The 144,179-nt window shown below is 36.2% G+C and overlaps 6 protein-coding genes, 2 long non-coding RNA genes and 2 pseudogenes across 9 annotated transcripts; 6 read left to right on the forward strand and 4 right to left on the reverse strand.

Annotated features, from left to right (window-relative positions):
- Positions 1-6,200: 6,200 nt before the first annotated feature.
- Positions 6,201-9,394, reverse strand: LOC148588038 (uncharacterized). Its single transcript, XM_088512404.1, has 3 exons — positions 7,140-9,394; positions 6,955-7,045; positions 6,201-6,833 (listed from the first exon to the last, which is right to left on the reverse strand). Exons 1-3 carry the CDS (start codon positions 7,196-7,198, stop codon positions 6,201-6,203), a joined length of 783 nt encoding a protein of 260 aa, XP_088368530.1. The 5' UTR covers positions 7,199-9,394.
- Positions 9,395-22,332: 12,938 nt separating this feature from the next.
- LOC132180585 (65-kDa microtubule-associated protein 5 pseudogene) lies at positions 22,333-25,146 on the forward strand (annotated as a pseudogene).
- A 12,264-nt stretch (positions 25,147-37,410) lies between these two features.
- Positions 37,411-38,399, forward strand: LOC148588039 (uncharacterized). The gene is made up of 3 exons (XM_088512427.1): positions 37,411-37,515; positions 37,653-37,728; positions 37,927-38,399. The coding sequence occupies exons 1-3, from the start codon at positions 37,492-37,494 to the stop codon at positions 38,214-38,216; spliced, it is 390 nt and encodes a 129-aa protein (XP_088368553.1). The 5' UTR covers positions 37,411-37,491; the 3' UTR covers positions 38,217-38,399.
- A 10,435-nt stretch (positions 38,400-48,834) lies between these two features.
- Positions 48,835-88,790, reverse strand: LOC132169327 (uncharacterized; annotated as a pseudogene).
- A 9,806-nt stretch (positions 88,791-98,596) lies between these two features.
- On the forward strand, positions 98,597-99,889 carry LOC132171191 (heavy metal-associated isoprenylated plant protein 39-like). The gene is made up of 3 exons (XM_059582440.2): positions 98,597-98,671; positions 99,043-99,118; positions 99,618-99,889. The coding sequence occupies exons 1-3, from the start codon at positions 98,654-98,656 to the stop codon at positions 99,887-99,889; spliced, it is 366 nt and encodes a 121-aa protein (XP_059438423.1). The 5' UTR covers positions 98,597-98,653.
- A 14,969-nt stretch (positions 99,890-114,858) lies between these two features.
- LOC132168865 (ankyrin repeat-containing protein ITN1) lies at positions 114,859-115,884 on the reverse strand. Its single transcript, XM_088512412.1, is given in 2 exon segments — positions 114,859-115,559; positions 115,649-115,884. Coding segments are annotated over 2 exon segments (747 nt in total). The 5' UTR covers positions 115,783-115,884; the 3' UTR covers positions 114,859-114,946.
- Positions 115,885-126,278: 10,394 nt separating this feature from the next.
- LOC132171188 (uncharacterized) lies at positions 126,279-127,241 on the forward strand. 2 transcript variants are annotated; one of them, XR_015909809.1, is made up of 2 exons: positions 126,279-126,808; positions 126,901-127,241. It is a non-coding gene; the product is annotated as an uncharacterized LOC132171188 (long non-coding RNA). The 2 variants fall into 2 exon arrangements; XR_015909810.1 differs by having other exon boundaries at positions 126,904-127,241.
- Positions 127,242-127,408: 167 nt separating this feature from the next.
- LOC148588040 (uncharacterized) lies at positions 127,409-128,344 on the forward strand. The gene has a single exon (XM_088513937.1). The coding sequence runs from the start codon at positions 127,409-127,411 to the stop codon at positions 128,342-128,344; it is 936 nt and encodes a 311-aa protein (XP_088370063.1).
- A 6,887-nt stretch (positions 128,345-135,231) lies between these two features.
- LOC132172932 (heavy metal-associated isoprenylated plant protein 39-like) lies at positions 135,232-136,382 on the forward strand. Its single transcript, XM_088512073.1, has 3 exons — positions 135,232-135,443; positions 135,611-135,686; positions 135,933-136,382. Exons 1-3 carry the CDS (start codon positions 135,435-135,437, stop codon positions 136,298-136,300), a joined length of 453 nt encoding a protein of 150 aa, XP_088368199.1. The 5' UTR covers positions 135,232-135,434; the 3' UTR covers positions 136,301-136,382.
- Positions 136,383-142,395: 6,013 nt separating this feature from the next.
- LOC132172915 (uncharacterized) lies at positions 142,396-143,922 on the reverse strand. The gene is made up of 2 exons (XR_009439211.2): positions 143,453-143,922; positions 142,396-142,660 (listed from the first exon to the last, which is right to left on the reverse strand). It is a non-coding gene; the product is annotated as an uncharacterized LOC132172915 (long non-coding RNA).
- Positions 143,923-144,179: the final 257 nt, after the last annotated feature.

The following is a 144,179-nucleotide window of genomic DNA, read 5'->3' on the forward strand; positions in this document are numbered from 1 at the left end:
TGCAGAGGTCCTCAGTTTTAAATTTCAACAGGCTGCTTTAAATGGAAGGCTTAAGGGAGTCCCTACTTCCCTAAGGGGCCCTAAAATTAACCATTTATTCTTTGCAGACGACAGCCTAATTTTCTGTAAGGCTAATTTGCAAGATTGGGCCTTTTTGTCAGAAATTCTGTAAGATTATGAGGCCGTCTCAGGGCAACGGTTGAATAAAGAGAAGACTGTTGTTTTTTTCAGCAGAAATACTAGCAGGGAAGATCGGCTGAAAATCCAGAGTTTGTCTGGGATACCCGCTTCACAGCGTTTTGACACTTATTTGGGGCTCCCAGCTTTGGTGGGAAAATCAAGGACTAGAGAGTTTCATAAGATTAAGGAGAGAGTGAATAAACGTGTCAATGATTGGAAAGCAAAATTCCTCTCACAAGCAGGAAAGGAGATTCTAATTAAAGCTGTGATACAGGCGATACCTGCTTATAGCATGAGCATTTTTTTGCTGCCCAAAACACTTTGTAGTGAGTTAAATGGAATCATGCAGAAGTTTTGGTGGGGACACAAGGATAATGTGAAGAAGATACACTGGATGAGCTGGGAGAAAATGGGGAGATCAAGAGCTAACGGAGGTATGGGTTTTAGAGACCTAATCTGTTTTAATATGGCTCTTTTAGCCAAGCAAGGATGGAGGATTATCCAAAATCCTGATAGCCTGGTGGGGCGCATTTTAAAAGCCAAATATTTTAGTCGAAGCTCATTATTGGAAGCAAAAATTGGTAGCAGGCCGTCCTTTGCGTGGAGAAGTTTATTGGCTGCTACTGTTTTGTTGAGGGAAGGGATGATTTGGCGGATAGGGAACGGGCAGAGTGTCAATATCTGGGGGTCTAAATGGATTCCTAAGCCTATATCTTTTAAAGTTCAGTCTCCATGCTTAACTTTGGCAAGTGATGAGAAAGTTGCCCCCCTAATGGACCCACATTCAAGGGGCTGGAATGTTCCTCTGATACAATCTCTGTTTGAAAAAGAAGAGGCAGAAATTATATGTAATATCCCTCTTAGCAGATTTGACTATCCGGATAAAATGGTATGGAGAGCAACGCCAACGGGAATATTCACTGTCAGAAGCGCTTATTTTTTGGAGCAAGAAATGATTCAAGGTGAGGGGGGTACGAGTTTAGAAGGCAACGGCTGGAATTTTTTCTGGAAATTAATATGGGGCCTTTCAATCCCAAATTCCACGAAAGTTTTCCTATGGAGGGCGTGTAGCAATCTGCTCCCAACCAGAGATAATCTTCGGCGGAGGGGAATGGACCTGGAGGTGGGGTGCTTTCTGTGCAGTCAAGAGACCGAAACAATTCTCCACGTGTTGTGGGAGTGTCCAGCCGCACGGGATGTTTGGGGGGTGTGTGATAGGAAGATCCAGAAAATGGGGAGCTTGGGTACAGATTTTAGAGAAATTCTGGTGAAGATTTCGGAGAGATGCAGTTCTGATGAGATGGGATTAATTGCAACAATAGCCCAATGCATTTGGAAAAGGAGAAATAAAGCTTTGCATGGAGGTATGTTTATACACCCAAACCGGTTGATCCATGAAGCAAAGGAGACCCATGAGCTGTTCCTGGAAGCAAATCAGAAGCAGGACAGGTCAAATGAAATTTTACGTGAAACAGGGGTGGATGTGGAAGTCTGGAGGTGCCCACCACCTGGGTTCTACAAAATTAATTGGGATGTAGGTATGGATGAGAGGAATAATCGGTTGGGTGTTGGGGTGCTTATAAGAGACTCCTTTCACTACAAGAAATTGATTTTTTTTTCTGACGTACTGTTTCTGACGTGTCAGGCAGTCTGACACGTCAGAAAACGTCCCTGACGTGGTGTTCCTGACGTGTCTCGCGCGTGAATATTATAAGTGTCAGAAATGGAAAATTTCTGACGTGTTGATTTATAACACGTCAGAAATTTCTGACGTGTCACAATTTGACGCGTCAGAAATTTTTTTCTGACGTGTCAAATTCAACACGTCAGAAATTGCTGACGTGTTATAAATCAACACGTCAGAAAATTTACTGGCGTGTTACAATTTGACACGTCAGAAAATTTGCTGACGTGTTACAATTTCACACGTCAGAAAATTTCTGACGTGTCAGATTGTGACACGTCAGCAAATTCTTGACGTGTTAATAGATAACACGTCAGAAATTTTCTGACGTGTTACCTATTAACACGTCAGAAATTTTCTGACGTGTCACAATTTGACACGTCAGAAATTTTCTGACGTGTCAAATTGTGACACGTCAGCAAATTTGGTTAAATTTTTTAAATTCTTTTCCACCCCCCCAATATATTTTTCTTTAGTTTTTTTGGAACTATACCCGAATTTCGGATTACAATTAACCTGATATACAATTTATCCATCAATCATTGCAAATAATTCTAGCAATTTTTCCGTCAATCTATACAAATAACATAAGTCATGTATATCCTAATAAGTTAACACATCAGACTATTTTTCCATCAATCTTAACACACACCAAATAACATATATATACCAAGTGTCAATAACCAACCACAATTATCAAAAAACTATCTCTGTTGTTATAAAAAGGGATATCATAAATACAATTACATCAACAAAGCAACTTTTATACAAGTATGAATGTCAAACCAGACGGTCAATGCTGATTATTGACATTCATAGCATCCTCTCCATCACCTGCAAACAATAAAAACAAACAATCACCAAACAATATTGACTATGTAAGGGCAATTCATTTATGTCCAAATATTCACCAAATTCAGTTGTTGAGTCTAACACAGTAAATGATATAACAACAAGAGGTAAAACGATGATGAAGTTAATTAGCCAAAAATGCATATAAAAAAAAAAACTAAAATTACCTTCCACAGAGCAATCAATGTTGACGTTAAATTTATAGACTCATGCGCTTCATTTTTGCCATGGCAATTATGTGAGATATTTATTAACATTTTAATTTGTTGATGATATTAACACATAGGACTTTACATATATTCAAATCATGTTATATTATTTCCAAAAAATTATGATATTCATCTAGTTAATACTTGATCGTTTCATACTCTCACACAATCACATACACTAGATTGTTAATATTCTACAAGGACCATAGTTGTATATTGATCTCATAATACCAATAAAACAGTTCAAAAGCAACGCTCGTACGTACCCACATCCACCACCAAACCAACAATGATATATAAACCAAATTCAACAGGAATTACACAACATTAATTAAGAGAATGACTACAACATATATATCCATACTCTAAATTTATAAGTTGACATATATATAGGTTTTAGAAGTTCACATGATATAGCTAAAGTTCTAAAAACACATTTGACCATTAAAAATAGAAGCAAGCAAGTTAATTCAAAAAAAGGTGGCCACTATTTTCTATCTCCTAAGGCAGCCCAATTGGAATGCTGTATGTGACAAGTCACGCAAGAATTAGTATATGGGTAACAATGCTTTCTGATTTAATACACATGAGGGATTTCTTCTTCAAAAATAATACATCAGGGAGGGATCCTCGGCCCCGCTACTCTAATCTAGGAAACAGTAGGCCCCTCCATAAAACTGAAAAAGTCATAAGATAACACAATTCCATATATATAGGTCATAAGTTATAAGTTATAAGTTATAAGTTATAAGTTATAAGGTCATAAGTTATAACTGAAAAGGTCATAAGTTATAACTGAAAAGGTCATAAGTTATAAGTCAACATATATATAGGTTATAGAAGTTCACATATATATAGGTAAAGGTTTAAAAACACATTTGACCATTAAAAAATGTCAGTACCTGCTTCGCCGTCGATCGACGATGGCACCACCGCAATATGTGGGGAAGCTCCATCTGGTGCAGAGCTGAACCGCATCATTGCCTCGATTTGGCGCAATCGGGCGTCAAACGCTGCCTGACGTGCATTGTTCTCGGCCACCAACGCATCTATCTCTTCCTTGTGCTTCGCCCTCTCCGCCTCAAGAGCTCTGTCAAGCGTTTCTTGTGATATCATGGAGTACTGGCTGGTGTTTTCTGACCTTGCTTGTGAAGGTGTATAGTATGAACGTATGGAGCCCCGCACGGGCAAAATACCCGATCCAAGCTGCCGAACCCTACCGGCGTATTCAGGCTTATTTCCAAGGGCCTGTGCATACGCGTCGTTTGGCGCCCACTTGACCGTTCCCTCTGTGATGCTAGACGACGCTGCAGGGTCGGTGGGTATCAACTCCTTCATCCTTTTCTGTATGTTACATTCATTATTGGGTCAGTGGGTCATACAACTGTTAATTGCAGATAATTTTAAAGTATATAAACAAAGAATTAAATTGTAGCATACACATCTTTCTTCCACTATCTCATTCGGATAGCTTTTGTCCGCCTTCGTGTGCGTGCTGATGTAACTCTCTGCACGAGTAGGATACTTGCCCAGACGTATGGCCTGCCGAAAAAGTAGGACATACAAATATTTTTAAATATATCAAATGATTTGTTGTTTACATGTTAAATTACACACTTACCTCCTCATCTGTCGCTCTGGCATAGCTCTTCGATCCGGTGCAATGGGGCTCTTTATTTAATGCTCGCAAGCGCTTCATTTTGTTCGCATAGTCCTACACAGTTACCATATTGATATGTTAATAATGTAAGGAAATTTGGTTTTAGTACACCATATAATGACACTACACAAAATGAAGAATTTAACTCATGACCTACCTTATTCTGATGAGTACACCATCTCTCCAATAAGATCTCCACGTCTTCGGCATTGTACTCGTCAAGTGTTTTGTCCCCCACTCTTGCCCGTATAGTATCCGGAGTATCTTCCTCCGTAATTGCACAGCGTTTTTTAAGCTCGTACCTCCAAGTCCGCAGCTTTGATCCCATATCCTTGAATGCTTCATTCTTTATGGCTTTCAAATTGAATTCTGGCGGGACGAAAAAGTATGCCTGCACATGTTCAAAATTATTAAATTACAAAAACTAAAATATATGTGTGCAACTTAGAGCGTATATATACATATATACATTATGAGTGTTTTAACATATATGCAACACATACCATCAAGGAGTCCCAAATATCCTCTTTGGTACGCTGCGGTACCTTCGTCCAATCGTCCGGTATTCGGACATAATTGGAGCTCCTTACGATATCTCCAGTCATCCGTTTAAACCTCATGGAGCTAACGCCGACGGGCTGGCATGCAACATTGTACTCCATAATGATCCGCTTGCCCGCGGGGACTCCCAGCAACCTGTGCGAGTCACGGATGGTAAACACCTCAATAACTTCGTTTCCCTCTGAATCGGTACCTAATAGATTAAAAAATTACCGATGTAAGTTATGTCGAATTCAATACTAATTACAACTAAATTAAGACATATATACACAACATTCGAACATATCCACTTACTTATGGTGCGGACCTGCCGAGGGAGTAAGTGGTCGCCGGGAGCAGGGTCGGTTGGCTGCGGGTCAGCCGTGTCCTGTGTCGCACCAATACAGTCCTCCTCGGCCGATGTGTCACTGTCGTCGGGACCTGCTATATATGTTTTTTAGAATATTTAGAATTATATGAAATTGTAGTTGTAGTTAAATAATATAATTGATATCGCACCAATACATTTAGAAATTTCCAAAAAACTTGCAATCTTTCCAAAAAAAAATTCGGTCATACCTGCGCTATGCTGGCTATCATCAAGGTGCTCTACATGTCCCTGCATACGCTGTCCAAGCTGGCTCTCTGGCAGATACCCCATCTGGGCCATGCCTGCCCGACCGTATGGATTATGGAGAGGGATCTCCCCTTCCATATCGCCTGGAAGTACCGGTCGATATCCGTCCTGAATACCCAAAAGCTGAGCAACGTCTTGTTGCTCGCTATCATCAAGGTGGACTGACGGAGACCCAAGCGACATAGGCTGTCGCTTGAGAGACGAGCCCCTGCGTGCTGTTCTCTTCCCCCTATGGCTCATAGTAACCTGCAAAAAATACCACAAATTCAATTAATCACGTATACAATGTATGAAATATTCACTACGTTATGTATGCATGACTCACACGTATGAAATAAGATATACTGACGTTTTTTCCCAATTAAACAACTCTATTAAATGCGTTGATGGGCATATATATAGTGAACAACTACCAATCTAAACATATATATATAGCTTTTATTCAATCACATACGCTTCAATTGGATCTAAATCGGGTCTGACGTATTGGATATGATCCTGCAGATCCTGATCACAATTTCTGGTCAATATGAGCGGCTCACACTCGTGATAATTGGCACCTGAATCCTGATGCCCTTCACTCTGACCAACGTCGTATATATTTCTTGGTTTGGTCCTTACTGCGCAAACCCAATCCGGGTATCTACCATCTTCTACGTAAAACACCTGATCAACTTGTGAAGTTAGCACATATGGCTCATCAGTAATCAATTCTCCGGTGTGAACAAGGTTTTTGAAGTTCACAAGTATCATGCCATACTCATCCACCTTGTACCCCTTGTCCCTCGTGGTGTCCGCCCAATCACACCTGAACATAACGTACGTAGTTCTGTCGTAGTACTCAATCTCAAGTACTTCCGTCAACTTCCCGTAGTACGTTTCGCCATCAACAGTCGGCACACACACCCCGCTGTTCTGAGTCCTCTTTCCGGCATCAGATGCAATTGTACGAAACAACTTGCCGTTAACCACATATCTATTGTATCTGACTGCTGACTCCCGCGGCCCTCTACAATGCATTATCAATTTCTCACCAAGTTCCTTCCTACATCGATCATCCAATCGATCGACCTGTGAATATCCACAATACAATGTTAACACTTGGTTAAAGAGTGTTTCAGTTCATTTGAAAAACATTATGCATGCAAATATAATCCGACAAGTGATTTTGTTAACATCACGTCATTCTTACGTAGTCACGGTACCAGTCGCAGAACAGCTCATAATGTTGGGTTTCCAACTGATCCTCTGTTGTTCGCCCCCTAAGCGTATCCATGTGCATTCTACAATTCGATGATGAAGTTAATTATAATTCGATACGGGAAATGTTACAAGTTCATTGAATATACAATATGGCGTAGAATGACATCGACTTACGTTCGCAATTGAAGGAAGTCGTCCGAATTGAACATAATATACCGGTGTATCTGTGTCATTCTGATTCGGTCGAGCCGGACTCGTGTTCCATGTCCCTTTGAACCATCCGGATTTCTTTGTATCCTATTGTGAAATGTTGGTGTATTATCTAAATATCTCGAACAGAACGTCACCAACTGAGTAGCTATGTAACCCTCCGCAATGCAGCCTTCAGGGCCGCTTTGTTACGCATATACAATCAATCAGTGCAGTTAATACTTGTCTTGTATTATAGTTAAACCATAAAATATGAAATAAAACAAAGTTTACCTCTCTGCCGGATACATCCACCTATACTGTACTGGTCCACCGAGTCGGCATTCACCGATAAGATGCACGACCACATGAACCATGCTTGTGAAAAAGCTGGGGGGAAAAACCTGTTCCAACTTGTACAACGTGATATAGACGTCACACTGTAGTCGGTCAATATCCTCTTGTGTCAATGTTGTTGAACATAGTCCCCTGAAAAATGCAGACATCTCAACAAGTGGTCTAACCACGTTGCTTGGAAGTGATCCACGCAATGCAATAGGTAGAAGCTGCTGCATCAATACGTGACTGTCATGACTCTTTAACCCCGATATCGTACAGTCCTTAAGTCGTATACAACGGGAAATGTTCGAGGCATATCCATCGGGCACCCTTACATTTCGTAACACTTTCAAAAAATGTGTCTTATCATCCTTGGACATCGTGTGGGTAGCTTGCCGCATATATGTCTTACCATTCTCGCCAGTGTAGGGATGAAGTGTACGTCTCAAACCCATTTCTTGCAAATCTAAGCGGGCGGCGAAGTTGTCCTTCGTTTTCCCTGGAATGTCCAGTATTGTACCAAGTATGTTGTCCATCACGTTTTTCTCTATGTGCATAACATCAAGGTTGTGCCGTAATAAATTATCTTTCCAATACGGCAACCTAAAGAAAATACTTTTCTTCTTGAATACTACATTAGAAGTATTCGTCTTCTGCTTCTTTCCTTTTTCTTTTGCAGCCTCCCTTGCCTGACCAGCGTTCTCATCCCCAAACACCATCCCTTCTAATTGGTTCATGATTTCGTTTCCACTTGGGACATCAGGGGCACATTCTAATTCTACGTTACCGTCAAATGTTCTTTTGTTCCTCCTCCATGGATGATCCATGGGCAAGTATCGTCTGTGCCCCATATAACACCATTTATGACCATGTTTTAACCACTTCGACCATGTCGAGTTCATACAGCACGGACATGCCTTCTCACCCCTGGTAGACCATCCAGACAAATCTGCATATGCTGAAAAGTCATTAATTGTCCACATCAACTGCGCTCGTAGGACAAAATTTTTTTTCTTTGAGACGTCGTATGTGGGCACCCCTACATTCCGTAGTTCTTGTAACTCCTCAATTAAGGGTTGAAGGTAGACATCTATATCCATTCCAGGTGAACTTGGGCCTGGAATAATCAATGATAGTATAAAAGATGTCTGTTTCATGCACATCCAAGGAGGCAAGTTATAGGGCATAAGCAGTACAGGCCAAGTGCTGTGAGATGTGCTCATGTTTCCAAATGGATTAAATCCATCCGAGGTTAGTCCGAGCCTTACATTCCTGCTGTCCGCTGAAAACTCCGGATGTAAATTGTCGAATGACTTCCATGCTTCGCCATCAGCCGGATGCCTCAATACGCCGTCCTTTGTGCGGCCTTCTGCATGCCACCTCATAAAGCGTGCAGTATGCTCTGACATAAACAACCTCTGTAGTCGTGGTACAAGTGGAAACCACCGCAACATCTTTACCGGACGTTTCTTGCCCGACGATATAGGTTGACCATCCTCATCTAAATTGATTGCATCCATCCATTTAGATTTTCCACATACGGTACATGAATCCAACTCCTTTGTGCCCTTCCAGAATAACATACAGTCATTACGACACGCCGGTATCTTCTCATACCCAAGTCCCATATCTCGTAAAAACTTTTTCGCCTCATATGTATTACCAGGCAGCTTTTCATCACTCTCAGGCAGCAACTGGTTGATGAACTCTAGGAAGGCCGAGAAGCTTGCGTTACTTAGTCCACCAACGCACTTCAGGTTGTACAAGTGTACAGTCGCACTTAGTTTGGTATGTTTTGTTCCGTTATGAAGTGGTTTCTCCGCCTTTTTCATAAGCATATAATACTTGACTGCGTCACCTTCAGCGGCTTCTTCGTTTACAATGTCTTCACCCCCTTGCACTACGACTTGAGGCTCACAATTGTCTTCCCTGACCACTTCGTGCATGCCGAATAAGTCACGCAACATTGCGTGCATGTCTCCACCCTGATTTGCAGTTGCACCCGCATCTGAAGCCGGGCGATTCGAACCAGACGGTCTATCAGGACCCTGTACATGCTTCTCACTATGATAGTACCATAATGTATATTCCGGCATCATTCCTTTTCCCCCTGTCAAGTGGTCGAATACGAAATCCGGCGGGTGGCGCCGGTAATTTCGACAAATCTTGCAAGGGCAATTGATTTTTCCATCAGGGGTTCTACAGTTACTAACTGCAAACTCCACGAACAGTCTACACCCGTCTCTGTATTCCCTCGTACCCCTAGACTTTGTCATCCAACTCTTGTCCATTTTTCGCTACGTACATAAATTACGAATCAATAATATAAAAGACTTAAAAAATATATACCTCATTTCAAGCACATGCATATATATAAACCTAAATATTTCAACCACGTTAAAAATATAAACCTATATATACATTATCATATAGGTTTAAATTTTTTATGTGCAAATATAATGCATATTCATGCATATATATATATATATATATATATATATATATATATATGGGGACCCTAAAATAATTAAATAACTAGGTTAGTTATTTAATTAATATGAAGTTCCAATATTCATGGATATGAAGTTGTTAGAAAAATTAAGGGGATAGTACCAAAGTGTGTATTTATTTGGAGTCTATATAAGTTTCACAATGTTTGCAGTTTTGCAATTCAAAAGTGCAAACTTCGTGATAATGTATAGGTATTAATATATACCTAGTAGTGTGTGCATTTGTTATATATGATCGAGGACCCTAAAATAATTAAAGAACTGGGTTAGTTATTTAATTAATATTCATATCCAATATTCATGGATATGAATTTGTTAGAAAAAATAAGGGGATAGTACCAATTAAAGTGTGTATTCATTTGGAGTACTGTCTCTATTTAATTAATATTCATGTATAACTTACAAACTAATAAGAGATTTAATGTACGTCTCAATATTAAGACTCATTCAATTTAAGTATTAATTAAACAAAGTATGGAATTAAATCTCTATAATTATCACTACGTACTACACGTACTTAATTAGAAGGTCAAATGATTAAAATTGAAATTAAATAATGTTGTATAAATTATTTACTAATTAATAAGCCAACATTTTTCAGCTAAACAAACAAAAAATAAAAAAAATAAAACAACAATCCGGCGACATTTTAAAAACTATTATATTATGAAACAAAAACCTAGCTATCATCAGAAACATCATCTTGCATGCATGCATGTGCATATACAACGAACGTACAATAAGTAAATAACATTTCAAGCAAAAAAAAAAAAACAAACACCTCCATCAATTAATACCTACTCACAAATGCTCGATCAATCCAATATATATATTAACCAAACATCATACGGATTCATGACCAAATAAAACATAAATTTGATTAAACAAGACAAAATATATATATATATATATATATATATATATATATATATATATATATATATATAATAAAACAGTATATATAAAATAAAACTATATATAAATATATATATATATATATATATATATATACCTGCAGGAGATCGATCGAGCTGGAGTTGATCGACGACGGAGAAGTTTCAGCCGGCCGGCGAAGTGATGGAGATGGCCGGAGCACGTCACGTGAGCTGGAGAGAGATAGAGCGAGAGAGAGAGAGAGAGAGCGCGGGAGAGGGAGCTGAGAGAGAGAGAGCGCGGGAGAGAGAGCTGAGAGAGAGAGAGAGCGCGGGAGAGGGAGCTGTGGGCGCCGGAGGAGAGAAGAAAAAAAAGAATGGGAGGGAAGAAGAAGGCTTGCCGGCGGGAGAACTGAGGTCTGGAGGGAAAAAAAAAAAAAATGGGAGAAATCCCAAATTTAAAAGAAGCCGGCCTGCAAGTCGTGGCCGATGGGACGGCCAGCAGGCGCTGGCCTTCCCAAGGCCACGCCTGACGCGCCAAGCTGGCACGTCAGGAACGCCTGACGTGCCATCTTGGCACGTCAGTATATATGTATATATATATATATATATATATATATATATATATATATATATATATATAATTAAGTTATATAATTGTATTATATTTATAAATATAATTGTATATATGATATATATAATTAAGTACGTTAATATATATACTTAATTATATCCTATAAATATAATATTCTAAGTATATAGTATTTAATTATTGTAAGTATAATATATAATATATTGTAATTAACTTAATTATAGCAAAGGTTCTAATATTAATCTAAGTATTTTTCAAAAATCAAAGAAGAAGAAAAAAGGTTTGTAAATTAATATATAGTATTTAATCACAAAAGATTTTGTGTTTTCATCCCTTGAAGTTCCAATATCTCCAAATTAATTGAAAATGACATTTATACAAAAATAGTATATCGACATGTTTATGTATATATATACCAAATGGTCTTGTGGAATGATTGGTTTTGTAAAGCAAATTTTCCAAATCAAAGTTATAAAAATGACATGTACGTGTACGTCAAACCTAAATTAAGGATATATAATGTACATTATCCTATAATTTAGCTCGTTCAATATTTTGGAATCTCCTTAAAATAATAAAATTAAGTAATTAACATGCATTAGGCATATTGAAGTATATAAATATTAAATAAGTTGTATAAACAAAAACAAAAAACCAAAAGAAAACAAAAATAATTATAATAATAATAATAATAATAATAATAAACATAATAATAAATATTGTAGAAATAAAAATTGCTGACGTGTCGTTTTGACACGTCAGAAATTGCTGACGTGTCGTTTTGACACGTCAGAAATTGCTGACGTGTCGTTTCGGCACGTCAGCAATTGCTGACGTGTCAAAACGACACGTCAGCAATTTCTGACGTGTCGTTTTGACACGTCAGCAATTGCTGACGTGCCGAATGTTGGCACGTCAGAAATTAATAATTTTTATTCCTAATTAAAAAAATTGCGTCAAAATTAAATTTGGCTAAAATTTTGCTGACGCGTCAACAATTAACACGTCAGTAATTACTGACGTGTGAACTTTGACACGTCAGAAAATAATTTTGCTGACGTGTCTAATTCGCACGTCAGTAATTACTGACGTGGCAAAAAAAAGACACTGTTTGCCACGTCAGAAAGTCCCCTTTTTTTTGTAGTGTTTGGAGAGGTCATCGCAGCAAGGAGCTTGACAATCCAGACTAAACAACCACCAGTTATAGGGGAAGCCATGGGAGCAGTTTATGCAGCAGAATTTGGACGTGACACAGGTGTTCAAGATGTAATTTTGGAAGGGGATTCTCTGATTGTGGTTAAAGCGCTTCAAGCTGAGACGGAAGACTTGAGTCCTTACGGACACCTCATAGATGATGCTAGAATGCTTCTACGACATTTTCGAACGGCTCAAGTCAGACATGTGAAGAGAAATTCTAATAAAGCTGCCCATGGTTTAGCTAAAAAAGCAGTTAGAAAGTGTATTGATAATATATGGATGGAGGAGATGCCTCCATGTATTTCTGATATACTTGCTATAGAGCGTGCAGCTCTTGTAATTTAGAGTTTTGAAGCTCTGGATTTTCCCATTAATGATAAATTCTCAACAATTTTTCAAAAAAAAAAAGAAAATTGATAAATCTTTTAAACATAAAAACTTGTAACCAATAATTAATCAATCATCTATTAATCGACTAATTGATTAATTGAAAAAGTCAAAATTAGTTCTTGTGGATATAAAGTTGGTTAATTAATCTTTAACCAACTTTAACGGTTCGTAAGCAAAAGTACTCCTAAACGTATATGCACCCCTAATTAATTTGACCTGTCTCGTACGTGAATGTTGAATACCCTACCATTTATACCAAACAACTGGCACATTTTTTTTTTTTTTTAATTTTTTTTTCCCAATTCAAAATCAGATCATGCAGCTACCACCTCGTACAAGACAGCTCGTAAGGCATTGATAACTGCCAACTACCACCTCGTACAAGACAGCTGGCAAGCACGGACCGGTACTCTTAATTAGCAATTTTAACTAATTAAAATTGCTTTTAGTCAAATTTTAGTTAGTTTCTTTAAAAATTAAAATATTCTTTTGGATAAAGACTATTTGTAGTGAAGTAGCTTTTCTTTAGTTAAAAATTTATTTTTTTATTGTTTAAGAGCATTTTTAGTGAACTTTGCAGCCAAAAATTTTCTAAATTTTTGTTAAAAAATGCAATTTATTAAAAAAGTAACATATTACAATTTATAAATAAGAATTGAGTATATTTTTATTAAATTTTTGCGCTTTATGTTAAAAAAAAGTTGAGTAAAAAAATGTCTTTTAATTTTTTAAAGGATAAATGTCTCTTCAAAACTGAAAACGAACCAACTTGAGAGAAAATTTTTTTAACGGCCTCAATAACATACCACAACTTTTAATAAATAGCAATTTTCAAACTGATCTATAAAATTCACATAAATTTAAAATTTATCATTTTTATTTTGAGGTAATTGTAGGGATATGATACATCAAACTCAAAACTGAAATAATTGTGATTTGAATGCAATAAATAGATTTTTTTTTTTAAAATAATATTTTTTTAAAATTTATCAGATCTATTCACGTCTGAGTAATAAATAGGGATTTTTTTCTTCTTCTATCAGAGCAATAATGAAAGTTGGATGCAAAGAAAGATAGATGCATTAAATTTAGTCTGAGCAATCAATTGAATGCAATAAAACTGATTAGGGGAAAGTGTTCCAAGCCGTACGTCCTCTCGAATGCGACAAAACTGACCGGTGAGAAATTCATTTGGATGCACTGAATTTAGTCTGAGCAATCAATTGAATGCAATTTATTATGAGCAATAAATTAAATGCAGTAAAACTGCCCAATGAATTGAATGCAATTTAGTATGAGCAATAAAATGCAGTAAAACTGCATTATTCGGAGGAGGGATCCTCTTTCTCTATGATTAGAGTTTTATATACAGTCAAATAATTGAGAACAAATGTGACCAATAAAAAGTTTTTACGTGTGGACATAACTAAACCGCCTTAAATATTATGTGTCATTCTGTCATACTTTCACCTCTTTAGATTTTTAGATTATTATGGTATTTACATGAATGGCTGACAAATTTGGCTGCTTCTTTAACCTAATTTTTTTAGGTGTGGATTCAATCTCCATGAACATGAAGACCCAGGAATTGACCGTTATCGGGAATATGGATCTGGTTGGTGTAGTGAACAAGCTGAGTGTGCTCTGCAATGACATATCATCTGTTTCACCAGTAGAAGAGCCTGAGAGTTCATCAAAAAAAGGAGGAAGAGCGAAAGAAAGATCAAGTGCCAAAGAAGATGAGAAGAAGGACAAAGAAACTAAGAAAGAAGAGCCAGAGCCAAAGAAGGATGAGAAGAAGGAGAAAGAAACTAAGAAAGAAAAGCCAAAGAAGGATAAGGAGGAGGAGAAAGAACCGAAGAAAGAGGAGCCGCCAAAGAGAGATGAGAAAAAGAATGATGATGTGTCCAAGCTTGTGAGTGCCTACCAGGCCTATAATCATTACAAGAACGTATAGATTAGTCAATTGGAAGCGCAGGGAAGAATCCCAACGCTTGTGGAATTTGCTGATTGTTGGATGTTTGCAGAATTGTATGGAAGCATAAAAAAAAGGGAAAGAAGATTAGTGTGGGTGATTATATATTTAAATCTTTTCTGTTACTGATCTTCAATATAATAAGATAACAATTGGCGTTAGCCTGTCAACTCTGATACCATATAGAAACATATAATAAGATAAATATAAAGCGGAATAATATAGAATAAAGGAAAGAGAGAAAGACACAAAAATTAAGGGGTTGGACATATAGCCACATCAACATATTAAAGCCTCAATAGGCTACATATTTCCTTGATATATGATTTGAGTACATAGCTCTATTTATAGAACTTTGACATAATTTCAAATACAAAACAAATCCCCTGAATTAAGGGTAATTAATAACAAATCAAATCAACAATAATCCCAAATCAAATTCTCATTAATCAAAAGGATTTATATCCTTAACATGCCCTCGCAAGATGAACGGTCCGTTAGCAATCATTGATCTTGAACATATTGAGTGGTTGGAGTGCGTTGATGGCACCTCATTTGAAACATTGGGTGTTCTTGAACTTGAAATTCGGCGACTATGGCCTGGACTTGAACGTCGGCAACTTTTTGGCCAACATCGGTTACTTTGGCCAGAATTTTGACATTGACAACTTTTGGCCGGAATTTTGATATCGGCAACTCTTGGCTGGAATTTTGACATAGGCTACTGTGGTCGGAATGAGCCAACTATGGGCTTGGAATGGACCAAGGGCCTTTTATTTTTATTTTTATTTTTTTACGCGGTAGGCAAGCAATGGACCTCATATATCGTTTTCTTCTCTGATACATATTAAAATCAGAGAGAAAACGATTAGAGGAGAAAACTGAAGTATAGAAACAAAAAAATTGCAATCCAGGATCTAACAATTGGCGTTAACCTGTCAGCTCGGATACCATATAGAAACATATAATAAGATAAATATAAAGGAAAAAGAGAAAGACACAGAAATTAAGGGGTTCGGTTCCTTGATATATGATTTGAGTACATATCTCTATTTATAGAGCTTTGACATAATTTCAAATACAAAACAAATCCCTTGAATTAAGGGTAATTAATAACAAATCAAATCAACAATAATCACAAATCAAATTCTCATTAATCAAAAGGATTTATATCCTTAACAGAAGGGGACGTGATTCACAGCACGCCGGCGTGCTTCAACAGTGAAACACGCCAGGCTAATTTTTTTTTTTTTTTTATCAAAAAAATTAAAATAATAAAATAATAATAAAATAAAAAATCACGCCCGACGTGCTTCACTGTTTAAGCACGCCGGGCGTGCGATTTTACTTCACCCTAACAAAAGACATGTACGTTAGAATTTAGTATATTTTTATTAAATTTTTGCGCTTTATGTTATAAAAAAGTTGAGTAAAAAAATGTCTTTTAATTTTCTAAAGGATAAACATCTCTTCAAAAATGAAAACGAACCAACTTGAGAGAAAATTTTTTTGACGGCCTCAATAACATACCACAACTTTTAATAAATAGCAATTTTCAAACTGATCTATAAAATTCACATAAATTTAAAATTTATCATTTTGATTTTGAGGTAATTGTAGGGATATGATACATCAAACTCAAAACTGAAATAATTGTGATTTGAATGCAATAAATAGTTTTTATTTTTTATTTTTTTTAAACTGTCCTATTGCATTCACGTCTGAGCAATAAATAGAGACTGTTTCTCAAAAAATAAATAGAGACTGTTTTTCTTCTTCTATTCGTGCAATAAAGAAATTTAGATTCATTAAAGGAAAAAATATAAAAAAGCCCTTCAAACTACCAGTCGTTTTCGATTTAGTCCCATAATATTTCAAAAGTGATAAAGTAACCCCCCAAACTATCAAACTATTGCATTTTGGCCACTTCATTAGTCAAAACCGTCAGTTTGGACAAAAACTGCAAAATGACGTCGTTTTGTTATGGGTAAGTTACTACAATGCCCTTTTATGAAAAAAAAAATTTTTGAGAAAAAATATAAAAAAGCCCCCCAAACTACCAGCCGTTTTCATTTTAGCCCTTTAATGTTCAGAAAGTGATAAAGTAGCTTTCCAACAAAACGACGTCGTTTTGCAGTTTTCGTTCAAAATGACGGTTTTGACTAACGGAGTGGTCAAAATACAATAATTTAGTAGTTTGTGGGCTACTTTATCACTTTTAAAACATTAAAAGGCTAAATAAAAAATGACTGATAATTTAAAGGGTTTTTTTATATTTTTCCCTTCATAAAATGTAGTCTGAGCAATCAATTGAATGCAATAAAACTGATTCGGAGAAAGAGTTCGATCCAAGCCGTACGTCCTCTCGAATGCAACAAAACTGACTGGTGAGAAATTTTTTTTTTTTTTCTGAGCTGTGAGAAATTCATTTGGATGCACTGAATTTAGTCTGAGCAATGAATTGAATGCAATTTAGTATGAGCAATAAATTAAATGCAGTAAAACTGTATTAGTGGTTGAACTAATTTATTAGCTTCTCTTTTCCTCGAAGGGAGGGATCTTCTCCAATTTTTTATTTATTTTTATTTTTCTTTAAAGAAATTATCTCTTGATTAATATAACAATTAAGTGGAACAAAATGTTCTGAACAATACCAAAGATATAATTTGAAATCTTCACAACTTAAACATTATTTATGACACACATAATAGTTTCTCGAGCTATTATAAGACAATATCTATGAAAAGTCACTGTCTCAAACAATTTCAGGTCTACAGTAAATTCAGACGAATCACGTCTCTATTCGCTGCCATGTCCTTGATTCCCTGGCCTTTTTTGTCTCCACTACTAGTGCTTTATCAATCGCAATCACCTTTCCTGCCTTTACCATAGTGACAATTCTTCTTTATGCTTGATAACTTTTCCGTCATCGGTCTATAGTTTGCTCTTAGAAAATGAACCATAATAAAACAAAAGACCGACCGGAAACCAATTTCATTATTCTTAAAGAATTCGTGAAAACAAAACCTAAGAAAACGAATAAAACTTCACCCAATAGATCGCTACTAAAAGCATATCTAGTGCGAATATATTCTTATTTAAAAAAAACGAAAAGACAATATCGAAACCCAACACACCCTCACGCACCACCGCCGGCTAGCCACGTGCCGTTAGAAAGCCCCCAAAGGACCATTGACATATGCGCCCTGATCAATCTGTGGTGAAGGCGGAAAAAAGGAGGGACAAGGGGGGAGGAGAAAAGGGGCGGAGAGGAGGGAGTCGTAACTCCCTCCCCTATACTGCTATGCTCTCTCTGAGATGCTCTATTTCTAGGGTTTGACGGTTCTAAGAGGCAGAAAACTTGCAAACCCCTCTCCATTTTAATTGAAAGGGAAATGAGCCGGTCCATTAGCTTTTTAGAGGTAAAATTGTCATTTTACTTTTTGTCGACAATTTTATTTCACAAATATAAAGGACGGCTCCTCTTCATTTCAATTGGAGAGGATTTGTTTCCTCTCTTTGGAGAGTATTTTAGTTTTGGAAAAATGCAATTTATTAAAAAAGTAACATATTACAAATAAAAATTGAGTATATTTTTATTAAATTTTTGCGCTTTATGTTATAAAAATGTTGAGAAAAAAAATATCTTTTAATTTTTAAAAGAATAAACGTGTCTTCAAAAGTGAAAATTTGAGAGAAAATCTTTTTGTAGGCCTCAATAACATGCCACAACCTTTAATAAATAGCAATTTTCAAACTGATCAATAAAATTCACATAATTTAAAAATTTATCATTTTTATTTTGAGGTAATTGTACGGATATGATCCATCAAAAGTCAAAACTGAAATAATTGTGATTTGAATGCAATAAATAGTTTTTTTTTTTTTTTTTTTTTCAAAAAAACTGCCCTGTTGTGTTCACGAGTGATAAATAAAGATTTTCTTCTAGCCGTCTCTTTTCTCTCTAGCCGCTAGAGAGAAAAGCGAAACCCTGCAGCCACACAGGGGAGGAGGGTTGGCCATTTAGCTGCCTCCCTCCTCCCCTAGTCCTCTTCGCTCCGGTGTTAGTTATTCACCTGATGCCTAGCCCCGGTGCTTCCTCTCTTCCCCTTCCTTGCCACTCATTCCCCCCTCTATTTTTCTCCCTTTTTACCACTTCCTTGCCGCTTTTCTTCCCTCGCCTTCATTTTCTGCAGCGGGCTTCTTGGCCTTATTTTGGCTCTTTGTGGGTTCGGATTTTGTCTGTGGTCGCCGCCGACCTGTGTTGCCGCTTCGCTGCCCGCTATTAAGGTTTTCTTTCATGCGTCCCCACCGCGTTGAGCTCCTACGCCCCTTACGTGGCAGTTTCCGGCTTCCATGGGTCCTGCTTTGCCGGTCTTCTCCGCGCTTGTTCGCCGCCCACCGTCCACTGTTGGGCCTTTCAACGCGTCCCCGCCGCTATGAGCTTCCAACGCTCCTTCGGTTTTCGGTTCTTGGCGTGTGCGTGATCGGTGTGTGCTGTTTCTTTTCGTGTTTTATTTCCCTGTTATGTTGCCTCTTTAAAATGTATTTGTGTTTTGGCGTGTGTTCTTTCCCTGTATTGTTTAATTTCCATTGTTTGTTCGGTTTGTAATAAGGCTCTTTCCTCTCTCACTCGATCTATGTCGCCTTCGGGTTAATTAGTTTTGGTCCAGACCTTTGGGTGTTGGATGTAATCATTATCCTGGCCTTCGAGTCGAGGAGGAAGAGTTTCGGCATGAGAGTCTTTCCGCTCTTAGGGTCGAGGAATAATTGCTATCCATGCATTTGGTTGAGTCTGTCTGTCACAGATCTAGTATTAAATCCGATTTTAGTCATGGGTTAGCGAATTGGTCTCGAATTTTGTACTAAACCTAGTAATCTTGTAGCTTTATGCCATAGTTGCTTCAGAGCTTTGCTCTGTGATGTAAGAGCTTTATGCTCATAGTATTATTGAATGAAATGTTATATTTTTCTCAAAAATAAAGATTTTCTTTTTCTTCTTCTATTCGAGTAATAAAAAAGGGAAAAATACAATTTACTTCTCTGAACTATCTATCAATTTGTACTTTTAATCTCAATGTTTAAAAAATGATATTTTACCCCTTCAAAATATCTAACTTTGATACTTGACCTCATAAAATACATTTTACTGACACTTTACCCCAGAAGTAACTAAGCTTTGGAGGGTAAAGTCTCAATAAAGAAAGGGAAAAATATACTTTACTACCCTAAACAATCCACCCATTTGTACTTTTAACCCCAATGTTTAAAAAGTTACACTTTACCCCCTCAAAGTATTTGACATTGACACTTGACCCCATGAAGTAGTACACTTTACCACCTAAAGTATTTTGAATTGACATTTTACCCCTCCGAAATAACTAAGTTTTGGAGGGTAAAGTGTCAACTCAGAGGGGCAAAGTGTCAATTCAAAATACTTCAGGATAGTAAAATGTATTTCATGGAATCAAGTGTCAATATCAGATATTTTGAGGGGTAAAATGTCACTTGTTAAACATTAAAATTAAAAGTTCAAATTGATGAATAATTTAGGGGCTAAAGAATATTTTCCCCACAAAGACAAGTTGGATGCAAAGACAGATGGATATTAAATTTAATCTGAGCAATCAATTGATTGCAATAAAACTGATTCGGGGAAAGTGTTCCAAGTCGTACGTCCTCTCGAATGCAACAAAACTGACTGGTGAGAAATTCATTTGGATGAACTCAATTTAGTCTGAGCAATCACTTGAATGCAATTTAGTATGAGCAATAAAATGCGTAAATCTGCATTATTTGGGGGATTGAGATCCCCTCCAATTACTCAAAATTGGAGAATCTCATGTTACGAAATCATGGGCTTTCATTTTAAATTCAATGGTCTATAAAATTTCAGTTGCTTTTCTATAACCGGTGCATTAAATTTTGATTTTAAGCTGGCTTTTATTTTACAGAGGTTTAAATGATTTTATATACCATTAGATTTGAAATGAAGGGTTACGATTTCGTAACATGAGATTCTTTAATTTTGAGTAATTGGAGGGGATCTCAATCTATTATTGGGATAGGGGATTGGGAATTGAGATTCCCTACAATTCTTTTTAAATTTGAGATTCTTAAATTTATAAATCTCAGCCATCCATCTCATCTAAGCATCCAAAATAAGTCATATTTCAGAATTTAATGAGAAAGCTACTAAACTTACTTTTCCTTGAGGGTAGCTTTCTCATTAAATTCTGAAATATTAATTATTTTAGACGCTTAGATGAGATGAACGGCTAAAATTTATGAATTTGAGAATCTCAAATTTAAAAAGAATTATGAGGGATCTCAATCCGGGGGGAGGGATCATCTCCATTTTAATTGAAATGGAAAGGAGTCAGTCCATTAGTTTTTAAGAGGTAAAATTGTCATTTTCCATTTTGTGAATAATTTTATTTCTCAAATATAAAGGATGGCTCCTTTTCATTTCAATTGGAGACAATATGTTTCCTCTTTTTGGAGAGTATTTTAGTTTTAGAAAAACTTTACTTAACTCTTCAAAACTTTTGTTACTTTTGCAATTATCCTCTTAAAGTTTAAAAACTCTCAATTTAGTGTATTGAACTTTAAAACATTTCCAATGTCACCCTTGTATTATGATTTTCTGTTAAATCTTAACGAATGATGCCAAAATACCATTATTTAAAAATATAAAAATAAAAAATTTGCTATTTAGCTGACCCATAGCTGAGCCATAGCCACACTGTGGATTCCCTTTTTTTAGAATTTAGAATTATTTAATAATTAAATAATTTAAAAATACAAGGGTATAATTGACATTTCATTTCTTATGATTTAACCACAAACCCTAACGGGTGGAGTAACAATGTAAATTTTTTAAGGGAAATTATATCTAAAATCCTTAGGTAAACGCGCTTTTTTTAAAAACTCCCTCGGTATTTTTTTTTGAAAATTTAGTCACTGGGTCACTCGAAACTACTAAAAAACTCCCTACCGTCAATTTTTGTTAACTTCCGTTAGTCTACTCAAAATTCACCGTTTTATCTGATTAAAATATTATTTTTTTATTAATTTAATTTAAAAAATTCAATCTTAAAAAAAAATAAAAATAAAAATAAAAATTTGAAGGGTGGCCAGGGGTGGCGGTACCACCCCTGGCCACCCCCCCCCCCCCCCCCCCCAACCCCTATGGGGTGGCTTGCGGCCACCCCCAGGTGGTTTGGGGTGGCTTGGGGTGGCTCGCGAACGCTCGTAACGCTCTTCTCTCTTCTGCTCTCTCTCTCTCTCTCTCACTTCTTCTTCTTCTTCTTTCTTCTTCAAGCGCTTGTGAAATGACGAATATGCCCCCCACTCGCACCACTTGCGCCTCTCTTCTTCACGAATTGCAGATAATATGGGATGAAATTGGTGAGAGTGACAGCGAGAGGGATCGGATGCTTCTACAACTTGAGCAAGAGTGCCTTGATTTTTACCGAAAGAAGGTTGAGAAAACAAGAAAGTACAAGGCTGAATTGCATCAGTCATTGGCCGAGGCTGAGGCCGAAATTGCCAATGTCAACTCTGCTCTTGGGGAGCATACCTCCTTTTCACGGGGAAGGGGCACTCTTAAGGAGCAAATATCTGCCATAAAACCTATTTTGGAGGAGTTGAGGTCAAAGAAGCAAGAAAGAATTAAGCAATTTTCAGAAATACAGTCACAGGTTGTTCGGATATGTGCAGAAATTGCAGGCAATGGCCAATCTAACAGTTCTGATCCACAAGTTAATGAATGTGATCTGACAGTGAGAAAGTTGGGGGAGCTTAAGTCACACCTTCAGGAACTTCAGACTGAAAAGATTTTTCGATTACAAAAGGTCAATAGCCATATTAATACTGTCCATGAGCTGTCAGCTGTGATGTCGATTGATTTTTCTAAGACACTAAATGACGTGCATCCAAGCTTAAGTGATCCCTCGGGTAGTCAATTAAAGAGCATCAGTAATGACACTCTTGCTAGATTAACGGGTGTGGTCCACTCACTAAAGCAAGAGAAACAACAAAGGCTACAGAAGCTGCAAGGTCTTGGGAGGACACTCATAGAGCTATGGAATCTCATGGACACACCAGTTGATGAGCAAAAGGGATTTGAACATGTAACTAGCTTAATTTCTTCCTCGCTTAATGAGGTGTCAAGTCAAGGATGCCTTGCTTTAGATGTCATTGAACAGACTGAGGTTGAAGTTGAGCGATTGAATGCTCTGAAAGCTAGCAAAATGAAGGAGTTGGTGTTTAAGAGGCAAAATGAACTAGAAGAAATCTACCGAGGGGTTCATATGGATGTAGATAGTGATGTAGCGCGAGAGATTCTCGGGAGCCTCGTAGATTCTGGTAATGTGGATTTGTCTGATCTTCTTTCAAGCATGGATGATCAGATTGCAAAAGCCAAAGAGCAAGCTCTAAACAGGAAGGATATCTTGGACAAGGTGGAGAAATGGAGATATGCAATTGAGGAGGAGAAGTGGCTTGAAGAATATGAAAGGGATGAAAATCGCTATAGTGCTAGAAGAGGAGCACACAAAAATCTGAAACGTGCTGAAAAAGCACGGAACCTGGTCAGCAAAATATCATCTATTTGCGAGAATTTGACTGCAAAAGTAAAAGCTTGGGAGATGGAGAAAGGAATTCCTTTCTTATATGACAAGGTTCCTGTCTTACAAAGCTTGGAAGAATATAGTGTGCTACGACAGGAAAAGGAAGAGGAAAAGCGAAAATTTCGGGAGCAGAAACGGCTGCAAGAACAATTTGTTGCAGAACAAGAAACCCGCTTCCCCATGGGTGGTGCAGGCCACCCCATAGGGGGGGGGTGGGCGGCCAGGGGTGGTGGTGCCACCCCTGGCCACCCTTCAAATTTTTTTATTTTTTATATTTTAAAGATTGAATTTTTTAAATTAAATTAATAAAAAAATAGTATTTTAATCAGATAAAACGGTGAGTTTTGAGTAGACTAACGGAAGTTAACAAAAATTGACAGTAGGGAGTTTTCTAGTAGTTTCGAGTGACCCAGGGACTAAATTTTCAAAAAAAAATACCCAGGGAGTTTTTTAAAAAAGCGCGTTTATCTAAGGATTTTAAATATAATTTCCCATTTTTTAAATTTAGGATACACTAAATTGGGATTTTTTTTTTTTTTAAAAAAAAAAAAACACACTTTAAGGAGGTGATTGCAAAAGTGATGAAAGTTGAGGGGTGAAATGAAGTTTTATAACAAATTAACGAATACATATATACGGGACCACAGACTGGTTGAGGATTTTGCGATGCAAGGAAACATGAACATTCATGGTTTATGGGGTAGTTCGGGCACCCTAAGGGTTATAAGGTGGTTCAGACACCCTCATATGGGCCATATGGGAGTGACCGAATAGGGTAACTCTCCCAAAACTGGCATTGATCAGCCTTGTAGGGTTACTGGCAATTACCCTAGTTTAACCAACTGGTAGCTAAATATGGAATCGCCCCTTTAAGCATAATCAGAGTTAATCCATAGGAATGTGAAATAAATCTGAGAAATCTATTAATCATCACAGGTATAAGTATAACCCTAAAATTAAAGACATGGAGTAACTAACAATAATATAAGGCAAACCTGACAACAGCATGAAAATCTTAAAGCAAAGTCTGTAATGACAACCATAGCACCTTTGGATTCTAGAAACAAGCTCCCTATAAGAGTAATAGCCGCATAAGTCTAACGACTTAGTAAGTAAACCTCACAATTAGGTATGACATGAGTCCATTATTATTAAGTAGAAATAAACGTGTAGTTTTGGTAAACTTTGAAAGGAGGTATTGTCTCCGTTAATACACCTTGACAATATTATTTGGTTGGTAAAAATGTGGTGTACTCTCGGCGGCAACCGCCTAAACATTTTAATGTAGAATACTAATGCATTATAGGTCATAACTATCATATATGGTCTATCCAAGATGTTGGGTTATATTTTGGCTCATTCGGTTTGCATGTAAAGTTGGTGAAAATGAAGCATCTCAACCTGTCCAAAAATTTGATTCTAGAAGGGCCGGTCCGGACAGCCAGAAGCCAGGTTCAGACCGCACATCCAGCAACAGTTTTTGAAGGAGAGGTCTGGAGCGCCAGAAGCTGGGTCCGGACCCCATATCCAGCAAGTAGTATTTTGAAGGGGAGGTCCGGACCGCCAGAAGCAGGGTCCGGACACCATTTCCAGAAAGCCCATTTTATGAGGCCTGTCCGGACACACGACTTGGATGTCTAGACATCACTAGGTTACCCATATGTAACCCTAGCCATGTCCGGACACCCACTTATCCCTGTCCGGACATGGCTGCGAATTTGTTATTTTATTTTCTATTTAAACAAACTATCTTGCTTATTGAATGTACATATTTTTGGAGAGCAAAATCAGAGAGCTTAGAGAGAGATATTGTTCTAGCTGATTTGAGAAGGGATTCAATACGTGAAGCCAATCGGAGTTCCGGTGAAAGGAAATCTTATAGAAGAATTGTGCTAGATGTTCTGGAAAGGGCTACTGCGGTAGAAGTCGAGTGGGTCGCTTGTCGTGTACAAGGAAGAGTAAATTGCAAAGGTTTTGTAATTCTTCATGTATTCCTTATTCTTCTTATAGTGGATTGATTTCTGGGGTTTGGCTGCCCCGGAGAGGTTTTACATTCAGAGAGTTATCTAAATGGTTTCCTCTTCGTAACCAAATATCCGTGTTCTTGTTTTTCATTACATATCTGAATTTGATTGATTATTAATTGTTAGGTCAGATCTTATTCCGCTCAATATTTGTGAATCACCTAGACATTTGAATAAGTGTCATTTGGAGTCGTTTTAGAATTTTCAATTGGTATCAGAGCAGGTTCACTCTGTGAAGGATTTATTTCCTGAGTGTGATCCGAGACTCCATATCAAATGTCTCATACTGTTGCTCCTAATTCTCTTCCCATCTTTGACGGAACAAATTATACGCTTTGGAAAATTCGTATGAGAGCATATTTTAAATCCATTAATGTTTGGCATATTGTCGAATCTGGATGGACATGTCTAGAAAAAGCAATAGCTAAATGGACAACAGAGGAAAAGAATAATGCTACTGCGAATGATAAAGCTATAAATGCTATTTACATCTCTGTTTCAAATGAGGAATTTTCTAGAATTTCTAGATGTGAAATAGCTAAGGAAGCCTGGGAAACTTTAGAAAAATCGCACATGAAGGAACTAAGGTTGTTAGAACTTCAAAAATTCAAATGTTGATTTCTCAGTTTGAGGAGATTAGAATGCAGGAAGATAAAACTTTTGATGAATTCTATTCAAAGCTTAGTGCCATTAGAAACTCTATCATTAATTTGGGAAAGAAAATGGATGATGCTAAAGTTGTGAAGAAAATCTTAAGGTCTTTACCTGAGAGGTTTATACCTCAAATTGCTGCCATACAACAGAGCAAAGACCTAGTCACAATGAGAGTAGAAGAACTTGTAGGTTCACTTCAGACTTTTGAGCTAATTCTTCCTAAACACAAGAACACCAAGAATATTGCTCTTAAGGCAAAAAATGTTAAGGTTGACTCTTGTGGTTCATCTGATGAGGATTCTGGAAATGAGGAAGAAATTGCTATGTTTGTTAAGAAGTTTAGGAATTCCTTTAGAGCCAAGAAAGGAAATTTTAGAAATAGCAATTCACAATCTTCTAAGAAATCTAGAATTGAGAATGTTGGAAAAGGAAAGTCACCTAGAGGTATCAAGTGTCACGAATGTGGAGGACATGAGCACATTCATGTTGACTGTGCTAACTTGAGAAAGTAAAATGGCAAGGCATTTAATGTGACTCAAAGTGATGAGTCAGACAAGGACGATGCTGAACAGGGAGTTAATTACTTAGCATTTGGAGTTAGTTATGAGAGTGAGCATGAGAATAGTGATTGCAATTCTCAAGACAAACAAGGTGTGACCGATAATGATTCGGAAGAAGAAGATGATCTGCAAAATGCTTATAATAATCTCTTTGTGGAATGCACTAAACTGAAAAAGCTGAATAAGCAGCAATTGAAGAAACTCAAAGAGGTTAATCTTGAAAATGATCAACTTTCTGTCACCTTAACTGATTCTCTTGCTACTCATAATACTTTGATGTCTGATAATCAAATGTTGATTGCCAAAGTGAAATCCTTAGAGAATGAACTGAATGAATCAAAGAATCATTTAACAAAATTCTCTAGTGAAAAGCTAAATCAAATGCTACATAATCAGAAACATTCGTCTGATAGAACTGGATTGGGCTTTGATAAATCTGCTATTTTATCTACTAATGTTGCTTCTTCTTCAAAGATGATTTTTGTGAAACCAGTGAACAAAGAAGATAGCTTGGCTGAAAAGAAGGTAATTTCTCCTCAAATTTCCAAAGGTGGAAAAGGTAAGAGAACTCTAACTGATTCCTATATGTCTAGTCCTAAGTCGAGAAGTGTGAATATGTTAAGGAACCAACCTTCTCAAAGGTTTATTCCTACGTGTCATAACTGTGGTAAGATTGGACATATTCGTCCTAAGTGTTTTCAGCTTAACAGTCATGAGCCTAAAAGAGAATATCTCCATTCTAGAAATAGTTATGAGAAATTATTCAACGTGATGAGAGACGTAGTAACACGGTTAGATGTCTTGGATAAGAGTCACACAGTTGTCCCTGATGTGAAGAAAGTTTGGGTCAAGAAAATTAATACCATTCACCCATTGAGGGGGAGTGGTAATGGACTCACCTAGATTAGGTGGGCACATGACATGCCTGGAATTTTTGCATATTTCATTTCTCTTTGGTATTCTGAGGCATTTTTTTTTTGGTATTTTTGTGATATTTTTTTTTTCTTTTCTTTCTTTCTTGTTTGATGGTCAGTTTCTCATGTATTGTTCCGAAATGCATATCGTACATATGAATGGGGTCAATAATTCTACAATTTACATCTAATGATTCATATGTTTTATGATCTGCCTTATTCTTCTGAGTACTGTTGAGGGAGTAAGAGTCAGTTTTTCTCATGTTTGAAGTTGTGCACTCTTTGCCCCCATTAAGTTTGTATTGTTGATATGTGTTTGGGAATTTGGATGAAACTTTTTTTTTTGGAAAATAGGTAATGTCCTTTCTATTCACTTGACCAACTCGTTAGTTGAACCTAGCTTCTAAAAATTCCGACATTTTCTTCAATAAAAAAAGAAAAAAGAAAAAAGAAAAAAGAGGGAGGCATAAAATTTGCTCAAATGACTTAATGCTTGCTTCTATATGTCCCTATAGAAAGAATCAGTGATCAAATCATTGCAGAAAGAGATGGTTACTAAAGGACATGATGAAAAGCGAATGATTAGTCTCAGGGGGAGTGTATCGGATGAGGGACTATAGGTCCTAACATTATAAGGTTTGACTGTGGCTTGAATCAGACTGGTTGTCTTTCATTTACTAAATGTTTGTCTAGATTTACCTTCCACTGATGAAATCTTATTTAATGGGAGTTTTCACACACTACACCTTTGCATGAGTTTTCTGAGTTATTGCTTCCTTGGCTGAATTCACAGAAAAATAATGCTTCATGCATATGGTACATTTATGGTGTGTGTGTAGTATGTTGATCACTCCGGAATGTTAAGATATTCATAAGGACGAGCATGAGGTGTTGAACATCAATACAAGTTTTTATTTATGGTCAATTTTTTTTTTTTTTCAATTTTTTTTTTGTTTGTGGTTTCTGTTTGAGGGGGAGAAATTTTTTTTTTCATGATCTTGCATTTCACTCATTATGCATTCATAGCACCATAGATAGAACACCATCGATTATTTTGAATTTGATATACTTATTACATCTATAAATGATATTTGTTTGGTATTCTAACAGATTTCGTGAGCTATTCATGATTATATTCTATTCAAATTTGTTCTATTATTAGTCATTGTTTATTCCTGTTCCACATATACTTTGATGAATTTTGTTAGTGTTTCAGGAACCATGGAGACCTTTTGTCATTCTGTGACAAAAAGGGGGAGTTGATTTTGATGTGTCATTTTCATGTACAAATTATTTTTGTCCCTGAATGGCCAAAAGGGGGAGTTTGTTGGGTTATATTTTGGCTCATTCGGTTTGCATGTAAAGTTGGTGAAAATGAAGCATCTCAACTTGTCCAGAAATTTGATTCTAGAAGGGCCGGTCCGGACAACCAGAAGCCAGGTTTGAACCGCACATCCAGCAACAGTTTTTGAAGGAGAGGTTCGGACCGCCAGAAGCTGGGTCTGGACCCCATATCCAGCAAGTAGTATTTTGAAGGGGAGGTCCGAACCGCCAGAAGCTGGGTCCGGAACCCATTTCCAGAGACCTCATATTGAAGGGGAGGTCCGGACCGCCAGAAGCTGGGTCTGGACCCCATTTCCAGAAACAACATTTTGAGGGGGAGGTCCAGACCGCCAGAAGCTGGGTCCGGACACCATTTCCTGAAAGCCCATTTTATGAGGCCTGTCCGGACACACGACTTGGATGCCCGGACATCACTAGGTTACGCATATGTAACCCTAGCCATGTCCGGACACCCACTTATCCCTGTCCGGACATGGCTGCGAATTTGTTATTTTATTTTCTATTTAAACAAACTATCTTGCTTATTGAATGTACGTATTTTTGGAGAGCAAAATCAGAGAGCTTGGAGAGAGATATTGTTCTAGCTTATTTGAGAAGGGATTAAATACGTGAAGCCAATCGGAGTTCCGGTGAAAGGAAATCTTATAGAAGAATTGTGCCAGATGTTCTGGAAAGGGCTACTGCGGTAGAAGTCAAGTGGGTCGCTTGTCGTGTACAAGGAAGAGTAAATTGCAAAGGTTTTGTAATTCTTTTTGTATTCTTTATTCTTCTTATAGTTGATTGATTTCCTGGGTTTGGCTGCCCCGGAGAGGTTTTACATTTAGAGAGTTCTCTAAATGGTTTCATCTTCATAACCAAATATCTGTGTTTTTGTTTTTCATTACATATCTGAATTTGGTTGATTATTAATTGTTAGGTCAGATCTTATTCCGCTCAATATTTGTGAATCACCTAGACATTTGAATAGGTGTCGTTTGGAGTCGTTTTAGAATTTTCACAAGATATTACCCATTTTTAGCAGGGTTGACGCTGTCTCGAGTGGCTTATAATACAATGCCAGTGCCTCGACCATTGTACGCTACCGTCCATAACACTAGCAGCCCGACCGAGTCCGACCACAGGTGGCCCACGCTACTAATGATGTACATCTTGTAGTGACCAACCATTAGGCAATGGTTGTGGATCCAAGACCCATATAACACACACATATTTGACCATAGAATCAAGTCTATATAGTAAGTCGATGACCATTATTCTGCACGTACAGGTGTACAATGTCATACAATACATCTTATCACCAAGTTATTAAAGCATTTACCAAGTTATTACACAAATGTAGACATACTCATATCATAAGCATGGTCAGTGAGCTGACATATCCCACATTTTTAAGGAAAGTATTCGTATGTGTTTACTCACCTTGTGTGCTTGCTCGAGTCTGCCAACATCATAAATCCCTACTATAACGAAATACGACTCATCGTTATAAGTAGTACTAAAGAACTCTACAATGTCCCATCTAATGAAAATGGGTTGCTAAAACCTTGCGCCACATAATAGGGACTAAGGGGGCGTGTGACCCACTCTCTAGGTGAGCGCTCGCTCCCTAGGGCGAGCGTTCAGCCAGGGGCTAAGGTTTGGCCAGAAGCCCCTAAAATGGGTCCTAGGCTTCTATACAAGGCTATAGCCTATAGGTTGGTATTTTCCTTCCTAGGTTCAAAATAAGCACTAGTATCTCAAGAAAACACAAGACAAAGAATCAAAGAGGTGTTTAAAAGCCTTTTGAAAACATTTCTTAGTTTGATAAGAAAATGGGTACAAGAGCTTGTGATAGCATCTTTAAAACTTGTATCACTAAGAAAGTAGTAACAACAATTAAAAAGGCATAAAGGAAGTGTCAAAAAATCACCTTAAAAGATAGCAAGGCTTCAAACTTTCTCCTTCCTTTCTCCAAAACACCAAGGAACCACTCAATGCTCACAAGAACACTCACAAAATAGTTTTATGGAGTAACAGGGGCTAAAATGAGGCCGAAGGGTTGAGTGGGGGTGAGTTTATATAGGGGAAAACGCTGAGGGTGCTGTAGGAGAAGTTCTGAAAAGGTGCGAGTGCTCGTGTACTGTAGCAGCGAGCACTCGTGTACTGTTCACAACAGGTTAAAAATGCTTTTTAGGCATACGATTGGGTATTGCCCAATAGTCTGAAGATTGGTCAACGAGTGCAAGCGTACTGTAGCAACGGGTGCTTGTGTACTGTTCACAAAGGGTTAAAAATGCTCAGGTGTACGATTGGGTATTGTCCAAGGGGTAAGGGGTGGTTGGGCGAGCGCTTGTATGGTCCCTGGGCGAGCGCTCGCACCTGGGACAAGAGCGAGTGCTCGTGAGTTTTTTCTTTTAAAGGCTCAAAGGGCTTGGGCTATTTGAAGAAGGTTTGGGTCACTTGAGTTAAGGTTTTGTTTTAAGGAATTATTAACCAGTTAAGCAAGAAATTTATAACCTTTTAAAACGATTAATGGTCGCAGTGGCGGAGCCACCATTTTGTATCAGGGGGTCAAGATTAAAAAATAAAATAAAACAAACATTATAAAAAATATAATTAAGAAAATAAATAAATAATTCAAAAAAAATTAATTATTATTTAAAACATATAAATGTATCTTGCAATTTATTTTGTCATGCTTAATATTAATTTATTCAATTGGCCTCGAGTCTCTCGACGAATTTTTATATTTTAAAATCACTGTATGATTTTTATATATATATTTATAAACAAATAATTTAAAATAGTAATCTAAATATAGAAGTTTACCCAAATATTTTTATTATTTAAAAATTAAATGATAGTAAAAATTTAATTATATACCTGAAAGTTTTTAAGAATGAAAAATTGTCAAAAAAAAAAATAAATTAAAAGCTAGTTGGACAATAGAATTAAAAGCTAATTTTCAATCTGTTATAAGGATCAAGGTACCGTTTTTTCACACCTGTTTATAAAAAATTTAAAAATAAATAAATAGATTTGAGTTCTTGATCGGCTTCTTTGAGAAATTTGGCTGCATTTGACAAATTGAGGAGATTTTTGACAAATAGAAAAAAATAAGATGACTCTTAAGGTATGTAGTAAATTTTTGAATGGATTGGACGGCACTATAAAGAGTACACCTTACATACAATGGGAAAGAAATTGCCCACAAATTTTTTTTCAAATCCTAACCATTCAATGTCATCCAAGGGTCCATATTGAGCCACATGTCCCACTATTAACAAAATAATAAATTATTATTATTTAAATTTTAGGATAAAGTCCACATACCCTCCTCAAATTATCACCAAATTGACAATGTCCCATCTAAACTTTCAATTGAGACAATGTACCCCCCAAACTACCAAAACATTGTCAATATTCACCCCAAAGCTAGCAAAAGGATCAAAATGCCCATATATATTTATCAATATGACAAAAATATCCCTAAAATTCAAAAAAAAAAAAAAATTAATAGGAAAATTTTAAATTTTTAAAATTTTTTTTTTTAATTTTTAAAAGATTTTTTTTAAACCGAAATTTTTATTTAAAAGAAATCAATTTTTATATTTTTTTAAAATATGTTTTAAAAAACGATTTTTTTTTTTTAAACGAAAATATTTTAATTTTTTTTTTTTAAAGCGGAAATTTTTATTTAAAAATTATAAAAGAAAACATTTTTTAAAAAAACAAAAAAGAAAAAAAACAAACGAAAAATTTTCAATTTTTATATAAAAAAATTGAAAATTTTTAATTTTTTTAATTTTATTTTAGGTTTTTCCAGAAATTTTAGTATTTCTTTTAAAATTTTTTTACTAAGGGTAGTTTCATCAATGAGGGGAACATTGACAATGTTTTGGTAGTTTGGGGGAGGCAATTGGATGGTAGTTTGAGGAGGGTATGTGGATTTTCCCCTAAATTTTAAAAAGAAATTATAAAACAAAATAATAAATAATAAAATAAAATAATAAAAATTTTGGGGTGGCCGACCACCCCATTTTTACCATAAGGGGTGGTCGGCCCACCCCAACTGAGAGCCGATCTGCTGCCACGTCGCCGGAAACACAACCACCACCCATCGCCAGTGACCCGGCCTCTACGGTACGCCCCTCTCTTTCTTTCTTTTCTTCTCTTTCTTGTTCTGGTTGGGCAGGAGAACACTCTCCCTCTTCCTTTGGTTTCCTTCTTGCTCAAACCAAACCTGAGAGAGATATTCAGAGGAGAGAGAGAGAGCTGGAGTTAGAGAGAGAGAGAGAGAGAGTTGGAAAAAGGGAGATCGAGAGAGAGACAGTGAGGAGGAGGGGTGGTTTCCCTCTTGCCCAGACCAGACTCGAGAGAGATATTCAGAGGAGAGAGAGAGCTGGAGTTAGAGAGAGAGAGAGAGCTGGAGCTAGAAGAGAAAAACCAAAGGAAAAGGGAGAGTGTTCTCCTGCCCAACTAGAACAAGAAAGATGAGGAAAGAAAGAAAGAGAGGGGCGTACCGTGGTGGCAGGGTCACCGGCGATGGGCGGTGGTTGTTTCCGGCGACGTGGCAGCAGATCGGCCCTCAATTGGGGGTGGGCTGGCCACCCAAATTTTTTATTATTTTGTTTAATAATTTCTTTTTAAAATTTAAATAATAATTTATTATTTTGTTAATAGTGGGACACGTGGCTCAATATGGACCCTTGGATAACATTAAACGGTTAGGATTTGAAAAAAAATTTGTGGGCAATTTCTTCCCCATTGCCGGGGAATAGGATCGTCTCCTACCCAAAATGGACTGAAGAATATCCAGTTTATGGCTAGGATTTCTTCTTAGAAATCCTAAGCCATAAATAGGACACTTGTCCTTTAACCAAAAATAATAACAAAATATTATTTTAGATTAAAAAAATAAATGAATAAAAATAATAAAAAATTAGAAAATATTTTTAAAAAACTAAGGGTGGCCGGCCAGCCCATAGGGGTTGGCCGGACCACCCCTGTTGGCCGGGGGTGGCTTTGGCTACCCCAAACTGGCCGATCTGGGTGGCCGAAGCCACCCCATGGCCCAACGGGGGTGATCCAGCCACCCCCTAGGGCCAAAAGTTTTTTTTTTTTTTTTTTAGTTTGGCCGTTGGGGGTGGTTGGACTACCCTTAGTTTTTTTAAAAAAATATTTTCTAATTTTTTATTTTATTTTTTATTTTTTTTAATCTAAAATAATATTTTATTATTATTTTTGGTTAGTGGACATGTGTCCTATTTATAGCTTTATGATTTCTGAGAAAAAATTTTAACCATAAACTAGATATTCTCCGGCTCGAACTGAAAATGATCCTATTTCCATTGTCGGGATTCCGATCCTACATAAACTTATATAAGTACATAATAAATGGATTTGACGGCAAGACTCAATTTTCTATGTTTTTTATCTAACAATTCAGTTTCATCAATAAAAAAGTAGAATGTGTCGTTTAAAGTAATTTTTAAAAAAGTCTTCAATCAATAGCATATTAAAAAAACGGTGATGTGTCCCCAAGAGGTAGTTCAATCGGCTGGGACCACGCTTAATGAAGCGAAGGTCACTAGTTCGAATCCCCCTCCCTCTCTTATGCGGACATGTCAAAAAAAAAAAAAAAAAAAAAAAAAACGGTGATGTGTCCTTTGCGACTATTTATCTTCTTCGTGAAGCTTTGAAACAAAAATAAAAGCATGGTCTGTAACTCGGCGACGATGGTGACCAGAGTGGGCAACGAGGGGCATCTGCGGCAGATATATGTAGGTGAAGGAAATTTTTATGGCCGAGCCCCTCTCAATTAGAGTTGGCAAAATAGGTACCTGATACGACCCGCGGTTACCCGTTACACGATTAACTTATACACGAACATGACCTGTTTTGTTAAATGGATTAGCGGATCTGACACGATTATAACACGGAAAATAGCCAAATAATCCGACACGACCTGTTTAACCCGTTTAACATAACCGGGTCATATCGGCTAAACACGACCCGACACGTGCTCTTAAAAAATAACCTGACCCGACCCATTAAAAACCCTGAACCCTAAAATGTGAGCTTGGACTGCTCATTAACATGGTAGTATGCAACAAATGACAAACATTATACAGAAGAATACATTTGTAAGAAGTTGAGCAATAAAATGCAAAACCAAAACCAGAATCAAAATGTTCATTGTCACCTCAATAAATCTAGTTTACATTTTATATAGGTTTTTTTTGTATGTGTAGTGGAGCGCTTCAGGAGAATATACTTGATCTTTGCCACCACTGGATTTCATTTGGGAAATCGGGGCAATACACAAACAAAATATGATAGCCACCCAAAAAATAAAAATAACAGTATAACACATTCGCAATTCGTTCAAAAAATGAGAAATAACAAAGCTTCTTCAATCTCTAATATGTCCAGGCAAGAGAGAATGAAAAATACTTCAGAGCAAGAGAGAGAGTAAGAGACATACCACCGTGACGGTGAGGAGGCGTGGCTGACGGCGACAGCGACGGCGAGGAGACAAAGTGTAGAGAGACTGAGAGAGAGAGAGAGCCGAGAGGGAGAGAGACCGAGAGTCTCAGAGCAAGAGAGAGAGGCGCGGGCAGCGTAGGCGAGGCGTAAGGAGTTCAGGGTTACTCATTACTGGGTTAGTCTTTAGGGTTTTTTTGACCATTTTTTTTTTCTCTCTGAACTCGATAAGGCCAAACCCAATATTTGTTTTTTCGTGTTGTGTTCATGTCGGGTTCGCGGGTCGTGTCAAAATTGCCAGCCCTACTCTCAACCCTTGGCTCCGCCTCTGAATGGTCGGGGTATTACACTCATGGCCCTTGGAGTTAAGGATTTGAATAGATCATATGGAATACACTATGGCATATTTCCTCAATTATCATGTATGTTATATCTATATTGCATCCATATGTTTATGACTAATGACGATATTGCATATTAATGTCTGAGAAGCTAATAACCTTTTTACTCAAACTGAGTTCACAAATTATAACTTGTAATCCTAAGTGTTTATACTCACTAAATCGTGAATTTACACTTTATCTTTTTAATTCTCGTAAAATATTTGTGTTCTATAGTTGATGGATCCTTTGGGGACGGATGCTGGGGGACCTAGATAGGAGACCAGCTTTAGGTCACCTTACCAAACTGATCTTTGAGGAGTTGGACCCACTCCTAAGCGAGAAAATGTGGCGTAATTTTGATAGTCCACTTCACGATACTTTCTTAGGTTTTCTTTGGGAGTATTAACAATTTTATGGCAACCCTTTAATGAATCGTTAGAATTGCTTATTTTATACTTTGAGTATCTTTTAGGACTTGGACTTTAATAATTCATTTTGGAGATTTGTTTGGCTAAGACCGTAATTTGGATGTTTACTATTACCATTTGATTTTTTTAGTTGCTATAGTATAATTGATATGATGATTGTGTTTTTCTTGAAGTATTAGGGCTCTTTGCTCTAATGAGGATTAATGGTCCCTATGGTGTATTCTTTTGTGGAATTTGCTAAAAGAAATATAGGTGTTTTGTCTTATTAAAAAATTTATGGTTATTTTTGTCTTCTCACTAAGAGCATTCCTATTGAGCTCTTTAAATATGACTTTCCTTAAAAAATTTGAAAAAACTCATAAAAAGAGTCATTTAACAAGCTCTCTACTTTATTTCAAATTTAACTTTGATCAACAAGGCTCTCCAAATACCAAGTGCCAAAAAGTGAAAGTTATTTAGTATTTTAATCTTATATATTCATTTTCCTTCTCTCTCTCATCTACCAAGAACAAAAAAAAGAATTAAAAATAAGAAAATAATAATATTTAACTACAGTAGAGGAATATATAATGAGTTTGACACTTGGTTCATTTTAAAAGAGGCTCTTCAAAAAAGTGAGTTTTTCTCTTCAAATTTAACTTTTATTGAAAGAGCTCAATAATGATGCTCTAACCTTGGAGATTTTGACAAAAAAAAATTTTTGTTGCTAATTTTATCCGTAACATTGTCACAATTGATAATATGAGGGACATTGACAATAAAATAATAGTTCGAATGCGTACCAATGTTAGGTCCACTTTAATTAGTCCAGATTCAGCATCTCTGTAAGATAAGCACTTTTTTTTTTTTTTTTTTTTTTGTAACAAAGCACATTTCAATATATAGCATTAAATACAATTCAATATATTCAACAACATTCATTAATCATCTCAACTACCTTCTTATATCCTTTCTTATTTATACAATACAGAAATCATATAGACAAGCTAGAAAATACGTAACACAAGCTTCCTTGGTGTGCAGTGAGTGAAGATCTGAATTAAGCCCCCATCAAGAAATGTCAAAGGCACAATTTTTGCATGTAAATTCTATGTTTAATTTTTTATCAGCTGTTAGATGTTGTTAATGTTGTTAGAGTGAATTTATAATGAAAGATTTTCGTTTCAAGCTCGGACATGTAAATCTTAATAAATTAATTTCTATCATGTTTTACGACAGAAAGTGAAATTGGAGGTGCAGTTTCGTGATGAAAAAGCGGAGAAAAATGCTGTGAAGGAAGTCCGTGGTTTTCAAGGTATAACATATTTAGCTGATTGTGATTTGCTATAACCCCTTGGTAGTCCCTGATATTATTGTATATGATTAGGGGAATTAGTTTATTAGATTTATTTCTTGGATTTTCTTTGATTTACAGAAAGAAATGACAGATCTTTAAGGCATGAAAGGCTGACAAAATTTGGCTGGTTCTACAACTTAATTTTTTTTTTTTTAGGTCTCGATAAATTCTACAAGGACATGAAGTACAAGAACGACGAGAAGGACCAGAAATGGATCGTGATCGCGAACATCGATCCCGATAATGTAGTCAAAAACTTGGGGAAGCTCTGTACCGTGAAATTATTGACATCCAAAAAAAGGACGGCAGTGCCTGAGAAAGGTCAAGAGCCAAAGAAGGATAAGAAGAAGAAGAAAGAAACTAAGGAAGAAGAGCGGGCAAAGGATGATGATGTGTCCAAGCTTGTGAGTGCATCCGAGGCCTACAATCCTTACAAGAAAACATAGATTAGTTTGTTGGAAGCGCAGAGAAGGATCCGAACGCTTGTGGAATTTGTTGATTCTTGAATCTTTGAAGAATTATTTGTGGGTGATCGATCATGTATTTAAATCTTTTCTGTTACTGATCCTCAAGAAGACATGTACGTTAAGTGATGATGGGTTATTTAATCTTATTAATGTTTTATACTTTGTTTGGAATCAGATCCAGGAATTTATCTTAATAGGGGCAGAAATAAAATAATAAAATATAATGAAGCTGCTGTCTGCGGAAGATGGTTCATTGCACAGACAAGAGAACTTTTGTCACAAGCTTTACATAACAGAATCGCAGCGTCATAGCAGCCAACAGTGATGAACAAGCACAAAGGAAAAATTTTGTGGTAACCTCGTATGTAAAAAGTTGTGTAAAACATCCTCTCCTATAGTTTACTATGGTTTTTGGGCTTAAATTTGGCTGGGCTGAGTTTTATAGGAGCTAAAGTGTCAAGGATATGAAATTTTGGTTTATTTTATAGGGGATAGTAGAAAATTTGGACATAAAAATATTTTTAAAAAAATTTACCAGGGGTTTGAAATGTTATATTTTTGGTTTGTGGTTTATATATATATATATATTTGACTGTAATGGGAGAAAAGAGGAAGAGGGAACGGAGATTCGAACTAACTCTTATTTGGTCCAAATTATGAACAGAATTAATGTTCCCACCAAATATGAACAAGACTTAAGAAACAGCTAGGTAACTATGTTAGATGAGGATTTTAATTAGTAAGGATTAGGTTAGTAGAATTAGGATTAGTTTATCATTATTGGAGTCAATAAAGAGTATTACTCCATTTGTTAGTGTTAGAAACTTTAGACTCTAGTTATCATTCTAGTTTTTCAGTTTAATTGTTATTCTCCTCCTTGTACCTCACTATCTCTATTTAAACTATGATCGATTAATAAAGAGTATGCAGAAAATTATCTCAAAATTTTGTGTTTATCAAAAGATTTAAGTTCCTTTTATGAATCTAAAGGTCTAGATTTCCTTTACGAATTTAGACATCTAGGTTTCCTCTACGAACTTACTCGTTTTATCCTATTAGGTGAGTAAGAAATTATTTTGGTGACAAATTTTTTCTAATTCAATCTATTAAATTGACATCTATTTTTGAGACATTCTCTTCTTTCAAATTGGGTTGGAAGAATTTGCTTCAACCCAATATATTAAATTAACACATGTTCAACACGAATTTTTAATAAAGTATGTAAGAATCATATATATTTTGTTGGGAATAAAATTACATTACAAATCCATCAGATTGGCAAATGACAGGCCCACAGAGCTATTAATTCAATAGGAAGAGATACAATCCAATTGGAGCTCTATTGGAGTAATCTGGTCAAGAAGTCTTACTCAAAGTCTAAATGGAAGTAGAAGTCCAAGTCCAATTCCAGCACTCAGGACTCCCAAATCAATTCAAATAAGAAAAACTGGTCCAAGTCTACCTCAAATATTGAGCTTATAAATAGGCCTCTACACGAGGTATAAAACAATTTCTCTCATTTATTGAATTAGGCTGAATTATAGAGCTTTGTTCATCAAATTGCTCTTCTCCAAGGAAGAGACTTAGGTGAAAAACGCTATGCCGACTCCAAAAACTTGTTTATCACAATTTATGCGGAATTAATATTATGTAGCAATAAACAATTCAATCACCCAAAATATATAAAGCAATAAAGAGGCAGACACATATATTTTGGTTACGAAGAGGAAACCTTTTAGAAACCGATCTAAAAGTAAAACTTCTCCGGGGCAGCCAAACCCAGGAAATCACTATCAAAAGATTATTCAGAGATTACAGACACTAGGAACACTTACAACCCTTTGCAAGACCTTGGCTCTGTAAGATCGACAAGCCTACAACTCGTCTCCTTGCTCACAATCTTCTTCAACATGATTCTCCTTTACCGGACCCTTCCGATAGACTTCTCAATCGTAGATTTATCAAAGGAATAACTAAAATTCTAAGAGATTCAATTTAACGCTCACCACATATGATCTCTCTTAGCACAGCCTCCGACGAACTCTCTGGGGGTGAAAATTCGTACTTCTCTCTTCTATAATGATGTATATATACTATCGACAAAACCCCAGACCTAACCCACTTAAAACCACGTTTTTGGGCCTAAAACTTACGGGGTGTCCGGACATGTTAATGGGCGGTCCGGACAGGGCTTTACGGAGCAGAAAATTGAGTTTTCTGGAATTGCGGTCCGGACCCGGGGAATTGCGGTCCGGACCCGGCCTGTCCAGTCTTGATCAACAGCTCCGATCGATGGGCGTTTGTGGTCCGATTGAGCTGAAATTTTGCAGGGACATTTACAACATATGAATCTATATTATGAACGGTGGAGATTGGATTCTGAGCATTCTATATCAGTGTTTGAGCCTGTGAACAGTAGCATCTGCATTTTGAAACTGAATTAAGCCAACACAAGAACTAACAAACTCCCCCTTTGGCAATTCAGTGACAAAACCAAAATGTCGAGCCAATCCCATTATCTCCCCATATTTACTCCCACTTTTTGTCACAAAATGACAAAAGGTCTTCATGTTTCCTGAAACACTTCACAAAATACATCAAGGCATATGTGGAACAAGAAGACATTAATAAAACTCTTGATAAAAAAATGACGTAGAATGCATTATCATAAAAAAAATCAGGAAAACTCCCCCTCAATCTATGACTCAATTAACAACAAGAAACTGGAAATGCAATGCATGTTTCTCCCCCTCAAAAGTTAAATGAACACACATGATAACACATCAATGACTCATGTATTGCACAATGAATATCCAAACATGCTCCAAATATGCAAAATATACATGAGACAAAAAATGGCAAGAAACTCATATTGCTTAACCCAAGCAAAGAAAAATATTCCATTCATCCCATGCTTGTGTGGTGTGTGTGTAAGCCATCCAAAGAGAAAAATATTTAACTTACAAAATGAGGAGAAAGTTTCATCACCATGAGGTTTTGACAAGTATATCAAATCAAAAGTCAAACCTTATCATACTAGGGCCTAGCCACTCTCATCCTATACATTTCTCTTTGTAAAATATTTTGCACAAGTTTGACACAGTGAAATAAATTCCTTTTGGAATATGATCTTTTGATTTTATTTGTTTCACTATTTTGTTTATTTTTCTCTTTGAGAAAGTGTCCTTAAACTTTTGGTGTTTATCACAAAAGAGAAAGCAGAAATTTTTAAGCCCTAGGTTCAACTAGCATATGGTCAATTTGAAAAATATGACTAGTCAAAAACCTCATATGGTTACCTAACAGACCTCACAAATAAAGTGAAACAAAAACTCAATTTAGCTTAAATGTGCACAAGGGATAAAGCATAGGCAAAATGTACCACATAAACTCAGGCTTTAGGTAACCACAAAAACAAGTTCATTGACACAAATTTTCATCTCATGCATATTAAGAACATTCCAAGATGTAAAGAATTAAATCCATAAAAAGCAACATGAGAAATTAATGGACTATCTAGGTGCATAAGACAAAAGAAAGAAAAGGAAACAATCAAAGTAACATATTTTTGTCTTTTTGAAATTTTTCACAAAAGAAAAACAAATGCAAAACAAAGAAAAATGCAATGCAAAACAAAACAACATGCTTGAATTGAGATTACAACAGGCAAGACATGAATGTCCTTTAGCATTAAACTTTCATCACATCTTATAGGTCCCACTACAAAATAATGATTTGGTTTAATAACTACTTCTAGGTCTTCACAAGACATTACACATTCCTGAACATTTGATTAGCAAGTAGACAAAAATCTTGGTGGTCCGCACACAACATCTCATCTATAAGCTTTTCAAAGATCATGATATATGAATTTCTTGAAAAATCCTTTATGAATATGCCTCAAAACATGAGTCTCAAAACAATCATGTATATACTCTTCATACAGAAAGCGTAACAACAAAAACAATGCAATGCATAAACAATAAAGCAAAAAAAAAAAAAAATGCAAAGCAAAGAAAAATAACACGCTCTAGGATATTCAAAAATAAGCAAAACAATCAATCCTAGGCATGTTATTGACTCACCTAACTTTAGGTGAGATCACTACCACTCCCCCTCAATGGGTGAATGGTATAATTCTTCCTAACCCAAACCTTCTTAAATAAAGGTGTAGAGACGTGAACATTTTCAAACTTGTCTACTCTAGACACACCTCCCATCATCATTACCAAACCCTCATAATCTTTCTTAGAAACATAATTTTTATTTTTATGCACATGAGGTTTCAATTTAAAACAGTTAGGTCGAATGTGACCAACTTTTCTACAATGATGACAAGTAGGGATAAACCTTTTAGGAGGTAGATTCCTAGGAGGATGGACGACTCTATATTTGGGGTAAGATACATACGGTTCAATATGAATTTTCTTAACTTTCTTACCTTGTGAGGTCGAGGCAGCTGCTGTTTTTCTTTTAACCACAGAGTCTTCTACTTTTTCTGATTTAACAAATATTATCTCGGAAGTAGAATCATTGTTAGAAGACAAAGCAACATGACAATCAAAACTTAACTCAGATTTATCACAATCAGAATTCTGAGTATGTAACATATTCTCAAGGGAATTGCTAGAGAATTTTTTCAATTGAGTTTCTGACTCTTTTAATTTATTCTCTAACAAATCAACTTTAGAACCTAAAACAGAATTTTCAGATTTTAAAGAATCAATTAAAGCATGTGATTCAGACAATTTAGTAACAATAGATTCATTCACATGTTTAAGATCTTGAAACTCCCCCAAACAATTTGTGTATTGATGTCTCAAAAGAGTAAATTTTTCCAACAAATTGTTGAAGGAGTTTATAAGATCATATTCCCCTTGAGAAGTATTCATAGCAAACAGGAGTCAACAGATCTCACTCAAGAATTTAATCCAAAAGGAGTGAACCCGCTCTGATACCAATAGAAAAACGCTATGCCGACTCCAAAAACTTGTTTATCACAATTTATGTGGAATTAATATTATGTAGCAATAAACAATTCAATCACCCAAAATATATAAAGCAATAAAGAGACAGACACAGATATTTTGGTTACGAAGAGGAAACCTTTTAGAAACCGATCTAAAAGTAAAACCTCTCCGGGGCAGCCAAACCCAGGAAATCACTATCAAAAGATTATCCAGAGATTACAGACACTAGGAACACTTACAACCCTTTGCAAGACCTTGGCTCTGTAAGATCGACAAGCCTACAACTCGTCTCCTTGCTCACAATCTTCTTCAACGTGATTCTCCTTTACCGGACCCTTCCGATAGACTTCTCAATTGTAGATTTATCAAAGGAATAACTAAAATTCTAAGAGATTCAATTTAACGCTCACCACATATGATCTCTCTTAGCACAGCCTCCGACGAACTCTCTGGGGGTGAAAATTCGTACTTCTCTCTTATATAATGATGTATATATACCCCCGACAAAACCCTAGACCTAACCCACTTAAAATCACGTTTTTGGGCCTAAAACTTACGGGGTGTCCGGACATGTTAATGGGCGGTCCGGACAGGGCTTTACGGAGCAGAAAATTGAGTTTCTGGAATTGCGGTCCGGACCCGGGGAATTGCGGTCCGGACCCGGCCTGTCCAGTCTTGATCAACAGCTCCGATCGATGGGCGTTTGTGGTCCGATTGAGCTGAAATTTTGCAGGGACGTTCACAACATATGAATCTACATTATGAACGGTGGAGATTGGATTCTGAGCATTCTATATCAGTGTTTGAGCCTCTGAACAGTAGCATCTGCATTTTGGAACTGAATTAAGCCAACACAAGAACTAACATTAGGCATCGGAGTTTTCCCGACATAGACGCCCCCTTCGGCGTAGACGATGCCCCCTTCGGTATAGATGCCCCATTCGGCATAGACGCCCCCGTTGACACTCTTACTATTTCCGGCCATTAGGAAGCATCACAAGCGTATTCCAAATCTAGCACACCTCGAAGAGCGTGTAGTTTATACCGTACCGAAAACTGTTCTAACATATTTTGTAAAATAAACTGGTGATAATTTGTTCGAGTCAATTTGGAGAAAACTTTAATTTGTCCATTTAAATTTGAACACCAAGACTTGGAGTACGCTAACTAGCGAGCTGAGCTAGTGGCCATAACATTCAAATGGTATATTAATTTCCTTTGTTCAAAGTCTTTAGAGGGAACCTAGATATTAAAGTTGATGTATAAAAGCACTAGCAGCAGCTTCCCTATAGCTCATTCCCTTCTCTAAGTTTTGGAAAAATTTAAAAACCACAAAAGCACACTCACATCAGCTTCACTATGTTTAACCAACACCCTTGTGTAGCTACCGTGTTTCCCAATGCATTGAGAAATAATGTAGTTACCCAATGCTTTATTATTTTTTATTATATTGTAAAAAATCGTTCTCTCTCCTCTCTCCTTAACGTGTCCCAATGTCTACTTTTATTTTTACTCCATATGAAAGAGAAATAAATAATAAAATAAGAGTAAAGAAAAAGTATTTAATTGATATAGGAAAAGATAAGAGAATCTATTGTGATGTGTTTCTTTATATGGAAGTAAAAAAATAGTTTTGTTCCTTACATTTAAGGAAAATGGTTGTGAAACTACTGCTAGTATTCTTCAAATGTGAGAAGTGATGGGGACTTTTTGAGATTTGTGTCCTTCCCCTTGCTTTTTTTTTTTTTACTTCGATTACTGTATTTTGTGGCCCTTAAAGAAGACTTGGTATTTTTTGGTCCATTTCTTATTACTTGTTTGTAATTTCTGCATAGTATTTTCGTTTTTGGTCTTCTGTTATGGAGCCTACCTTCTATTTTTTATTCCATGTAACCCTTTCCTATTTTACTTATAAATATAAACATTGTTTCCCTCCCCTTGGAATCACTAACATTTTTTAGAATTTAGGAACATTTTTAAGGCGATGGTTTTCGCTCTAGTAACACTTTTTGGTAGCAAAATGTTCCAAGTAACAAAGTTTTTAGAATTCAGCAATTTTTCTGTTCAAATTGCTAGTAATTCGGATTGCAATTGTGAGAGAGTTTATATAAAATTCATTTGTCCATATAAACCTATAAGACAAATAGGTTCCATATAGGCTAATTGCTGGAGATTCCAATTGGTGTTATATATTGTGCATCACATCCATATGGATGACTAGCAATTCGAATAGCAAGAACATATATGAGACTCACTCTTTCATATAAATTTTGGGATGTCCAGTTATTTACCGGACAAATAGGTCCTATAAAGACTATCCCATAGTTGCTGTAACAAAATTGCTCGGGATTTCAATCCGTGTTGTGCATCACATCCATGGACTACGTACACTCCCAACTCTCCAAGAGGTATGGACCAAATTAAAGTGGCCAACCCATCGACAGATGGAAAAAGTCCAAGTTGAACATAACCGAAACTGGAGTAATTGAGCAAGTGGAGCAGCCAGGAGCATAGACGGCAACATGTCAGGGGTTGACTGAACTTTGTTGCCGGCCAAGTTCTGACGACCAGAATCGTGCACGCATATTTTGGCTAGTCCAAAAAAACTACCTGCATCTTGATCCAGCTAGTTGCTACAGACTACAGTGCTCAACAAAACGAAATAAATTATTTCTTAATTCATCGATTCTCTCCTCCCATTTGAGTGAAAGTGAAGAAAGAATAAAGAAAGAATATTTAAATAGAATAATAAAAATGAATAGTTAAATAGAAAGTGAATTAATGTAGGTGGATTTTTATTTTTATTTTATTTTATTTTTTTTTTAAAAAAAAAAAGAAAAAGAAAAAAGAAAAAAAGAGAGATGATTTTTAGCTACAATTTAGTTAAACTTTGTTGAGGGGATGTGAATGGTATTGTAATGTTAAATTTTATCTATATGATAATTGAGGTTTGATGGTGCAAACAGCTAGAAAAACTTGATTTCAAGATCCTGGAACTCCACCAGCTAAAAGGTAGTGGATGTCTATTGAGAAATGCTTCACTTTTCAAAATTTTTTTTTTTTTTTTTTTTTTTTCGAAAGTTGATTTCTAAATGATGTGTCACTATCTATGAGTTGATAACACATTTTCGAAAATAATAAATCTCATGTGAATGTGACACATTAATTATTTGAGAACTAGCTTTTGAAAAAAGAAGAAAAAAAAAAAATTGTAAAGTCTAGCACTTTTCGAAATATTTAAGGATCCTGACCAAGTTGCTGAATGGACCGTTAGTGAGTTTGATATGCATCCTCATACCTAAGCAATGAGAAATGTTAGGCCTCATTCTCATAACTATCTCCATACATTTTATTTTATTTTTTAAAAATTTACCATTGAATATATATGCAGGACCCACATGTAGACCTACAAACCTAATGGTGAATTTAAATCTATTTGAAGAAAAAAAAAGATGGTTAGGAGAATGCGGCATAACATTTCTCATAAGCAATCACTCCTTAGCGGAGATTATAGGAATAGAGAAACTTCTACCCAAAGGGTAGAATTTTTAGAGAGAGGATTCTTTCTTTATATATTATTGTCATTTTTTTTTTTTTTTTGACTAATGATGAGAAAAATTCTAAGCTTGGATTTTATTTTTGTCAGAGCCGATCGAAGAGCTTAAGATATAGAGCTCGACTGATCCAGTGAATATAATTTTTCTTGGTTTTAGCAATGAGCTAAATTAAACTGGGTTTTCGTTCCATTAATCAATGTGAAGTGAAAACGTAAGTAGTGATACATCATTTAAATTTAGAATTCTCCCTATGAGCATGTAAGTATATGAATATTCTCATAATCTATACCTATTTTACTTCACAATTAACTCTACTTTCTTCTAAACCTCCCAAGAGTAGTACTCCTAACGAGCTCGCCAAAAGAAAGACGTGTTCCCTCAAAATATATTGGGGTTTTTAGGTTTTGAGTGATTTTCTCTTCACCATTTTATATTTCATCTTTGAGAGTGATTTTTATTTTTCTAAATTGCCTCTGCTTGTGAATGTACCTTGCATTGTGTGATTGTTTTGTTTAATTTACCGCAATTATTATATTTTGCACAACAGTAGTATTAGTGACGATTGATAGCTTTTTACAATCACAAACCCTTTTTATGTCATTGCTAAAAATTTCATCACTAAAGCCTATTTTTCTTGTAGTAGTATATGATTGAATTCATGTTAATGTTATTTCTGGCTAGTCATATGATTGAATTCATGTTAATGTTATTTCTGGCTAGTCATATGATTGAATTCATGTATGGTCACACAACTTAAATTGTTATAAATTAGAGTCAAAATAACGTCACGGGCTACCTATTGGTTCCCCACTTATAAGCGTTTCTATCGTTTTAATTCGGCATTTGTATTTAGCTTTTGCATCCTTCAATTCCACACCTATTACTAGGGGTGGGCAGATTAACTGGTTTCCGATTACCGACCGATTACCGAATTTAACCGAACCGATAATAACCGTAACCGATAGTTATCGGTCGGTAATCGGTTAAAAATTTTATACTGATAAGCTTATCGGTCAGTAATCGGTCGGTTAATAATTTTTTATCGAAAAACTGATATGACCGATAAGTTTTTTAATTTTTAATTTTTTATAATTTTATATTTATTATTGAAACCAAAACGACGTCATTTTGGTTGAAACCAAAACAACGTCGTTTTTAGTCTCTCTTATTTGACTATTTGTGCTTACAAAAAAAAAAAGGTCTCTTAAAGCATTACATGCATTTGACAGTTTATTCATTTGATTTTTATTTTATATTGTTGTGGATCAATATAAAAAAAGCTTCAATAAGCTATTTTAGTAAAAAATATACTCCAAAATAACTAATTTTTAATAAGCTATTTTAGGCTTTAGCCCAACAAAACGTATTTGGGCCTCCAAAACAATTAATTTTTGGCCCAATTAGCAACCAGTTAAAAGCCCAATAAAAAGTCCAAAAAAGCCCAAACTGATTTAATCGACCGGTTAACCGATTACCGATAATTTTCGGTTAACATTTCTTATTGGTCGGTAATCGGTTAGGATTTGGTTAACCGATAGCTTATCGGTTAACCGACCAATAAGCCCATTAATCGGACTGATATAACCGATACCCAGCCCTACCTATTACCATGCTATTGTACCAAAAATGGTAACTTTTTTTTTCAAGCTATATAATCGAATTTATATGGATACAAATTTCCTTCACAAACCGAAATTAAAGCACATGCTATATATATGTTCTTCTCATATAGTAAGGACCAATGTCACTTTTAGAGGCCGGTTTGTAGGAAATTTGTAAGAAATTAATGTTTAATTTATATATGGTCATTTTCTGTTTTTTATTTTTGTCTAGAAATACCTAAAAATTGACAATCTTAAATATCATACAGAGAAAGGAGAAAAAAGAAAAAAGAAAAAAAAAAAAAAAAGGGTATCACTTATGGTTGAAATGGAGGTACATCACATGACAAATGAAAGCCCTTATTAAATGGTACATTGATTACAATCAAGCCAAATATTGCTCATTCTTTCCCTGGGGCCTTCCTTAAAATCCTTGAAATTGTTGGAGTAGACATCCTCCACATAATTTCTAGAAAAACCTACGTTTACGGGACGGGAAAAGAAATCTAGGCCATAATGTTGAGCTTATTATTTCGGAAAAAAGTTCATAATGTAGCCAAAGAAAAGAGAAAATTGCGACACTTGCTAAAGCAATTCTAACCGTCGAAACCCTTGTTGTTTTGCTTTGATAAACCAAAAAGCAAGTTGCACCAAAGGCTACAACCATGCCTATTATGGAGATGAAGAGTGTGAATAGTCCAAACAACAACCTGTTAGGTAATGAACTGAGAAAATCATTTTCTGTGTACCGAGATGTGAGAATTGACAAGAAAACTAATATTGAAGTTGAAGATTCTATTGAATCCGATATGAAAAATACCAAAAACCCAGTTATGTTTTAGAAGGATAGGAGTTCCATTTCGATCATTGCTACCTGGTATAGTAAAGGTTGCAGCGAAAACTATAGTAGCAATCAATGTTGCCACAAGCATACAATGCATTGCCGTGTCCCTCATCCACTTTTCACCATCTTTATGTAAGCTTTTATGTGTTTCTGTAAATACATCATTGGGTGTTTTTCCTTTTGAATTCTTTTCCTTCAAGAGTACAATGGGCATAATCTTTTCAACCTCCTATAATAACATAGCTGTAAGTTGAATAGTAAAACTGCTTCCAATATATATATATATATATGAAACTAGAATAAAAAGGAAGTTGCAATAATGTTAACATACCTTAAACCATAATAATTCTCGTTGCATATAAAGAGTTGCTCCTGATGCAAGAGCCAATGTTCCAGCTAAGTGTAGCGTTGTTCCCCTATTTGTCGGGAGTGGCTGTGATCAAATTCTGAAAAATGCCTATCTCGTGCATTAGGTTGAATATACTCTCTTGCCGATATACAACAGAAATATGGAATATATTTCGATTGTTTTTATCCCTCTTCCATATGAGGTCAGGTTCAGAGCGTATAAATATAATTAGAAATTAAACATTCCCCAACTCTGCAGCAAGAAATGAGTTAAATCTTTTTGATCCATTTTTGTATTTTCTCTCTATGGCTTCCGAAAACCTAGAGGAGAAGCAAATTTTCTTCCACCACAAACTCATCTAGTCTGTGAGTGGGACGGTTAATCTATGAATCACTCTTGTCCGTATTGGGATTGGAGGCACTATCTAGAGGCATGGCTGAGGAGTTGGAGGCTTTATGGGGAAAATTTTCTTTGACGGAAGAGGAACAAGATGGGCTTGAGGTGGCAGAGGAGGATGTGGAAGAGATCACGGCCAAAGGTTCTCATTGTCTGGTAGGAAAGCTTATCTCTGACAAGTTCATTGGAAAGAGAATCATCAGGGCTAAGTTGATAAGAGGTTGGAGGCCGACCGGATCACTGGAATTTAAGGTGCTTGGAGAGAATACGTTTTTGATGGACTTTGAGCATGAATGGGATAAGATTAGAGTTATGGAGGGTCGTCCATGGATCTTTGAAGGTCAACTTTTTTCGGTGGCAGAATATGATGGTGTCATGCCACCAAGTGAGATGAATTTTGACACGGCGGCGTTTTGGGTTCGTATGTATAAGCTACCACTGTCGTGTATGGGAAGAGAGATGGGGTTTAAGCTGGGAGCAATTATCTAAGTTGTGGAAGATGTCGACACAGATGATGATGGCATTGGATGGGGCGAATTTCTTCGTGTGAAAGTCCAAGTGAACGTCCTAAAGCCTTTGCCGAGAGGGAGAATACTTAAACTGAAAAATAAAACTCTGTGGATCCCTTTCCAATATGAAAAGGTACCCAAGTTTGTTTCCATTGTGGGGTTATCCGCCATGGAGTTGGGGGATGTGTGAATGAGGAACTACGTTGGAAACATGGAAAACCAAAGGAACCGGAGTATGGGCCGTGGTTGCGAGCTGGCTCGCCCAAAAGGCGTTCGGAGAATAGAAGGGGCAACTATGGCGAGGATGAGTTTTTCCATGAAGAGGACAGCTTTCATGGCTCTGCATCGAAGTCATGGCCAGCTATTTTCCGGCCGGCGAGAGTTTCAACCTCGGACAGTAACGGACGCCAGAAAAGGAAGGAAACACGGAGCGAAGAAGGCGGGATTTCATTAAATTCCGCTAATTTTCCTAGAGCTGTAGCTGGTGTCTTCCCTGGTGGGCAGCATGATAATTTAATGCAGGATATTCCAGAGAAGGAAACGCACGGTGATCAAGGGACTTTACGGAATGTGTCTGTTACTTCTCAATGTGGAAAGAACGTGGGGTACAAGGGAGAGATATGCGGAGAAAAGATGCGATTGAATGAGCAGAATAGACAAGCTGAGGAGGGAATGCTGGACACAGACGGAAATTCTGGACATAAAACCCATCAGGCCACGTCAGAAGGATTTTATGTGGATGCAGTCTCTTCACCAACAAAGGAGAATTTTGGGCCTTCTTCTCACGTGGGCGGTGACCACCTATCACCAAGGGTGGAAAATGGGCTGGCAGGCCCAAGGAGTGTGCCAATTCGCTCATGGAAAAAACGAGCACGAGAGAAACAGGGAGATGTTACTGCAAGGGCTGTTCGGTCACTAGCCTTGGGGAAAAGGCATGCAGATGATGATGGGAATCCAGAAAAAAAGGAAAAAGAAAGGAAAAAAGGAAAGAAGGTTATGGAGGGGGAACACAATGCTGAATTTTTGATGGCGGCGGCTGGTGCTCAGCCCCGCCAAGAGCTATGAGTATACTTAGTTGGAACTGCCGGGGGCTTGGGAACCTCCGGACAGTTCGTGACCTTTGCCGCTTGGTAATGGAAAAGAAACCCAGTTTGGTTTTCCTTATGGAAACCAAACTTACAGCTTCTCGGGTGGAACGTTTAAAATTTCAGTTGGGATTTAGAAGCGTTTTTGTGGTTGACTGTGTGGGAAAGAGCGGTGGTCTAGCTCTCTTTTGGAAGGATGATGGAGTGGTGGAAATCCAAAACTACAGCCGCCGTCACATCAATGCTACAATAAGGAGTGAATATGGGGCACAACCATGGACCTTAACTGGGTTTTATGGCAATCCCGACGTTTCAAAAAGAAAAGAATCTTGGAATCTCCTCAAGCATCTCTGCTCATTATCATGTAATGAGTGGATGTGTGTGGGGGATTTCAATGAAATTCTCGCAGACTCGGAGAAGGTAGGTGCTAATAAAAGGCCTAGGTGGCAGATAAGGGCTTTCCAACAAGCAATGGAGGCGTGCCAACTCTATGATTTGGGATTTGTGGGCCCAAAGTTCACATGGAGCAGCAAGAGGGAGGAGGGGCACTTCATTATGGAGAGATTGGACAGAGCTATAGCCAATCCAAAGTGGATGCAATCATTTCAGAACTATGGAGTGGAGGTATTGGCAAATCGATCTTCAGACCATGCCCCAATTTTTGTACAATTCCATGTAGCAATGCGTAGCCAAAGGAGAGTAGAGAAGAGGTTTTTTTATGAAGCTGGATGGGGAAAACAGCCAAGCCATAAAAATTTAATAAAGTCGGTATGGAGCGTCAACAGCTCAGGGCCCACTCCATGGCAATCATTCTCAATAAAAGTGGAGAAGTGCAAGAGGGTAATTAAACGGTGGCAGATTAAAGAGAAAGGGTAGGCTGACCAGCAAATACAGAAGAAAACGGAGCAGTTAAAGAATTTACAAATGGTAGATACTCAACCGGAGGGAGAGAAAATTCATATGTTGCAGCAAGAGGTGAATGAATTAATTGAAAAGGAAGAGCTGCAGTGGAGACAACGGGCAAAAGAACACTGGTTGAAAAATGGAGATAAAAACACAAAGTTTTTTCATGCTAGTGTAAAACAAAGGTGTCAAAAGAATAAAATTCTCCGTATTGAAAATGAAGAGGGGATTTTATGCTCCACACCTGCGGATATTGCCGAAGCCTTTACGGATTATTTTTGGAATTTATTTTCTACATCTAATCCAAGGGGTCGAAGGGAGTGTCTTGATGGGTTGGAAAGGAGGGTTACTCCATGCATGAATGAGCAGCTGGAGCGGGAGGTCACATGGGAGGAAATTTACGGCGCTATCACTCAAATGGGGGGTCAAAAAGCTCCGGGACCGGATGGTTTGCCTGCCTGTTTTTACCATGACAATTGGCCCATTGTTGGTGAGGAGGTATGTGCTCTCGTTAAAAATTTTTTCGAGTTGGGTACGTTGAATGATGATGTAAATCTTACCCATATTGCGTTGATTCCAAAAAAGAATAATCCTTCTAAGGTTTCAGAATTTAGACCTATTAGTCTTTGTAATGTGTTATATAAAATTATTTCAAAGACATTGGCTAACAGGTTGAAGGTGATTCTTAATGATATTATTTCTCCCCATCAAAGTGTGTTTATCTCGAGAAGACTCATCTCGGATAACGTGCTGGCGGCGTATGAAACTATGCATTCTATGCATTCCAGAATGTGGGGGAAAGTAGGATATATGGCTCTTAAATTAGACATGAGCAAGGCATACGACCGGTTAGAATGGTGTTTTTTGGAGGAGGTCATGAGAAAAATGGGTTTTGGTGAGAAGTGGATTGGCCTTATTATGAAGTGCATTTCTTCAGTGGGGTACTCCATTATCATTAATGGGAATCCAGAAGGTAACATCCAGCCAACTAGGGGTATCCGGCAAGGGGATCCCATCTCCCCATATCTATTTATTTTGTGCGCTGAGGCCCTGAGTACTCAACTCTTGCATGCTGAACAAGATGGAAGTCTCCGAGGAGTTCCTACATCACCAAAAGGGTCGCGATTGAATCATCTATTTTTTGCGGACGACAGCCTAATTTTTTGTAAAGCCACAGCACAGGATTGGCAACGACTGTCATTAATTTTGGAAGGGTATGAAGAGGCTTTGGGCCAACGGCTGAATAGGGATAAAACGTCCATCTTTTTCAGTCGTAATACATGAAGGGAGGTTAAAGATCTTATCATTCGATTGGCAGGGATGCCAGTCACCCAAAGGTATGATACATATTTGGGGCTTCCAGCTTTAGTGGGAAAGTCTCGAATTAGAGAATTTCAAAGCATCTCAGAGAGAGTCAGGCGACGGGTTACGGATTGGAAGGTGAAGCTCCTCTCACAAGCTGGAAAAGAGATCTTATTAAAAGCCGTAGTTCAAGCTATTCTCACGTATAGCATGAGCATCTTTTTGCTCCCAAAAGCCTTATGTAAAGAGATCAATGGCATTATGCAGAAATTTTGGTGGGGGCATAAGGAGAATGAAAAGAAAATACATTGGATGAGTTGGGAAAAAATGGGTCGTGCAAAGTCACAAGGGGGGTTGGGCTTCCGAGACCTCCAGGCTTTTAACAAAGCACTTCTTGCTAAACAATTATGGAGATTAATAACTCAGCCAGACAGTTTGGCCTCCAAAATTCTAAAGGCCAAGTATTTTCCAAAGGGTACCCTTAAGGAGGCAAAAATGGGAAGTAGACCGTCTTTGGCTTGGAGAAGCATACTTGCGGCTAAGGATTTATTTTTTGCAGGTTTAATTTGGCGTATTGGGAATGGAGAATCAGTGTCAATTTGGGGAGACAAATGGATTCCAACTCCATCTTCTTATTCTATACAATCTCCTTGCCGAATCCTCTCAAGAGAAGCAAAGGTCTGTGAATTGATTGAACCGTCAGCTTCAAGGTGGAATATTCCTCTGATCAAGGAGATATTTTGGGAAGAAGAAGTTGAATTAATTTGTGGACTGCCACTGAGCAGATATAACAAGCATGACAGATTAATTTGGAAATTCACAAGCTCAGGAGAATTTTCGGTGAGAAGTGCATACTATTTGGAGCTTGATAGAAAGGCAGAAAATTGTGGTGGAGGCTCAAATCAATCGAGGCTCAAAAATATTTGGAAGACTATATGGGATTTGAGGGTGCCTAATGCTACGAAGGTTTTCATATGGAGGGCATGTATAATATTCTCCCCACAAAAGTAAACCTTAAAGCTAGAAGGGTGTTGAAGGATGCAACATGTATCTTTTGCACTAGAGAAAGTGAAACAGTTTCCCATGCACTCTGGTTCTGCCCAGCAGCGCAGGACGTATGGAGCACAAGCCGTAGGTCATTGCAGAAATGTGCTTGTATGGAGGAAGATTTTTTTGGAAATCTTCGAGTTTTTGTCTTGCAGGTGCACCACGGAAGAGATGGGAATATTTGCCTGTACTGCTCGGGATATATGGAAGAGAAGAAATGAAGTCATACATGGTGGGCTTTTCAAGCATCCAAAGGCGTTGGCACAAGAGGCAGAGACACAATGGCAGCTATGGGAAAAATCTGTTGAGCAGCAGGAGGACCAAGCCGAGACAGCACCCAACGAGCCTGCTCCTTTCCTGCGGTGGACAGCGCCAGCTTATGACACATACAAGCCAACTGGGATGTGTTGGCGAAACCAGTTTCCAGGCGTTTTGGAGTGGGCATCATCGTTCGGGATTACATGGGCCAAGTGTGTGCAGCCTCATATTTTGCCTTCGAAGGACGTCTGGACCCTACAGTGGCGGAGGCGATGGGGGCTCTTTGCGCCGTGGAATTTTGTCGAGATTTGGGCCTCCAAAATATTATGTTGGCAGGGGATTCCAAAACAGTGGTCCAAGCAATTAGAGGAGGGGCAAATTGGTGTAACTTTGGCCAAATTATTGAAGATATCCATGCTATTTTGCGGGGTTTTAGGAGCTGGAGAACGGAACATGTACGCCGTGCCGCAAACGAAGCAGCTCATGGATTGGCAAGGGCAGCTGAAATTACGGGGGTTGATAGAATTTGGATGGAAGAAGTCCCAGAGGTTGTCCATGATATAGTTGTTTTAGAGCAATCTGCTCTTATTGTTTAGAGCTGTTTTAGCTCTTGGTATTTAGAGCTTTATGCTCTAGATGTTGTATTTCCCCAGATATTTTTGAATGAGATGAGTCGTTTATTCAAAAAAAAAAAAAAACTCTGCAGCAAGAAAAATTGTAGAGTTATATTTGCTAGAGTTCTCCAATGGCAACTTTCGAACCTTGTTCCAAATGTCTTCAACTAATTTATGGGCTAACGTTCGCATCAACGCTTTGTTGTACACGCATTTACAGCCTATGATTAAGAAAATAATATATTCAAAAAAATTGTAGAAATTTATTTATTCTATATACATTATTTTAACAAGATACGTAATAAGAAATGAGACTTAAATTTTCATTGAAAAAATGAAGATAGTGTAATGCATTAAATGCTGTAATTTATGTCCTCATTGTAGACTTCTTTGGGTACGTTTTATCTTGTAGTCTTGGCACAATACATACACTTTATTCTCTTATCTTCTGAAGCATATCAAATGCCACAAGTTCTAGTCTTATTGTTTAGTGTTACACATACTCTCACTACAAAAAACCAATTTTTTGTTGACTTAGATTTTCTGACGTGTCAGGTGGTCTGACACGTCAGAAAATCCTCATGACGGGGCAGTTTTGACGTGTTTCAGGCTTTACAATTGTGGGTGTCAGAAATGAAAAATTTCTGACGTGTTAGATTTAACATGTCAAAATTTTCTGACGTGTTAGAACTAATACGTCAGAAGTTTCTGACGTGTTAAACAATGACACGTCAGAAAATTTCTGACGTGTCATAAAACGACACGTCAGAAAATTTGGTTATTTTTAATTTTTTTTCCCCCTATATATTTTTCGATTTTTTTAAGGACTGTGCCCGAACTTTGGATTACAATTAACCTGATATACAATTTATCCATCGATCCATGTAAGTAATATACAATTTTTCCATCAATCTCACAAGTCATATCCCACAATTTTTCCATCAAATAACATAAGTCATATCCATTAACATCAATCACAAACTATCCACTAAAACTAGCTTCAAGACACAAAAAATGACATATATACCAAGTGCGAATGGCCAACCACAAATAACATAATATACACTAATTTAACTATCTCTGTTATCGTCAAGAAAACTATCACAAATTCAATTACATCAACAAAGTAACTTATATACAACAAGTGTGAATAGCCAACCAGACGTTCAATGTTGATGATTGACATCGATAGCATCCTCTCCATGATGTCTATTACCTGCAAATGATAAAACAAACAATCACCAAACAATATTCACCGATAAAACAATCACCAAACAAATAAAATTCACTAGCTGCAAATGATAATACAAACATGGAGAGAAATGCCAGAATATTCACCCAACTCAGTTGTTGATTCTTCCACAATAAATGATATAACAAAAATAGGTAAAACGTTGAAGTTAGCAGAAAATTCATATAAAAAAGAAAAAAAAATTAAGTCAATATATATATATATGGTCACAGAGCAATCAATGCTTTTGTTAAATTTATACACATGAGATGAGAAGATGAGCTTCGTTTTTGCCATGGCAATTATGTGAGACATGGGAACTTTTTCTTTTTTCCATTGCAATTATAGAGCTTCCATATAGATTATTAATATTGGGGGTTCAATGGAAGAGATGATAAAGAAAAAGGAAAAGCTCCAGCACGCCTGCGAAAGTGAAAGCTTCATCCCTCTCTATAATTGAGTGCTAGGTAGCTGCAATCCTATAAGGGTGATTTCATATAATTAACTACTAACTCCCGGTTATCTAAAACACCATTCCTTTTTCTATTTTATCTAAAAATATATTTCAATAACACCATATATACTACTCTCTAAATACTTCTCTACTCTAACAATATATGTACTCCTTCTCAATAAGATTGATTTAACATGTAAAGTTAGAATCAGAAGCACAACCAAGATAAAATAAGTATGGAAGAGGAACCACTAACCCCATTTTTGTTTTCCTAACCAGATATTTAGCTTAGATTTATTAATTATATAGACTATGCATCTATTTATTACGAAATATTGCAAGGCGAACTCCGTTTAAATGTTTAACTAATTAAGTCTCGAATTGGTTATGTACAACTACATGTATTGTTAAGTTAAACTAATATAGATTACAAAAGTTGTTTTCTTTTCATATGATAATTAGAAGGTTAATTAGACTCTTTAGATCCAAGAAACACACACTTGAATTGTATCTATTCATGGCAAGAGGGGCCAAAAAAATTTTATAACTAATGTGAGATCGATTTGTACCGTGATACAATTTATTTTTCTTAAGAGATTGTCTCTAACTTAATTTATGATTTTATAACTTATTATGCTATAACAATATACCTTTACAACCCCATTCATTTTATTTCAAAAAATTTGCCAATGGCCTTCCATCTTATAAGATTAATAAAATAGATACATACATACTCTTAGTTTTTGATTGACCGATTCAATGTTCAAAGCATATAGATGTAACATATGGTGGGGTAGTTTTTTACTTAAGGTTAAGTGTCAAATTCCTACATACATGTCAAGTACAACCGTGCCCAAGGCTCGTTGAGCATTACTCCACTCAAGATTGGATTGTCAAACATACAAAGCTACTCAACCTACTCAACCTAGGTACTTTTACCCCCATGCATTTATATCCATTTATAAAATTGAGTTACAAAATTAAGTTTTTGAACAACTATTCTTGATGATATTGATTTGCATGTATTGCTTTGTGCCATGCAGTTATATCCATTTATACGCCCATGAATAACTCTAAATAATTATCTTAACCAACACTACTTCATACCAGACCAAATTAACTCCAACAATTTGAAATATAAATATAATGCATGTCGCATTTTGATAATCTTTCAGTAATATTTTAATTTGTTGAGGAGATTAACACATAGGAGTTCATATATATTCAAATCATGTTATATTAACTATGTAAAATTATGATATTCATCTAGTGTAGACTTGATCGTTTCATACTCTCACACAATCACATACGCTAGATTTTTAATATTCTACAAGGACCATAGTGGTCCATCTCATAATACCAATAAACACTTCAAATGCAAAGCTCTAACCCACATCCACCACCAAACCAATTAACCATGATATATAAACTACATTCAACAGGATTTACAAAATCATTAATTAATGAGAATGACTACAACATATCCAAACTCTAAATTTAGAAGTTCACATATATATAGGGACAGTTCTAAAACCACATTGACCATTAAAAAATGTCATTACCTGATCTACTATCGACCGACGATCGCACCATCGCAAAGGCTGGGGAAGCTCTGTTTGGTGCGAAGCTCGGCCGCATCATTTCCTCGAGCTGGCGCAAATGGGTGTCAAACATTACCTGACGTTTAGCCTCATGTTGAGCCAACCGTGCATTGTTTGCAGCCATCTGCTCTGCCACTTGCTGAGCTACCCGCGCATTGTTCTCAGCCAACAAGGCATTTATCTCTTCCTTGTGCTTTGCTCTCTCCGTCTCAAGTGCTCTGTCAAGTGTTTCTTGTGATATCATGGAGTGTCTGGCGTTTTCTGACCGTGCCTGTGACGGTGTATAGTATGAGTGTATGTACCCCCGCACAAGTAGAATATTCAGTCCAGCCATCCAAACCCTACCAGCATTCAGGCTTATTTCCAAGCGCTTGTGCGAACATGTCGTTCGGCGCCCACCTGACCGTTCCCTCTGTGACGCTAGACGATGCTGCAGGGTCGGTGGGTATAAGCTCCACCATCCTTTCCTGTATGTTACATTAATTATTGGGTCAGTGGGTCATACAACTGTTCATCGCAAAAACAACTTATGAAAGGTGAGTAGCATACACATCTCTCCTTCACTATATCATTCGGATATGTACCGTCCTTCTTCGTGTGTGTGCGGATGTAATTCTGTGCACGAGTAGGATGAGTGCCCAGACGTATGGCCTGCCGAATAAATAGGACATACAGATATGTTTAAATATATCAAATGATAACATGTTTACATTTATAAATATATGGTAAATTAGACACTGACCTCCTCCTGTGTCACCCTGGCATAGCTCTTCGATCCAGTGCAATGTGGTGTATTATTCAATGCTCGCAAGCTCTTCATTTTCACCGCATAAGCCTACACAGTTAACATTTTTAATATCTTAATACTAACACAATTATAATTAATGACATTACACAAAATGAAGAGTTTAACTCATGACCTACCTTATTCTCCCGGCTACACCATCTCTCCAATAGGATCTCCAAGTCGACGGCATTGTATGCGGCGAGTGTTTCTCACCCCACTCTTGCCCGTACAGTGGCAGGAGTATCTTCCTCCATAATGGCACAAACGTTTTTAAGCTCGTGCCTCCAAGTCCGCAGCTTGGAGCCCATATCTCGGAATGCTTCATTCTTTACGGCTTTCAAGTTGCACTCGGGCGGGACGAAAAAGTATGCCTGCACAAGTTTAAATTGATAAATTAAAAAAACCTAAAATATATGTGTATATGTATATAAATATAAACACACATATATATGTGCAACTTAGAGCGTATATATACATATATACATTAGGAGTGTTTGACATAATATGCAACACATACCATCAAGGCATCTCAAATATCCTCATTGGTACACTGTGGTACCTTCGTCCAATCGTCTGGTATTCAGACATAATTTCCGCTCTTTATTACGTCTCGGGTCATTCATCTAAACCTCATGGCGCTAAAGTCAACGGGCTGCCATGATGCATTATACTCCAGTATGATCCGTTTGCCAACGGGGACTCCTAGCAACCTGTGCGAGTCAAGAATGGTAAACACCTCAATAATGGTGTTTCCATCTGAATCGATGCCTAACAGATTAAAAATTACCAATGTAAGTTATTTCGAATTCAATACTAACTACAAGTAAATTAAGACCTATATGCATGACATTCGAGCATATACACTTACTTATGGTCCGGACCTGCCGAAGGCCTAACCGGTCGTCAGGAGCAGGGTCGGTGGGCTGCTAGTCATCCATGGCCCGTGTCCCACTAGTCATGTCTTCTTGGGCCTCTGTCTCACTGTCATCGAGACCTGCTTTGTATTTTTTTAGAATGTTTAGAATTCTACGAAGTTGTAGTTGTAGTTAAATATCATTGATTTTAATGACAAATAGAGTTAGAAACTTTCAAAGCTTTCAATCTTTTAAAAAAACTTTTGGCCGTACCTGCGCTATGCTGGCTGTATAGCCGCTCGACTTGGCCCTGAGAACTCTGTCCTAACTGGTTGTATGGCAAATACCCCATCTGGGCCATGCCTACCCGACTGTATGGATTATGGAGAGGGATCTCCCCTTCCATATCATCTGGAAGTACTGATCGATATCCGTCCTACATCCCCAGAAGCTGAGCAACGTCTTGTTGCTCGCTGTCATCAAGGTGGTCTGACGGAGACCCATGCGACATAGACTGTCACACTAAAGACGAGCCCTTGCGTGATCTTGTCTTCCCCCTAGTACTCATGGTAACCTGCGAAAAACACCACAAACCCAATTAATTACGTATACAATGTATGAAATATTTACCACCTTATTTATGCATGACTCACATATTAAAAATAAGATATATACTAGATTTTACCCAATGCACAGCTTAGTTAAGTGTGTTGATGTAATGTGCATGTAGTAAACAACTACCAATCAACACATAAATATAAAACATTATATATATATATATATATATTCAACTTTTATCAATCGCATACGCTTGGGTTGGATCTAAGTCGGGTCTGTCGTATTCGATATGATCCTGCAGATCATGATCAAAATTTCTGGTCAATAGGAACGGCTCACACTCGTGGTAATTGGCACATGAATCCTGATGCCCTTCACCCTGGCCAACGTCGTATATATTCCTAGGTTTGGTTCTTACTGCTAAGCCCAATCTGGGTACCTATCATCTTGTACGTAAAATATCTAGTCAACTTGTGAAGTTAGCACATACGGCTCATCAGTAACCAGCTCTCCCGTATGGACAAGGTTTTTGAAGTTGACAAGTATTATGCCATACTCATCCACCTTGTACCCCTGTTCCTCGTGTTGTCCGCCCAATCACACTTGAACATAACGTACTTAGTCCTGTCGTAGTACTCAATCTCAAATACTTTCGTTAACTTCCCATAGTACGTTTCGCCATCAAGAGTCGGCACACACACCCCGCTGTTCTGAGTCCTCTTTTCGGCATCAGATGCAATAGTGCGAAACAGCTTGCCGTTAACCACATATCTATTGTATTTGACTGCTGACTCCCTCGGCCCTCTACAATGCATTACCAATTTGTCACCAAGTTCCTTCCTGGATCGATCGTCCAATCGATCGACCTGTGAATATATTACATACAATGAAAACGTACGGTTAGTTGCTTTAGTTTAATTGAAAAACAGCACGCAAATATTCTCTGACAATTGCTTTTGTTAAACATTACATCATTCTTACGTAGTCACGGTACCACTCGCAGAATAGCTGATAATGTTGGGTTTCTAACTAATCCTCTGTTGTTCACCCCTATTGCATGATCGACTAAGCATATCTATGTGCATCCTACAATTCAAAATTATGTTACTTATAATTCAATACGGGAAATGTTACAGGTTCATTGAACATACAATATGCCAGTGAAGGACCTCGACTTACGTTCGCAATTGAAGGAACTCGTCCTAGTTGAACATAATATATCGGTGAATCTGTGTAATTGTGATTCGGTCGAATCGGACTCGTGTTCCATGTCCCTTTGAACCATCCAGATTTCTTTGTATCCTATTGTGAAAGGTTGGTGTGTTCTCTAAATATCTCGAACAGAACGTCACCCACTCAGTTGCTATGTAGCCCTTCGCAATGCAGCCCTCAAGAGCCGTTTTGTTGCACACATTAGATTTGAACACTCCAAGGCTCATAAATATGAACCAATACAATCAATTAGTTCAATTAGTACTTGCCTTGTATTGGAGTGAAACCAAAAAATCAGGAATATTCGTAAACAAATTTTACCCTTCTGCCGGATACATCCACCTATACTGTACTGGTCCACCAAGTCGGCATTCACAGATAAGATGCATGACTACATGAACCATGCTAGTAAAAAAGCTGGGGAAAAAATCTGTTCCATCTTGCACAACGTGATACAGACGTCACCCTATAGTCGGCCAATATCCTCTTCTGCCAATGTTGTTGAACATATGCCCCTGAAGAATGCAGACATCTCAACAAGAGGTCTAACCATGTTGCTTGGAAGTGATCCACGAAATGCAATAGGTAGAAGCTGCTGCATCAGTATGTGACTGTCATAACTCTTTAACCCCGATATCGTACGATTTTTAAGTCGTATACAACGGGAAATGTTCGAGGCGTATCCGTCGGGCACCCTTACATTTTGTAGCACTTTCAAAAAATGTGTTTTATCATCCTTGGACATCGTGTCGGTAGCTTGCTGCATATAGGTCTTACCATCCTCGCCCGTGTAGGGATGAAGTGTACGTCTGAAACTTATTTCTTGCAAATCAAAGCGGGTGGCGAGGTTGTCCTTCATTTTCTCTAGAATGTCCAGTATTGTACCAAGTATGTTGTCCTTCATGTTTTTCTCTATGTGCATAACATCAAGATTGTGCCGCAATAAATTATCTTTCCAATACGGCAACCTAAAGAAAATATTTTTCTTCTTCCACATTACATTAGAAGTATTCATCTTCTGCTTCTTTCATTTTTCTTTGCCAGCCTGTCTTGCCTGACCAGCGTTCTCATCCCCAAACACCATCCCTTCTAATTGGTTCATGATTTCATCTCCACTTGGCACATCAGGGGGCACATTCTAGTTCTACGTTGCCGTCAAATGTTTTTTGGTTCCGCCTCCACAGATGATCCATGGGCAAGTATCGCCTATGCCACATAAAACACCATTTATGGCCATGTTTTAACCATTTCAACCTTATCGAGTGCATACAGCAAGGACATGCCTTCTCACCTCTGGTAGACCATCCAAACAAATTTGCGTATGCTGGGAAGTTATTAATTGTCCATATCAACTGCGCTCGCATAACAAAATTATTTTTCTTTGAGACGTCATATGTGCGTACCCCTACATTCCATAGTTCTTGTAACTCCTTAATTAAGGGTTGGGGGTAGACATCTATATCCATTCCAGGTGAACTTAGGCCCAGGATAATCAATGATAGTATGAAAGACGTCTGTTTCATGCACATCCAAGGAGGCAAGTTGTAGGGCACAAGCATTACAGGCCAAGTGCTATGAGATATGCTCATGTTCCCAAATGGATTAAATCAATCCGAGGTTAGTCCGAGCCTTACGTTCCTACTGTCCGCTGAAAACTCCGGATGTAAATTGTCGAATGACTTCCATGCTTCACCGTCGGTCGGATGCTTCAATACGCCGTCCTTAGTGTGGCCTTCTGCATGCCACCTCATAAAGCGTGCAGTATGCTCTGACATAAGCAACCTCTGTAGTCATGGTATGAGTGGAAACCACCGTAACACCTTCATCGGACGTTTCTTGCCCGACGATATGGGTTGACCACCCTCATCTAAATTGATTGCATCCATCCATTTAGATTTTTCACATACGGTACATGAAACCAACTCCTTATTGCCCTTCCAGAATAATATACAGTCATTACGGCAAGCCGAAATCTTCTCATACTCGAGTCCCATGTCTCGTAAAAACTTTTTCGCCTCATATGTATTAACTGGCAGAGTTTCATTACTCTCAGGCAGCAACTGATTGATTAACTCTAGCAAAGCCAAGAATATCGCGTTACTAAGTCCACCAACGCACTTCAAGTTGTACAGGTGTACAGTCGCATTTAGTTTGCTATGTTTTGTCCCAGTATTAAGTGGTTTCTCCACCTTTTTAATAAGGTCGTAATACTTTAGTGCGTCACCTTCAGCGGCTTCTTCATTCACAATTTCTTCACCCCCTTGCACCACGACCTGAGGCTCACAATTGTCTTACTTGACTACTTCGTGCATGCCGAATAAATCACGCAACATTGCGAGCATGTCTCCACCCTGATTTGCACTTGTACCCGCATCTGAGGCCAGGCGATTGGAATTAGACCCTGTATCAGGACCCTGTACATGCTTTTTCACCGTGATAGTACCATAGCGTGTATTCTGGTATCATTCCTTTTCTCTCTGTCAAGTGGTCGAATACAAAACCTGGAGGGTGGCGAAACCTGGAGGGTGGCGCTGGTTATTTCGACAAATCTTACAAGGGCAATAGATGAATCTATCAGGGGTTCTATAGTTACTAACTGCAAACTCCACAAACAATCTACACCCGTCTCTGTATTCCCTCGTACCCCTAGACTTTGTCATCCAACTCTTGTCCATTTTTCTCTACGTACATAAATTAGGAATAAATATATAAGACTTAAAAAAAAATATATACCTAATTTCAATCACATGCGTATATATAAACCTAAATATTTCACCACATAAAAAATATAAACCTATATATTCTCATATAGGATTAAATTGTTTATGTCCAAATATAATACATATTCATGCGTGTATATATATGCATTTGCTATATATGGGGACCCTAAAACAAGACAAAACTAGGTTAGTTATTTAGTTAACAAATATATCCAGTATTCATGGATATGAATTTGTTATATAAGGGGATAGTACCAAAGTGTGTATTTATAACACTTATCTAATATAATTAATCTAGAAAAACCAAAAAAAAAAAAAAATACTCGATCCAAATTTAAGCATTTTCTTTGGTGGAGACCCTAAACAAAATAATTCTAGCTAGGTTATTTTATAAGGTTGTTTTATAACATCTACTGAGCTAGGTTCATTATGGGAACCCTCAAATACAATAAATCTAGGTTAAATGTCACTCTTTGGCATTAGTAGGTGATGACATGCATGGGTCATGCATACAACTAATATGTTTGGTTTATTTATTTATTATATGATACATATAAAGGTTAAATCTATTGTAAATGGTTTCTTAATATTTTTTGTTGGGATGTTTCTTGGGTTATTGACACATTAGATTAATTTCTTTCATATTAATCACAATTTTAAGAAAATTCCAATTCGTTTTTAGGTAATATTAATTTTAATGTGTTATATTTCAACTTGAAAAATCTATGTTCCTCAAACCAAAAGTTTAATCCTTTTTGGATGGTTTTTTTTTGTTTGAAAAAATATTTTATGTGGGATAGAATTAAGTAAAAATCGTATTGAATATATTTTGCATGTGTTTTAGGTTATGTGTTTAATTATGATTAGATTTGTTTTAAAAACTCAAAACAAAAGTGTGAAAGAAAAAAATAGTCTAAAAAACAAAGTCATGACTTTTTACTTATTCATTTGGAGTCTCTCTAAGTTTGCAAGGTTTGCACTTTTGCCAACTCTTTTTCCCGTTAAATCAATGGAATTCGGATTGAATCATCGCGTTGTGTGAATTTATAACTTACAAATTAATAAGGGATCAATGTACGTTTATGATGTTTGAATATTAATCATTCCTTTCAATATTAAGACTCCTTAACTTTTAATATTAATTAAAGTCTTAAATTAAATCTCTATAATTATCACCACGTACTTAGAAGGTCAAATGATTGAAAGGAATGATTAAAATTGACATAATGTTCTATAAATTCCTTACTAATAAGCGAACCTTTTTAGCTAAACAAAAAAAAAAAAAAAAAGAAGCCACATTTAAAAAACTATTATATTTTGAAACAAAAACCTAGCTAGCATGAGAAACATCATTTTGCATGCATGTGCATATCCAACGTACAATAAGTAATTAATAGATATACAAAAAAATAAAACAAACACCTGAATTAAATGCTCACAAATACTCAATCTAGTGCATTAACGAAACATCATGCAGATTCATGACAAAATAAAACAACAAAATATATATAAAACATATATTCTGCAATAAAACAATATATATAAAATAAAACAATATATATATACCTGTAGGAGAGATGGAGGAGATTGACGGAGAAGTTTCGGCCGGAGAATCGCCGGAGACGGCAACGGCGAAGTGGAGCTGGCTGCCGGAGATGGCGAGTGAGCTTGAGAGCTAGAGAGAGTGCTAGCTGAGAGATAGAGCTGAGAGAGAGAGAGCGGGAGACGAGGATGAGTGAGGAAGAGGTCGATCTGCAGGCTGATCGGAGTTGAGGGAGGAGAAGAAAAGATAGAAAAAAAAGGGGGAGCTGATGAGGGAGGTTTGCTGGCCAGGCGGGAAAGAAGAAAGAGTAAGGGAGAGAATGGGAAAAAAAAAAAAAAAAAAAAAAAAAAAGGCATGGCTGATGGGACGGCCAGCAAGCACTGGCCTTCCCAAGGCACATTCCTGACGTACCACATAGACACGTCAGGAATATATATAAAAAAAAAAATAAAAAAAAAGATAAATGAAATTCTGATGTGCCAATTATGGTATGTCAGAAATTTTTGACGTGCCAAAGATGGCACGTCAGAATTTCTATTAAGTAATTTTTTTCTTGTTTTGTTTTTTTTTTTTGCCAAATTCAAACTAAATAATAAGGTGATGGTAAAAATTATTAACAAGAGTAAATAAGATGAATGAAGATATTAATTCACTCAATAAGTAACATGTGATTAACCCACACTGATCTAATACTAAATAAAAATTTATTAACGTGCATGGTTCAAACCTAAAGGATATATAACATTTTCCTCGTTCAATTGGAATCTGTTTTGCTAGGTTAGGATTTGGCACATTCGGTTTGCATGTAAGTTGTTGAAAATGAGCATCTCAACATGGTTCAGAAAGCAGATTCTAGAGGCATGTCCGGACCGCCAGAAGCCGGGTCCGGACACAAAAACCAGCAAGTGTGCTTTGAAGAGCAGGTCCGGACCGCCAGAAGCTGGGTCCGGACCTGATTTCCAGAAACTGGATTTTGAAGGAGAGGTCCGGACCGCCAGAAGCTGGGTCCGGACCTCATTTCCTAAAAGCCTTAGTTTTATGAGATGTTCGGACACAAGAGTTGAAGGTCCGGACATCACTAGGTTACGCATATGTAACCCTAGCCATGTTTGGACCCCAGATTAGTCCTGTCCGGACATGGCTGCTGATGGATTAATTATTCTCTATTTAAACACTTTATTTTGCTTTAGAAAAGGACGTATTTTTGGAGAGCAAAACCAGAGAGCTTAGAGAGAGATATTGTTCTATCTTATTTGAGAAGGGATTAAATACGTGAAGCCAATCGGAGTTCCGGTGAAAGGAAATCTTATAGAAGAATTGTGCCAGATGTTCTGGAAAGGGCTACTGCAGTAGAAGTCAAGTGGGTCGCTTGTCGTGTACAAGGAAGAGTAAATTGCAAAGGTTTTGTAATTCTTCTTGTATTCCTTATACTTCTTATAGTGGATTGATTTCCTGGGTTTGGCTGCCCCGAAGAGGTTTTACATTTAGAGAGTCCTCTAAATGGTTTCCTCTTCGTAACCAAATATCTGCGTTCTTGATTGCTTATTTTCATATCTGTATTTGGTTGATTTTTAACTGCTAGGTTAGATCTATCTCTACATAATCTTTGTGAAACACCTAGACATTTGGATAGGTGTCGTTTGCAGTCGGTTTAAAATTTTCATGTTTAAAATAATTAAATTAACATTATTCATATTGAAGTTTTGATATATATATATAGGAAAATATCAAACTGTCATCGTGCCCGTATTATATATAACTGTTTGTTGTACACTAAAACGGCTTTGTAAAATGGTCCGATTGATTGACAAGAAAAGAAGAAGAAGAAGACAAGGAAGAAAGAATTCATGAAGAAGAAAACCTAGTAGATGCAACGACAATTTCATTTCATCTTTCTTTCTTTTATCTGGAAATAAATAGTGTTTTTTCGTGCAAAAAAAAAAAAAATAGACATACAGCAGAAAACATATTTTAATTTTTTTAATTTCTATACTAAGCGAATGGAGAATAATAAATCAGAGAAATCCGGATCAGAAGGACAAGAGCAGCAATAGAGTTATTTAATAAAGATTTGGAAAGATTTTGAGTCTCATTTTCATTTAAAATCCTTCCTAATAAAAAACAAAAGTTAGATGAAATATATATAATATAAAATAAACATGATATAAATAAATAAAAAAACAAAAAAAATATTTAAAAGAAATTCTGATGTGCCACATTTGGCACGTCAGAATTTCTTTTATATATATATATATATATATTATCATGTTTATTTTATATTATATATATGTCAAAACTTCAATATGACTAATGTTACTTTAATTATTTTAATGAGATTCCAAATTAAAGCACGTTAATTTAATGAGGAAAATGTTATATATCCTTTAGGTTTGAACTATGCATGTTAAAATGTTATATATCTTTTTGGTTTTGCTATATATATATGCTATCCCAATGAAAGCATACGCGCTTTATTGTTATGCATGGCTAACAGTCAGAAATTGTCTTATATTTTTGAATGTTGAAATAGGGTTATACACTACAAGAAACTGACTCATCAGGGGCGACTCATTAGGGGCGACTATAAAGTCGCCCCTAATACTCAACTATTAGGGGCGACTTTTGAAAGTCGCCCCTAATAGTTATGTATTAGCGTCCACATCCAAGTGGACGCTAATAGTCGACCCAAAAGATGAATAATAGCGTCCACTCTAGGGTGGACGCTAATAACTCGACCCTAATATACTCGCGGGAAATATTCAAAAGGCGGGAAAAAGATCATTAGCGTCGACTTGAAAAGTCGACGCTAATGCCTAATCATTAGGGTCGACAAAGTCGACCCTAAAGAGTGTATGGATGAATTAAAAAATTTTAAAAAAAAATCATTTTATTTACCAATAGCGTCCACTAAGAGTGGACGCTGAAGAGTGATCATTAGGGTCGACTCTAGAGTCGACCCTAATGCCTACGTATTAGGGTCGACAAAGTCGACCCTAAAGAGTGTGTGCAGGAATTAAAAAAAATTAAAAAAAAATACATTTAACCACCAATAGCGTCCACTAAGAGTGGACGCTAAAGAGTTATCATTAGGGTCGACTCTCAAGTCGACCCTAATGCTTAAGTATTAGGGTCGACTTTGTCGACCCTAAAGAGTGTGGGGAGGAATTAAAAAAAATTAAAAAAATCTAATATTCATAACCAATAGCGTCCACTTTTAGTGGACGCTAAAGAGTTATCATTAGGGTCGACTCTCAAGTCGACCCTAATGCTTAAGTATTAGGGTCGACAAAGTCGACCCTAAAGAGTGTGGGAAGGAATTAAAAAAAATTAAAAAAACCTAATATTCATAACCAATAGCGTCCACTAAGAGTGGACGCTAAAGAGTTATCATTAGGGTCGACTCTCAAGTCGACCCTAATGCTTAAGTATTAGGGTCGACAAAGTCGACCCTAAAGAGTGTCGGGAGGAATTAAAAAAAATTAAAAAAACCTAATATTCATAACCAATAGCGTCCACTAAGAGTGGACGCTAAAGAGTTATCATTAGGGTCGACTCTCAAGTCGACCCTAATGCTTAAGTATTAGGGTCGACAAAGTCGACCCTAAAGAGTGTCGGGAGGAATTAAAAAAAATTAAAAAAAAAATCCATTTAACCACCAATAGCATCCACTCAGAGTGGACGCTGAATATTAATCATTAGGGTCGACTCTAGAGTCGACCCTAATGCTTAAGTATTAGGGTCGACAATGTCGACCCTAAAGAGTGTGGGGAGGAATTAAAAAAAATTAAAAAAACCTAATATTCATAACCAATAGCGTCCACTAAAAGTGGACGCTAAAGAGGTATCATTAGGGTCGACTCTCAAGTCGACCCTAAAGAGTGTGTGCAGGAATTAAAAAAAAAAAATACATTTAACCACCAATAGCGTCCACTAAGAGTGGACGCTGAAGAGTGATCATTAGGGTCGACTCTAGAGTCGACCCTAAAGAGTATGCAGGAAAATTGAAAAAAAAAAAAAAAAAAAAAAAAATTTGATGCCCAATAGCATCCACTAAAATTTTGTATATATCACTACATTGTTTAAAATTTTCAAATAAAGTGACACAATATGCACCGTTAAATATAACGAAATAAAATTTTAACCGTAAAAGTAAAGGTCTCCCTTTCACTTAATATTCCATATGTACAGTTGTTTCAATATATATATATATATATATATATATATATATATATATATATATGTTTTTTTTTTAAAAAAAAAAAAAAAAGGAAAAATTCTTCTATTTCAATTCCATCCTCCTAAAGAAAGATTTTAATTTGTATATATTTGCCATTTGGTTAGGAGTTTCATTTGGAGGATAAAGTTTTCATTCGGACTAATTTGAAGACTTCAGTTTTAAGTGGATTCCCCAAATGATTCCTAACCAAATGGGATTTAATTCCCCGAATGAAAACTTAATTCTTAAATCCCATTTCATAATTCATATTAAATTTGACATATCTAATAGTGTATATATATGATATGACAAATAAAAAGAAACAAAACTAAAGACAAATAAAAAGATTAACTTAAAACATACTAAACAAAATAAAAAGGGTAAACTATGGGGTGCCTCCCATGAGCGCCAAGTTTAATGTCTTTAGCCAGACGGTGGTCCCTGCTCACTGCTGTCTAGAAGATGATGCTCCTACAGATGGCGGTGGCAACCGGGTGAGAATGGACTGCATCAATTCTTCTAAGTTGCCTAGGCGTTTGTCCATCAATTTGAAAGTTTTGGATGCCTCCTTTCTTTGGCCAGCCAACTCTCTTCGAAGGCCCGCTATTTCTTCAATAAGTGAGCGGTTTTGTTCCTCCTCCTCAGATGCCTCTGGCTCAACTTCAGGTTCATCTTCGGCCATCGGCTCGGCCTCACTCTCTTCAGCACCAGGTGCTGGTCCCCGGGGCATGTGGGACAAGCTCTTGTTCCATTGGCGAATGCCAAATATGGGAGTAGTAGTGACTAGCTCATCAGCTGCGGTACCCTTGATGCCTTTCTTCCGGAGGATGTACGAGATTAAGTATGGGAAAGGCAACCCCCATGAATGTGTGGACTCCGCTCCTCCAACGTGCACCCCATTCCAAAATTTCTGAATTTGGTTCCAAATTATGTCGGGAATGGAGTACCAAGCATCTTTATGGAAGGCGTAGAGTGTTTGAAGAAATTGATCTCGCGTCTGAGATTTGTGCCCCAAGGGAAAAGCATTACGGTGTAATATGGAGTCCACAAACCAAAGCCGTTGAGGTAGCTTCGATCGGCTGCCGGCATTATGATGGGAATCGGCATATTGCCCATCGCACATGTCCTCAATGATTTCCGCCACGTAGAATCTGGCCGGTTGCTCAGCAAGTTGTGCGGCTTCTGGAGGGTGCTCATGATTGCATTGAAGGGCAACAGCAATGTCGGCCCGTGTTACGTCAATAGCTTTGCCTTTCACTTTGGAAGAGAGGGCCGCCACGTTGTTGCAGTCATGCGACAGGTTGGCATAGAACTCGATCACCAATTTTCTGTAGGCTGTGGTGGTGACCGGCTTGAAAAGCTTGTTGAGCCCCCGTCACTTGAACTCGGCAACCGCCCATTGAGTCGCCTCAAGATTTTGAAAGTCTTCGCGAATGGCGAAGGTGGTCTCAAATAGCAGCTCCCGCTCCTCAAAAGTGGGCGGGGGACAAATGGCTCGGGTATCGGACCCTCGGGAGGACGAAGCTCGAGCTCTTGGCATGATGAGGTTGATTGGGGACTTTTGACAAACACTTGGTGTGCACTAGAGATAGCCAAAATTGAAGAACAACGCAAGTCCGCTCAAAACCCCCTGCAAAAACGGCAAAATCCAACCAAAACAAAGCAATGTGGGTGGATGAACACCCACAATTGCAGAAATATGAGAAAAAAAAAATGTTGGGGAAGTAATCGGGGTTGGGGTGTTGATGGGAATGGGGAATGGGGTGTAAATTAGAGGTGGTGAAAAATACCTGGTATGGTTGCCGGAGAAGAGAACCGTGAGGTGGCTGTGTGGTAGAGGTGATGAAAAACGGTGGAGGAGTGGAGGAGTGGTGAGAAACGGTGGATGAGTGCCGGAGGTGGGTGCTGCTTGGGAGAAGAAAAATATGTGGGTGTGGGGGGAAAGTGACCTAAAATAGGTCACGTGATATGTGCTGGCCGAGTGCGATCGATCGCAAAAATGGTGCGATCGATCGCACTCGGCCAGCATATGGCATGGGCGTGTTAATTGTCTCTGTTACTGCGATCGATCGCACTTTGGGTGCGATCGATCGCAGTCACAGAATGTACAAACGTGTACTTTCTGTGACTGCGATTGATCGCACCCAATGTGCGATCGATCGCAGTAACAGAATGTTAAAAGAGAGGCAGAATTTAATTTTTTTTTTTATTTTAATTTTTTTTTAATTTTTATTGAATAATGTACAACAATTTTGATAGTGATACAATGAAATGATAGGATCAAGTGACAATCAAAATTGAAACAATTGAAATTAAAGGTTCATTCAAATCATTCGGTTGATCATAGTACATTTGTTCAATCGATCATGAACAAATGATCAAATGATCGATGAAACTTGAAACAATTAAATTGAAGGTTTGATCGAATATCCGATCAATCATAATGAATTAGTTCGATTGATCGTGATAAGATCAAATGATTGAAACAATTGAAATTGAAGGTTTGATCGAATATCCGATCAATCATAATGAATTAGTTCGATTGATCGTGATAAGATCAAATGATTGAAACAATTGAAATTGAAGGTTTGATCAAATATCCGATTGGTCCTACCTAGTGCATTCGATCGATCGATCGTGATAAGATCAAATGATCGAACAAAATTCAAACAAATTAAATGTTCGATCGAACATTGAATTGAAGTCTAAGCATTTTATATTATATTAGTGCATTACTTAAATTGATCGGGATACAATCAATACAACTTGACATGATTGAAGGTTCAATCAAACATTTGATAAAATCAATTCTGATCGATACTATTACATATTAGTCTGATCGATCGTAATGGGATCAAATGTTTGATCAAACATCCGATTGATCATAATGAATTAGTTCGATTGATCGTGATATGATTAAATGATCAATCAAACATCCGATCGATCTTAATAGATTAGTTCGATTGATCGCGATAGGATCAATCATTCGATCAAACATCTGATCGATCGTAATGAATTAGTTCGATTGATCATAATAGAATCCAATGTCCGATCGATCGTACTGAATTAGTTCGATTGATCGTTATAGGATTAAATGTTCGATCAAACATCCGAGCGATCGTAATGAATTAATTCCATTGAGTGTGGTATGATCAATTGACAAATCAAACTAGAAACACTTGAAGGTTCAATCCAACATTCAATTTAAGGTTCAATCCAACATTCAATTGAACTATTAGCTTTTTATATTATCTTAGTGCCTTAGTTATATTGATCTTATATTATCTTTGGATTTTGTATTATTTTATAACTAATTATAAGAGAAATATCAATTTAATGATCTTTATCATAAAAATTTTATGAACGGAAATTTTTAGTTAATATTATAATAGTAAAAACATATTATAAGAGAAAAATTACAAATAAATAAATAAATAAAAATTAAAAAATTGGTAGTATAATTTTTTTTTTTTGGAAAATTATAAAAAGATATTAAAGTAGCCTCCCAAACAACCAAATTGTATAAAAATGCCACTTATTTTTAATATTCATATAATACCCCTATTATTTTAACAAATAAATAATAAAATAATTGAAAAAAAAATGAAATTTTTTTCAAAAAATAAATTACAACTTGCTTCATGTTTTTTTATATTTTTCTCATTTATTTTGGAGCCTTTTTTTTTATATATTTTTCTCAATTTTTTTTTTTTTTTTAAGAACAATGCCCCAAATAGCCACTAATTGAGCTACACCAAATAAGTTGCCGCCATCTGCTAAAAACTGGCGGGGGCTCAAATTTTCGGATGAAATACATGAGATACCCTAAACGTACATGATCGAGCTGCAGCACTCTCACTCTCACTCTCACTCGATCAGTTCATATTTTCGGAGGAAATACAGGATTCAGCACTCTCACTCTCTCTCTCTCGATCGCTCTCACTCACTCAGTTCTCCGACGCAAGGTTCTCTCTCCGGCAGCTCTCTTTCCAGCACACCTCTCTCTGCCAGCTCTCACTCCGGCGCACTTAACGCTCTCCTGCAGCTTTCTCTCCGGTATGAGTTTCTCCTCTCTTCTTCTTTTTCTATTGTGCAGCAGCAATGTTCATGGGTTGCAGTTTTGCATCTAAAATGGTTGATTTTTGTGGTTTCTATACTGTTTCCTGTGATTTTTAGTATTGGGATATTTTCAAACATAGTAGAAGGCTAATATTTGATCATTTGAAGCTTGTGTTGGGTGTAAATTTATTCAATTTTGCCCTTCATTTTGTTGCCTATATACTCTTAACAATTTAGGGTCGGACAAAATTTAACCTATATACTCTTATACCCATCCATAGTGATTATATACATAGAAAAGGCAGGATATACGAGGCATGCAAACCAAATCAGTAAATAAGAGGATTAAAGAACACTTGGGGGTACCTTCATTCTTTTGAAGCTCTCATTTTTGGCCCTCTGTTCCTTAAAAGTTGCACGAAGTGTTGCTATCTCCTGTTTAGTGAACGCAAGATTAAATAAAGGTTACAATAAATTATTAAAGGGGGCCCGAATAATCAATAAGAAGCACCAATGACACACCTTTTTCAAGTGTATCCTTTCCTTCAACAGAGAACTCTCCTGCTCCTTGAGCTCAGCAAATGTCTATAAAATTTCAATGATCTTCGTATCAGAACATCTCAAATTCATTACATTTGTGTCAGGATGTAATGGTTTATATAACTTAGATAACATACCTTTTTTCTTCTTGACATCTTGGTAGCTGTCGATTCATTTGCAGCAGTACCCTGAAAATATTCGCCCCCACACGCATCAGTAACCTCAAAAAGACAAAACCATACAATATATCCGCAACAAAGAAGAGAAAAAACAAAAACAAAAAGCACAACGACCACACTTTCGCCCTCTACAAAGACACCAAGTATATCTTTCCATTCGATAGCAATAATTTATTGCCTGAATCCACTATAACATAAAATACAATTCTCTTTCATTTCAAATGAAATGCAGATTGAACTATTTCTTTGTTGTCTTTTTAAATGATTGATTAATATAAAAAATCACACGACAATGATTCATCACGCTAAAGCAAAAAAGCAAAAAAAGAAATATGAAAACAAGTATTTGGCTCCAAGGTGAGGTTTTGGCATGACTTCTAGTGTGGGGGGGAGCAACCCTTGGAGATTTCCTATCCGGATTTGTTTAGTATTGCACATTGTAAGGATGCGTGGGTGGTGGATTATATAAAATTCCGAAAAAGAAATGTACATTGGAACATATACTTTTCCGTAACATATGGAACTCAAATACTCTTTCTTTGAGCTGGTGTATTCTAAAGGAGAGGATGGAATTTGTTGGATCACCACCAAAAGGTGAAAGTTTGAACTGAAGTCATTCTATCATTTGTTATCCATTCTTGTGAGTTCTCATTTCTCTCCGGAAGAGTATTTGAGTATGTTGAGGGTCCTTTAAAAGTGACATTGTTTGTGTGGAGAATGTCACTTCTTTTTGGGGTAGAAAATATAGAGGGTCTTGTAATAAGAGCTATATTACCCTTTGCAGCACTTTTAGGGTAGAAAATATAGAGGGTCTTAATCTCAACAAGTGTTGGCTTCAAATTGTTGGATAGTGGTAGAAGGAAAAATGTACGTATAGAAGTAAATGTTTGATTTGTGGTTTTTACATGTTTTTATGTGTATATATTCATATGCACGGGTGGGTGGGTGCACACACGGTCATGTATAGCCATGTCATTAATTGTTTACCTGTATAAATGTGGGGTTTGTAGAGATATGTGTTGATTGGAGTAAAGCATAAATTAACTTGTTTGTGGGATAGCTGATAGTGCGATCGATCGCATTCACTACAAGTAAAACCTCTCTGGTGGTGCGATCGATCGCACTACGTGCGGAAGCCCCTGATATTGCGATCGATCGCACCACCAGAGAGGTTTTACTCTCTGGTGGTGCGATCGATCGCACTATAAGGGGCTTCAGCACGTAGTGCGATCGATCGCACCACCAGAGAGTAAAACCTCTCTGGTTGTGCGATCGATCGCACTACGTGCTGAAGCCCCTTATAGTGCGATCGATCGCACAACCAGAGAGGTTTTACTCTCTGGTGGTGCGATCGATCGCACACGTGATCGTCTGAAAATTTGTATTCCCACTGCATCTCTCCCTTCTTCTCTTGTGGTTGCATTAAACCTCTCTTCTTCTCTTGTAACCTATTAAACCTTGCTTCTTCTCTTATTATTACTTGTTTATTAGTATTAAGTCTTATTCTTATATTAGGATTATGTTATTAATTTTCTAGTTCACATCAACTTATGTTATCAAAGTTGGTATAGTACATGATTGTATTGTCTTTTCCATTTAAGTTCAATAAGAAAGTAGCACAGTAAACTTGAATCAAGACAACATTCTATAATAAATATCAAAGCTAACAACAATGGTAAAAAATGTAAAACTGTCATTGAGCTAAACAAGTAAATAAATTACAAATAGAAATTTGTTCTAAACTACTAACCCACTTCTAGAATATTTTGTTAGGTAACATGGCATTGAGCTAGCATCAATATAAGAGAACAGACCTCCCATTTAATTCTATTAATTCTTAAGAATCTGATCTTCTAATTCCCTTGTGTGCGTACATGTACGCAACGAATAACCTCTAATAGGGACATCAATATGGATAGGAGTTGGATGCGGGAAAGTACTCGATGTTCAGAGCGATTTCAAAAAGGTGTGGAAGAATTCATGGGAATGACAGTTAAATCAGTTGATTCACGTGATATGACAAAGTGTCCATGCCGTGATTGTGCAAATCGATATTATTCTCATATTAGCGAGGTGAAGGGTCACTTGTATATGAATGGATTTACTCCGGCATACACTCGATGGATATTTCACGGGGAAGAAGATCATTTTAGGGTAAACACTTCTACAAACATGCACACACATACAACTGAAATGATGGAGGAGGTTGATGCAGTTGAAGAATTGTTAGACGATGTATGTATGGGGACATTTGTTGATGCTAACATCGGAGAATCCTCTACTTCACAGGGCCCCCCAACTGATGATCACGAACAAACAAGCTCCTTCTACCGATTTTGGGAAGATGGTTTACGAGAACTTTATCCAGGCTGCAAGAAATTTACACAGATTGCTTTTGTACTGAAGATGCTTCATATAAAGGCGTTCTGCAACATGAGTAACAAGGCGTTTGATATGATGATTGACTTGATAAAGATGGCCCTCCCAGATGGAGAGACATTACCACGCTCGTATAGAGAAGCAATACAGTTTAGGCGACACGTGGGATTCGGTTACGATAAGATACACACATGCAAGAATGGTTGTGTGCTTTTTTGGAAAGAACATGCAGACAAAGTGGTATGCCCAAAGTGCAACAATTCAAGATGGATTGATGACAAAGGTTACAACGGGTCTTACGGTATTTCCCAATAAAATCAAGGTTACAACGGTTGTTTATGACAAAAGAAATGGCCAAGGAAATGCGGTGGCACAAAGAAGGTCGAGAAGATGATGGCAATACTCTCAGACACCCTGCCGATTCTATTGTATGGAAAGAGTTTGATAAAAGTCATGAGTGGTTTGCAAGTGATTCCCGCAATGTGCGGCTTGGTTTAGCAAGTGATGGTTTCAACCCATATGGTAATATGAGTACAACATATAGCATATGGGCAGTAATGTTAACGGTGTACAATCTCCCTCCGTGGATGTGTATGAAGAGTCCAAATTTGATGTTGTCCCGTATTATCCCTGGGCCTTCAGATCCCGGAAAGAATCTTGATGTATATTTGCGCCCATTGGTTGATGACTTGAAAGATTTATGGAATGAAGGCATACGCGTGTACGATGCATCAAAGAAAGAAACATTTCAATTGCATGCGACATTACTATGGACTATAAATGATTTTCCCGCATATGGAAAATTATCTGGGTGGTCTACAAATGGAAATCTTGCATGTCCAGTATGTAATAAGGATACATCGTTCAGGTATTTGAAGTATGGGCATAAGGTGTGCTTTATGTGTCATCGTCGGTGGCTTCCTCAAGAGCATCCATGGCGCAAAAAAGGAGATTTGTTCGATGGTACAGAGGAGCATAGATTGGAACCTGAAGAATTGTCTGCAAGTCAATTGTTGAAACAGCTAAGGGATGCTGAGGGTTTACAATTTCGAAAAACAAGTGGGAGAAAGAGAAAGTACACAGATGTTGTGTTGAATTGGAATAAGAGAAGTATTTTCTTTGAGTTGCCTTACTGGTCAAGTTTGAAAGTACGTCACAATTTAGATGTAATGCATATTGAGAAGAACATATGTGAAAGTATCTTAGGTACGTTGATGAATATTGATGGGAAGACCAAGGACACAGTCAAGGCACGAAGAGATTTACAGTTGATGGGTATACGTAAAGAATTGCATGTGCAGCCAAATGGTGAAACTTATAGGATGCCACTTGCGAAGTATACATTGACAAGAGATGAGAAGAAGAGTTTATGTGAGTGGTTGTTAGGTGTTAAATTTCCTGACGGGTATGCATCTAACATTGGTCGATGTGTGAACAAGCTTCCTGTTAAAATTTCGGGTATGAAAAGCCACGATTGTCATGTCTTCTTACAACGCTTGCTTCCTGTTGCAATTCAAAATTTCTCTACGTCGGAAATACGAACAACATTGACCGAGTTGAGTACCTTTTTTACGCAGTTATGTGCACGGACGTTGAAAGTTGATAACCTGAAACAAATAAAAGTCGATATTGTAATAATTTTTTGCAAAATGGAAAAAATATTTCCGCCAGCTTTTTTTGATGTTATGATCCATCTAGCACTTCATTTACCTCGGGAGGCCGAGCTTGCCGGTCCTGTACAAAACCGTTGGATGTATCCATTCGAAAGAGAACTTGGAAGATATAAGAAGTGGACGCGTAACAAAGCGCGTCCAGAGGGGTCTATTGCCGAGTGTTACCTAGCTGAGGAGAGCTTGACCTTCTGTTCCAGGTATCTTCGGGGGATTGAGACAAGATGGAACCGTGAACGGAGAAATGTTGACGTTGAGGAAGTAGAAATGAGCCAGCGCTTGGATGTGTTCTCCCAACGAGTTCGGCCGTTAGGAGCAGCTAAATTAGTAACACTGAATGCTAATGATTTTGGTAGGGCACGATGGTATGTGCTTACCAACTGTAACGAAACGGCCTCATATTTGGAGTAAGTTTAGTAATGGTCTTTGTGTTTTACCTGTTACGACATGTTATAATTTTAGCGTTGATGATCATTTACGAATACGTTTATTTTTCATGCAGTGAACATTATAATATGATCAAAAGAGAAGGCGGCCGTGACATTGATAAAAAGCATGAGGCTAACTTTGAACGTTGGTTCCATAAACGTTTATACAATAGTGGGTGTACTGCAGACAATGGCTCAAAACAATTATATGATCTTGCATGCGGGCCTAATCGTCATGTTAGATCGTACAGAGGTTGCATCGTGAATGGGGTTAGGTACCACACGAAAGAATGTGCAGAAACTCGTACTACCCAGAACAGTGGTGTTTCTGTTTCAGGTGAGGACGAAACCTCAATAACTGAGTATTATGGTGAGTTAAAAAATATTCTAGAGTTACGTTACCCTGGGCAAAATCTCGTGTACTTGTTTGAGTGCGATTGGTGGGACACTGGGAGTGCAACAGGAGTACAAATGGACCAAGGCTTCACGATTGTTAATACTTCTCGTACATGGTGTGAATCCGACCCGTTCATCTTAGCATGTCAAGCTTCGCAAGTGTTTTACTTGGATGATCCCAAATTGGGTGGTAATTGGAAAGTGGTGCAGAAGTGGATCAATAGGGACATCTATGATATTCTAACAGTACAAAAGGGAGATAATACAGAAGATGACGAAAGACTCAGTGATGACGTATACCAGGAAGGTGAATGTGTTGGGGGTAATATGGTCTTTGTTGATGAAGCAAATGTTGAAGCCTCCACTCAATTACGTAGAGATGATGCGACAATAGCAATTGATGAATTATATATTCAACTTGATGCAAGCATGTTTGCCAACGATAACTTGCCGAACGAGGACTATGATACAAACTTTGATGAGGAAGAGGAGTTATGTAGCGACAACGATATAGACTCTGAACACGAAGAGGACTCTGAACACGAACAATTATCTTCAAGTAACAGTGATACAGATTCTGAATATGAATCTGATGATGATATGTGTTGAACATAAGCTCACATTTGGTGTAAGTACAAAGTGTATTAGCATATTTAATGAAGTTGATGCTCTCTCTCTCTCTCTCTCTATATATATATATACATGTATTGTGGTGTTTGTTTTTTTTTTTACTAGCATAATTATTGTATGTTTGTCAAAAATGTTTGTTTTTTTTTTTACTAGCATAATTATTGTATGTTTGTCAAAAATATTGAACATACTATATGGTTATAATTTGACTAATATAATTTTTTCGTTTTTGAGTTGTTTGCAGATTGATCATAACAATGACAACAACAGGACGTAAACGTGTTCCAGCAGCACGAGGCCGAGGCCAAGGTCAAGGTCGGGGCCTTATTGACGAGCATGAGAGTCCGACTACCAATTCTAGGTTTGGTGATACAGATATGCAAATGGCGCCCTCGCCCCCCCTCCTCCTCGAGTCAGTGGATAGGCATCCTTCGCACGAGTCTAATGATCCTATTCACTCAGTGGCAGGATTGGATTCACAAGGAGGCGCCCCTACTGCATCTTGTAAGTTCATGAATTATATTGTTTATGAAATGTTATTTTTGTATTATTTTGGTTTGTTATAGACATTTGACAATATAACTTACTACGTTACCATGTTTTGCATATCAGCTACCACATCTGTCAGAAGTGTAAGGGGTAAGGCCAAGTGTAAGAAGTTGAGTGAGCACGTACTTAAGCATGGTCCCTTAGTGCTAAACATCCCAAATAGATACCGGGCACCTATAGGCGATAATGCATCATGGTTTGCAAGCAAGATTGGGGAGATTATTCGTAACATGTGCGAACTCCATCACGGTGAATGGAAAAAGGTCCCAGTTGAGGAAAAGAGCAAGTTATTATTTCATGTTCAGGTATGAATTTCAATGTAATGTTTATGAATATGTTTTGTATGAAAAAATAATGTGACACATTTTTTACCATTGTTTTCTTATCTATTATGTATCAGTCAAATTTCGCACTGAATATGGAACGATACGAGCACGTCAAAGCTGTTGAAAATAAATTGGGTCGTGCATATGCTAGGATTCGTTCGAACTTGTATAGAGACCACTACAAAAAATATTTTGAAGGCATTGATAAAGACGATGATGAGGGGATTGCCAAGGCTATTGGGAGGGAAAACGTGCCAGCAGGATATGGTCCTGAACAGTGGAACCTAATATGCGACTCATTTGATGACGATAAATGGAAGGTAAATATATATTATTATACTGATTAGAAAATTCAGATTGATATAATTTGCATGCACTTGAGGACATTTTATGAATAATTGTGTTTTTTTTTTCTCCAAATTTTATAGAAAAAGTCTGCACGAAATATAAAAAACAGAAGCAAATTGGAAACAAATCACACAGCTGGCACTTGTTCATTTGTTAACGTCATTTACAAAAAGGTAAGTGTCTCTTTTTTATAATTTAATTAAAGTAACATTATTTAGTGTAAACTTTGATTATATGTATTATGTGTAGGAATAAGAAACAAAAGTGAAGCCCAATCCTGTTGAACTATATGAGGCTACCCATACAAGAAAAAAAGGATAAAGAGTTTGTGAACGACAAATGCAAAACTCTATATGTAAGTAAATATTTACGCTCCGATCATTAAGTTGATTAGTGAAGTACATGAATAGTAAACTTGCATGAAGTATATATTAAACTAAAGCCAACTATGACTTGTGCAGCTTCAGATGCAAGAATTAACAACCAGTCAGGCCTTAGAGGAAGGCAGTGTGGAGGGGACAAGTGTCGAGGACTGAATGCAAGAAATAGTCACACAAGTGCTAGGGGGCCGACGATCTGGTCACGTTAGAGGAATGGGATGCGGTCTTATTCCTACCCCTTTAAGTACTTCATCTCAAGCGTTCACCCACTTCGACAACCATGACGAGTGTAGGAAAAGACAAGAAGATACTCAAAGCGAGCTTCAACAGACTAGAATCGAACTTCATCAGTATAGGGAGAATTTGCAAGCCAACGTTGAGGAAACCAACAAATTGAAAGCCACTGTTGAGTTCTTAATGTCACGTATTGGAGGGTTAGTGAAACTATATCTATGCATTAATTTTACAAAAACACACATACTAAGTAATCGTTAAAAAACTTATTAATCATTATATGAAATTCTATTCTTCTTAGGTCTGGAGGGAGCTTGCTTGGAGGTGCATCAAGTGAAGCCAACAATTGAGGGAGCTTTGGAATAACCATTTATTTATGATGTACTTTTTGATACCATGTATTTCAGATATTTTTTTTTTATACTATGTATTTGGATAGTTGTTGGTACTTTCTATTTGCTATTGTGTATTTGAGTATTTGTTGATCGTAATCTGTTTGGTAATGTATATTTGTTGGTACTTTTTATTTGGTTTATATTATGTTAAGATATTCGCAAAATTTTTGGTTCACGAACTTTTGAGTTAGTAAATCTCCCTTGACATGTTTATCAAGGTTAAAGAGCTTTGAGTAAACAATGCAAGGGAGTAATAATATCTTTCTAAATTTTATTTTTAAGTGTATGCAGGATGATAAGAGTACAAGAAAGTTAAACCACCCAAGCAGGTTCTTATTTTAATATGTTTCATGAACAAACACATTTTTAGTATTTCTTTCTCTATCATGTTGGGTTTCATTCTTATTGTCTTGATATCATATATTGGTTCATTGTGGTAGATTACTCAAATTGCTTATGAGGATGAATTGGCAAGGAAGAGGATGCAGATAAGTATTTTATTTTGGGTTTTGGAATTTTCCTGACCATAGATTGTAAAACATATATTTAATAGTTTTCTCCCTTGGCAGGTTTGGTTCATGGGGCAGTTCTGACATATTTTTGATGATTTTGATGAGTTTAGTCATTTTGAGTTACGTTGCTTGTGAGCATTTAGATTAGTTTGAAGATTGTTGTTTGATGTGGTGAAGTAGTGTTAATGCATAGTACTCTTCTCTAAAAGGTGTTAAACTTTGCCAATATTTGTGGTTTTCGGCTTCTGTTTCCAATGATAAGTGTCGTTTTGTAGTTTTAAGCCATTATTCATGATATGTTTGCCCTTTATATTATATCATTTTCATAATTATAGGATAAAGAGGTATAAGATGTGTTAGTTGTGGTGAATGAATGGGAGAGAGTGGTTGATGGGTTTGTTTTGTTTTGGTGATTGATAGCGTCGAGAAGGAACGAAGCGGCGGGGTGGCTGAGGAAGATGGTGGGAGTAGTGGGGGCGAAGGATTTGCCGGCGGAGCCGTTGGAGCAGGAGTTCAGGCTAGGATTGAGAGGTGGGATCATTCTCTGCAATGTGCTCAACAAGGTTTACTCTGGAGCTGTGCCCAAGGTTAGCCTTTTCCTCATCCTTATCTTCATTTAAATTCTGTGTCTTTTTTGTTTTTTCAATTTGGGATGTTTAAGCAGTAGTTTGATTTCTTTTTAGGTGGTGGAAAGTCCATGTGATTCTACTTTGGTTCTTGATGGGGCCGCATTGTCCGCATTTGGCTGCTGTATTTTATGCACAGAAAAGGAAATATTCTGATAAGTTAGGACCTCAATGGAGCAAGGAGGAGCTTGAGCATTTTTATCAAGCCTATTGGAAATATTGAAAAGACTGGAAGAAGGTATGCCTTTATTTGACGTTGTGTTTTATTTACTCTTTTGGGATTTACTTAATTAGCCATAATTGGTTGTCTTTCATTATATAAGCAGCTTCTAATTTTTGTGGTGTAACTTGATATCTAATTTGGTTATGCATACATATGCAAACATTTTTCATGCTTTCTCCCTATAATACTGTTTACAATAAAATTTTCTGTTCTAATGAGACAATTTATAACGTGCTCCAGTTTTGTTTTTGGTCTCTTTTCTATTATTGACTTATGTGCATATCCAGGTGGCTGCTGTAGTACATAACGGATCCGTTGAGATGGTGGAGGCTCTCTACATTACAAACTGGGTTGGTAGCGTCCATTACTGTTAGATTGATTTATAACTAGAATCCGTAAAAAACAAAGCTTTCTGCAATTTAGGAGTATTATGGCAATTATACCAACAGTTCTGTATGTGACTCTACCTTTTCCTTTCCTTGCATAAGCAGTGAATATTCTTCTTTTCATGCAAGCTAATTTTTAAAATTAAGCACTATTTTCACCTTTCTTGTATAATCTATTGCGCTTTATTTTAATGTAATTGATTTGCATCAACTAATGATCAGGGTATGACCTGGTTTAATATTTCTTTTGTTTTTTTCTTAATACTTGTCACTGCTTTGTCTTGAACGCGTTCTTATAGATTTGAATAAGGGTCATAGTGCTCATTTACTTCTATTAATTGCAAGCTGGAGGATTGAATCTACTAAACCTCTTGACAGAAAATAGTTTCTTTTGCATCCCAGTTATTAGATAGTTTGGAGCGGGTTTGTCATTCAGTTAATAATTTCTTCTAGTTTCAGTAGTTAGTTATGGTGAGATTCTTGATAACTAAAGTTAATAAATTTGTATGAAATTTGATCTTAAATTCAGAAATGAAACTGGTTTGCATATGTACTTAATTTGGTTCCCTGGGTCTGGGTCTGCGCTCGATCGCACACGATTGTGCGATCGATCGCAACATCACAAACACCTTCTGGTACTGCGATCGATCGCACACGATTGTGCGATCGATCGCAAAAATCTCGAACACCTTCTGGTACTGCGATCGATCGTACACATTGTGCGATCGATCGCAGATTATTTTTTTTAAAAATTTTTACGACAATTAGGGTCCACTTAGTGGACGCTAATGGTTAACTATTAGTGTCCACTTTAAGTCGACGCTAATGGTTAACCATTAGCGTCGACTATGGGTTCCGTTTACATCACCTTTAGGGTCAAAAAATTGTGACTTTTAGGGTCCATAAAGTAGACGCTAAAAATTATCAATAGGGTCGACCCTAAGCCGACGCTAATAGATAATTTTTTATTTTTATTTTTTTAGGACCATTAGGGTCCACTTTGTGGACGCTAATGGTTAACTAATCAGCGTCCACTTTTATTTCGACGCTGATAGTTAATTTTTTTTTAATTTTTTTTAGGACCATTAGGGTCCGCTTTGTGGACGCTAATGGTTAACCATTAGCGTCCACTTTAAGTCGACGCTAATGGTTAACCATTAGCGTCGACTATGACTTTCTTTTACATCACTTTTAGGGTCAAAAAATATGACTTTTAGGGTCGATAAAGTGGACACTAAAAGTTATCATTAGGGTCGACTTGAAGTGGACGCTGATGATCACACGTATGAGCATTAGGGTCGGACTATTAGCGTCGACACCTTTAGGGTCCAAAAGTCGACGCTGTTGGCAATAGCGTCCACTTTAGGACTTTTAGGGTCGACTTAGAGTCGCCCCTAAAGGTCTAAATTCTTGTAGTGATAAAGGGGAAGTAAAGTGTTTGTTTTGTAGAAAACTATCATTGAATGTTGGGATCATATTGTACAATATTAAACCTGATAATGTTAGGATGATATTATATATTATTTATAAATATAATATAAATAAACCATATATATATAAACATTATATTTACTGACGTGTCTAACTTTGACATGTCAGTAAATATTACATTATTAAGTTATTTAAATAAAAAGTTTTAAAATTAAATTGAATTCAAATTTACTGACGTGTCAAATATTAACACGTCAGTAAATCCTGACTTGTTATATTCAACACGTCAATAAATGTTGTGGCACATCAAAAAAAATTTGTTGACATGCCAATTTTGGCACGTCAACATTTACTGACGTGGCAAAAAATGGATACTGTTTGCCACGTCAAAAGATTGCTATTTTTTTGTAGTGTCTCAAGAGCTCATTCTCAAATGCTCACTTAATAATTTGTCAGTAAAAATTACTATTAGATGGAAAAAAAATAAATAAAAGTATATGTAAAATTTAATGGTGATTTTCATTGTCATATCAGACAGTGAACACTTAGAGAGCACACAAGAGTATGTCGGGAAAAAAAAAATACTAATTAGATTTTGATTTTTAAAATGAAGCAAACGTTTGGTTTCAATGGGAAATATCAATAGACCGACTTTTTTGTTTTTTGTTTTTTTTTTTTTTTTTTTCCCTGAGCATAAATAAACTGACTTTAATTATAGTGGCTAGAAAAGTACTTCTGTAACTAAATAATGAGTTTTGCCTCTTTCCTCCTCATCTTAAAAAAAGGAAACGGTAACAAGTTCTACAATAGTTTGAAACATATATCAATTAGATCTTACCAGAATACTTAAGTAGATATCATCTAATGATTTGATGAGATCAAGTAAGACTACTTTCTCATCCCATATTATTTGAGTATCGAGTAAACTGGTATCAAATTTTGATTAATATGGAAAAACAAACTACTATATACATGTATATATAGTAATGTTAAATCAAATTTTATTTCACAATTATTCTACAATATTGAAGACTGTCACATGAGCATATAGGGCTAGGAAATAAAAATGTAGTTTCTACCATTTCTTATATAGAGGGATATATATTTGATTATGCAAGGAAAGAGAGTTTGGGTTGGAGGAAAATAACAGGAGCCTATGCATCTTTCCCAGACTAACATCTGACTTCTACTCCCAATTGCAAAAGGTTTCCTTGCCAATTCTTCCAATGCTATACACCCTTTTTCATCCTTGTCAATTGCTAACTTTGGATCCATTTTCAGAATTTCCCGTGCTATATCTGTTCAACAAAACAACACATTAATTTGATGATCAGTGTAAAAGGATGATTTAGAGGTGCTTATATGATCAATAATATTGCATTACAAGTATTGGTATTTCTATCCAACTTGTCTAACTGCATGCCTCAAACTCATTGTCAAAGTTAGGCCACAATGTAGAATGATTCAGTAATCTTATGAAATTTCAACGTAAGCGTTAATTGTCTAAAACTCACAATCAGTGAGACATAGGACATACATACAAATCGCAGGAAATAACAAGTAGAAGGAGCTTAATCTTTTCATCACCCTTCAATTCATCAAACTTTGTCACAGAATATAGATACGACACCATGTCTCTTTGTCTGTGCATAGCTGCTGTGATAAGCGGTAGAATTTCTTGATTATTTCGGTCCATTAGCAGTTCATTATTCTTCTCAGCAATTTCCACACTTCCTGACAGAGCAGTAATGGCAAGGGCTGTATCTCCATTGTCATTTTTGAATTCTTACTCTTTTGCACTCATACAGTTCAGCAGTTTTTTTACAAAATTGGTCGGTTTTGCTGCAATTGCAACTTGAAGAGCATTCAATTTCTGCTGTGTTATGGGAAGTTCCCATAGAGTGGGAGCATCCATTTCCTGGGGAAGTTCCCCTTTAGCGGCATCTCGATATTCCTTATATTGGTTGTTAGCACTTTGCCAATCACCTTCTAGTGCAGCTCGATAGAGAGAATTTCTTATGTTGGAAGAATCGCCTGCAATTTTTCCAAGTAGCATAGGTATTAACTGCAGTATTTCTGTGATAAATCATTCCATTTAGATGCTAAGAAGCTGGAAAAGAGAGGACTTACTCTCATCAGTTTGATTTTCATTTGCACGATCATCTACTACTAGTGCTACATGTGATGTTGGAATTTGTTCGATTTCAAAAGGAGTCCTTTGAGGCATGTTGACAGCGCCTACCTCTTCCATGTTTTTTTTTTTCCTGCTTTCGTAAGAAATCAAATCAGATAGAAAAATTAATTGATTCATTAAAATAATTATAACGTTATGTATACATAGAGCACTTAATAACTAGGTCAAGTGATGAAGAGTGACGAGTACAAAAAAAGAAAAATAGAAAAATACTAGACGTGCATCACATTTACAATTTTTTTACAACTTGCTGACACATATCATCATGTGATTTGGGGTGTTGCATTTCTTTTGTTTGTTGACGTGGCTCTAATCACATGCTAATTATGTTTGTCAATAAGTTGTAAAAAATAGTAAAGAAATTATAGGTATAGCATTACTCCAAAAATCATTATGTATTGATAATGGTAATTGAATTGGACACCGTAAGACTTCAATCTCATATTAGGAAGATGTATAGTTAACGTACCATAGAGTGGTTGAATTATAAAGAAGCTCATATATAATAAATTTTACGTTGGTTCCTTATTATGTAAGACTAAGTTTTATACAAGCAATTCCCAAAAGCTCTAATTGAAACTTGACTAGTCCTTTTTGTAGTGATAGCGCAGATTCATGTCGCTAATGCTCTCACTAGATAGTTACAAAGCATTGTATGAGATTACAATTGTCTCACATTGGGAATATTATGTGTAGCTAACATATAATGAGTGGATTATAAAGAAGTCAAGCTTTAAAAGAACGTAATTCTATGGAGCTTTAATTGTAGCTTAACTTGTCTTTTTAGAGTGAGAATGCATATATGACTAAAAAATAGAAGAATAATTCTAAGTAAAATGTTTTTCTTGTTCATAAATAACTTGACTAGTCTATTTATTGATCCTTTTCTTTTTCTTTTTCTTTTTTTAATCTGGTTTTTCATAAACTTTCTTCTACCAAATTTGTAAAATAGTAAAAGAAGAACCGCCATGAGAAAAGTACAAGATTATTATTTAAAAAAAATGAAAGAATATACTGATACCATAGTAATTAAAAATAATAAAATAATGGTAAGGAGAAGGAGAAAAATTCTAAAGTCATGATGATAACAACAATTATGGTACATGACATTACTTCTAACCATTCGAATTCTAGCCGTTACAGATTGAGCTTCGGAGCCTCTTGAGTCCTGAGCAATCCGAAGAAACGGGAAGTCTTTTGATAGCCTGAATTGCAGGAGTTTTGGCCAAAAAGTCCACTAGATTTATATGACAATATCCATCATTATTATAGACAGATAAAAACAAATGGACACAATACTGTTCGCTACATTATTGGTAGTCCAGTACATTTACTCTTTGAATGTCGCTTCTTCTTTTAAAACAGATAACGTTTTATAATAATTAAATAAATCTACAAGAAAATTTCTTCCAATAATAAGCAAGCAAAGGTTTCGTACTTAGGAGCTGAAAGTGACCATGAATCTATCTCTTCTTCTTCTTCTTTTTTTTTTTTTTTTTTTAATCAGTGGCAAGTTTCATAATTTTTAAGGTTAGTGGCCATTTCGTAACTTCCTTTGTTAATCAGATTAGCACCCCAGACATTTTCTATCTAAAATAATGGTAAAAAAAAACTTTAATTTTGTGTTGGTTCTTAGCTGAGGATGACGTGGATGATCAGACCATTAATAAGGAAGAGGAAGATGAAGATGAGGCTGCATCGTGGCTGTGCGATCATCAACCCTTGTGGAGTACAATTCATGTGCTGATCAGAATCAGTTCACCATCCCCGAGCTAATTATTTCCATTTTAGGAAGCTTCTTCCATGACAAATGCATTTTAGTGTATGGAAGTATGGAAGGCGACAAGGGCGAAGAATGGAAGGACCTGGCATAAACCCTAGAATAATATCTAGGACAAGAACAATAGAATCGTCATGAAGATTTTAGGAAACTTTTCTTTTTCTGGAGAAAATGAATAACGCTAACCCTTTAAAGCTAGGGAATTTAAACGCACTTCATTGCTGATCAAAATAGGGAATTCAAGTGACAGTGTGCTTTGTCGCTTTGGTTTTTAAAATTGACAAACAGTAGCGGGCAATTAGTTCACAAATCTGCTTGAGACGGTGGTCCGGCAGTGGCACGGCTTGAGGAGGTGGTGCATCAGTTCGCACAAATCTGCATGAGGAGGCCCAAAAAAACTAAAATGTTTGTTCAAATGGGTTTGGTGTAATCTAGTGAGATAGACACATCAGCATAGAGGCTTAGGTTGGCCCAGTCACACGAGCTACCGCCTCTAGCGTGTTAGGTAGCAAGCAAAAATGAGACATTGTGCCCTTGATGCTTAAGTAACATATAGACTTGGTTGACACATTGATATGTCGCCTTAGCAAGGGCTAAGATGAGGTTTATTCTTTTCAAAACCATGCATAGATAGCCCACAATCCGTGTAGCCTATGATTACGCAAATGTGAGACCTTAATTTGGCGCCTCAAGTGGTGAGCAAATGAAGGACTCGGATTAGACACTTAGGTATAGTAGCGACTAGAATAAGATCTGTACGGTGTATTAAGTTTAGACATATGTTCTTTTGAAAAGAGAACTCTACCATAGCATGTATTTCATATTATTTGTGCTTATTCGATCAACAGTGGAGGTGAGTGAACCAATCCTTACTTCCCATAGTTCATTGTTAATGACCTTATGTATGCCATTTGTGATCTTTGGCTATGTCAAGAGGTTATGGTTTTAGCCTTTGGTACTTTAGCACATTGCCTATGACCATGTCTGGGGAAGCGACTGGACCAAAATTGATTGATATGAGGGCAAAAGGAAGACTATTTGGTAACACATTTGTATTGTATTTGTACGCACTAGCGGCAGGTTGTGTAGCTTCTTGAATGTTGCAACATAACCCTGGATACATCATGTTTTGTGGAGGTTAAACACTGCTATGAGATATTGGACTCGAAAAGGATTAGAGATGTTTAATCTGATGTGGCGAAATGAGTCGGGATATAATGATAAGGATGCTATGCTGGTCTTTACAAGGTTCGGTATAATGCTCCCAACCTTTTATGTAGGTGTGCTCGGTGGTCACATAGTCTATTTATTGATATAAACATGATCAAAATAGATAAAGAGATGCATGATTGGGCCGTCTCACCATGTGCAGGTGAGAGATGTAACTGTTCAAGGTTAGCGCCCATTAGTGAGCAACCTAATTTTTTTGATGCTTAACATCAATTACATTTACACAAGAGTAAATGGTATGTAATGGTTCAATTGAACCATGTATAAAAACATATCATATAGTGTTGCTACAAGAAGTATGTGCGAAACAACTTGCTACAAGTGTGTGAGAAATACTGCCCTCTCTCTCTGTTTTGCTGAATTTGTGAGAGATTTAGTGTAACACCCCTAAAAATGGGAAACGGATCCTCTCAATTTCAAAATCCCTCTATTTCCTCTATTTAGTGCATTTTGAAGGGTAGTGTTGTCCAAAAATTTTAATGATGGTAGTACATTAAATGCAATACCCTTCAAAATACACTAAATGAAGGAAATTGAGGGATTTTGAAATGGAGAGGATCCTTTTCCCTAAAAATGTGGGTATTATGGGTATTGCTCAAGTAGCATACGCCACCACTAGGAGAATAAATGATAGAATTAAACTCAGGAACAAAGGCAAGTGGAACAACTGATCAAATCTTGTTTTTAGTGCACGAGTGGTACTGAATATTTTTTGTTTCCGTTGTGTATAATTCAAACAATTACTATTAGAATTCTAGTTAGCCGTCACAAATTGAGATTTAGAGTCGGCTAAGCAATCAAATAAAATTGATGTAGCATAGGTGTAGCGAATCGCAAAAACAACAACACTAGATTAAAACTTCTTCCCAAAACCAAGAACCAATCAAGGATTTGAGGTAGGATGGATAGAAAACCAGTCCTTGAGTACTTCCTATTGAAAACCAATGAATAATTGTAACACCCAAAAAAATTAATTAACTGGTAATTAATTTCTTCGTTCGCTTCCCAACCTCATTTCATAAGGAAAAAGACTCAGGGATTGCACATTATCCGAAAAGAGTCTCCAGCAGAAAGTCTTAGCCCGATGACCATAGTTTTCAAAGCGTAGAGCCTTGAGAACATGACTTTAACGTCCCCTAAGTTAAATCAATTGACTTTGATCAACCTAGGGGGTCGCTACAATTTTCTCAAACCAATTAATTGGTAACCGGTTGGTGGTATTACAGTAAGGTCATCTAATTTATCAAATTAAGAATATGCTCTAAATGAATCAGAAATTTGAGCATGCTAAAAACATGAACTTAATAATATTAAGAACCATTATTATAGACTCAGAGCTTCCAAACAAACTTTTCTATGAAAAGAACAAATATCCACTAACCAAGCAACCCTCACGTTGTAAGCCATTCGCTTGACATCTTCACCATACCAAATTTTTCACTCTATAGCTTGATGACTTGCTAATCCGCAGAATACCACAGTATTCAACAAGTGAAAGAAAGTAGCTGTGTAAGTCCATGACTTAGTAAGTAAATTACTATGAAACTAATTATACAATGAGCTTTTTCAAAAAAAAAAAAAAAAAAAAATTATACAATGAGCTTATAAATAATTTGGATTCCAGGAATACTAAACATGATTTTTTTTTCGTAAAGTGTGTGTTGCTTCTTTTTTTGGAAAATGATCATCTCCATTTTATTTGAAATTGAAAGTATCCATTTAGTGCATTTAGGAGAGTAATATTGTCCTTATTTTTTTAGGGACAAATTTTTTGGACAAGTTTGTCCTCTTAAATGTACTAAATAGATATTCTCCATTTCAAATGAAATTGAGAGGATCTGTTTCCTCTTTTATTATGCCATTACGAAACTAAGTTTCATTTTAAAGAGATTGACATAATTTTGATAACAAGTCACAAGTGCTTTAATGCAGTAAATCATGCATATATCTATATATTTACATACTTGACCATTAATCATAGCTCTCATCAATGTGGTCTATATCCAAGCTCTTAATTCCTTCTTGGTAGGGTTGGCAATATCTCGAGGAACCTGTAGTACAATACCGATGCTCTGAATATTACAGGTAGTGTAGTGCCCACCATGTAAACATGGTTGCACAGGTCACGAAAAAATAATTAGATCGAAGGCCAATCATAATAATAAACCTCTAAGACCATAGAGTCAAGCCCGTATAATTGTAAACTCATGACCATTATAACGCACGAGCTCAGTTACTCAACTGAATCGCTCATCAATCATATCAGACATCTAAACTCTATGTCACTCCGGACATAAGTCCTTCAAGCTTAGAGAGACCAAAACCTCCCAAGGCAATCCTCTCTCTTTCTCTCTCTCTAGGTCTAGGATGGCCTGAAGAATGAATAGGAAGTTATAGGGTTTATCCTAGGCCTTCTTATAGTGGTGTCCCATGCATAAGAGCTCAAGGAAATTAAGATCCCTTCTAATCTAATAACTATTATGCGTACATACGATCGTTCAAGTGTAGTTTCGAACATTCTCGCGCAATCGTTCGTTGGAACCCTTGAACGTTCGTGTATTGTAGTTTTAAAATAAATAAACTAAATTAAATTAAATTTGTGGAATTATACTTCAAAAATCCTTTCAATATTTATATAAAAGTATGCTTTTACTAATTAATTTTTTTTTTTTTTATTTGGGGTACTACAATAATAATTAGTGAAAACTTCACTTACCCCCTGATGTTCCGTCACTTCTATAGTCGTACCCTCAAACATTAAAATTTTGCAATGTCGTGTCGCCGTGTTTTAAAATGTTCAAATGTTACCCCTACTGTTAGGATATATGGTTAAATCAAACGGTTAACATGTGAAATGCTCCTTATCCCTTAGAAATTTTATAAATATATAAACATATAATTAATTAAACAATTATTTTAAAAAATTAAATTAAATTCGTTGTAACCAAACCCACAGCCATCGTCAGTCTAGCACCCGGCCACCACAAACCAAGGTCGTGTGTCACATGACACATGATTTTTTTCTCTTTTTATAATAGGGGTATTTTGGGTATTTTTCATCCTGCAATATTGGCATTTAACATAAAATCTTAATGGATGGATTACATTACAAAATTTTAAAACCTAGCAACCTGGTGTTAGAACTTTTTAAAGTTTAAATGAGGGAACATCACGGGGCTAAGTGATGTTTTCCCTAATAATAAAAAAGGTGGCAATAGTCATCCATATAAAGTTTTTATAGTAACTGGACTCCTAAAGCTATTAAAACACATAATAAATTCGGTTTAATCAAATTGCCGCTACTCATTCGGAGGAGGTTGCGATATGACACTAAAGAAAATCCTAAAAATCAATCCTTGTTTGAACAAGACTCCAACCAAACTAGCGAACGACCACTAGTGCTACTCGTACGGAAGTGCATCGAACAAACTATCCATATGAAGCATTTTGTGCTTTCCTCTTGAGCAGCTCGGCCATACTTGTCTCCGAACACCACTTCAAATGGGGCTCATCTGATCCCGCTCATCCGGACTTATTCCGAACGCCATTCCGAACAAAGCGTGTTCGGACAAGTCTTGAACCTCATTCGGACACTAAAATATTAGTACTTATTTTCTTTACAAATTTAAAAGCAGTCGGGTCTACATAAAAAATGCTTGATTGTTTTGCTACAAATTAAGTCCACCAAACTTGTAAAACAATTAATCTTCACCATTATGTAGTGAGAAACATAAATAAATAGAATATAAAACTTAACCTTTAGTCAAGTAAATGAACCTCGTGTACGTTATTGTCGAAACGTTTTATATTCATGCATCCCATGTGGCCATGTTCACTTTGTCAACTGTCTCTTTTGTTGTCTTGCATGCCGATTATTGTAGGATGCATGGTACATTCTCTCGCTCTTTTTTTTTTTTTCTTTCTAATTAAGAAATATAAGAAACGGGGTTGCAAGGAAACAAAATTCAAGTGGAGGGCTCTAGCTCCTAAATAAAATTACAAAAGTTTCTCTGGGTAATACGCAAGAAATGCTTGCGTGGGATATTGAGGTTACTTATGAATTATCATCAAGTATATATATATATATGCATGTTGCATTGACATTTTTGTTTTTCAAAATTTTGTAATGTATGACTGCATGTGATGTACTAATATTTTAAGATTAGTTTTACCATAAAACCTAAATCAAGTTTATATATTAAGATTAGGAATCCCGTCCCCTTCTTGGTTGTGAAGCGATTTATAAGATTTGAATAAAAAAAAACATTTTTTATGGAAAAAATCTAAAATACATAGATGAATAGAAAAAAAAAATTAAAAAGTTAGTCAAGTAAATAATTTTGTTTAATACAAAAATTTCGTGTGGGCTTTAGTAACTTTTTTTTTTTTTCTTCTTTCGTGTGAGCTTCAATAACCAAAAAACAAAACAAAACAAAACAAAACAAAACAAAAATCTTTCGTGTGAGCTTGAGTCACTTAAAAAAACAAAAACAAAAAAAAAAAAAAAAATCACCGCATGTGGCATTGACAGTTTTTCACTTCTAAAATTTTCTAACATTTTATGATTAGTTTAACAATATATAGAACCTAACTCATGTTTGAAAGCCAGCGGTAAGCATTTCGAGTTTCTAGAATCAACATAAATTAAGTAAATGGATAAATGCAAAATTAGTTCATATGGTTGTCCTAAATTACAAATCATTTTTTATAGTATAACAAATAATTTATAGGTACTTGTAGTTAGCCTAAATTACAAATCATTCTATGTAGTATAAAAAATAGTTTATAAATCCCTAGAGTAGGCCAAAATAACAGTTTGCTTCTTAAAATCAATTTCCATTAAGTAACTTAACAAAATCCGTTACTTTGTCATGTCATACTGCTACAATAAATTAACATAATCTCTTCTATCCACAAAATTTTACTCTGTGCGTAACCCTCCTTCATTTGCATATTTCTCACCACAATTTGGGAGCATTTTGCGAGAATTTGACGATCGCATTTAGTGAAGTAGTTGAGGAAGATGAAGATGAAATAAAAGATTAGGTTAATTTATTGTAGCAGTATGACATTGAATGATGACTGATGTGTAATATTATTAGCTGGCAAAGTAACAGATTTTTCTTTAGTTCATTAACGGAAATTGATTTCAATGAGTAAACTGTTATTTTGGCATACGTTGAGGACCTATAAATTATTTTTTATATCATAGGGAGTGATTTGTAATTTGGGCTAACTATAAGGACCTATAAATTATTTTTTATACCACATTGAGTGATTTGTAATTTAGGCCAACCACAACAACCAATTTTGCATTTATCCCTTAAGTAAATTCAAATCATAAGAGCACTCACATCTAAAAAGTTATTTTGGCTAGTCCTATAACAAAAAAGTTCAACATCCAGCTAATCAAAATAGTTATGGATTTGCTAAATTGTTACTGTGCTTATCAAATTTGAAGACTAAGAATCATATCCCCTAGCTTCTTGGTTGCAAGGGACTTATAAAATTAGAATAATAAATATAAAAAGAATATATATTATGCAAGGAAAATAGGATTCTCTCCCTATCAAATGATATCAAATGAAATGAATAGTATCTATTATTAGTAGGATTTTTTTTTTTTTAATTGGGGTTCTCTCATTTCATTACTCAATATTACGAATACAATCTAGAACCTCTCTCCGCAGATGGTCCTCTCCAATAGATAATGCCAATCTAGCCAAGCTATGTGCAACACTATTAATTAGCTGTTCGTTTTATATGACGGACCTACCATTTATGCGCACCATGGAGGAGAGTTTTGACATCGTTTATTAAATGCCCGTACCTACTCCAGCATTTACCTTCTTTTCACAGAACTTGTACGACCTCCAAGGAGTCACCCTCCAGGATGATATGCGTGAGATAAACTTGTCTGCTCATTTCGGCCGATATTGTCTGTCATTCAAATTAAAGAAAATGAAAGGACATCACTGATTACGACTCCTATTACTTGTAGACATTAATTTAGATTATGCTTCACACCATGACACCAAAGTCCATATCTTGGGCAATGGCTTTTTATAAGTTCCTTAAATCAATGATTAAGGGAAGAGGTTGGCTTGCACTTGTTGCTTGATGCCCCGAAGGACCCCTCAGGTGCACAAAGAAATAAAAGAAACAATAGGGAACTAACATTAAACAAACAAGGTCAAGGCAAATTCGGGGAGCCACCAAGCTCTTTATGAACTATTCAATTAACTTATTTGTTGTGAGTATTGTTTTACACATTGAGAAAATATAAAAGAAAAGAGTGTTCAATATACTTAAGTGGACCTTAGTCCATTAGCTTAGGCTTTTGGACTAGAGTTGTGTTCAATTATGTTATATTAATGTACTTTCGGTAAAAACTCGCAACGGGAAGATTATTGTGAGTGTACTTGTGAATATTGGGTCCCATATTGAGAAAATATTTTTAAAAAAAAAAATGCTTAATATACATAAGTGGACCTTAACCTATTAACTTAGGCTTTTGGGCTAAAGTACTTGTATTTAATTATGTATATTAATGTACTTTTGGTAACTACTTCATAACCGCTTTATCTCTCAACATTATTCATTTTTTATATAAAATCCTTTTTGACAAACGTATTGTTCTCTTATTCTCTAACCAGATATGGTAAAAATGTAGTATTTTAAAAAAAAAAAAACACAAAAAACAAAACCTTATAAGTAGCGTGAAGAAGCGGACAAAAGAGAACGTGTAAAGGAGTGATGATAGCTTGTATACCTTATACTATATAATTATAGATTACTTACATTTATGTCATTGGGAATAAGAGGAAAAAAAAAATAGTATGTCATTCTCGAATCAGATTATACGGCGTGTGACGTTCTGAAGCACTGCGTGAGGCTCCTCCATCAGGAAATGTCGCAGCCGATAAAGGTACAAATTTTGCAAGTAAATTTTAATTTTAATTATTATCAGCCATTAGATGTTGTTAATTTTTAAGCATGGCAACCATCTTTGGGCAGAAGAAAAGATAGTCGTGCAAATAAAATGGGAAATCAGAACTAGAATCATTGCTAAAGGCAAGTTTTGGAAAACTTCTGAGAATTTGTTCCTGCTTAGAAGCTGGGGAATCCCTGATAGAGTTATATAGATAATGGATAAGGTGTTTGTGATGATATGGAAGTTGAGTTTGGTTGTATACTGCGGTTGCTTGCAGTAATGTTCCAGCTTGTTTTTGTTTTTTTACACTTTAATTTTTCCCTGATATATAAATCTTAATGGATTTCTATCATGTTTTATGACAGAAAGTGATATTGAAGGTGGACGTGCATGATGAAACAGCGAAGCAAAACGCCATGAAGTCAATCTCTGATTTTCCAGGTATAGCATTTTTACCTGATTGTAATTAATCTGCTAGCTATAACCCCTTTGGTAGTCTCTGATATTATAATCATGTTATTTGGTTCAAAACTTGAAAGGAAAATCTGTTTCAATAATTCAATCTGATTACAGCAATAAGTTAGTTAGTTTGATTTATTTCTTGAATTTTCTTTTATTTACATAAAGAAATTATTGAAATAATAGTTACAAGAATGCAAGAGTTATAAGATGGTTTGTGTAAATTAAATTTATTGTTGATTATGTAGAAGTCAAACTCTTTTTTTATAAATAGTCTTTGTATATAGTCAAATAATTAAGGAAAGATATAGCTAAGAAAATGTTTTGACGTGTGGAACCAATTAATTATGTGTGGTTCTTTCATACTTTCATCTCTTTAGGTTTTTAGATTGTTATGGTATATATTTACAGAAAGAAATGGCAGATCTTAAGGCATGAAAGGCTGACAAATTTGACTGGTTCTGTAACGTAATTTTTTTAGGTGTGGATTCAATCTCCATAAACATGAAGGCCCAGGAATTGACCCTTATCGGGAACATGGATCCGGTTGGTGTAGTCAAAAAGCTGAGTGGGCTTTGCAAAGCCGAAATATCATTTGTTTTACCAGCAGAAGAGGCTGAGAAGAAGAAGAAGAAGAAGAAGGAAGAGCCTGAGAGTTCATCCAAAAAAAAGGAGGAAGAGACAAAGAAGGATGATGTGGCCAAGCTTGTGAGTGCCTACCAGGCCTATAATCCTTACACATCCCAAGTTTAGTCTGTTGGAAACCTTGTGTAATTTGCTGATTCTTAGACCTTAGAAGAATCATATGAAAAAAAAAAAAAAAAAAAAGATGATTGTGGGTGATATGTACAGTAACAGAAAAATCTTTTGTGTTACTGGTGTGCTAGAATACATCACTGAGAGAGGCTTCATGTACAGTAAGTGCTTTATGTGCAGTGGGTGATGATGGGTTAGTTAATCTTACAAATGTTTTATCTTGTATGTGTTGTAATTGGGAATATTATATTTTTGGTTTGTGGTTTTTACATCAACATAAGAGTTTTTTATAAATTGTAAATGCATCGAGACAAGATAGCCCTTGCTGGAGTCGCTATGGCCAAATGATTGAGGATACCAAAGTTTAGTTACATAGTTTCCCTTATTGGTCCGTTATGAACACCAAAAGGGAGGCTAATGAAGCAACCCATCTTATGGCAAAGACTTCCATCACCCATTTGCTAGGATGGGGGAATGTTCTAGTTTTATTCAGAGTATTGTACTCCTTTTGATTTATAAGAGATTACTATTTCAACTCGAAAAAACAAAAACAAAAACAAAAAAAACAAAAAAAAAAAAAAAGCGTTTTTTTTTTCAAAACTTTTTTTAATATGGCCCCAGGGGAGGGAGAGGAAAAGAAATATTCAAATTATTAACCTGAGACGTGGTATTTAGCCAATTGAGCTACACGTCATAATCAACACAACAATTTAATACTTTTGTGCTGTTTTATTTTATTTTTTAACCCCCTTCCATCTGGATGTTACTATTATATAAAGCCACAAATACTGGAGAGAAAAAATAAAGAAATCATTTTGCTGTACATCTTGATACAACGAATTTGTAAAATCACTATTGAATTCAACCCCCTTCCATAGGTTTCATAAATACAATAGTGAATTTGCAAAAAAAAAAAATGTAAAGCAAAATAATGTCTAATATCTCTCGACTAGGAATTGGTGCAAATAGTTTTCTTTCCTTTGGGTGATGGTGGCTTGACTAGTTTTGATGAGAGAGTGTCTTCCAGAAGTAGCTCAATCGGTTGGAATCACGCTTTATAAAACGGAGGTCATTAGTTCGAATTCCTTTCCCCCCTCTCTTGTGCGAACATGTCAAAAAAAAAAAAAATGAAAATAGTAATCTAATAATGAACTCTAATCAATATTGTCAATTTTCAAAACTGCATTCTCACATTAATTAGGAAAACAAAAACAAAGGATAAAGTCCACTTAAACTGCTCAAACTACCACCCCAATAATAATCTACCGCTCAAACTACCAAAAAAATGACAATGTACTTCCAAATGCTAACAAAATGACGAAATTACTCCTATAGAATTTTCAATAAGACAAAAATACCCTTAAAATTTTGAAAAAAAAAAAATTAGTATTTTTGTTTTTATTTTAGTAAGGATAATCTCGTCATTTTGTTAAAATTAGAGGTACATTATCGTTGTTTTGGTAGTTTTGAGGGTAAATTATCGCAATTGATAGTTTGAATGGTAGATTATCATTAGGGTGATAGTTTGAGGGGGTTAAGTGTTACCCAAAAACAAACAAAAAACAACAAATACTTCTTCAGAATGTGTTTTCTTCCTCCAACCCAATATATAAAAGTGACACATATCTTTTAGTACATGCTTTTCACGTGTTTTTTTAATAAAATTTCTTTCAAGTTTGTTCCTATCTTTTAAAAAAAATTAAAAATTAAAAACATGTAATTAATTTCCTCATCCTCAAGTGACACATATCATTATATAGATTGAGAAGGAGGAATTCCTCCAACGTGATTTAGAGAAAAACTCTTTCTCAATAAAAATCAGACACCAAAATTAGAGTATTCATAAGACACTTGTACTGTTGAATTAGTTATGGACAAAAGCTCACAATAATGCAATGAACATGGAGCATAAAAAAAAAAAAATTTTAAAAAAAATTCTCAAAACACATTAACAAACATACGATCTTTTGATTTAAGAAGAAAGAAATGCATACCAAAAAATTTGGTATACTGCATGCTCTGCGTTGTATACTCCACGAGTAATTTTGGCTAAAGAAATAACTAGTCGTTGTCATACTCAACAATGCGGGAGGATTAGAAGAATCATATGAAGAGAGAGCATAAGATTAAGGTAACCGGTTGGTTACTTTTAAGGGGTAAAATTGTCTTAAAAAAAGTAAAATTACAATTTTGTCCCTCAATTTTTAACCACCCAATTCCTCTCAATTTCATATTCTCACAAGCATATAGTGTTTGTTTGGTTTAACAGTTTTAAAACATGTGATTTGTGTCAACTGAGCATTTAAAATCATATATGTTAAAGTATTGATTAAGTGATTTATCTCTTCCTATCAGCTTAAGCTTTTTGAATAAATATTATTTAACAATATATTCCTTAAAACACATCCTTTCAACTATTGTACAAAAACACGAATTTTTGTTCGCTCCTTCAATTATTGCACTCTCAAATAGAAGACTTTTTTATAATTTTGTTTAAAGATGCATGTTTGGCCTGTGAAATCACGAGACTGAATACACTCAATCACTTGTGAGCAAGTATTAGTACTGTATATCGTTGCTCATGACCAAATGATCAATCAAAGAAGAGTCGGTTCTTTTAAAAACCAAAATTGTCATTTTAAGACAATTTTTCTCTTCTGTTTAAATTTTGGATTGTCCAGTCACTTATGAGATAGGTGGGTCCTATAAAAACTCTCTCATAATTATTATCTGAATTACTCATAACAACAAAATTACATATGCCAATATATGCTTCACGACTTTGTTAAACAAGATTGTAAATGTTTTGAGACTTTGTTGCCGGGCCAAGTTATGACAAGTTATGACAACCAGAATCCCTGTGCATGTTTAAATGTTTCATGATGGTAGTTGTTGGTACCTCAACTCGCCCGAGCTCGACTCATTTCCAACTTTTTTTTTTAATTTTATTCAAAGCGGGAGATCTCATTTACAACTCTAAATAGGTAGATGAGCTCCTGCCAGCTGTGCCATGAAGAAATAAATTTAGACAGAGGGACTGGCCCATTAAGTCCACTGCATCTAATCGCCCAAGAACTAAAGGCCCAAACGGGTGAGCAAAGCCCACGGACAAGTCCAACAATCCAGGCTCACAGTTGAAGCAGTGATAAACTCCACAATAGCAACGAATCATAACTTTCCATATTTCAAGCCCAAGGGAATCGAATTCCCGTATTTTAGCCTTGTTGGCTTGTTCCCATAAATCAACTAAATCAAGCCTCCAACGCCCAAGCTAGAAAGCTATAAAAAAAGGAAGAATAATGCTAAGGATCAGCTAAAATATATATATATATATATATATATATATATATATATATATATATATTATGTAATCTATCCATAAATGGGTGATATGGATGGCTAAAAAGTAATTACCTATAAATACTACATCCATGTCACCCATTACAGATGAATTATGTTTATTCTGTTTAAGTATATTTTTGATTTAAGCATCGGAGTTATTCTCTGCCGACACACTCTGATAAGTTCTTGTACACACTTTTCCTTTATTGCTGGTGTAACTTAACTTGGTGCTTAGCACTTTGAAAACTGTTCTAATAGTTTGGCTTAGCAGTTTTAAAATATGCATTTTGAGAATTTAATAAAAAAAAAAAAAAAAAAAAAAAAAATATGCAGTTAATGAAAACATAATTTTTAAAAATACAATTAAATATTTGGTAAATATGTAAAAGAGTGTCATTTGTGTCAACTGAGCGTATGAGCGTTTAAAATTATATACTTTTAAAAATACACTCTTTTGACTGTTGCACAAATACATGAATTTTTTTTTTTGCATTTTCCAACCAACTTAAAAAAAAAAAAAAAAAAAAAAAAGAAAAAAGGCGCCCCAAATAAAATACTTTTAAATTTTTTTTTAAAAGATGCATGTTAGGCATGTGAATCGTGAGACCAAACGCATTTAATCACCTGAGCACATGTATTAATTTTGTATATCATGTAGGTGTATATAAGTGAATATAGTTAGCAATTATTATCTTGAACTGCAACCGCACCCCATATTAGGTAGAGTAGAGAATAGGTCAGCTTTGTTTGATAACATTTTTTTCTTCTCTTTTGTTTTATATTTTTCGAAATGAAACTATTAACAAACAACTAAATTAACACAAAATACTTAAGACAGCTTTCATCTTTATGGCATATTATAACACTTTTTTCAACAAAAAAACACCATCTAAAAAAACATTAACAAATGGATACATTTTTCCACTTAAGTTGGTGTGCTAAGACGTGTGCTTTTTCTGTGTGTATTTAATTCAGACGAAAACTTTGTTAGACTTAATTTTTCTGGTGTGAAATGGTCGTTGAGAGGAGTTTACTTGTTTTCATCAAAGAGGAATATCAAAGGAATATTACAAAATGGACACCCCATTTCTGCATTCGCGTTAATCGTACGTGTACACGTTTTTGACCCAACATAACATAACCTCAATCTCACACGTTTCATTTTCTTTTGCCATTAATTGACTAAATTATACCAAATCCACATATTCCTCAACCAATCACCTCTTCAAATTTCTCCTTAAAACCATCTCCATTCCTTTTTTTTTTAATAAAAAAAAATGCTAAACTTAGTCTAATCTATAATTCTTTCACAACTTGCTGATACGTATTAGTATGTGATTAAAATGTGTTAATTTTTATTTTTTTTATTTCACATTCTCTTATTTCGTGAGTATTAATCAACACTATAATAAGACAACATTCTCTCACATATTAGAAGAAAACATTTAAAATTAGTATCTATCTCAATTCTCACATGGGTTTAGCCCCATTTTCAAATAACTCTTCTTTCATCCAAATTTTGAACAGAAAAATATTGCACCCCAAATAGGAGAAAGATCAAGAGCCAAAGAAGGATAAGAAGAAGGAGAAAGAAACTAAGGAAGGAGAGCCAGAGCCAAAGAAGAAGGAGAAAGAAAATAAGAAAGAAGAGCCAGAGCCAAAGAAGGATGATGTGGACAAGCTTGTGAGTGCCTACTAGGCCTATAATCCTTACAAGAACGTATAGATTAGTCTGTTGGAAGCGCAGAGAAGTATCCGAACGCTTGTGAAAAAAAAAACAAAAAAGAAGGAAAAGAAGATTATTGTGCGGGTGATTATGTATTTAAATCTTTTCTGTTACTGATCTTCAAGAAGACATGTATGTTAGGTGATGATGGGTTAGCTAATCTTATTAATGTCTTCTGTTGTATGTTGTGGTTTGGAATGTTATATTTTTGGTTTGTGGTTTATATATATATAAACCAATTCCTTGGTGGGATTACTTTGGTCTATCAATTGATGTTCTTCCTGATCCCCTTGTTTATGCTTTCCACCTTTTCTCCTCACATGTTGCTTGTAAAGGCTTTATTGCCCATTACAACCCCATTTTTTCTCCCATGCTTTATTTTTCCAGAGAATTCAGAATTCCTTGGTTTCTCAAATGGAAATATGCCAGAAATCAAGAACAAATTGTAAGACTCTGGTTCCAATGCAAAACCTGGACAATGTCTCCAAAAATTGGTCCCATTGTTAAAAAGGTTGAGCTCATGACTTGCAGATATGATGCCATAATGCCATATTCTGCCCCTTCTCCTCCTCCTGTCCCCAAATATTGTTCGAAAAAGAAGCAATGGATTCAGACCTATCTTGACTCTATTGGTCCTCTCGATAATGAAGAATAATTTGGGTTTTCAAGACTGGCTCCATAACGGCCAGTATAGTTCAGATTCGACAAAGCCAGCTCAGGACGACTGGTTTCAGATTTGGTTCTCCTTGATCTTAGACGGATCACTGTTCATTTATACTTGGAGTTACTGTGCAAAATCACTGTTCACTTTTACTGTTCATGTCCGGACGACACGCGCAGGATTACTGTTCAGATGCACTGTTCACTCACTGTTCAAGATTTGTCTGCCGACACTACAGTGCCGACAATCTACTGTTTCAGATTGATGCTTTCACTATTCAGACTGGCGCCAGACGTGCCTGTACTGTTTAATTTTACTGTTTACTTTTGACCGCATGAACGCGGCTCATGATTGTAATTTTACTTTTTGTTCAGCCTATATAACGGGCTCCCCTTCCCCTTTGTAAGGCAGAGGCATTTGGAGAGGCATTTTGAGAGGTTCTTTGAAACACTCTATCCTCCAGCCATTCCCCTTCAGATTCTTCTTCTTCTGTCCTTACTTCAGTAAATCCGAACGCTTACTCCTGTAAAGGTTTTATCACATAATCTATAACGATTATCTGTTTTCTGAGTTTAAGTTTTATCAACTGCTTTCAATTTCAGTTGTTTATTTTGATTATCGATTGTCATACCGCCACATTGGTCGGTCTCTTTGCTGCCTTGATTATACATCTTCTCTCTCTTTCCCCCCCTGAGTGCATAGTCTTTGTCGTCTCCTATTTTCCCCCAAACTTTCATTGGATCTCTGAGCATCCTTCGAAAAATTTGGCTTATTATTCTGCTATCCTGAAACAAACAGGTTCTGTTTTCTTCAAAACCATCCCGGATAAGATTAACCCCCAGAAAACAGTTTACCACAATGTTTATTTCAAGAAAGTTATTTTGGAAAAAGAATGGGGTAATCACCCTTCTGATTCCAGGTCCCTTAACGGGTTCAACATCCCCTGTAATTATTATGATTACGTGGATGCCTTTTTCAAATTTCTGCTTCATCAAACCTCGAAATTTGAACATTCTTAGTTTGTCAGTTTTGATAAAGATTTCTATGGTATCCTCCCTCTCTGGTTCTCCAGGTGGTGGAACCAATTTGGTTGTCTCCCTGATATCCTCCCCCTCCAACTTGTTGATGCCTTTCAAATATTCAAAGGTCATTACAAGGTTGATTCCTATGGAGCAAAGTTTTCTACTATGCTTCATTTTGTTAAAAAATTCAAGATTCCTTGGATTCTGAGATGGCAATACCACCTCTCGGAAGACAAAATTCAAAGACATTGGTATATCAAATGGTGGGATAAATGCTCACTAAATGATTCCATTGTCCTTGCTGTTAAAGACATGGTTCACGCTCCCAAGGCCCTTCCTGCCCCAAAGGCGTCTGCCCTGTCCAATTTGCTGATTCCCCCTAGTGCTTTCTCTTCTCCAAAACGAGAAAAAGAAAGTTCCCCTGCTTCCTCCCATTCGGCTTCTTCAAGCTCTTCAAAGAAGAATTCTTCCAAGAAGAAAGAAATGATTGAAGCCTTGCTTGCTGCCCTGGATAATTTGGAAGATGACGAAGACGAGACGTCTAAGCCATCTGCAGAAAAGCCCATCCAGGTTCCTCCATATTTTGAAGACTCACAGGACTACTACCCCTACCCAGGGGCTGAAGACATGTGAATGGTTGGGTCCCTAACGGCCCTCATATTTCAAGTTTTATCTAGCCTTCCAAACGGCTAGTTTTCTCAGGTTTTCCCAAAAACTGGCTCCATAACGGCCAGTATAGTTCAGTTTCGACAAAGCCAGCTCAGGACGACTGGTTTCAGACTTGATTCTCCTTGATCTTAGACGGATCACTGTTCATTTATACTTGGAGTTACTGTGCAAAATCACTGTTCACTTTTACTGTTCATGTCCGGACGACACACGCAGGATTACTGTTCAGATGCACTGTTCACTCACTGTTCAAGATTTGTCTGCCGACACTATAGTGCCGACAATCTACTGTTTCAGATTGATGTTTTCACTGTTCAGACTGGCGCCAGACGTGCCTGTACTGTTTAATTTTACTGTTTACTTTTGACCGCATGAACGCGGCTCATGATTGTAATTTACTATTTTTACTTTTTGTTCAGCCTATATAACGGGCTCCCCTTCCCCAAATCCCTTAGAGGCATTTGGAGAGGCATTTTGAGAGGTTCTTTGAAACACTCTATCCTCCAGCCATTCCCCTTCAGATTCTTCTTCTTCTGTCCTTACTTCAGTAAGTCCGAACGCTTACTCCTGTAAAGGTTTTATCACATAATCTATAACGATTATCTGTTTTCTGAGTTTAAGTTTTATCAACTGCTTTCAATTTCAGTTGTTTATTTTGATTATCGATTGTCATACCGCCACATTGGTCGGTTCTACTGCTTTGATTTAAACTGCTTATTTTCTGCATCTATTATCACCTCCCCTCATCCCCTGCATCTATATGCATACTGCGCTTCCACCTTTCCCCCTCCCATGGTATCAGAGCCGTGAGAGTTGTCGGTCTCTTTGCTGCCTTGATTATACATCTTCTCTCTCTTTCCCCCCCTGAGTGCATAGTCTTTGCCTCCTCCTTTTTATTTACCCCCTGTTAACCTTTCTCTGTGTCGTTAGACGGTAGTCTGCCACCCCGTCACCTTTGTTGTAAGGAACGGTAGTTCACCACCCCGTCACTACAGTAGTCGAGGTATCTGTAAGTCCCGCTTAAGCCTGGGTTGGCGTTAGGGCGTGAAGAAGAGCTGTGGGCTAGGCCAAGGGTATGTGTGAATAGTTCTGGTTTCAGCTGAGGGCTAGGCCAAGGGTATGTGCAGATAGTCTAGTGTCTTTAGGAAGTTTTTCAGTGAGTGAGTACCTAGGATGAGATCCTTTAAGACTTCACCCAGTGAGTGATTTTGAGTTTAGTCTGTGTGTCATAATGTGGAGATCTAATTCTTCTGTTAGCTCTAATTCCAGTTTGCCACCGGACGTGGTTAACTATGAAAATATTTTGGTTGATGGTGATAATGATTTCAGTAAGTGGAACATTCCCAAGCTGGACGCTAGGGATGTCTACAATACTACTTGGTTTCAATCTTCTTTTAAGATTCAATATTCTGTCAAAACTGTTGAACAGACCTTTCCGGTCTCGGGTAATAATCAGACTATTACCTTGTTCAGCAAGCGTTTAGTTAACGATGCCTCTAATCTTGATTACATCCAACAATACATGGATGGATATGTTAAAATCAATTTTGCTGATTTGGGATATTCAAATAGAATTGAACGTCCCTTGTTGATTAACGAACGAAGGAATTCTTTTGCGGGTTCAACGACCTCAGAAGGACTCCGTCGTAGAGATAAAGATGTCGACAAATCCCTTAACGATTCTCCTCATCTTCATCCCACTGTTAATCCTGGTTTGAAACTCAAAGGAATTTCTACCGATTCCCAAGTTTCATCTGCTTTTTATTCTATGAAAAATCATCCCCTAACGGATGACGATCGTGGATCTCTCTCTCCCTCTGCTTCTGATTTTGTTGCTCCTATTCCTTCTGATTTTCCCCATCAGTGTAATGTTATCACTGCTCATATCAGAGATTTCTTCTCTGTCATTGATTGGTCTGCTTTGAACAAAGATTTTTCTTCAAAAGAAAATCGTGAGTTGCGGCATGCTTACCGTGCCAAATATTCTCAAAAGGAACGAGATCGTATCAAGGTCCAATGGGCTGAAGCTATGATCGAGTCCCAGACTCACATTTTGTTTTTCGATTTTCTTCAAAAACATTTTCCGGACGAAAATGATTTGAACGTTGTCAAAAAGAAGTTTGTCAAAGAGGATAAATCTGTCATCAGATCTTCCTATCCTCCCACTGAAAACACTCTTCTTGATGTCAACAATATGGTTGTTAAATGTTCCCCTTTCAAAACTCATGATAACGACCCTATCACTAACGATAGGAGAATCATCGAGCAAAACAATTTTGTTTCCCATTCTCTCCATATCATAGGACAACAGTTAGATCGGATTGAAGAAAAACTTCCCTCTTCTTCCTCTGATTTAAAGATTTCCTCTGTTCCCCCAAAGATTGAAAAACCACTGATTTCTCTCCCTGATTTAAAGAAATCCCCTGGTTTAAAAACCACTTCTCAGAAGAACACTGAGAAAGTGAACAAATTGCTTGCAGAACTGACTGAGTTAAAGACGACTCGAGCCAGTACCTCTGGTCAGAATTTTGCCATGGAAAAAGCTTTTTCATCTGATTCTGAATCCTCTGCTGATTCCACTGATTCTGACATCAAAGTTCTTGAACAAAACTTTGGTAAGATTGAAATGGAGCCAAAACTCCAAAGGATCTTTGACGGATCTAGAACTTTCAATCAGACAAAGAATTTTTATCCAAAACCTACCCCTCCTGATTTACAATTTGAGGAAAGGTTTTTGCAAACCCAGTTTTCTGTTTCTGCTCATAAGCTGTATGAATGGAATATTGATGGCTTGTCTGAGCAAGAACTGCTCAACAAGATGAATCATATGGCCATGGTTGCTAATGCCTACATCTCAAACCACAGTAAAAGCCAGACTGATATTGTGGATTTACTTGCTACTGGTTTTTCTGGAACCCTTCGAAATTGGTGGGATAATTATCTCACTGAAGATAGAAGAAACCAGATCAGGAAAGCAGTAAAGTGTGATGAGGAAGGTATACCCATTTTCAATGAGGACGTTGGCATGGGTGAACCTGATGGTGTTAACACCTTGATTTATACAATTATCAAGAATTTTGTTGGAACTCCCTCCAACATTACTTCTCGTATTTCTGATTATTTGAACAATCTTCGATGCCCTACTATGTCTGATTATAGATGGTATCAAGATGTTTTTCTTTCCCGTGTTATGATGAGGTCTGATAGCCAAAAACCTTATTGGAAAGAAAAGTTTATTGATGAATTGCCTTCATTATTTGCTCACAAGGTTAAAGATGAATTGATCAGTACTAACACTGGTCTTATTGATTTTGAAAGATTAACCTATGGAGATTTGTTCTCCACAGTGAAAAAACTTGGTATTAAGATGTGCATCGATCAAAAAATGATCCGACAGCAGCTTAAGAACGCCAAGAAAGCTAAGTATGAAATGGGAAATTTCTGCGAACAATTCGGTTTGCCTCCTATTGCTCCTTCAAAGAAGCATAAGAAGAAAACCAGAAAAGATTTCGTGAAATCTTCCCCTCCATATTACAACAGATCTAAGACAAGAAAATTTAACAAACCTAAATTTTCTAAGTCTAAGTCTCCCAAACGGAGCAAGAGTTCTAAGTTTGAAAAATATTTTTCAAAAGATAAATGTTTTAATTGTGGAGAAGCAGGACACTATGCTGACAAGTGCCCTAAACCTCCCAAAAAGATTAAACAAGAGATTAATGCTTTAAACATCAAGGACGATGAAAAGCAAAAGATATTCAGAATTTTCCAAAACAATGGTTTTTCTGATTATTCTTCCAATGATGATCTTCCATCCTCTTCGGATTCTGATTATCATCCTGATTCTTCTGTTTATGAAAACTGTTATAAATTTGAGAACTGTGCTGGTTCTTGCTGCAACACAAAAACTTGTTCAATGATGTCCAAATCAGAAGAGCAAGAAGATTTGCTTTTAACTTTGATTTCAAAAATTGATAATCCTGAGTTAAAAGAAGAGTATCTTAAAAAACTTAAGAAACTCATGTTAAAAGGTTTTGAAAAACCAGCTAGTTCCAAGATCTCTCTTGAAGACACTTTGAAACGTTTTTCAAACCCGAAAAACAAAGTGCTTACTGTCTCAGAATTGCAGCATGAGATCAGTAACATCAAGAAAGATATTGTGAAATTGCAGACTGACCTGCAAGCTGTGAAAACTGAAAACAAAGATTTACAACAACAGCTCCTGCTGTTAAATCTTAACAAATGTTTTCCAGAAAGTGCTTCCAGTAACGAAGACAATAAAATTTCTGAGCATGATGATGAGGCTGAATCCACCCATAAACCTCTCTCTGATGAGGTTAAGGTTGTCAGTATGATTAGTAAAGTTATTCCTCCCAAATGGTATTCAAAAGTTCATATCCGTATTTCTGATGAATATTCTTTTGATGCTATTGCTTTAATTGATTCTGGTTCTGATTTAAATTGCATCCAGGAAGATTCTGTTCCTGAGAAATATTTTGAACCTTCCGCTCAAAGATTAAATTCTGCTAGTGGAAACAAGTTGCATATCAAATATGAACTCAGTAACGTTCATGTTTGTCAAAATGATGTTCATTTTCATACTAATGTTGTTCTTGTTAAAAACATGAAAGAAAAAGTAATTCTTGGCATGCCTTTTCTTTCTTTGCTTTATCCTTTTTCTGTTGATGAAATTGGTGTTTCAACTGTCAAGTTTGGTGCTAATATCCAGTTCCAATTTGTTTCCAAATTTGAGATTGATATTAATAGGTTGATTAATAGGTTTTCAGGATTAGAGTCTGATGAGTACCCCACTCCCATTAGGACTTTATCTTGTTTAAACACACCCCCTGACGGTCGTGTTTTACCTACTGTTCATACCTGCACCCAGCACATGGCGCATATTATTATAACTGTTTTACTTTGCATCAAAATAATTTTAAAATTATTTTGTGATATTTTAAAGATTTTTGCATCTTTATTCCTGATTTCTTTCCTTTTGAAATTTTGCAGTGCCACCATGGCAAGCAAAAAAGATAAAGAGAAAGTCACTTCCAAGGCTCTGACCATCAAGTCAGAGTCTTCCATTGTTCCTACTGCTTCCCCATTGCCATTTTCATCTGTTGCCCTAACCAACAGATTTACTCCTTTTAATCCTGGTTCCCAGGTTTCTTACTCCAGCACTCTTGCTGCCCCCTATGATCCCTTTGCGGATCCTTCCCAGAAACCCTCCGTCAAGTACGACCGGACGTCGTCAAAATACATGACCCTCCCCTACTCCCAAAATATATATATATATATATATATTATATTGGGACGGAGGACGGACGCAGAGTTTAATATAGGCTGGGGCCAAGTGCCAAGAAATTGTGTTGTAGGGGGCTGAATATGCCAAAAAAAAAAAAATTCCTTAAAAATTATTTGGTCACCCCCTTCCATCCTCCCTCTATATATATATAATGGGAGAAAAAAAAGAAGAGTGAAACAGAGATTTGAACCAACTCTTCTTTAGTCCAAATTTTGAACAGAATTAATGTTCCCACCAAATATGAACAAGACTTTAGAGACAACTAGGTAGCTATGACAGATTAGGATTTTAATTATTAAGGATTATGTTAGCAAGAGAAACAACAAGGAAAGTCAAACAAGAGTAAGTTAAACATCTAGGTTTCCTCTACAAACTTACTTGCTTTTTACTGTTATGTGAGTAAGAAATTATTTTCTTAACAATTTTTTTTTTTTTTTAATTCAATCTATTAAATTTACATCTATTTTTGAGACATTCTCTTCTTTCAAATTGGGTTGGAAAAATTTGCTTCAACCGAATATATTAAATTTATCACATGAATGTTTAATAAAGTATATGAGAATTACATGTATTTTATAAAATAAACTGGTGATAATTTGTGTGAGTCAATTTGGAGGAAACTTTAATTTGTCCATTTAAATTTGAACACCAAAACTTGGAGAACGGTAGCTAGCGAGCTGAGCTGCTAGTGGCCAAAACATTCAAATGGTATATTAATTTCCTTTGTTCAAAGTCTTTAGAGGGAACTTGGATATTAAAGTTGATGTATAACAAATGTGATAAGAGTGAGGAGAAGGATCCTATGAAATGGAAGGGATTCATTTAGTTGTTTTAAGAGGCATTTTTGTTGTCTAGTTAAGTGAAATTCTAGGGTTTTTTTCTTTTCTCTCTAGCGCCTCCAGCCAGAGAAAAGAACGACTTGGGGTGGGAAGAATCGGCTGACCTATTTCTTCCCACCCCTCCTTTCCTCTCCTTCCCTCTTCTATCTCTCTTCCTCTCTCTCTCTATTATGCCTCTCACCGGTGATTGTTTTTCTCCGGTTTTATCCATCGCCTTATGCGATTTATCCCATCTCTGCCAAGAATCCCAACACCAGCCTCTCCTCTGACGCTCCTCCGCCTCCTCTAAGCCGCGGCTTTAGCCTTTTTGTTCGGTTTTGTCGTGGGACTATGATTTGGATTCTTCGCAGTCCGATCTCGTTTCCCATGGCAGCCCTACCACCTATCACGCCCATCCACCATCGTCTCCAGCTTCATCTCCTCCCTCCGCCGCGTCTCAACCATCTTCACCGCTGGGGTTGCTGATTTTTGGTTTAGGAGATTTTATTATGCTTGTATTTGTTGTCTCTTTGTATTTCCTTGTGTTTTTCTGCTCACTGTGTTCATTTTCTGGACTAAATCCTTGATCTGGCCTTTGTTTGTATTTTTGACAGAGATCTTCTCCTTTCCGACTACTGATGGTCGGCTGTGTTGTTCTTTTCCGACCACTGATGGTCGTGTCGGCTACCCTTTGGGGTGTTCCGTTTACGGAATTTTGCCGTTTACTACAGCCTTTTTTGGCTGTTTCGGTTCGCTTGATGGGCCAAGTCATTTATTTGACTCATTCCCAACTGTTACTAGAATTTCTCTGTCGTTTTCGTCTTTAGTTTGTTTTGGGTCTATTGTTGGGGAGCCCACCCCTTTTTCGTTTTTAGGATCGTTCCCTCTTTTTTCCTTTTGGATTAGGAGTGGAAATGATCCTTCCCTGTAACCCTTTCCTTATTCAATTTAAAAAAAAAAAAAAAAAAAAAAGGCATTTTTGTCCAAAAAAAATAAAATGGCAAAATTGCCCTCCTAAAAACATTTAACTTGTTTCTCTCCATGTCAAATGAAATGGAGAGAATCTAAGTCCAGTGATAAATGAAGGAAACTTTTCGAGATTCGTGTCCTTTCCCGTGCTTTCTTAACGTTTTACTAAGCCCAATAGCCATAACATTTTATAATGGCGGCCTAATGATTGCAATTGTGCATTGCTTTCGAAATGGATTAGGAAACTACAAACAATAAAAATAATGTAAAATTAAGGTTGAATCAAGATATGTAAAATGTTATTTTTTATTTTTCCTTTTTGTCTACAAGGAGGTCACTTAAGGGTAAAAAGGAGGTCAAAAGAGAGGTATATTAATATTACATCACATGACAAATGAAAGTCCTTATTCAATGGCACATTTACTACAATCAAGCCAATTGATCATTCTTTCCCTGGCCTTCCTTGCTCAAAATCCCTTGATTACCTCTGGCAATTCTTTCTACTGATCAATTGTTGGAGACTTGGAGTGGACATCTTCCACTTTCTAGCAAAACATACGCTTACGGGACCAAAAAAGAAATCTAGACAAGTATGTTAAGCTGATTATATCGATCAAAAGTTCATAATGTAGCAGAACATAACAAGAAATTGGGACACCAGCTTAAGCAATTATAACAGTCGGAACCCTTGTCATTTTTCGTTGATAGACCAAAAAGCAAGTTGCACCAAAGGCTACAACCATCCCTACTATTGAGATGAAGAGCGTGGTTAGTCCAAACATCAACCTTCTAGGTAATGAACCGAGAAAGTCCTTTTTTGTGTAACGAGATGTGAAGATTGACAAGAAAATTAATATTGAAGTTGAAGAGGATATCAACGCTATTGAATCCAATAGGAAGAATACTAAAAACCAATTATGTTCCATAAAGATAGGAGTTCCCTTTCCTTGATTATTGCCGCCTGGTACAGTGAAGGTTGCAACGAAAACCACAGTGGCAATCAGTGTTGCCACAAGCATGCAACACATTGTTGTGCCCCTCATCCACTTTTCACCATCTTTATGTAACTTTTCATGTGTTTTTGTAAATAAATCCTTGGGTGTTTGTCCTTTTGAATTCTCTACCTTCAAGAATGCAAGGGGGCACAATCTTTTCAATCTCCTACAATAACTGAGCTATAAATTGAGCAGTGAAATTGCCACTAATATATATATACTAGATAAAGGAAGTTGCAATAATATTAACACATCTTAAACCATAATAACTCTCTCTGAATTTGAAGGACTGCTCCTGATACGATATTTAGTCTATCTACTGGAGCCAATTCTCCAGCTAAATGCAGCATGTTGTTCTCTTTTTTGTCACAATTGGCTGCAATCATATCCTTAAAAACGCCAATCTCATGTATTAGGTTGAATACACTCTCTTACCGATATCAAATAGATATGTGAAATATATTTTGATCGTTTTCATCAACCATCCATATGAGGTCAGGATCAGAACGTATAAGTATGGTTAGAAATTCAACATTCCCCAACTCCGCAGCAGTAAAAATTGTAGAGAAATATTTGTGAAACTACTTCAATGGCAACTTTCGAACCTTCTCTCAAATGTCTTCCACTAATTGATGGGCGAACGTACACATCAATGCTTTGTGATAGACCCCTTTAAAACCTAAGATTAAGAAAAGAATCTATTCAAAAAAATTGTAAAAATTTATTTATTCTATATACATTGTTTTAACAAGATCAATAATCTGGAATTTTCTTTGAAAAAAATAAGATAATGTAATTGATTAAATGGATGCAGTTATTTATGTCCTAGCTAGTTGTGGTGGATATAATGTAATTGATTAAGAGATCTGTTAGAATATATTCAAATCAAATAAGTAGGGACCCTAAAAAATATAAATCAATCATTGAGATCTTACACTAGATATTGATTTTTCAATCATTTCATTTTTTTACTTACACAAGATTATTTCTTGGGATCAACCTATTGATTTTTCGACTTTGTGATATGGCATTTAAAATCACCAATAGATCAAAATTTATAATAATCATCTCAAATTCAATAGTAATTTTAAATGACATATCACATTTGGGATGACTCTAGGAGGACTTAGTCCTACTTATATTACTTTGATTTGTCTATCATTCTATTTTTTTTTTTATCCTTGATAGACCCCTACAGGATTTGTAATGAATTCTATATTAGTTTGACTTGAATAGTGATTTATTTTTCCATTACCCCTTGATACTAGATTTTAATTTGAAAAGCTATTAATTAACTATTAATCATATCAAGCGAAATCTAAATGGCGTAGCCCACCACCTAGAGAAGGAAAAGCGTTATCTATTAGTGAGGAACATAGCCTTAAATAAGAAAGTCCCCCAATTTATTTTTAATATTATCTCTGTAGATGTGTTTGAAATGTTTTTATAATAATAGATTGGCTTGATTTCTTTTAAAAAAAAAAAAATCAAAACACAATGAGATCTGTTAGAATATATTTAGATCAAATAAGTAGGGACCCTAAAAAATATAAATCAATCATTGAGATCTTACACTAGATATTGAGATCTTACACTAGATATTGATTTTTCAATCATTTTATTTTTACTTACACTAGATTATTTCTTGGGATCAACATATTGATTTTTCGAGTAATTATATAAGTAGAATTAGAGTTTCTCTAGAGTCCTCCCAAATAGGATGTGGCATTTAAAATTACCAATTGATCAAAATCCAATAATAATCATCTCAAATTCAATAGTATTTTTAAATGGCACGTCACATTTGGGATGACTGTAGAAGAACTCTAGTCCTACTTATATTACTTTGATTTTTCTATCATTCTATTTTTTTTTTTTTTTTTAATCCTCGATAGACTCCTACAGGATTTGTAATGAATTCTATATTAGTTTGACATGAATAGTAATTTATTTTTCCATTACCCCTTGATACTGGATTTTAATTTGAAAAGCTATTAATTAACTATTAATCATATCAAGCGAAATCTAAATGGCATAGCCCACCACCTAGAGAAGGAAAGTGTTAACTATTAGTAAGGAATATAGCCTTAAATAAGAAAGTGCCCCAATTTATTTTTAATATTATCTCTGTAGAACGTTGTGTTTGAAATGTTTTTATAATAATAGACTGGCTTGATTTCTTAAAAAAAAAAAAAAAAAAATCAAAACACAATGAGATCTGTTAGAATATATTCAGATCAAATAAGTAGGGACCCTAAAAAATATAAATCAATCATAAAAATATCATAATATAGAATTCTAACAAGTTCAATGGAATATTCAAATTAGGAGTCTTTTGGGATTAGATGTCTTTCTATATATATATATATATATATATATATATATAGAAAGAGAGAGAGCATTTCTATATAGAGAATGAGAGAGAAAAAGACAGAAAAAGAGAGATATATATGATTATGCAAGGAGAGAGTTTGGGTTGGAGAAAAACTAACAGGAGCCTATGCATCTTTCCCAGACTGACATCTGACTTCTAATCCCAATTTCAAAAGGTTTCCTTGCCAACTGTTCCAATGCTATACACCCATTTTCATCCTCGGCGGTTGCTAATGTTGGAGCCTTTTTCAGAATTGCTTTTGCAATATCTGTTCACCAAAACAATACATTAATTTGAAGTAAATGATTCAGTAACCTTATGAAATTTCAATGAGCTAATTGTCTAAAACTCACAATCAATGAGATGTAGGACGTACCATACAAATCGCAGAAAATAACATGGAAAAGGAGCTTAATGCGTTCATCCTAAGTCAATTCTTCCAAATTTGTCACATGGTATAGATACAACACCATGTCTCTATGTCTGTGCCTAGCTGCTATGAGAAGTGGTAGATAGTTTTGTTTATTTCGGATCATTGGAGGCTTATCGTTCTTCTCCACCATCGTCTTAGCAATTTTCACATTTCCTGACAGAGCAGTAATGACAAGGGCTGTATCTCCATTGGCGTTTTCAAATTCCAACTGTTTTACACTCTTATAGTTCAACAGTTCTTGTACAAAAGCTGTCTATTTTGCTGCAATTGCAACTTGAAGAGCATTCATTTGCTGCTGTGATATGGGCACTTCCCATGTAGCGGCATCTTGATATTCCTTACGGATGTGTTTAACACTTTGCCAATCACCTTTTATTGCAGCTCGATGGAGGCAATCTCTTATATTGTTAAGAATAGATAATTGAGATCTTAGCTCCCTTGAAATTTTTCGAAGTAGCTAGCATAAATATTACTAGAATATTTCGGTGATAAATCATGACAGTTAGATAAGAAGCTGGAAGAATTAAATATGATGGATAAAGTCCACTTAACACTCCCAAACTACCACCTCAATGACAATCTACCCTCAAATTATTAATTGCAACAATTTACCCTCCAAACTACCAAAACAATGACAATGTACCCCCTAATGTTAGCAAAATGACGAAATTACCCCTATAAAATTTTCAATAAGACAAAAATACCCTTAAAATTAGAAAAAAAAAATTAAATTTTTGTATTTTTGTTTTTATTTTAGTAAGGGTAATTTCGTCATTTTTTAAAAACTTGGGGTACATTGTCATTGTTTTGGTAGTTTGGGGGCTAAATTGTCGCAATTGATAGTTTTAGAAGTAAATTGTCATTGAGGTAGTAGTTTGAGGGGGGTTAAGTGGACTTTTCAAATATATTTTATGGGGGAATTTCTATTCGTACGTATCTACAATAACTGTTTTCTTTTTCCCTTCTTCTTTTCACACCCGCGTTTCAGATTTTTTCTTTTCTTTTCTTTTCTTTCTTTACCTGTGTCTTTGTTGGTCAATAACAGACGCTTAGCAGAAAATTTAACGATGCAGTATTTGGAAGTTGGAAAGAAAGAAACAAATAAAAACATACCATTTAGAACACTTTTCCCTATATTCTATGTTAGAATATTTTTATATTTTCTTCTAAGATTTATTCTCTTTCCTTAGTAATTGTAGAGTTTACTTGTTCATCACTTATAAAAGTTATAATGGATAAATAGAGTTACTTAAAAAAAATAAAATAAATAATAATAATAATAATAACAAAATTGAGAGTTACTTAATATTGTTCAATATACTTCAATACAATCAAGATATAGCCCATCATTGTTTCTCCGTTTCCATTGTCTTTCTTCTCTTTTATTCTCTTCTTTTATAATTCTCATTAAATATTTCTACATACTATCAAATCCACTTTTTCGTGGCTTTCCACAAAGTCTTTGACGTTTTCTTGGTGTTCTCTTTGACAATTTTCTAGTAGTCCACACGCTACCATGTGCCTTCACTTGCACGATCAGTCTCTTCTTAGCCTTTTTCGGACCAAATTCTGGAAATTTAAAACCAGCATCAGGTCTACAAGGTACACAAGGTACAAACCTATAAAATAAAAACTAGTGGCTCATATTCTCTCAAATATAGAAAATCGAAGCAAACCCTATCCCGCAAGTACATCGTTTGAATCAATAGAGAAATTTTTCTTTTGTATCTGTATAAATAGATATTATTACATTCCAATTCTTTCCTGTACCTCCCAAGGAAAATCTCGAATTGGATCCCAAATTGACGAGTTAATGTGAGCTTTCCCATGCAGTTATGCACTCTTAGAATAGGAATTCATTTTTTTGAAAGATCCTGACTTTCATGCTTTGATGGGTCTCCAAGATCCCTTTGATGACCTATGTTGTGCACGGTAACAACATGCAGAATCTGAATAACAGGCAGGGTCTCCAAGATCCTTTTGATGACCTATTCCCTCACCCGCTGTCACTATACTTCTTTTCTAGTGTTGCAATCCAGCCTAGTCAAACTTAGCATGTTCGGACTCAACTTTTTAAATTTGTATACGATCTCAAGCTCGGTTTTAAGCTTCAAGCCATGAATTCAAGCTCTCCCTTTTTTCGCAAAGCGTCGAGCTCGGCTTGAACGTGATGAGCACTTATCGAATAAACGAGCTCAAGTCGATTTCGAGCCTAAACAGAAAGCAAGACATCAAGAAAGTGAAATAACAAAAACATAACATAATCGAAATCGACAAAGAATGGTTCCTGTCGATTTTTTGCTCTGTTTTCTGAGAACCCAATCAGAGAGCAAGACTTCATGAGAGTAAAATAAAAGGAAAAATCATTCAAAATCATGGATAAATGAGAAAAAAAGACGTGTTTTTCTTATGGGAAAATTACAGTTTACTCCTTTAAAGTTGACAGCGTTTTTCAATTCGAATATCAAAGTTTCAATTTTTGCAATCCACCCCCACGAAGTTTCAATTTTTTTCAATTCGACCAATATTATCCCAAAATTCCCATATTGCCCCTAATTTTTATTTTTATTTAAAAAAAAAAAAAAAAAATTGGGGGTGCAAAAATGGCCAGATGGGCAAAGGGGTGGCTACAATTTTTTTTAAAAAAAAAATTATAAAAAATAAAAATAAATAAAAATTAGGGGCAATATAGGAAGTTTTGGATACAATTGGTCAAATTGCAAAAATTTGGAACTTTGGTGGGTGGATTGCAAAAATTGAAATTTTGGTATTCGAATTGAAAAACCCTGTCAACTTTAAGAGGTAAAGTGTAATTTTTCCATTCCTCTTTCTTTTTTTCTCGATTTTGTCATGGCACAAAACTTTGTGTAAGAGTGATAGCGAGCAAGAGTAACAAAAGGTACAAAGATAGGCGGAGAGGCTATGAAGTTGAAGGAGAAATAGAGATTCGCCATTAAAGCGCAGTGCAACTAGGATTTTAGGAGAAAGCACTCAAAACTCAAATTTCTTTTAATCTTTTTGCAAGAAACTGAAGAGAGTAGCCGAGTAACTTGGACAAAGTAGCAAAATAAAATATCAACAACAAAACAACATATTTGACAGTAAGAGGATGGCTTGTACGAGTGAACCCATAAGTGGCCTTCATCATCCTCTTGACAAATCTTGAGAGTACTACCAGAAAAAAGTAGCGGAGGAACACACCATTGCAGACATCCTCGAGAAGACACTACTTGGCGCATGAAAAACATGCTCCGGCACGCAAAAATCTGTTGGTTGATTAGCACAGAAGCAATGGAAAGCGGAGAAGCCAACCGAAACAAGTATATCTGAGTATAAAGAACTAGATCTAAAATAAAGCCACCAAACACAGAGACTACAAAAAAGACATTGATGATTGCTACTATGGGAGGAAGAGGGAGAGGGTTCCCTCCTGTGTTTTTTCTCGTGTTTTTTTTATATGAAAAATGTCAAGTGTTTTCAACTTTTCATAGTTCTAGTCTTCTAGATAAATATTATCTACTAAAAATCAGATGAAAGAAATAAGGATTAATTTCCTTTTTTGTTGTTTTAAAAAATAGGGTTAAATGCAATTTTATTACTTTTGGTTAAGGCCAAAATCAAATAGCCCCTCAATTTATTGTAGAGATCCATTAAAAATTTGAACAGCAACCGGACAGAATTATTAATATTTTTAATAATTACATATACAGGTTGTAACACTTTTTAAAAATGAGAAAGTTGTTTGATTATGACCTTAGGTTCCTTAACAACAAGGATTAAAATTGCATTTAATCCTTAAAGAAATAATACACAAATGGTACCTTAATAATAGTTAAAAATAAAAATCGTACATTTGTCTAAATTTCGTCCAAAAATTAATGAAAAGCCATGTCAACACACTTAAAAAATCAACACGTGTCCATATAACTAATTAGAAATAAAAAAAAAATAAAAAATAAACAATTTTAAATTAAAATGATTAAAAATATTAAAAAAAATTAAATTTAAACAAAAAAAGAAAAATTGGAAAGGCAAAATGCATTTCTTTGGGGGTGGTTCGGTCACCCGGTTTGGCTTGGGGTGGTTTCGACCACCCCAAACGGGCCGATCTGAGGTGGCTAAACCACCCACCCCAAAAGGCCAATTAAAAAAAAATTAGAGTTGACACTTGGAGATGGTTCAGCCACCCTCAAACTGACCGGTTTAGGATAGCCAAAACCATCTTAGGCCAAACGGCCACCGGAGCCACCCCGAACAGCCTTGGCGAAACCACCTCCATTTTGCAAGTTGGGGGTGGGCCAAACTACCTCCAAATGAGGCCACCCCTTTTCCATTTTTTTTTAAAAAAAATTATATATAGATATATATATTTTATTTCTAATTATATATATGAACACATGTCAATTTTGTAAGGGTGCTGATGTAAATTATCATCAATTATTGAATGAAATTTAGACGGAAATAACATTTCAATTTTTAACTATTATTGAGGCCGGTATCATTTGTGATATAAAACGAAATCGATGGAATTAAAAATGCTAAATCATTTCAATAGGTGAGGGACTTGGGGTTGGAGGACGTAGGTGAAGCTGAGGAAGATGGAATCTTCATGAAGAAGTTTTGGGTTGATAGAAAAAAAGAAAAATCTGAGAAACCGCTTGACTTGTTGAGAGAGACGAGAGAGAGAGAGAGGGGGGGGGGGGGGGGGGAAGATCTATACGATTAAAAAAAAAAAAAAAAATTCCTTTATTTAAATGCACGAAAAAATCTTTAAAAGAATAAGGAAAAAAAAAAGGAAAAAATATAAAAAAGCTCTCTAAACTACCAGTCATTTGTGATTTAGCTCCCCAATGTTTAAAAAGTAATAAAGTAGCCCTCAAACTATACCAATCAGTTGCAATTTGACCACTCCGTTAGTCAACACTATCAAATTGGATGAAAAATGTAATACGACGTCGTTTTTGCAAGGTTAAGTTACTAAAATGCCATTTTGGGACAAAAATTAATTTAAAAAATGCCCCTAAAACAAAGTCGTTTTGAGAAAAAAAAAATGGAAAAAGTCCACATAACCCTCTCAAACTACCACCCAATTGACAATATTCTCCCCAAACTTTCAACTGTGACAATGTTTCCCTGAAACTACCAAAAATTGTCAATGTTCCCCCCAATGACGAACCTACCCTTAATAAAATAATAAATAATAAATAATAAATAATAAAACTTCTAGAAAAAACCTAAAACTAATTAAAAAATCCAAAGGGTAGAAAATTAAATTTTTTTTAAAAAAAAAAAATTATAAGAACAAAATTAATAAATTTAGATTTTTTTTGTTATAAAAATTTCTTTTTTTATTTTGTTTTATAAATTTTTTAAAATAAAAATTTCCGTTTTAAGAAAAAAAAAATATTCGTTTTTTTTAAATATATTCTTATAAAAAAAAAAAAAAAATTCATTTAAAAACTATTTAAAAAAAAAAAAAAAAAAAAATTGTTCTTTTGAAATTAATTTTTTTTTTTTTTTAATTTATAAGGATATTTTTGTTTTATTAAGAAATATATAAGGGCATTTTGATCTTTTTATTAGTCTCGAATGGAACATTGATAATGTTTTGGTAGTTTAGGGGGGACATTGTCACAATTGAAAGTTTGGAAAGGACATTGTCAATTGGGTGGTAGTTTGAGGGAGTTATGTAGACTTTACCCAAAAAAAAAATTAATTAAAAAACGGTAGTTTAGGGGTGGCTCGCCGGCCACCCCCATGGGATCCACCGGGGATGTTAGACGGTCTTCTCCAGTGGATCCCAACAGTGACGACAACACTGTTGGACAGTCTTCTCTAGTGACCAAATTCGCCGGAACGTGACAAATCGAGAAAAATCAACGCCAATTCGCTATGGTATGTTTCTCCTCCTCTCTCTCTCTCAATTTCTATGGATTTATTTTTCTTATTTGTTTAATGCTTTGTGGATTTTCTTTGAATTCGGGCATTTGATGCTCGAATTGGATCTTTTGGATCGTGCTTATTGTAGAGAAAGTGTTCGACGATTTGATTGCTCGGTTCGACGACATGCTCCATCCATGCCTCCTCGGCTTCTTTGTCGCCGTGCTTTTGAAACACCTCTGTGGCGTCAATCTAGTGCATATTCCACCCATTTTTATTTCTCAGCCAGAGAATTTTCCCCAGTTGGCAGCATGCTAATTTGCATGTGTTTCCCTTCATCTGAGTTATTGCTTCATGGAGTAACCTTAAACGGCGATGTTTGTCTAGATATGGTTCGGTTCGGAAATATTGGTTGAATTCTAGAGCCATGGGCACTAAACCACCGTTTTTTTAATTTTTTTTTTTCTCAAAACGACGTTGTTTTGGGAGGCATTTTTTTAATTGATTTTTATCCCAAAAGGGCGTTTTAGTAACTTAACCTTGCCAAAATGACGTCGTATTCAATTTTTTATCCTATTTGACGGTAGCTACTAATGGACACTACAAAAATTAAATTTTTGGGTAACGGACCGTTAGTGACGTGTTAAGGCTGTTAACACGTTATTAACGGTTAGTAACATGTCATTGGTAACGTGTTCGGGGGCGTAAACAAATTATCCGTAACTACTACGGATTTAGTAACGTGTCAATTTCTGACATGTTACTAAATGGTAACGTGTTAGAAACTAACACGTTACCATTTAGTAACATATCAGAAATTGACACCTTACTAAAGTTTAAAAAATTATTAAAAAAAAAATTCTGGACAAAAATTTGAAATTTTTTGTTTTCAAACATTTTTTCTGGAATTTTTTTTTTTTTCAAAAAATATTATGGAAACTGATTTTCAAAAATCCAAACCCAACACAATTGACATCATGGAATCTGATTTTTTTTTTTTTTTTCAAATAATATCATGGAATCAGATTTAAAAAACCATCAAATAATATCATAGAACTCATAATGCCTTAAATCAGTTTCAGCAACATGACGAAGCAGAACACTATGAATCAGTTTCAACAACATATACAAACATTTTCAATAAAAAGACAAGCTATATATATTAAACCCCAATATATTAATGCAAAACACAAGCTATATATATATATATATATATATATATATATATATATATATATATATATATATAAGGAGATGGACGGACTTGCCGGAAGGAGTTGCCGAAGAGAGAGAAAGAGAGTACGTACTGTGAGAGGCTAGCGCTGGAGAGGAAATTTCCTCTTCTTCGAAGAAGAGAAAGGAAAAGATAGAGAGAAAAAAGAGAAGAAGGCCTCTGCGGGGGAGGTAGAAAAAAAATAGGAGGGAAGAAAGAAAGAAAAGGGGGGAAAAAAATATTAGAAACCAGCTGATCGCAGGTTCTCAAATAATATCATAGAAAATTCCCTTTTGTAACGTGTGGTTTTGACACGTTACACGTTACTAATTTAGTAACGTGTCATAATGGCACGTTACTAATTGGTAACGTGCCATTATGGCACATTACCAATTGGTAACACCATTATGACACGTTACCAAATTGGTAACGTGTGGAGTTTTACACATTACTAAAATATTTAGTAACGTGTTATAAACTGTCACGTCACTGAATAATAACGTAGCAAATATTAATGAATAGCATACATGTCACTAATACTCTTTTTTTTCGTAGTGGGAGTAGCCAAATTGTAACTGGTTGGTAACTTGAAGGGCTATTTTATTACTTTTTGAACTTTAAAGGGCTAAATCGCAAATGACTGGTAGTTTAAAGGGCTAAATTATATTTTTTCCCAAAAAAAAAAAATGCAGTTTAATTTCATTATTAAATATTAAGATAAATTCATCTTAACCCCTCAAAACTACCACCATAATGATAATCTTCTCCAAATTATCAATTGTGACAATTTATCCTCAAAAATACCAAAACAATGACAATATATCTCCTAATATTAGTAAAATGTTACAATTATCCCTATAACATTTTAAATAAGACAAACATATCCTTTAAAATTTTAAAAAAATAAAAAATAAATATATTTAAAATTTTAAAAAAAATAAAATAAAATAAAATATTAAAAATGTTTGGGGTGGCTCTAAATCGCCGGAATGGGGGTGGCTCGGCCAAATAGCTCGCTCAACTCTCGTTGACGATTCCAGGAACATCGACCATGTTTTTGCCTCTGAGAAGGCCAAGGCACGAGATAATAAGAGTTTTTCCCTACTTTTTACGCTAATCGACTCCTATTGTGGTGATTTTTGATTTGGGTTTTTTTGTTGCTGGTTTTGCAGGCTTGGGTTCTGTCCGGTTCGCCGCAATCGACTCTGTGCGCGTTGGGGAACGGATGCGGATTCAGACAGGGCTCAAGCCATGGAAGCCCAAACGGGCCTTCCCAAGCCTCTTCCCCACCGGCTACCTGGGATCTGCTTTACGCTGCTGCGGGGGAAGTAGCTAGGATGAGGATGAACGAAGATGTGTACGGGCTCAACCATGCATGGCAGAGGTCTCTTGGGTCCTCTGAGAAAGCCCTCTCCAGTCGCTCTCCCTGTGAAAAACAACCCCAACTCTGATGTTGGATTTGTTTCACACCAGTCACTCTCTCACCAGCAGTTGCAAACGCAAGCCACTCAAGTAACCTCTTGTGCACTGTGCTTTAATCAGACCCTCGAAGCTTTTTAATCTTTGCTGATTATTTATTGGACTTTTTTGTGTTTTCATTTTAGCAGTTTCAGCAGCTAAGACAGCAGCAGATGATGAGGCAACAGCGGGACTGGATGATACCAACAGCGCCAGACGACCCAGGAAATGGTCCAAAACAGAGGGAGGAATAGAGAGTACGTCGGAGCCAGAAACAGTCGCCCTCCGGGTTTGTCCCCTTCTGCATGGCCAACTCAGCAAATGGTCAGGCAACCTTCCAGGGCCAGGGGTGCCGGACCACCTCTGGTTTGGTTTTATTTTTTAGTTTTTTTTATTATTTATTATTTTTTATAAGTTTTAGTATTTTGTTTTTTATTTTAGTAAGAATAATTTTGTCATTTTACTAATGTTGAGTTATATTGTCATTGCAGATTAATTTGGAAATTCACAAGCTCAGGAGAATTTTCGGTGAGAAGTGCATACTATTTGGAGCTTGATAGAAAGGCAGAAAATTGTGGTGGAGGCTCAAATCAATCGAGGCTCAAAAATATTTGGAAGACTATATGGGATTTGAGGGTGCCTAATGCTACGAAGATGTTCATATGGAGGGCATGTAATAATATTCTCCCCACAAAAGTAAACCTTAAAGCTAGAAGGGTGTTGGAGGATGCAACGTGTATCTTTTGCACTAGAGCAAGTGAGACAGTTTCGCATGCACTCTGGTTCTGCCCAGCAGTGCAGGACGTATGGAGCACAAGCCGCAGGTCACTGCAGAAATGTGCTTGTATGGAGGAAGATTTTTTGGAAATCTTTGAGTTTTTGTCTTGCAGGTGCACCACGGAAGAGATGGGAATATTTGCCTGTACTGCTCGGGATATATGGAAGAGAAGAAATGAAGTCATACATGGTGGGCTTTTCAAGCACCCAAAGGCGTTGGCACAAGAGGCAGAGACACAATGGCAGCTGTGGGAAAAATCTGTTGAGCAGCAGGAGGACCAAGCCGAGACAGCACCCAACGAGCCTGCTCCTTTCCTGCGGTGGACAGCGCCAGCTTATGACACATATAAGGCCAACTGGGATGTGTCGGTGAAACCAGTTTCCAGGCGGTATGGAGTGGGCCTCATCGTTCGGGACTACATGGGCCAAGTGTGTGCAGCCTCATGTTTTGCCTTCGAAGGACGTCCGGACCCTACAGTGGCGGAGGCGATGGGGGCTCTTTGCGCCGTGGAATTTTGTCGAGATTTGGGCCTCCAAAATATTATGTTGGAAGGGGATTCCAAAACAGTGGTCCAAGCAATTAGAGGAGGGGCAAATTGGTGTAATTTTGGCCAAATTATTGAAGATATCCATGCCATTTTGCCGGGTTTTAGGAGCTGGAGAACGGAACATGTACGCCGTGCCGCAAACGAAGCAGCTCATGGATTGGCAAGGGCAGCTGAAATTACGGGGGTTGATAGAATTTGGATGGAAGAAGTCCCGGAGGTTGTCCATGATATAGTTGTTTTAGAGCAATCTGCTCTTATTGTTTAGAGCTGTTTTAGCTCTTGGTATTTAGAGCTTTATGCTCTAGATGTTGTATTTCCCCAGATATTTTTGAATGAGATGAGTCGTTTATTCAAAAAAAAAAAAAAAAAAAAAAGTTATATTGTCATTGTTTTGGTACTTTAAGGATTAAGTTGTCTCAATTAATAATTTGAAAAAAAATTACCATTAAAGTGGTAGTATGAGAAAGAAAAATGCATTTATTTTGATGTCAAATGTAATTTTTCAAACAAAAAACCTCCTAAAATGCATTAAGAAACCGATTCATTTTTTCACTTAAGTTGGTGCTAATTAAGACGTGTGCTTTTTCTATATATGTTGATTTAATCCAGACGAGAACTTTGTTAGACTAATCAAAATAAAAACTTAATTTTTCTGGTGTGAAATGGTGGTTGAGAGGAGTTTACGTCTTTTCATCATCAAAGGCAAAGAAAATTAATGAACATCCAATTTCTGCATGCGCGTTAATCGTACGTGTACACGTTTTTGACCCAACATATATAACCTCAATCTCACACGTTTCATTTTCTTTTGCCATTAATTGACTAAATTATACCAAATCCATTACTTTTCTTTTCTTTTCTTTTTTTTTTTAAAAAAAAAATGCTAAACTTGATACATATTAGTATGTGATTAAAAGGTGTTAATTTTTTTTTTTTTTTTTTTTAAATGGTTGATGCAGCTTTAATCACCTGCCATAATGTATCAATAAATTGTAAAAAAATCATAAAGCAGTTGGAGGCATAGCATTACTCCGAGCCTGTTTGGAATCAAGTTCGAAAATATAATTTTTAAAGCTATAAAAGCTTTCATTTTAAATATATATGTTTTGGGTAAAGTCCACTTAACTCTCTCAAACAATCACCCCAATGACAATCTACTCTCAAACTATCAATTGCGACAATTTACTTCCCAAACTATCAAAACAATGACAATGTATCCTCAATTTTAACATAATGACGAAATTACCCTTACTAAAATAAAAACAAAAATACTAAAATTTAGTGTTTTTTTTTTTTTTCAAATTTTTAAAGGTATTTTTGTCTTATTAAAAATTTTATCGGGGTAATTTCATCATTTTGCTAGTATTATGGGGTACATTATCATTGTTTTGGTAGTTTAAGAGGTAAATTGTCGTAATTGATAGTTTGAAGGGTATATTGTCATTAGAGTAGTAGTTTGAGGGGGTTAAGTGGACTTTATCCATATATTTTTTAACAGATGTGCGTTTTGACTTTTTTTTTTTTAGAACAAAAATTTAAAGAAATAATTTTACATACTTGTTAAGATTTTTAACGCAATTCTAAGCAAACTTAATTTTAACCTTTTGAGATCTATGGACATTTTTGTAAGTAGACTAAACCCCCCTCCATTGATATCTTATCTCATGAGTATTAATCAACACTATAATAAGACAACATTCTCTCACATATTAGCAGTGGCGGAGCCACATGGTACCAAGGCGTGGCACCCCCAAGGATTTTAAAAAAATTTTTTTTTTTTTTTTTTTAAACCCTAAGGATTTAAATTTTTTTTTTTTTTTTTTTTTTTTTGTTAACTCACGGCACCCTCAAACTTAACACACATCACATGTTTGATGTAATATCTCAATGATGTGTAGTTGGTCAAATTTATCTTGGAGTGATTATGGTCAGAGACCGTAAAGTGCAGTTCTAGACACACTTTTTTTTTTTTTGTATTTCTATCTTTTTGATATAGTGTCAATATATTACATTTCTAATATATCAATTTCAACACATATTTATGAACTTTTATAAATATTTTTTGTGATGTATATATTGTGTGAATTAACAAATTTTTAAGACGCATAAAAAATTTTTAGCGGTTCTCCCAATATAAAATAACTGAGTCAACCAAGAAAACATTTAAAATTAGTATCTATCTCAATTCTCACATGGTTTAAGCCCCATTTTCAAATAACTCTTCTTTCATCCAAATTTTGAGCAGAAAATATTGCACGCCAAACATGAACAAGACTTATAGACAGGTAGGTAGCTGGCTAGCTATTGTGGCCATAACTTTCAAATGGTACATTTAATTCCTTTGTTCAGAGTCTTTCGAAATTATCATAGCACTCATGACCACTCTTCTAGTTATCAATCCTCTGAGGAACAAGGCTCATCAATGAGGAATAGGACATTGAGAGAATGGAGAAATCATTTTGTACTTAAGATTAGATTGATGCGAGATATATCTATCGACAAGGGCTTGATGCTCATTTTCGTATTAAGGCTCCGTTTACTTCGACGTAAAATGGTTTCCAGAAAATGATTTCTGTATTTTACGGTGTTTACTTCGACGTAAAATAGTGGTTAACGGAAAATATTTTCCTTTTGACCAAAAATTCTTCTTTAATTTTAGGAAAATGGTTTACGGTTTTAAAAACCGTAAACCATTTTCCGACTATGAGCATCTCATTCTTAAATTGATAGATCTTACCAAGACCCGCCTAGAACCTCGTCGGGACTTGACCGGGACCCACCCGGGACCTGACCGGAACTTGACCGAGAATCGCCCGGGACTTGACCAGGACCCGCCCGAGACTTGCCCGGGACCCCGGAGGGACCTACCCGGGACTCGCCTGGGACCTAACCGGGACTTGCCCGGGACCTGACCGGGACATGATCGGGACCCGCTCGGGACCTGCCCAGGACTTGACTGGGACCCGCTCGAGACTTAACCGGGACCTAACCGGAACTTGACCGAGAATCACCCGGGACTTGACCAGGACCCGCCCGAGACTTGCCCGGGACCCCGGAGGGACGTACCCGGGACTCGCCTGGGACCTAACCGGGACTTGCCCGGGACCTGACCGGAACATGATCGGGACCCGCCCGGGACCTGCCCAGGACTTGACCGAGACCCGCCCGGGAACCGCCTGGGACGTAATCGAGACGCGCTCGGGATTTGACCGGGACTTGCCCGGGACTTGACCGGGACCCGCCCAGGACCTGACTGGGACTTGCCCGGGACCCGCCCGAGACTTGATTGGGACCTGCCCGAGACTTGACCGGGACCTGACCGAGACCCACCCGAGACCTGACTGGGACTTGCCCGGGACCTGCCCGGGACTTGACCAGGACTCGCATGGGACCTACTCGGGACCCCGGCGGGACCTGATTGGGACTTGCCCGAGACCCGCCCGGGACTTGCCCGGGACCTGACCGGGACTTGACCGGGACCGAGCAAGTCCCGGTCAGGTCTTGGTCAAGTCCTGGGCGGGTCCCGAGCAAGTCCCGGTCAAGTCCCGAGCAGGTCCCGGGCAAGTCCTAGTCAGGTCTTGGGCGGGTCCCAGTCAAAGTCCCGGGCAGGTCCCACCGGGGTCCCGAGCATGTCTCGGGCGGGTCTCGGTAAGGTCCCAAGCAGGTCTCGGTCAAGTCTCAAGCAGGTCCCGGGCGGGTCACGGTCAGGTCCCGAGTAGGTCTTGATCAAGTCTTGGGAGGGTCCCGGGCGAGTCCCGGTTAGGTCCTGGGCAGGTCTCGGGTAGGTCCCTCCGGAGTCCTGGGCAGGTCCCGGGTGCGTCCCGGTCAAGTCTCGGAAGGGTCCTGCTCAGGTCCCGGGCAGGTCCTGAGCGTGTCGCGGTCAAGTCTCGGGCAGGTCCCAGGCGGGTCCGGTCAAGTCTCGTGCAAGTGCTATTGGGGACCTTATTGGAAAAAATATATTTTTTTTTAAAAAAAAAAAGATATTAAAAAAAATTATTTTCCTTGTGCAAGGTAAACGCCGTAAAATGTTTTCGACGAAAAATATTTTCAGGGAAAATGAATTTTCTAAAAATATTTTACGAAGGAAATCATTTTACGTCGAAGTAAATGGAGCATAAATATGAGTTTTGCCTAATTTTCAAACTGTTCATTTCATTTAGGATTGGCAAAACAGGCATTTGGCATGATTCGATTACAACTCGTTGATACCCGTTATACAATTGGCCTATATACGAACACAATCCGTTTAGCTAAACGAATAACTGGGTCTGACATTATTATAACACAAAAATAGTCGGATAATCCAACACGATCCGTTTAACCCGTTTATAATAACCAGGTCATATAAGATAAACGCGACCCGACATGACCCTTTCTCTTAACAAGTAATCTGACCCGACCCACTAAAAACTCTAAACCCTAAATTTTTTTTTAAAAAAAAAATTTGTAATAATAATACATGAATACCAATACAATTGTTAATAAAAACGTTCACAAAATTAGCAATTTTCAACTCTATACATATTAGAATATTAGATAGTCCATTTCCATAATTTCTTATAATGCAATAATGATTTTAGTTTATCTTTAAAGAGACTTTTCTGCTATGATGACTAGCCTAGATGTTCTATGTTTACTATTCATATTAAATTTCACACACACACACACAGACACACACACACACACACACACACACACATATATATATATATATATATATATGAAATAAATATGGATCAAATTAGATTTCCCACGACATTTCCATTATAGCAATAAAGAAAAAGATAATAATAATAATAATAATAATAATAATAATAATAAAGCTAACAAAAACAAAATAATAAAGAAAAAAAGAAACAAAACTCAAAACTACATCATCATTAGATTCATTACAAATCAGGTTTCCATGGGCCATTATGCTCGGTGTTGTCCACTTGAAGTCTTGAAGGATCCATGATCCATCCTATGTAATCAAAGATATGAATTATGAAACACTACAAATATGCTCATTTTTTTACTTTTTTTTTTTTTTAACCAAGTCTGGTGGGTTCCCATCAGACCCGGTTAATGTTCGAGTCTGGCCGGTACCGGTCAAACCCGGTTAGTATTTTCCAGACCCGAACAATAACCGGGTCTGTCGGGTCGACCAGCCAAACACGAAAGTAACCTCTGGGTTTATCCCCTTCTGCATGGCCCACTCAACAAATGGTCAGGCAACCTTCCAGGGCCATGGGTGCCGGACCACCCCTGGTTTGGTTTTATTTTTTAGTTTTAAATTTTTAGTCTTTTTATTATTTTTTATTTTTTATAAGTTTTAGTATTTTGTTTTTATTTTAGTAAGAATAATTTCATTTTTTTACTAATGTTGAGATACATTGTCATTATTTTAGTATTTTAAGAATTAAGTTGTCTCAATTAATAATTTTTTTAACAAAATTATCATTAAAGTGATAATTTGTAACAAGAAAATGCATTTATTTTAATGTCAAATGTAATTTTTTTTTGGTAAGTACATCAAGAAAAATATTGAAATATTTGCCAAACAAGTCTTTCTTTTTACACTTATCCCGAAAAGTCCTTAATACGTACATTTTGGACTTGACATTTGGAAAATGGCTGGGTTTTTTTTAGGGCTGAAATTTAAAACCGCCTAACCGCAACCGCTAACCGTTAACCGCTATAACCGCTAACCGCTAACCGCCTAACCGCTTTGAAAGCGGTTAGTAAAAACCGCTAACCGCCTAGGCGGTTGCGGTTAGCGGTTAGCGGGTTTGGAAACCCGCTAACCGCTAACCGCTAACCGCTTTTTGTAAATATAATATATATTTATATTATATATATATATTTCATATAGTAAATTGCAATGAGGCGTTGCAGCGTAGTGGTACATATGCGAGTTTGCCAACGAGAGTACCGGGGTTTGATTCCCCATAACATCAATTTTAATGTTTTTTTTTATTAATTTTTTATTATATAGAAGTGCAAAACGACGTCGTTTTGCACTTCTATATATCCTAAGTTTCTAACCCTAAAATCTGAAGCTCCTTCTCCCTCCCTGCATCTGCGATCGTCTCTGCCGCCTCTCATCTCAAGCCAGCCTCTCTCACAACTCCGTCTCCGTCTCTCGTCGCTCTCTCGCTCTCTCTCTCTCAACTCGCTGTCTCCGACTCTCCGTCGCTCCCTCTCTCAACTCGCCGTCTCCGTCGCTCCCTCTCTCAACTCGCCGTCTCTCGTCGCCAAGCAAGGTAAGTTGTTAGGAAGCCTGTATATAATTTATGACTGGATTTAAGAACTCTGAATGTACACTAAAATAATTTAGGTGTACATCATTTTTAGACTTCATTTGAGGAGCTCAATTGTGTTAGCTTTGTTTTGTTTGCTGGAAATTCGATGGCCTTTCCTGTATCCATTTTCTACATTTGATATCATTCTGATGATATTACTTATAAGCTTACTGTTCTGATACTGGGACTTTTTCTGTTGCGAGGTATCTAAGTTAATTATAAGGTTATTTCTTCATGTTCTGCACAATGCAAGGTCATTAATATTGTTAGCATGCGTTCAAGATAAAGTATTTAGTTATTTTGATTCTAAATGAGCAAAAAAAACAAAAAAACAAAAAAAAAGGTTCAAAATGAGCAAAAAAAATGATTAAAGTGAGCTCAAAACCGGTCCAAAATTGGCCCAAAACAGGTCCAAAATTGGCCCAAAACCGGTCCAAAAAAAAGCCCAAAAAAAGGCCCAAAAAAAGCGGTTATCACAAAGCGGTTAACCGCTAACCGCTATCCGGTTAGCGGAGGCGGTTAGTAATTTTTACTAACCGCCTAGGCGGTTGCGGTTAGCGGTTTTAGCCACTAACCGCTAACCGCAACCGCTATTTCAGCCCTAATTTTTTTTTTTTTACCTATCTAAAAGCTTTTTTAATTTTTAATTTTATTTTTTCTAATTTCCTATCTAAAAGTTTTTTTTTTTTTTGGTTTTTTTTTTTTTAATTTCTTATCTAAAAGTTGACTATTAATAAAGAGTGATATACACATTATTTCAGGCGTGCATGACTATGTAATTTTTTTTTAATTAAAAAAAAGTTTAAATACTCTTTTACCCCTAAGGTTTAAACACTTTCTCTTAGGGTTAAATTTTTACCACTCAAGTGGCGTAAAGAAACAGCAAAAAAAACGTGTGGAGGCGTGATGAACCTTGCTCACACGTGGAAGATTTAGGGATCAGCGATAGCAGCAAGGAACCATCCAGATCTGAAGTCCGTCATCTCTCAGTCCCAGCGTCTGTCACCATCAACGCCAAGATACCGTGGTCTGCGGCGTGTGAAGTTCTGAAGCCCCTCCTTCCCTCAGGAAATGAGTAAGGTACCAATTGTGTTTGTAAATTTTAATTTTTTATCAGCTGTTAGATATGTTGTTTTATTGGGTTCCCAAATCATGTGATGGGTCTGGTGGTTTCTTTTTTTTTTTTTTCACTTTAATTATTCCCTGATGTATAAATCTGGATGGATTTCTATCATGTTTTATTACAGAAATTGATAGTGAAGGTGTTCTTGCATGATGAAAGAACGGCACGAAAGGCCATCAAGTCAATCTCTCGTCTTAAAGGTATAGGGATTTTATCTGATTGTAATTCTACTACAATCCCTCTAGTAGTCTCTGGTATTATGCTTCATGTAATCATGTAGATGGGGATCAAAATTTGAAGGAAAATCTGTCTCAATTGTCAAAGCTGATTAGGCGACTTAATTTATTTGATTTCTTTCTTGAATTTTCCTTGATTTATAGAAATAAATGCCAGATCTAAAAGATCTGACTAACTAATTTGGCTGGTTCTGTAACCTAATATTTTAGGCGTGGAATCGACCTCCATGAACATGAAGGACAAGAAATTGACCCTGATCGGGGACATGGATCCGATTGAGGTAGTCAAAAATTTGAAGAAGGTCTGCTCCGCGGAAATATTATCTGTTGGACCAGCAAAAGAGGAGGAAGAACCTGAGAAAGAAAAATCAAAGAAGAGAAAGGAGAAGGAAGAAGCTAAGAAAGAGGAGCGAAAGAAGGATAAGGAAGAAGCTAAGAAAGATGAGGCACAGACGGATGATGATGATGATGATGTGGCTAGGCTTGTTAAGGCCTACCAAGCCTACAATCCTTACTTAGCCCCATCACGTGAATTTGCCAGAAGCGCAGAGGATACGAATGCTTGTGCAATTTGCTGATTCTTAGATCTGATAAGAATTATATTATGACCCAAGAGTAGTCTTGAGTAATTTGCTGAATTTTTGTTACTGAATTGCTTTATTATGTAGAGTAGTGATAAGCACAAAATACAAACAAAAATCAAAATAACTTTCACTTTTATTAAACATCAAAACACTTTTTTCAAAAAAAAAAAAACCTCCTCAAATGCATTAATAAACCGATTCATTTTTTTCACTTAAGTTGGTGCTAATTAAGACGTGTGCTTTTTGTATATATGTTGATTTAATCCAGACGAGAACTTTGTTAGACTAATCAAAATAAAAACTTAATTTTTCTGGTGTGAAATGGTGGTTGAGAGGAGTTTTACGTCTTTTCATCATCAAAGGCAAAGAAAATTAATGAACATCCAATTTCTGCATGCGCGTTAATCGTACGTGTACACGTTTTTGACCCAACATGTATAACCTCAATCTCACACGTTTCATTTTCTTTTGCCATTAATTGACTAAATTATACCAAATCCACATATTCCTCAACCAATCACCTCTTCAAATTCCTCCTTAAAACCATCTCCATTACTTTTTTGAAAGAAAAAAATGCTAAACCTACACTAATCTATAATTTTTTCACAACTTCTTGATATATATTAGTATGTGATTAAAAGGTGTTAATTTTTTTTTTTTTTTTTTAAATGGTTGATGGGGCTTTAATCACGTGTCATAATGTATCTCAGAGACCCTGGTGGCCAAAGAGGCTATGGTCTCTCTTCGATTCATCAATAAGGCTTGCATTTTGTTATTTAGAAGATTTTTTAGGCCTTGATTGTCAAATTGTGGTGAGGAGGGTCTTTTGAGGAACCCTGGATATTAAAGTTTATGTAGAAATCAGTTTACACTTATATAGTCTCCAACAAAGGACATTTATGACTGACAATTTTTTACATGATTTGCAAACTCAACACGGAATTAGTTAGTAAGGTATGACTCATTAATTAAATGAGTCAAGTTAAAGTTTACCTATATAGTCTTATACTCATGTCTCAACGCAATTCGAACTCAACATATAAATATAAATTATCACCCCTAGTCGTGGGCTATTAAAGTGCTGGCTTCGTTGTAATAACAATTTCTGATAATGAAATGCTTCGAAGGTAATAGTGAGCATAACTCTCTGAAAGAATTAAAGATGAAAAATGATACACATACTTTTAAATGTTTGCTCCAAGTTTACATTTCTTAACGTTACAGTAAAAATCACAGTTGGATTCTACATATACTTTTATTTATTATTTTATCTAACGGTAGCAGAGTGAAAACTAATATTTCTTATTGATGAGACTCCACAAACTGCGATTAGAGCTGTGAGACTAGCCATACTCTTTCAGGTAACACAGCAGAGCGTCATCACCTCATCTCCTCCATTATTCTACTTCTTTAAGCACCCTGCACTAACTTGATTAAACAAAAATACTTTAAACAGAAGGGGGAATAATGGATGGAAGATTCTTAGAAAAAGAAAGAAAGAAAACAAAAGGAAACTTTTTAATCTCTTCGAGTCTGAATTGCTCATAACAACAAAATTACAGATGCCAATATATGCTTCAAGACTTTGTGGAACAAGATTGTAAATGCTTCGAGACTTTGTTGCCGGGCAAAGTTATGACAACCAGAATCCCCGTACATGTTTAAATGTTTCATGATGGTAGTTATTGGTACCTTAACTCGTCCGAACTCGGCTCATTTACAACTTTTTTTTTTTTTATTCAAAGTGGGAGATCTCATTTACAACTCTAAATAGGTAGATGAGCTCTTGCAAAGTCTAGCTGTGCCATGAAGAAATAAATTTAGACAGAGGGACTAGCCCATTAAGCCCACTGCATCTAATCGCCCAAGAACCAAATGCCCAAACGGGTGAGCAAAGCCCACGGACAAGTCCAACAATCCAGGCTCACAGTTGAAGCAGGGATAAACTCCACAATAGCAACGAATCATAACTTTCCATATTTCAAGCCCAAGGGAATCGAATTCCCGTATTATAGCCTTGTTGGCTTGTTCCCACAAATCAACTAAATCAAGCCTCCAACACCCAAGTTAGAAAGCTATAAAAAAGGAAGAGTAATGCTAAGGATCAGCTAAAAAAAAAAACTGTAATCCATCCATAAATGGGTGATATGGATGGCTAAAAAGTAATTACCAATAAATGCTACATCCACGTCACTCATTACAGATGAATTACACTTATTCTGTTTAAGTATATTTTTGATTTAAACATCGGAGTTATTCTCTACCGACACACCCTGATCAATTCTTATACACGCTTTTCCTTTCTTGTAGGTGTAACTTAACTTGGTGCTTAGCACTTCGAAAACTATTCAAATAGTTTGGCTTAGCAATTTTAAAATATGCATTTTGAGAATTTTTTTTTTTTTAAAAAAAAAAAAAACTATTCAAAATGCAGTTAATGAAAACTTAATTTTTAAAAGTACAATTAAAATGTAAAAAAGTGTCATTTGTGTCAACTAAGCGTATGAGCGTTTAAAATTATATACTTTTAAAAATACACTCTTTTGACTGTTGCACAAATACATGAATATTTTTTGCATTTTCAAACTAACTTAAAAATTAAAAATAAATAAATAAAAAAAGGCCCCAAATGAAATACTTTTTACAAATTTTTTTTAAAGATGCATGTTAGGCCTTTGCAATCGTGAGACCAAACACACTCAATCACCTGAGCACATGTATTAGTTTTGTATATCATCTAGGTGTGTATAATTGATTACAGTTAGCAATTGTTGTCTTGAACTGCAACCGCACCCCATATTAGATAGAGAATAGGTCAGCTTTGTTTGATAGCATTTTTTTCTTCTCTTTTTTGTTTTATATTTTCGAAATGAAACTATTAACAAACAACTTAATTAGCACAAAATACTTAAAACAACTTTCGTCTTTAAGACATATTATAACAGTTTTTTCAACAACAAAAAAAAACCATCTAAAAAGCATTAACAACTTAATTGCCAACTTCATAGCTCATCATCTAGCAAAATTAGCAGCGGGTCTAGGCTTCGAAAATGAGTGGTCGGGAGAATTCTCTGATTATATCTCAGAGATTATTCAAAGAGAGCAATCTGTATTATCTTTTGATTGATTTATGAAGAAGCAAATATTCCATAAAAAATAAAAAAAATAAAAAAAAACAAATGGATGCATTTTTCCACTTAAGTTGGTGTGCTAAGACGTGTCCTTTTTCTGTGTATTTAATGCAGACGAAAACTTTGTTAGACTTAATTTTTCAGGTGTGAAATGGTGGTTGAGAGGAGTTTACTTGTTTTCATCAAAGAGGAATATCAAAGGAATATTACAAAATGGACACCCAATTTCTGCAGGCGCGTTAATCGTACGTGTACACGTTTTTGACCCAACATAACATAACCTCAATCTCACACGTTTCATTTTCTTTTGCCATTAATTGACTAAATTATACCGAATCCACATATTCCTCAACCAATCACCTCTTCAAATTCCTCCTTAAAACCATCTCCATTACTTTTTTGAAAGAAAAAAATGCTAAACCTACACTAATCTATAATTTTTTCACAACTTCTTGATATATATTAGTATGTGATTAAAAGGTGTTAATTTTTTTTTTTTTTTAAATGGTTGATGGGGCTTTAATCACGTGTCATAATGTATCAAAAAATTGTAAAAGAATCATAAAACAGTTGAAAGCATAGCATTACTCTGAGCGAGCCTATATGGAATCACATTCGAAAATATAATTTTTAAAACTATAAAAAGTTTCATTTTATATATATTAATATATGTGCGTTTTGACCTTTTTTTTTTTTTTTTAGAACAAAAAGTTAAAGAAATAATTTTAAATACTTGTTAAGATTTTTAACGCAATTTCAAGCAAACTTAATTTCAACCTTTTGAGATCTATGTACATTTTTGTAAGTAGACTAATCCCCCCTCCATTGATATCTTATTTCATGAGTATTAATCAACACTACAATAAGACAACATTCTCTCACATATTAGAAGAAAACATTTAAAATTAGTATCTATCTCAATTCTCACATGGGTTGAGCCCCATTTTCAAATGAGAAATGCTAAAGGCCCAACTTTTTTGCCCAACAAAAGTCTAACTTTTACCTTTTATTTTTTTTCTAAAAAAAACCAAAATGAAAAATGGAAAACATGTCTGAAGCAACCCTATCTATTTTTGGCCTTTCTTTTATTTAGTATTTTTTAAAAAATGAAAAATAGTATTTTTCTTCATAATAATGACATTTTCTTAAAAAAAAAATACCAAATAAAAGAAAGACAAAAAATAGATAGGGTTGCTTTAAACATTTTTTCCATTTTTTATTTTATTTTATTTTTTAAAAATAAATAAGGCAAAAATTAAACTTTTATTGGACAAAAAAGTTGGGTCCCTATCATTCCTCTTTTCAAATAACTCTTCTTTCATCCAAATTTTGAACAGAAAAATATTGCACACCAAATATGAACAAGACTTATAGACTGGTGGCTAGCTAGCTATGGTGGCCATAACTTTCAAATGGTACATTTAATTCCTTCGTTCAAAGTCTTTCGAAATTATCATAGCATTTATGACCTCCCTTGTACGTATCAATCCTCAGAGGAACAAGACTCGTCAATGAGGAATAAGACATTGAGAATGGAGAAATCATTTTACACTTCAGATTTGATTGACGCGAGATACATCTACCGACAATGGCTTAATGCTCGCTCAATTTTGCATTAAATATGAGTTTTGCCTAATTTTCAAACTGTTCATTCCATCTATTTTTCATCCAAATCTTTAATATTGTCTTGGTTTGCACAAAGATACATCTAACTAAGAACAGTCACACTAAATTCTTTATATTTATCTTTTTTTAAAAAAAATATATTAAACAAAACTCATAAAAATACACATTTAGTTAGCAAGCTTCAATTCATTCTTTACTTTATTTTAACTATCGTCGGGTTCACTCTCAACATGACAATAGCCAAAAAAGTGAAAGTTATAATTTTTAAGATTATTTTTACTTTCCCATGGCTAAAATGTGAAAGTTTTGCTTTCCCAAAAAGTTAAATACCCATTTAAGCTTATTATATAATGGTTTAAAACTAATAAAAAAAATAATATTTAATTAAAATGGATAAAGACGTAGAGAGTTTGATATTTAGTTCATTTTTAAAAATTAACTTCCCGAATTTGATAAAGTAAATGTTTCTTCTCAAATTAAACTTTTTTTTTTTTTTTAATATTTAACTTTTAATTGAAGAGTTCATTGTGAATGCTCTAACGTATGCCATAGCAAACACCGAAGATTTTCATTCGAATGGGGCTGGAAGAATTTCTTCTAATATATATAATATACTAAATTGACATTTGTTATTAGGATCACAAAAAAAAAATAAAAAAAAGTCTTTGGAATGATCAGAACATTTATGACCTCTTCTGGACTTCAAGCTTCCAAGGGACAAGACTCTGGTGGCCGAAGAAGGCTATGGTCTCTCTTCAATTCATCAATAAGGCTTGCATTTTGTTATTTAGAGGATGATTTTTTAGGCCTTGAATGTCAAATTGTGGTGAGGAGGGTCTTTAGAGGAACCCTGGATATTAAAGTTTATGTAGAAATCAGTTTACACTTGCTCCATTGTTTCTCTAATAATTTTACTTATTAAGTTGTAAGTAAGGCTTTCAAATTTTAACATAATCTGTGAATTTGACACAAACCCAATATAAAATTAACGAGTTAGGATTGAAAGTTCTAACCCATTTATTTATATGAATCGGGTTAAGATTTACTTATATAGTCTCCAACACACGGCATTTATGACTAAATTTTTTACATGATCTGCAAACTTAACACGAAATTAGTTGATAAGGTATGACCCATTAATTAAATGAGTCACGTTAAAGTTTACCTATATAGTCTTATACTCATGTCTCAACGCAATTCGAACTCAACATATAAATACAAATTATCACCCCCTAGTCGTGGTTTGTTACGGCGTTGGCTTGTAATAACAATTTCTGATAATAAAATGCTTCGAAGGTAATAGTGAGCATAACTCTCTGAAAGAATTAAAGATGAAAAATGATACACATACTTTTAAATGTTTGTTCCAAGTGTACATTTTCTAATGTTATAGTAAAAATCACAGTTGGATTCTACATATACTTTTATCTATTATTTTATCTAATGGTAGCAAAGTGAAAACTAATATTTCTTATTGATGAGACTCCACAAACTGCGATTAGAGCTGTGAGACTAGCCATACTCTTTCAGGTAACACAGCAGAGCGTCATCACCTCATCTCCTCCATCATTCTTCTTCTTTAAGCACCCTGTACTAACTTGATTAAACAAAAATACTTTAAACAGAAGGGGGCATGATGGATGGAAGATTCTTAGAAAAAGTAGATCTCTTCGAGTCTAAATCTTCCATTTAGAGTAAAAATATTAGGAAAAAAAAGAAAAAAAAATCTCAAGCTAGATTCTTAAAACAGGAAACAGTAAAGAAAACCAAAACCAAGGAAGACAACAAATGCAAGCGACAGATTCTTGGATATTCAGCAATTTAATTGCTTAAGAAATCAATGCATACCTCCCAAGCAATGAAGTAAAAGAAATATACAGACATTGTATACACAAAACTATCACGTTCACATGGGTCCTGCACATAGGAAGGCTTTGCCTTGAGGGAAAGGCAATGACTGTCCACAGCAGGAGGATCAGTAATACCACTGCAACCGATATCTTGAATAGTTGGAAAGCAAGTCATCCTTTTCCCCTTCAATGGATTACTTTTGGGTTAAGTATGTTATAGTACTCTGCAACTATTCCATCTCTTGGTTGACTTGTCCCTATTGGGATGGCAAGGCGGTGCGTTTTGGTACAGAGATTTTCACAACTTTGAGAGAGCTTATGTAAAATCTACTTACTTAAATAAATTTTAAATTGTTAAGTCAGTTATTAGTAAATGCATTTTATAAACACTTTTTCATAATTATTATTCAAATTACTAGCAATAAGGATAACAAAATTGCTGCAGATTCTAATATATGCTATATTGCATCACATCCATTGGTATGGACCAAAGTGGCCAACCCAACAACAGATAGGAAAAGTCCAAGTTGAACACTTACCAAAACAAAAGTCCAAGATGAAAACAGCCGAAACTGGAGCAACTGAGCATGTGGAGCAGCCACAGCGTAGACTGCAACTTGTCAGGTGTTGACTGGACCTACTGCAGCAACAGTGGCTACATAAAATAAAGAAATGGTGAACAAGTGTAAATGCTTGAAGACTTTGTTGCCGGCCAAGTTCTGATGACCAGAATCCCCGTACATTTTTCATGATGGTAGGTGAGCTCCTGCCAGTCTAGCTGTGCCATGTAGAAATAAATTTAGACAGATCTTTATCTGTTGGCCATACAGAATCAAGCTAACAACTTTATAAAAAAAGAAAGAAAAAAAAATCCCCTTGAATCTTCTCTTCTCCATCACTGCTTTTGTGGGTGAGCTGAGGTACTCAAGTAAAAATCAAGGAAGAGATCAAGTAGATTAGACCAAGTAGCTAATGTCTTGTTATCATCATTAGCAAAAATCATATCTTCCAGTACTAGAGATAAGCTCAACAACCACCATGAGTCTGATCGTTGGGTCTTCAGCGAGCAGTCTCCAATTATTTTTCAAGTAAATGGCCTACCTGTACATCCACTTCGAGTATTCATTCAGTCTAATCCAATAAACATGTGGCTATTTTACGGCATGCCCCACCACAACCTTCAATTCCCAACACTCTCAATTACAAAATGATTATGCTGCTGGTGAATTTTCCCCAACAATTAGACTTAAATGGGTTTTTAACACC

Source organism: Corylus avellana, chromosome 1 (genome assembly GCF_965113065.1).
Source record: "Corylus avellana chromosome 1, dhCorAvel1.hap1.2, whole genome shotgun sequence".
Taxonomy (NCBI): Eukaryota; Viridiplantae; Streptophyta; class Magnoliopsida; order Fagales; family Betulaceae; genus Corylus; species Corylus avellana.

Bases quoted from the DNA above. Each gene is read 5' to 3' on its own strand.
- LOC148588038 (XM_088512404.1), bottom strand. From the start codon at position 7,198: ATGACACAGATACACCGGTATATTATGTTCAATTCGGACGACTTCCTT. The intron at 7,046-7,139 runs GTAAGTCGATGT...ATCGAATTGTAG, and splicing joins GACTTCCTTCAATTGCGAAC to AATGCACATGGATACGCTTA. The intron at 6,834-6,954 runs GTAAGAATGACG...GGATATTCACAG, and splicing joins GCGACTGGTACCGTGACTAC to GTCGATCGATTGGATGATCG.
- LOC148588039 (XM_088512427.1), top strand. From the start codon at position 37,492: ATGTCAAAGGCACAATTTTTGCAT. The intron at 37,516-37,652 runs GTAAATTCTATG...GTTTTACGACAG, and splicing joins CAAAGGCACAATTTTTGCAT to AAAGTGAAATTGGAGGTGCA. The intron at 37,729-37,926 runs GTATAACATATT...TTTTTTTTTTAG, and splicing joins GGAAGTCCGTGGTTTTCAAG to GTCTCGATAAATTCTACAAG.
- LOC132171191 (XM_059582440.2), top strand. The intron at 99,119-99,617 runs GTATAGCATTTT...TAATTTTTTTAG, and splicing joins GTCAATCTCTGATTTTCCAG to GTGTGGATTCAATCTCCATA.
- LOC148588040 (XM_088513937.1), top strand. From the start codon at position 127,409: ATGTTCATATGGAGGGCATGTAATAATATTCTCCCCACAAAAGTAAAC.
- LOC132172932 (XM_088512073.1), top strand. The intron at 135,687-135,932 runs GTATAGGGATTT...CTAATATTTTAG, and splicing joins GTCAATCTCTCGTCTTAAAG to GCGTGGAATCGACCTCCATG.